Here is a 144,179-nt window from a genome sequence, read left to right as displayed (position 1 = left end):
ACACTGGGTTCCATCTTCAGCACCAGGTAAAAATTTTAAAAATAATAAAATAAAGATATTGTGCCCACTTATAACTAAAAAATAAATTTTAAAAATAAAATAAAAAGGAAATATATGTGTATATGTAAATTCCTCTCTCTGGAAGACAGGGGGTGTGGGTGGGAATTCTTTCAGGCCATAATTAAGACCATGTAGGGCACACTACAGCTCTGTTTTCCAGATCTCTGCGGGAGAAGAGCACATTGCTTCCTCTTCTCAGCCTAATTCCAAGATTTAAGGTCACCCCCCAGAGGGAACATGCCATTCCCAGCAGGAGCAATTGTCTTGAGACCCCTGTTATCTAAACAAAGTGTCTCCTTCATTCCACTGCATGGGCAGAGAGCCTACCTGAGGCCAATCAGGTCCTCGGCCGTTCACAGAAGACTCAGGTCCTTTGGGCCATAGCCTGGCAGTGGAAGTGAATCCAAGGGATTCCAGTTGGCCATTCACAGAACTTTATAAATGTTGGAGGATTAATGGTAAGACTGGGGGTGGAAGAAGGACAAAAGGGAATGCGTATATATGCATTATTTTGTAATTTAAAAATTTTAAAATCAACATAGATGAGCGACCATGAACTCTTCATTTCATGGGAATGTATATTACATCTGTTTTTTCTATATTCTATTTCTGTTCTATTTATGCCTATTCTGTATTTTAAAGTACATGGTCTGAATTTTATCACTTGGAGACTATGGATAAAATGACATCGGAGGCCCTGCGTGGTAGTGCAGGACTCTAATCCCAGGGGCTTAGGAGGCTGTGACAGGAGGATCACAAGTTCAAAGCCACTCTCAGCAATGGCGAGGCACTAAGCAACCCAGTGAGACCGTGTCTCTAAATAAAATATAAAATAGGGCTGGGGATGTGGCTCAGTGGTCCAATGCCCCTGAGTTCAATCCCCAGTACCAAAAGATAAAAATAAAGTGACACCAGAGCTCTTTCACAAAGGTAATTATCAGTTATTGCAATAATCATTTTATAGATTAAAAAAAGAAGAGGCACAGAGATGTTGGTTAACTAGCTCAAGATGACGCAGCTCTACCTAATTGAATTGGGTTTCAAACCAGGCCACCTGTGTTCAGAATCCTCCTCTTTTGCCACCATGATGATGAACCAGAACCATCCATATTGCCATTACAGAGAACGTAGCACCTAAAGTAGCTGTCTTCTGCCTTCTTCCTGGAGTCAAAACCAGACCAGGGCCCTCTTGCTCTCCCAAAGGCAGCAGTATCTAAGCATTTTCATTTTTTTTTTTCCTGATCATCCCCTTCCCATGACATTTTACTGCCACCAATATACTGTGAATCTTTTTATGCACTGTGACAGGCCATGACATTTGTAATATCTAAAATGTTTTTTCACCCCCGTAAGATTTTTGGAGGCAACATTGCCTTCCACTGAGAATGGGTGTTTTAAGAAAACCATTATCAAGGACTTCTGTGTCCTCAATGTTTGTCCACGTATTGTAAAAACCTGGCCGGGAACAGCATCTACCATGCAGGCTGAGACCACAGGAAATACCATAAAGGAAGACTTTCAGTTCTTTCTCCCCAGCTTCTGGGGTTATGTGTTTGAGGAGTGACTGCAGGGTGTTTGTACAAAATGGAAAATGAGTAATACCACACTAACTGCCCTGGAGCTGCAGATTCCTGTTGTCCCTTATTATAAAGAGTCAGTTTTCAATTATGTGTCCTAATGAAGTCCAGCAATCGGATGGGTAATTGAAATCCACAAAGAATTCCCAAACCTCATTTAGAAAACTATTTCAAGCTTCTTTTTGAGCCTGTGAACATGTAAGAACCAGAATGGGATAATTGTTCATCTTCTATTGTTCCCAGCCTCAGATGGAGTGGGAACAACTTCCTGCCTTGTCCAACTCACACGGACTTGGGGGCAGCCTCTGCACCAGGCACTTTTCCTTCCCTGAGGTACCCATAGGCTTCATGTGTGATAGGATCACCCTTTCTATCTTGAAGAACTGTCAGAGTCAGGATTTAAAAAGCAGGTATTTCTGATTCCAAGTACATTTCTTTATGGCATCTTCCAATTCCAAGCCTTGTGAAAAAAGCTGAAAAGACTTAGAAAATGTCCAATTCAACTGAATTCAGAGTGATTTTTTTGTTGTTGTTGTTGCTGAAAATGTTTCCACTGTGAGCTTTAAAGTAGACAAGCTGGCTTTTTTTTTTTTTTTTTTAAGTACAGGTCTTGAGTTGGTTGGATTTTGTCACTGTAACAAAATGCCTGAGATAAACAATTTTTAAAAACAAAAGATTTATTTCGTCTCCAGGTTTCAGAACGTTTTAGACCTGTGGTGAGGCAGAACCTCATGGTAGTGAGCACTTGGCCAAGCAAAAACTGCTCACCTCGTGTTGGTCAGGAAGCAAGGACAGACTTAGTTAACAAACATCTCCTCCAAAATCTGTTAAGTTATGAGTCAATAAGTAGATTAATCCATTCATGAGGTTAAAGCCCTTTGATTCAATCACCTCCCAAACACTCCATTCCTTGAATGCTGCTACAACAGGGAAGAAGCCTTTGACACACGAGCCTTTGTAGAATATTTGAGATCCTAACATAACATTACAGCCCTAGTCCCCTAAAGCTCATGTCTGTCTCAATATTCAGTCCATCTTTAAGAGGTCCAAGAGGCTCCATAGCCTTCACAAGTCCACTTTTCCTCAAAAATCCAAGTCCAAAGTCTGTGAGACTGTGGCAAGCTCTTAATATGTGAGCCCCTATAAAAACAAAAAAACAATGTATGTTCTCCTAAGATACAATAGCACAGGGTAATCGTACCCATTTCAAAAGGAGAAAATAAGGGCATAGAAAGGAAATATGGGAAGACAGCAAATCTGCAACACAGCAAGGCAAACATTAAATTCTAAATCTCCATGTCAAGCATCTGGAACACACTGTGGCTCCCAAGAACTTGGGTAGCCCCACTCCTATGGCCTTCCTGGTTACTGCCCACGTGGTCACTCTGTGTGGTTGGCTCTGCTGACTCTGCAGATTCCCTCCATATGTTTCACATTGCGGCCTCTCTTTCAGCAATCTTCATGAAGTTTCAACTTGACTCTCACAGCTTCATGCATTACCCTGTTAGGGGCTGCTTGCAGGGGTTATTACCCCACCAAATACTACTGCCTGGCCTCCCAGGCTTTCCTTTGAAATCTTGGTGGAAGCCTACATAATGCCATACCTCTTACACTCTGCATGTTCAACACCAGCACCACACAGATAATGCCTTCCTGCTAGAGGGAGCAATAGCCAGGCCCCCTTGGATCATGGCTGTGGCAACCTCTGAGTGTCTGATGGCTGAACACAGGGAAGCAAACCCCAGGGGAACCATTCCCTAGGTGGCCCAGTATAAGCAGGGTGTGTTTTCTTCTTCAAAGAAAGTCTTTCAAACAAGTTTCTACTTTTATACCCTTGAGCCTGGGATGTTGGGCTCTGGCCAAAATCTGAGATGCTCTCAAAGCATCTTTCCTAATGTCCGCTTCTTTTGACTGTTCTGTTCCCTTCAGCCACCCTCCTTGGCCACAGTTTTATTTATTTATTTAGTGTGTCTGTGTTTAGGATTTTTAGGGAAAAAAATGGAAAAAAATGTTTTATTGATTTGCTAGCAAAGGGGAGGGAAGTAGTCTAAGGTCCCAAAATATTGGTTGGGAACAACTTTAAATGCACTTGTTCTCTGTCCAAATTTCAAGTTTTTCAAATCTTCCAGCTCTTCTTTTGCAAATCTAACTAAAAACAGTAATATTCATACCATCACTTGAATGCTGTGCTGCATTGAAATTCCACAGATTAATTAGTCCATCAATTTAAACTTAGCCTCACACAAAGTCTCAGGGCATGGACAAAATGTAGACAGTTCTTTGCCAGAATGTAGCATGAATTGCCTATAATTAATTTCCCAAAACAATCTCTCTTTCCATCTGAAACATCACCAGCATATTCTTTACTGGCATATTCCTATCAGTATTCTGAGTTCCCACCAGAATACCTATTAAGCTCTGCTTGTAGCATTCTAGTCTTTTACTAGCCCACTCCACTAAATTTTTCTAAACTTTTCCCACAAAGCAGTTTTAAAGGGCTTCTGAACCACACTTTCATGCATAGTCACAATAATTGCCCCAATTCTTGATACCAATGTTCTGTGTTAGTCAGTTTTCTGTCACTATGATAAAATACCTGAGATAAACAACTTAAAGGGAGGAAAGATTTAGTTTGGTTCATGATTTCAGAATTTTCATTCCATAGTCACTTGATCCTATCATTTTGGACTTATAGTGAGGCAGATTATTATGGTGGGGTTTACACAGTAAAGCTCCTCACCTCATGGTGGCCAAAAAGTAAAGTGAGAGTTCACTTTTGTAATAAAGCCCCTCCTTCAAAACTCAGTAAGCCATGAATCCATAAATGGAGTATTCCTTTCATGAAGTCAGAACTCTTATAATTCAATCCCTTCTCAAATGCCTCTGAACACTGTTACATTGGGGACCAAGCCATAATATCTCTATAAAAATGTTCCTTAGGAATTCTTGTATTGTATGTTCTAATCAGTAAAATTATGTTGTCCTGAAGATTCAATGAGATAATATTTTTAAGTACCTAATACAGATGCTCTTTAATTTATGATGGGATTACTTCACAATAAACCCATCATAAGTTAAAAATTTTGTGAGTTAAAATTTTATTCGACAAATTAACCTATCAAACATCAGAGCTTAGCAACACAGTATTCTATAGAGTGTTGGTTGTTTATCCTTATGATCATATGCCTGACTGGCAGTTGTGGCTTCCTGCCACTGCTGCAATATTGCAAGAGAGTACTATATTACATAGAATTATCCTAGGAAAAGATCAAAGTTCAAAGTAGGGTCTCCCCGAATCACTTTAGCACTGTCATAAAGTCCAAAAATAGTAATTCAAACCATCATAAATTGGGGACCATCTGTACATCATCTTCATCAAGACATCCTGTTTCCTGCCCCACCCATCAGTTTGGTCTCAGATCATTTATTTGACATCCATTCTGTGCTGTGCTGTTCTCTCCTGTTACCAGCCATTCTAAAATATCTGTCTGAGTTTCATAGCTGAATTGTTAAGAATTTTAGGATTACAAGTGACTGGGTGAGTAGATCACTGATAGAACATTTGCCTAGCATGTGAAGAGTCCTGAGTTCAATCTCCAGGATCACAAATTTCTTGAAGAGAGAAAATTTTAAGATAATGAGCTATTATCATAAAGGGAGATTTCAAATTTCCATATGTTCTATAATATTTCAATGTGTGAAACTGTTTTCATTTACACAGTGACATTCCTAAGTAGTCAGCTAATTTTGGACTTCCACACATCATCCAATGAGCAAGGATAGACTCTGTTTAAATAGCATCATCTTTGTGCAAAACTATTGTTCAGTATTTGAATAGGTAATTTGAATTTTCCCTTCGAATTTTATAAAAAGTGAAAAATAGTAGCAAAAAAGTGACAGGTGAAATCATGACACGATAGAAGATATCCCCTAGGGGCTGGAGATTTGGCTCAAGCGGTAGCGCGCTCGCCTGGCATGCGTGCGGCCCAGGTTCGATCCTTAGCACCACATACAAACAAAGATGTTGTGTCCGCCAAGAACTAAAAAATAAATATTAAAAAATTATCTCTCTCTCTGTCTCTGTCTCTCTCTGTCTGTCTCTTAAAAAAAAAAAGAAGATATCCCCTAACTGATAGATGGACGGCCTCAAATGGATGTTTACTGAACTTAAGTTTATAGTGTTTGTGTTCAAGTGTGAAGGGTAAGAATAAAAGGAAAGGTCAGAGGTGAAACATGGGAGGTCAATATTCTCAGACTCTGCCCGAAAGTAAAAGAATGGGGAGACATGAAGATCTCTGAGATGATGAATTATGAATCTGCATAAAAACTTGTTGCTGTGATTCAGTGATCAAAGGAGTTTGAGGGCTGAGATAGGTGACGCAAGGGGTGAAGCTCACTCAGATTCCTCACTGAAGGAAAGAATGCCAGAATCTCTTTCATTTAACGCAATTTTTTTTTAACTGATAACACTCTTAGATGATCTCATTGGCAAATCCTCTTTTGAAAATGAAATAATTTGTTTTTTTCTGTTTACTAAAAACCACTTTTAGAAAATAAGTGCCCTGAGGGTGAAAATACCTGGTTTTGTTTGTTTGTTTGTTTGTTTGTTTTTCTTTTCACTGAGGTGCTCCCTCTCTGCTCCTCATTGGAGCTCCAGATCTGTGAGTGAAGCCACCTCAGATCTTCCAGCCCAGGTGAGCTATCCAGCCATCACCACATGGAGCAGAGATGAACTGTCCCCTCAGGCCCTGCCCACACCGGAGAATCATAGGCCAAAAGGTGACTTTTGTAGCTTTCAACCACCAAGGTTTTTGATGAGTTTCTTATGAAGCAATGAAAACCTCAAAGAGTTGGTCTTCTTAGGCAGAACCCCAGTCTCAGAATTGTCCTAAGGGTAGCTTATTTACCTTAACACACCTTTTATCTCCTGTCCAGAGCAGCTTCCCTTTATTTCATCAACTCTCACTCTACTATTTGGCCTCTTCACTGGCTTTTCAAGAAAGGTCAGTAGTAGTATGAAAAAGGCCAATTCTGTGGATGTATGTGCTCAGTAATAAAATGCCCCTAGGTTCAATCCCAGTAGCAAAAACCAAACAAACAAATAAACAAACAACAACAAATACCAAAAAACAATTATTCTGGTTGCTAAATATTAAAAGAAACAAATTATATTAATGGTTACATTACTATCTGAAAATTTGAAACTTACCTTGTTTCAATCAATGTGCCTAATTCTTTGTTTTCTGATCAGAATTTGACATTCCAGTCTTCTTTAAATGGAAGTAAAGTTCATAAGACAAAATTAAAGAAAATTATGAATTTTAGCTTCCATTAGAGTTTTCCTGTCTCTAAATAAAATACAAAAAAAGGGCTTGGGGGTGTGGCTCAGTGGTTGAATGCCTTTGAGTTTAATCCCTGGTATCAAAAAGAAAAAAAAAAGGAAAGAAAAAAGAAAAGAAAGAAAGAAAAAAAAAGAGAGAGAAAGAAAGTGATAGGGAAGATTCACTCACAAACACACCAAAATGCTCTTTTATTCCCAATTTTAATGTATTATGCAACCAATATTTTAATAACAAAGAACAGAATAAAAACAAAGAACAGAATAAAGTAATCCCTAAGATTTCTACTAAAATGCAACTATTTTCATTTCTAGTCCTTTTCCAAATGCATTACCTGTGAGGTTTTTTTTTTTTTCTTTAGTATTAGGGATTGAATACAGGGCCTCATGCCTGCCAAGCAAGCACTCTACCACAGAGCTACATTTCCAACCACAGGCTCCAAGCCCTTATTTTTAGGTAGTTAATTATCCATCTTCTACAGACACATAGACAAATATGAACCCAAAACAGAAAAGCAGAAAAGAAGAAATAAAGGTGTTCCCGTCTCCCTGGAGCCTTATGGGGAAAGCGGCTAATGGTCAATTTTTCTTCATTTGTTCAGTCAATAAACATTATTACAAATATTTTAAGTACTTTTATTTTTTTATATTCTTTAAGTGTGTCATTACATGGTCACTGTAAGCTATATATGAGGGCAGATCTACAACTATTTTTCTAGCATCTAATATAATGCCTAGCACATAATGCCTCAGGAGACAGCAAGTAAATATTTGTTGGATTGAAGTAAGGGAATTGCAAGTCTAGAGGACACATTTACCAAACTAGAGATGAAAAAGAAAAAGTAAGGAGAAATGGTTGTTGTTAAACTTAATAGTGGGTGAGAGTCTGTAAATTAAAAGGAGAGCAAGAATACCCTAAGGTACTTTATAATCAGTGTGGTCTATCTGATTAATGCTGCTAGTTAGAATTTGGGTCTTCTGGAAAAAAAAAAAACCGAATGAACCATCTCCAGAGACTTTGCATTTAATATTTATATTGACTTCTTAACTTAGCATCCTCAAAGAGGCTGAAAATGATCCTTGGAATATGCAGAGTGATAGAAGGATGGGGTGAGAGCACGCCCCCCACTCTCCCAGGCCCAGATAAATCAACATAGACTAAGTTAAATTTAGGTAGTTTTCTAAAGGGTAGAGGGAATGCTCCAGAATGTTTAGAAAGGAAATAAAATGCTTTCCATCTCTTCCTCCACTAGACTCTAGGAGAGATTTTAAAACATAAATTTGCTATTATAAGGAATAAAAACCATTTAAGTAAGGGTAGAGGTTTAAAAAGAGAGAGAGAGAAGTCTCAAAACTCCATGGCTTGCATAAGATAGGATTTATTGTGTCTCTCTCATGATAGTTTGTAGGTGGGCAGACTAAGCAAACTTACACCTCTGCTCAAAAACCTAGTAGAGTTAGAATCCTTCTACCCTGTTGTTCCTTTCAAGGCAGTACTTCTCCAAAGTATGTTCAAATAGCCAGAGGATTGCTGAAATGCAGCTTTTGATACTGTAGGTCTGGAATTGACCCAAGATTCTGCATTTCCTAAGAGTTTCCAGGCAATGCTGATGCTGGTAGACAACACTCTACAGCTACGGCACTATAATCATCTGCATGGTCCAAGATGAATGGATGGCATGTTTGTATTCCATTTTCAGGAAGAGGAAAGAGGACAAATTCAGGACAAGAAGTTTCCTTTAAGCAGATAATGTAGGAACAATATATGCATCTTCTGCTCACAACAATCAAAGACTTAGTAAGATGACCACATCTGGTTTCAAGGGTACTGACAACTGTCCTTAACTTCTAGCCAGGCAGCCAGGTTACCATAAAGAGGGGGAAAGCATTGTTACCCTCAGAAAGAGTGTGTAGTCTGCAGTACAAAGACAGGGAGCTGAGAGCTTATAATTAAACAATATAAATAAAATGGACACCAAGAAGGAGAGGCATGGGCCAGATACTGCTTGAAACCTATGAAAATAAATTTAGCAAAAAGTAGTTGAGGCTGGGGATATAGCTCAGTTGGTAGAGCGCATGCCTCACATGCACAAGGCCCTGGGTTCAATCCCCAGCACCACCAAAAAAAATCAAGGGTCATTGATAGCATTCCATTTTCAGTTTTCAGTGCCCAGCCTGTCCTCTGTGACTTGCTCTTAGAGGCTGCTGATATGAAAGGTAACTAGGAGTGACTCTGAGACTATGGTAGAGACACTGAGTTGACTCTGACATCTGCCTATGGTTTGAGAAAAATAAATGTAAACAGAAATGAAGAACAGAACTAAGCTTTTATGAAAGACAGGAGGCCAAATCCTAAGATAATCCAAGCACAAATCAGGAACTTCTGGACATAGTTAACATGAATTTATATCCCTATGCCTCAGAGTTTATCCAGGATAGATTTCAAATTTTATCCATTTATAAGTACATCAGAAATGAAATTCATTGTTCAGCCCCTTGGGTATGACACATTTTCTCAGAGTGTTCAGTAAGAAATTTTAGGCGCTTCCAGTGAAGAAAATTGCATGACATTTTCTAGTTTCTCCACCCCATTTGAACATTCAGCATCCTCTCTTTTAAACAAGATTTCTTTGTATTTCATCTAGTTAGAATGATCATACTTCTGAAACTGAAAGGGGCATTATTAACAATCAAGGTGCATGTAAATCCAGGTAAAAGCCAGGACTGCCCCAGTGACCTGGAATGTATGACTTTAAGTCCAGGTGTTACCTATCTCATATTCTTTCTCTTTCATTTTACCTGCCAATTTTCAGGCAGAAGTAAGAAACATTAATCATTGTACTAGTGAAGCTAGTTGTAATGAATAACCAGTTGTAATGAATAACCAGTATCAGATTACCTGCAATAATAAGAGATTTTGCAGGTATTGTAGTTAATAAAAGTAGTGCACAATTATAACCAGGGAGGTAGGACTAGGATTCGTAGCTCAGTGGTAGAGCACTTGCCTAACATGCATGAGGCCCTGGGTTTAATCTCCAGAATAAAATAAAATAGAATAGAATAAGATAAAATAAAATAACTAGGGAACTGTACAATCAGTCACTATTGACCCTAGTCCTACTTTCAAAAATAGAATGCTCGGGGCTGGGGATGTGGCTCAAGCGGTAGCGTGCTTGCCTTGCATGCGTGTGGCCCGGGTTCGATCCTCAGCACCACATACAAACAAAGATGTTGTGTCTACTGAGAACTAACTAACTAACTAAATAAATAAAATCTTTAAAAAAAATAGAATGCTCAACAGGTTAGAGCTCAACATCATTCAAGATACAGGATAAACTTCACTTTCCCCACCTCTCCATATACCTCTCTTGGGTAGAGAAATCTTGCCAGGTCTTCTCAAGGCACTTGGCTTTTCATACATTAAACTCACCCAATCACTAATAATTAAAGATTGGTTAGCTCATTAAAAATGTGAACTTCAGATAGACTTTCTGTAGGGAAAAAAAAAACTGTTAGAGGACCATTTCCTCTGACTTACAGCATGTCATTAATACTGCTAAGATAATCCAAGCATAAATCAGGAACTTCTGGACATGACTGTAGCATGCAATAAAACTTAATAGACATTTTTCTAGTAAAGTGAACTTGGTCTATTCTACATATGTTTTTTGCTTTAAATGAAGCAAGTATGTAATTGATTGGATTGAGTACTCTAATATGACCAAAACACTGATTAAATCATTTGATTACTTCTTCATAGTAGATCTGTTACCACAAGAGAGGAAAGGGGTTATGTGATAGGCAGAGAAAAATACAAATACTGCTTTGGACAAGTGGTAGAAGCTGACAGATGGTATAGGATTTGTGGAAAATACCTCAATAGTATTGCAGTTTAAGCAGGAGCTGCCCTCCAAGAGGACAGTAGGGTGTGTCTGGAGAGGAATGTTATGCGGAAGATGTTAACGCAGGACCACACAGCTTAGAGCTTAATTTTTAAAGGCATTATGTAAGAAGGTGAGGAAAAAACCCCAATACTGTCCCAAACCATAGAGCCTCTATAGGAGGCATAAATATGGTAATGCATAAAATAGCACAAAATGAGGAATAAGGGGTGAGGGGTCAGGGTCATGCATTTCTGTATATGACTTCTTGAATACTGCACATCAGGGAGAAAAATTTTCAATGTGGGTCTTAGCTTGTTTCACTAGGGTGAGACACAGTTTTTAAGAAAATTAAAAGGAATCAAATAAGATGAATTTCTCATTTCAGTAAACTATAAAGCATATCTTGAGATTGCAGTTTTGTTGCATAGACTTCCTGCTTTAAATGTGCCACCACCTAGAAAAGTGAGAGGTGAAAGGAAGTTTCTTTAGATAAGCCAGGGATTGGAGTTTTTGTTTCTCTTTTCCTCCTTCAAATGCTAACATAGCCTAAAAGTCTAACCTTTCCTCTGTCTCTACAATACAGAAGCCAAGCTTAGAAGTAGATGGGAAAAGAACTCCTACCAGAATTTTTTTTCCCAGTGCTGAAGATTGAACACAGGGCCTCTCATGTGCTCATCAAGACCTCTACCTAGTCAGACCACTGAACTACACCCCCAGCCCTACTTTCTGTATTTTTTTACAAGCTAAATAACCTATTACCCTTATTCAACTTGCTCATTTCTACACCCAGTGATTTATCTTAGTCATATTGCCTTTTATGGACAGTAACTGGGATATAAAAAGGAGCACAAATAGTTAACCAACTTGAATCAGAGACAGATCTGGAACTCAGCTACTAGGGAAGGATCAAGAGCTTCCCATGGCAAAGGCTAAGTAGTTATTCACCAAATTTATTTGTACTCTCCCCAAAGCATTTTCCAGTCTAATTTGCAACTAAATGTGATCATGCTTCAGATAATAGAATATGAATCAAAGTGATATGTGCTGATTGTAGAACTACCCAATAATTTCCCATTCCCTTGTGATACATCTTTGATTTCTTGTCTGCTTCCTTGGCTTCCTGACAGTAAGCATGGTGACCTGGGAAGCCACAGGTTGAAGATGGCAGAGTCTGCACCTGTATATCTTCACTTGGAAGAGAGCCACCTGTCAATCAGAAATAGCTGTTTTGGAATTTGTATTAGTGAAGAACAAACATATTTTATTAAGCCATAAATCTCCTACAACACCTAGCTCTCACTATCAGATTCATATATACATGAAGAAAGACTATGGAAATTAGAGCTGAAAGGACCTGAGAAATCACCAAATGCAACTATCAATATTCAGAAAGGTAGCCCAGAGGGATGGGATGATTCTTAAAGGCTACACACTGAGATAGAGATTGGTCTAGTGATAGAACACATATGCTATTTATTAGTTAGGATTAACTAAAGCAGCACTGAGCCAAAAAGTAATTTATTAGCTTACTTGACTGAAAAATTTATGAGTAGGGCTGGATCACAAGGCTCAGACTACATCATTAGGATTTGGCCTTGCTCATTCTCCCTGCTGCTTTTTCCCCTGGGCAGGCTTCTATTCTTGAGCAGGTTCTTCACTTCTAATAGCAAAATTTCTGCTGGCAGATCCAAGACAACTCCAATAGAATTGTTTCTCTTTACCAGCACTTTAAATAAAAATCCTAAAACAAGTGTTTCTGATTGACGGGGCTTCAGCCAAGTGCTCACCTTTGAATTAATTGCTGTGGCTACCACCCTAGTGGTCTTACTTACTGGGTGGCAACAACCCCCATCTTTGTCATAAGATCCAGGAAAGCCAGAGGGCAGATCCTTATCTCACTTACCTAGCTGTGCCATCTCTCTATCATAAGAGCATTGACCATGATTTTATCCATTGGGTTTCTGCAATGTGCCAGGCTCTGTGCAAGATGCTATGTGGATAAAAAGATGAATTGGACATGAGCCATTCACTCAAAGAACACTCAGTTCTGTGGGTTTAATAAAACATATACACAGGCCGGGCACAGTGGTGCATGCATGTAATTCCAGTGGCTCAAGAGGTGGATGCAGGAAGATCGAGATTTCAAAGCCAGCCTCAGCAATTTATCAAGACACTAAGCTACTCAGTGAGACCCTGTCTATGTGGTTCAGTGGTCTAGTGCCCCTGAGTTCAATCCCCAATATCTCCCCGCCAAATGTGCACAAATAAATACCTGGTGACCAAGCAACCATAGGAGCAAGCTGTCAATCATAACTAAAATATGCTTAGAGTTTCTTGTGATTTCCTACTATGGAACCGTGTGTTTGTTTAAATACAAAGAAAAGCAGTTCCATGTAAAAGGAAAATTTCTACTGCAAATAAAGTTCCAGTTTATCAAAAGTAGTTTCAAATAGCAAGTGTTTTTATCTCTCATATAACTTTATTTTATTTTATTTATTTATTTGGTATTAGGGATTGAGCCCAGGGGCACTCAACCACTGAGTCACATCCCCAGCTCATTTTTATTTTTTATTTTAACACAGGGGTTGCTGAGTCCGGCTTTGAACTTGTGATCCTCCTGCCTCTCCTCCCAAGCCACTGGGTTTAAAAGTGTGTGCCACTATGCCCAGCTTTATAATATTCTAACAATATGGGACAATAAGGCAGTGACACAGTATTAAAGTCCAAATTCCCTCCATCTCTAGCCTTCCTCATGACTGAAAGTAGATACCAATACATCTCTTCAGTAAGCATTTCAGCAAGCAGAAAGGGAGAAAATTTCAAGAAAAAACTTTTTATTCTAAAGGCACAAACCAAAAATTACATACATCACCTCTGCTCATAACCCACTGACTACAAGGAACACTGGGGACTATCTTTTGCGGCTAGGAATTCTAGTAAAGGATAAAAAGAATGGATGCTAGGGAACTGCTAACAACCATGCCACCCATAGAAATTATTTAATCTGTTAGTGGATGATTAGGGAGAACATGTAGGCACTATTAATACACTTATCATAAGAAACTGAGGCTCAGAGAGGCATGGTTTATCTTAGGACACACAGCAAGTAATTAAGAGAGGCATAAATCTGTATCAATTGACTTCAGATGTTTCTATCACTCTGTGTTGCCTTTCATATAAATTTATAAATTTTCATATAAATTTGTAATATTTTTTTACAAAAAATGTTAAAAGGTAGAAATAGATGATAAAGCTAATAAAAATGTTAAAGTAGTCATGCTACTTAACACAAAATAATATACAATCATAGAATTTTAAATACCATAAAAGCGGTTAAAAGTAAACTTTTTACTCTCCCTAGGAGTAACTATCACTATCCTAATGATTTTTGTTTATTTTATTTTTTGTGGTGCTAGGGATTGAACCCATGCCCTGTGCATGTGAGGCAAGCACTCTACTGAGCTATATCTCCAGCCCCTGTGTTTCTTCTTTTTCTTAATATTTATTTTTTTGGTTGTAACTGAACACAATATCTTTATTTTATTTATTTATTTATATGTGGTGCCGAGGATCAAACCCAGGGGAGTACTCTACCGCTGAGCCACAATCCCAGCCCCTTGTGTTTATTCTTGTATATCTTCTTATGAAGATTTTCAATAGTTCTTTTGACAATTCCAAAATTGATGTGGTCTCTTGTGATATTTTTTGGTAGGACTAAGAGAAAAGGAAAGGCAAGTTGATCTGGAGAACCATTCCCAATCACTGAAGACTGAAGATTCTTTGGTGAGGACACTTTGGGGCCACCTGGAGCCAAGCACCAGAGAAGAGGTGGACCACAAAACCAGGGTAGGCTACATGGCACCAATTTCTCCCTCCCTCTCCACAGACCAACCCTGATGCCCAAGCTGATAATATCTGTAGTGACCCTGACTCATTTCTTCACAAAAGACTGGCTTCCACAGTCATGTTTGCTAGCTAAAAGCCATTACAGGTGGGGCATGGGGAAAGGAGGAGCATAAGTCTTCTACATGATTTCCTAATCATTCAGAAGTTCTCTGTTGTCTTTGGCATGTTGAAAGACAGTAGCACTGTCTTCAAGACTCAGTCCCACCACTTCCTGTGCCTATGCTGTGTCACTTAGCCTTCAGCACTTAAATTTCTTCATAGTGACTGGGATGATTAATCTCAGAGTCAAGAAAATCAGTGGGACACTGTGTATGAACACTACTGCTGCTCTAAGCCTTTGAGCAAGAGAAAATTCAAGGCTCTGCTATCAGTGCACCAGACTACTTAAATGACGCCTAAATTAAAAAAAGAATAAACAAAATTATACACCATGGATGTTAGCATTAACAAAGCCACAAATTTTGATTTATGAAAAGATTTTGAGAATTGGGGAAAGACAATAAGAAATCGTAGAATAAAACTTACCATTCATTATTCTTTATGGACTTAGCAATCTATGGGCTTTAAATTGGAAATGTCCTATGGATATATATATATATTTTTTGCATTAGCAAAAGGATTCTTCTCAACAAATACACATGAATTTTCTGGCATTGTTCTTGATCTCAGATTCAGTTCAAAGGCAATATAGCCTTTTTTTCTGTTTTTGTTATGACTTCAATTATTCTGTTTTTAATTCTGAACTTTATATGAAAAGTCTTTAGGCCCTTAGTATGTTGGAAAGAAGAGTAACAAATTGAGAACATCTGATAGTCAGTGGGACTCACTAACAGCGTAGCTAATGGTCAAAGTCTGGCATCTCTTCTGATAGATAGTTATACTGATGCTAAGAGGAAACTTTTTATTAACAACAAAAAAATCAAATTAAAAGCCAATTCATTCCTAATGAGAGTAGGGTGAACTTGAAACATTTTCATTTTGTTTTGGTGGAAAATTTCAAATCAAGGGTAAAAATATTTTTCAGCTCCCTCCCTCCAAATGTCATTCATGTACAAGTTTGCTAAATGGCATCAACTTGCACTTGAGTGTTGATACTGTTGTAAATGTGGATTTACTGGTTGGAGATGCCTTATAAAACAAACAAATAAATACATCAATTCCTCTCCTGCTCCCTTCTCTGGAAAAAAAACAAAAAACAAAAACGGACAAGTAAATCAGTGGGTGCCATTAACATTCTAACTTCTGTTGCTCACAATCACAGGTAGTATATCTGTCCCTCTTCTGGACATTCATTTTTAAGAAAGCATACAAACACATGAGTACATCTATTCCTTTCTATTCATTTGAAGATATCCCCAAATCTACATTGTCTGTTTAGACTTGAAAAGCTCTCTTGATTATGCACTTGAGTCCACAGTTTTTGAAGAAAGGTATTTGTGACATGGCATATTGGTTTTCTTTCTTGGCTTTTGAAACATAGTGATTAATAAAACTAAGATTCCTTAACTTCTTCAGACAGACATTAGAAATACTGTCCATTCTTGCCACTATAATTGTCCTTCTATTTATAAAACATAAAGAAAAGACAGTAAGAGAAAACCAGAAAACTCAGAAATTATTTTTTGTCATTTACTCATGTATAAACCAGATCCATAGACATAAAAACCAAAGTTCGAGAAAAACAAGAAATTCAGCAAATTCAATCATGTCTATCATGACTGAATCAAAGCAATTAAATGTTCAAGCTGCTATATCTTGAAAGCCTAGTCAGAGCTCAAATGTTTTAAGTATAAGGTTCAAATTATTCTAACCTATCAAGTTATTCTTCTACAATTAACTGAAATATTTATTCACGTTTACATCTTAGGTGTGAGGTTCTTAGTGATTAACTATTTTCTCTTGATTTCAATTTTTAACTTTTTGTATTATTTTTATAATGAGAAAAATGAATTAGATATTATAAAAGCATTCCTATAACTAGAGTGCTCATTTTGTGCAAAAATTTCGATTCCTTTGCTTTGCAAAGTTTCAAAGAAATGTGAAATGTAAGAATTAATGCTTATTTACTTTGCTATTGTCCTCTACTATTCAAAATACATTGGATCTTAGAATTTTTCATGGAATCTTTGTTGGCACAATACCCTAATTCTAAAGTCAGTATACTTTCATAAAGTTGCATTGAAACTGCCTCTGATGCAATGAATCCCAGACCAAATTATTCAACCTAGAAAGAGCCAGAAAAACTCTAATGGAAGCTAAAATTCATAATTTTCTTTAATTTTGTCTTATGAACTTTACTTCCATTTAAAGAAGACTGTAATGTCAAATTCTGATCAGAAAACAATTAGGCACATTAATTGAAACAAGGTAAGTTTCAAATTTTCAGATAGTAATGTAACCATTAATATAATTTGTTTCTTTTAATATTTAGCAACCAGAATAATTGTTTTTTGGTATTTGTTGTTGTTTGTTTATTTGTTTGTTTGTTTTTTGCTACTGGGATTGAACGTAGGGGCATTTTATTACTGAGCACATACATCCACAGTCCTTTTATTTTTTAATTTTGAGACAGGGTCTTGCTAAATTGTTGAGGGGGTTTCAAATTTGCAATCTTCCTGTCTCATCCTCCCAAGATGCTGGAATTACAGTGATGCACCACCATGGCTGGTTGCAATTAGGTAATTTCTAAAGAAGTTTAATGACTAACATTAGACAGAGGAACTCAGAGTGAATAAAAACCCCTTGAAGGAGATACTAACAGCCTTCTTAGGTTTAATTCTTGAAATCTATCAAAGAGACTCAAATGAAAATTTGCCTCCATGACAAAAGTTTTACTGTGAATTCTGAGTATGAGCAGTTTATCCACACCCAACACTAAACAGGGAACAGTTAAAACATGTTAGCTGTCAGGGAATTAACATTTCTTCCGTTGAATAGATTATTTCAAACTAGCCTTTTTCTAAATGTTTCATTCTTAGGAGAAAGCTTCTGTAGACTAACTCAACAAACACAACGTGTTTATGAATTTTTTCCCCAGGAATTTGAGATAGAAATTGCTTTTTTAAATTTAAGTAAAAATATTAGGCATGAATACAATGAAATCTTGAGTTTTTGAGTGTTGTTTATTTTAGAAATTAATTAATACCATTTACAAACAAGCAGCATAATCTAATGTTTAAGAATATTAATTCTGTGTCAGAATCCTGAAATCAAATATTAGCTTTAGAAATTACTAGTGGTAAACACTTGGGAAAGTGATCTAAATCATCTGAGACTCAATTACCTCATTGTAAATATGGCACTATTACACTGAGGTGTTAAAGGATTATATAAAATACAAAATTATAGTTTCTTATCCAAGACCTTAATACCAAATTCATTTTAAAATTTAGATAGCATGTTTACAAAAGAAATATGATGTCCACACAGTATATTACACAACACCCTGAAAACAGTGTGGGAAAGCATTTCAAAATCAATTACATTGTGTTAGTGAACTATTGCATCAATAATTGCTCACTACAAAATACTCTAAAACTCAGTAGTTTGGGGTTGGGGGTACTATGGCAGAGAGAGTGCTTAGCATTCACAAGGCCCAAAGTTCAATCCTTACATCCAAAACAAAACAAAATTCAGTGGTTTACAAAAACTATAATGTGTTTTTCTTACTCATAGACTTGTAGCCCAAGTGAATCAGACCTTTTTGGGGGAGGCTATTCTGCATTTCTTCTCATTCCTCATGGATCACCAATTCCCTGGACCAGGACTTCTCATGGTAAAGGATAAGAAGGTCAGAAACAATCAAACTCAAACGTCACAAGCTCATTTAAAGCCTCTGCTCTCTTTAATCCACTCACTTTCCATTGTCCAAAGCAAGTTATATGGCCAAATCCAAAGTTATGGGAATATATTTATTTCCAAGAGAAAGGAGATAAATAAATTTATCATACATATTGACATCTCTTCAATAAAATGCATGAATATATCCACCTTAAATGGGAAAAATACAAATTATAAATAGCCACACATACCTTGATTTTCAAAATACTTTGAATTTGGTATATTCATATAAGAGTCACTTCAGCAATTTAGTCAGATTACAGCATAGTGGCTGACAATAAATAGTTTTTTTCTGGGGCTGGTGTTGTGGCTCAGTGGTAGAGTGCTTGCCTAGCATGCACGAGGCACTGGGTTTGATCCTCAACACCACATAAATGTAAAATGAAAATATTGTGTCCACCTAAAACTTAAGAATAAACATTTTTTTTAAAAAAATAGTTATTTTTCTGTGCTCAGGAATGTTTTATAATTTTTATGGTTCCTAGAGACTCAACTATTGAAAGCTTTTCCCCAAGTCATGCCAAACATATTAAAATGAATCTCTATCCTCCTCTTGAGAATGAGTGAAATCAAATTGCTATTGATTAGATGACATAATTCTAAATTATAATGATGCCTAAACATTTATTACTTTTAATTAATTAACATTAGAGTTTTCTTTTTGATTGTTGAAGCTGAAAATATATGTTTAAGTCTGAAACATTTAAATATAAATATAGTCAGGAACGGTGGTGCACTTCTATAATCTCAGCAATTTGGGAGTCTGAGGCAGGAGGATTGCAAATTTCAGGCCAGCCGCAGCAACTTAATAAGACCCTGTCTCAAAAAAAAAAAAAATAAAAATCTGGGAGTGTGGCTCAGTGGAAGAGATCTGGGTTCCATTCCCAGTACCAAAAAAAGGGAGGATGGGGGAGTAAATGCATCCTAGTTTTTAGGATGAACCAGGCACTATTTTTCTTCACATGTATATAAGCTAATCAATTCTTGTAACCACAAACTCAAACGTCACAAGCTCATTTAAAGCTTGTTACACCAGTTTACAGCTAAAGAAACTGAAAATTTGTGATATAAAACCTTAATCAAATTCACATACTTAGGTAGCTACACAACTGGGATTCAAATGCAAGGGACCCCCCCCCCCATCTTCACGTTCTTCTTCTTAACTCTGTGTTAAGCTTTTTTATATACACAAAGACGCTCATGGCTCCTCAACATTGTTTCAACAATCCATTATGGGAAAATATACATATATTTTCACATGAATGTAGGACTGCTCCAGCTGCCTTTTAAGATTTGTCCAATCTAGTCATCAATATCATCTGTTAGGGAGCTTCTGAGAACCAGAAAGGCCATGTGCTATGTCATTCATTTCCAGTGTTTGGCACATGACTGACATATAATAAGCACCAAATAAATACTGGTTAAGTAAAGTGAATAACCAAATGAGAAACTCCATATAATTAAAGCATCCTAAACATGGACCTTTAAAGTAATAGTCTGTAAAACTTGTATCAAGCCCATGTGGCATTTCCTCCTTTGTTCTTTCACTCTGCAATTCCAGCTCCTGAGATGAAGTGGTATAGTAAGGAAGGCCTCCCTCCGCTCAAGGCAGACAGAAGCTTCTGTTGCTGTGACTCCTAATGCCCTCCAAGACATCATGTACTTCCTTTGTTCCACTCACAGGACCCAGTACAGGCTCAAGATCCCATAAGGGATCCACAGGAGAAGTAATTGTTCAATTGGGTTATAACATCAGTGAAGTTCACAGACCAGTGCAAACCAAATAATTAGAAGGTTTGAGGATGAGAAGTCCTAGGAAGCATCCTGTCTCTGTGTTTTCATCTCATCCACTCCTTCTCTATAGCCTTTCTGCTTAAAGATATTCTTAACAGTTTGCAGGTGTGAGATAAATGTCACCTTTTTCATTTATTAAATAGCTCGCACCACCATCATGTTAACCAAAATGTGATCTTTACTTTGACATCAGTAACGTTCTCCTAATAAAGAAAAAGAAAATGTTGGCATTAGAATTACACCAACATGTAAGACCAAGTAATTAGTGACTCCAGTATTTTTCTATTCCCTTAGTTATCTGAGAATCATGTCTCTAAAGAGATTTGAAGAAGGGTTGTGGATTTGTGTTTCAAGTGGAACATTGCCCAATAACAGTGCTGTCTACTATGTATTTATCCCTAGCTCTTCTGGCTTAGAATATAATTAAAAGACAGCATTACTACAACCACATGATTATTACTTGTTCCATGTTACAGTCTGTACTGTAACATGGCTACTTCTCTAGCCATTAATAAAGAACTCAACTTTAAATTGAGGGATTTTTTCCCTAAATGTCTCAATGCAGTTCTTGAGTGGACAAAGACATGCTTTCTCAAGTTTTGGAAGGAAGATCGAATTAACCCAAAGCTTCATGAAAGAAAATACTGCTGAAATTACCAGCAATTGAACCAAACAAAAGAGACTAAATGAACTGCATTTGGTTTTAAAGCTAGATCATGAAAAAAATAACAAATAAAATCTAGAGAAAACATTAGGAAATCTATACAGTCTCAGAGATTTCTAGGCATTTTTCTGGGACTTTAACAATTAACAAGAATTTTCTACCACTTCTTATAATGAGTTTATTACAGTAGTAGTAAGACTCAATATTTTTAAAAAAAAAACCAGAATATGTAAGTATAAGGTAAAACATAAAATTTCCCCATCTTTCATCCTCCCTACTCATTGTAACCACTGGTTAGCATTGTCTTCACACTTTTACTGTTTCTATTAATTTTTTAGGACACTGCTGCAACAAAATGTCACAGTTCTGATGACTTGAACAATAAAATTTTATTCTTGTGGTTCTGAAGGCTGGATGTCAAGATCAAGGTGTAACAGGTTTAGTTTCTCCAAGAGCTCTCTCCTTGACTTGCTGCCTTCTCCCTGGGGCTCATGTGGGGTTTTTTTTTTTTTTTTTTTTTTTTTTATGAGAGTGAGAGAGGAGAGAGAGAATTTTTTAATATTTATTTTTTAGTTCTCGGCGGACACAACATCTTTGTTGGTATGTGGTGCTGAGGATCGAACCCGGGCCGCAAGCATTCCAGGCGAGCGCGCTACCGCTTGAGCCACATCTCCAGCCCCTCATGTGGGTTTTTTCTGTCCACTCAAATCCTGTGGTGCCTTCGGTATCCTCATTTCTCTGAGGACACGTTTTAGATTGGATTAGGGCTCATCCTAAACTGTCTCATCTTAATCACTTTTTATTTTTTTAGGTATTGAGGATTGAACCCAGGTCCTTGCACACCAAACTTCATCCCCAGCCCTTTTTATCTATTATTTGGAGACAGGGTTTCACTAAATTGTCCAGGCTGGTCTTGAACTTGCAATTTTCCCGCCTCAGCTTCCTAAATAGCTGGGATTATGGGTGTGCACCATTGTACCAGTATTTAATCACCTTTAAAAAGCTTAATTTCCAAATACTTTGTCACAATCTAAGGTACTGGGGATGATGAATTTGGGGGAGGCATTTTTTTTAGCCCACATCCATATAAAAAGCAATACTATGATAAAATTATAAAATTTCAATATATATGTCTCTGAAAAACTTTTCCAGGTTTATGAGTAAGGCAATTTTCAAGACAAAGATTAAATGATATGCTCATTAGTATTTTGGATAGAGATTGATGAATTACCTGCAAAAGGTTTACAGGAATTTATCAATTTTCATAGACCTGTCTCTTTACCTTCAGCCTTGGGCTTATCTAAACTTTTAATGTTGGGGCTGGTGTTGTAGCTCAGTGGAAGAGTGCTTGTCTAGGATGTGTGAGGCACTGGTTTGATTCTCAGCACCACATAAAAAATACATTAATAAACAAAGCTATTGTTGTCCCTCTGTAACTAAAAAAGATTTAAAAAAAATAAACAGTGTTTTAATTGGTTAGAAAAAAATGATAGTTTATTCTTGTTTTAATTTGTATATTCTAAAATATGAATATGTTGAATATTCTTTCATATGTTAATGGTCCATTAATATTTTTTCTGTGAATTCCCTTGGTTATTTTTTCTATTGGGCTATCTTATTTACTTATTTATGAGAATTTTTTGTTTATTAAGGATGCTTTGTCACATTTATTGCAAATATTTCTTTTCCCCCAACATGTTCTTGCCTTTCCTTTTACCCTTATTATCAGTTTGGGTTTTACAATTGATACAAATTTAAAATGTTAATTGATCCTATGTGCTGCAAAAATTTAAAAATTTAAGGATATAAATTTAAGAATTCACCTTTCCTTGTATGAACTGAAGACTTGCATACAGAGAGAAAGGCCTTTCCTATGATGAAATTATTTTAAATTAGAATTATTTCATGTGTCCATTATTCTTCTAGTTATTTTACGATTTCTTTTTTCACATTTTAATATAGAAGGAAAATACATTTCAAACATTCAACCATTCATGCCAACATTTTTTATTTCAGTCTATATTTTCTTTATTTATTAAGAATTTGACTTGTCTTATTTACTACATTTGAGATTATTTGTGCATTCTTTGACCTGTCTTGTTGATCTGTTCATCTACTCTGAGTTCAGCAAAAAAAAATTTTAAATACCCAAATGATAACACCCAGCCCACCCTATGATTCTTCACTTTCAGAATTTTTTCTTATGTGGTAATTCTCCCACATGAATTTTAGCATTATTTAATTCAAGTCTCAAAAAAACCAAATTCTTGGTTATATTTTTATTAGAATTTTATTAAATTTCAGACTGATTCAAAGATAACCAGTGGCTTAAAATTAAATTAAATATTAAATCTTAAATATCGTCTATCCAAATAAGTGATATATTTTTATTTATTTACCTACACTTTTGCTCAGTGGAATTTAAATTTCTGTGTTTTCTTGCTGTATTCACTTTAAGAATTTCAACTGTTGATAGTAACTGTGAATATTTCCTTTCATTCTACTTTCTGATAATCATTCTGAAATAAAGTAATTGACTTTTCTATTCAATCCATGGTTCATGATCTTATTGTTTGAAATAAATTTTGTTTACATTATTTGTATTTTAGGTTTATAGTTGAATCCATTACAAATATTTCTAAGTTTTCTGCTTTTACAGCTGTTTCTTGTGGCAGGTAAGCACTCTACCACTGAGCTGCACACCCAGATCTTGCTTTTTGCTTTATTCCCTTCAATACGTGGCTAGTATCTCCAAACCAAATATCAAATAATAGTGGGGATGCCTTGATTCTACATCATACTGAAGGAGTTAAGTCATATACTTAGGCAAGAAAACAAAACAGTGGAAAATAAAAGCCATAAGTTTGAAAAGAAAGAAGTAAAATTACCACTATTCATATGTGACATGATTGTTCATGTAAAAAATTAAAAGAATTTACAAGAAGAAAAATTTCATTTTTACAAGGTCATAAGATAGAACATGGACATACAAAGTCAATTTTATTTTCATATACTTATACCAAACAATTAGAAAAGATTTCTAAAAACCATTTAGGGGGCTGGGGATGTGGCTCAAGCGGTAGCGCGCTCACCTGGCATGCGTGCGGCCCGGGTTTGATCCTCAGCACCACATACAAACAAAGATGTTGTGTCCGCCACTGAAAAATAAATATTAAAAAAATAAATAAATAAATAAATAAAAACCATTTATATGGCACCAGAAATCCAAGTATTTGAGAATAAGTACATGTAAAAATTCTTTTATAAAAATGATAAAACATGTTAAGAGAAATTTAAAAATACCCAAATCAATGAATGAAATGAAATATTTATTAGCTCAACACATTCAAGTGTCTTATTTGTTTACTTATTTTTGCTATGAGGATTAAACACTGGGGTCTTTTATTACTGTGCTATAATCCCAAGCTTTTTTTCACCCCTTCATGCAGGTTCTTGCTAAGTTGCTGAGGCTAGCCTTGAACTTGTGAGCCTTCTGCCTCAGCCCCCCAAGTTGCTGTGATTACAAGCATGCATCATCATGACTGGTACAATTTTCAATTCTTGACAAATTGATGTACAAGTTTACTGTAATCCCACACAAAATCCCAGTTTACTGTATAGTAAACTTGTACAGTAAACTTGAACAATTTTGTGGAAATTGACAAAATGATTCTAAAATGTATATAAAATTCAAAGAATCTAAAACAAATGAGACAATTTTGAAGAAAAAACAAATTTTAAGACTTTTGAGTATTAAAGCTTACTATGAAGCTAAAATAGCCAGTCTGGTGTTAGCACAAATTGAGATAGATAAACAGATGTGACAGAATACAGAGTTCAGAAGCAGACCCTCACAAATATAGTCACCTGATTTACTACATAGCCATCACTGCTAATTAGTGGAAAGGAAATGGCACTGGGTCAAGTCATATGCACATTAGAAACTTAGTTTAGATGAGCAGGATCAATTGTAATGAAAGCAAAGCAATCAATTTTCAAGATATAAACAGGGAAATATCTTCATGAACCTGGAGTAAGATTTTTTTAAAAAAATGGATCAACACAAATCATAAAAAGAAAGTTTGATACATTGGACTTAATTATCCTTAGGGATAACTTCTCATGAAAAACACTAAGAAAGAGAGAAAAGATAAGCCTTATACCAAGAGATGCTATTTGCAATACAAATCCTCAAAAAGAATCTGCATCCAAAATACATAAACAATTTTTACAAATATGTAAGGGGAAAAGACAACTAATTTTAAAATGGAAAAAAGACTCGAACAGACATTTTACAAAAAAAAAAGAATTCCTAAATGACCAAAAATCAACAGCATTAGTCATGAGAGAAATATGAATTTAAAATGTTAATCTATACATCCTCACCAGAATGGCTCAAATTAAAAAGACTGATAACGCTAAGTGGTGATAAAGATGTGGAATGACTGGAACTTAAGTTGCTAGAATGGGTGTACGGTGGCATGCCTACTTTTTGAAAATTATTGTAGAGTATATAATAACATTAAATACATGTATATAGCTGTAGCCCAGTTTTGCATACATAAATACACATATATAGGTAACAGAAGGGAATGAGTATGTCTATCTACTAAACAACAAATACATGAATGCTTATGGTGGCTTTTTCATAATAGTTCCAAACTATTCAAATACCATATAAATTGTGATATGTTTGTACAATTAAATGAAATAAAATAATGCTACATGGATAAATCTCACAGACATCTTGATAAAGAGAAATGCTAGATGCAAAAGGATACCAACGCACACAAAATTCAAAACTAGGAAAAAATGTATCAATGTTGATAAATGTAAAAAGTGAATTTTTAGTATATTTTTAAGATATCAAGATTAAGAAAGATTAATCAAACAAGAGGTAGCATGAAAAAGGTTTTTAAGATATATATTGATCTATCTTGCTCTAAACTTATTTGTATATTTGTTACAGGCTAAATTGTATCTTCACCCAAATTCATATATTAAATTCCCAACTCTCAGAATATGACTCTGTTGGAAAATAAGGTTATTAAAAATGATTAAGTTAGAAGAGCCTTGATAATGAGGTAGGTCCTAATGTTATAAGAAAAAGAAGGGACACAGGAAAGACTAAGTGAATAGAAAGCAAGAAAGTGGCCCCCTGCAAGCCAAGAAGAGAACCCTCAGAGGACTCCAAGGTGGCAATACTTACCAGGATCTTGGACTTCTAGCCTCCAAACTGGGAGAAAATAAATTCCTACTGTTTAAGCCACCTGTGTGTGGTATTTTGTTATGGCAGCCCTAGCACACTAATATGGTATTTGTGTACTCTACTGTATGAAAGTTAACAGCAATCAAAAAATTTAAATAGCTAAATGATGTTTCCTTCTGGAAAACAGCCCCTCTTACATTCAGCACACCCACCCCACTCCTCACCCTAAACCTGGCTCGTGGTTCATGCAACAGTTTCTACTTGACCCATCACTACTTCTATTATCTTAATTTTATTCTAACCTGTTCAGTTACAGCATTTTTCTCTGTGTTTCTTAAAAACAAGGAAAGAAAAGGGGGAGGGTGTGGAGTTAGCACGATCTTGCTATTTCGAGCACCTCACTGAGCTGTAAATTAGGGTCTCATTTCTAGATGGACCAACACTTTTTGAACAACCCTGGAGTCTACTTCCCTTCTTGTACCTCTGCTTTCCCTTATGGAAAATGGTGATAATTATAACTGGCCAGACCTCCAAGGTTGAGACTATTACTGAGATAGCATCTTAAAATTGTATAGAAATGATGTTATACAAATACAGGAGAAGGTGTCATTATTCCCAGTCTAGTAATAAACATGATTTCAAATGATAGTTTTCAAAGATCTGTAATCTTAATGAGAACATCATTTCTCCACTCTTATTATGCTCCTATCTCATATGGCTTTAGGTTTCCAAAGTAATATGCTGGGGACATAATGACACACCCAATGCTTCAGACAGATGTATGGTGTCGTGCTCGCTCACGCGCGCGAAGTCTTGGTCTGGTCTCTCTCTCTCTCTCTCTCTCTCTCTCTCTCTCTCTCTCTCTCTCTCTCTCTCTCTCTCAGGAACAGAACCCAGGGAGGCTTAACCACTGAACCACATTCCAAACCCCTTTTATCTATTTGTTTTATTTGGAGACAGTTCTTGCTAAGCTGCTTAAGACTGGCTGAATTGCTGGCTTTGAACTTGTGATCCTCTTGCCTCAGCCTCATGAGCCACTGGTATTCCAGGTGTGTGCCACCACACCTGGCTCAGATGTATGCTCTTTAACATTACTGTTATCTGATTTTAAAATCCACCTCTACTTTTTATTTTGCCTATCTGGAAAATACCTATGCAATTTTAAATACTTTTAGAAGTTATCTTTTTCTTTAAAGATTAATCTAAAATCCTTTCTTTTCTCCAACATAAGACAGTCTTTCCTTTTTCCTGCTTTCTAATACAACAATTACAACTAATATAACAACTACTCTTATTACTACTACTGCTAATTACAGCTGCTACACTAAAGTGTCATAATGTCCCAGGCATAGATCTAAGTCATAAAGGTATATTAAGAATTGTAATGCAAAAAAAGATTGCATTAATATATAAACTTGAAGTCCTGACATCATATGACATTGGTACTATGAAAAAAAATGAGGCATAAATAGTTTAAATGAATTTTGTATAGTCACATAGGAAGTGAGTGTCAATGCCAGGCTTAGAGCAAAATCTGTCTGGTTCTAGTGTATGTTCTCTTAAACTCTCAGCAATTCTACCTGGCATACTTTTGTTATGTTCGTTGGTTTTAATATCCTTTTCCTTTTCTAGACTTTACTTCTTTGTTTACATATTTATTTATTAGTGTTTCACATTGAACCCAGAGCTATCAGGCATGCTGTACACACAGTCTACCACTGAGCTGTAATCCCAGCCCTAGAATTTTAATTTCTTGAGGGTGAACCATTCTCTGACATATCCAGTGTCTTTTATAAAGTAGGTTCTTGTTACAGTTTGAAAGTGTTCTCCAGAAGTTAATGTGTTGGAAACTTAATCCCCAAATTCATATGTGAATGATATCTAGAAGTAGGGCCTTTGGAGACAATTGAGATTAAATGAGGTCATGATGGTAGGCTCCCCTGATGGTACAATTGCCTTTATAAGTAAAGAAAGAGAGACCCAAGCTAGCATCCTTAGTCTGCCTTGTCATTGACGCCCTCTGCCATTTTATGATGCAGCAAGAAGGCCTTCAGCAGATGCCAGGCAACTGCTAGAAACTCTTGCAGTCTCCAGACTTCAGTACCATGTGCCAAGTAAACTTCTGCTCTTTTTGAATTACTTGGTTTCAGGCATTTCATTATAACAACAGAAAACAGATCAAGAGAGTGCTCCATAAATATCTGTTTAAAAAGGTAGGCAGATAAATGAACAGACACTCTTGTCTTATATTGAAAAGTTACCTGTAATTTTGTGTTAAATGATTGAGAAATCTAAAATTCCAAATAATTCTTTAAAAAGTCTATTAGAAGAATAAATACATAGTCTTCTGGAGTAAATATTCATTTCCAAATTTTTCTTGGTCATTGATTTGAATTTTAGTTTAGCTTTCATTAAGCAAAACTTATAAGTATAGATAATCTGTAAGGAAAATATTGCTTATCCAATATAAAATGGAGTGAGGACTAAATGAAATTATACATATATTTAAATCAGTACTTGGAACATAGAAAACCTTAAAATATGTTATTATTTCTGCTATTAGAATCAAAGATAGAAGAATGTAACTATTAAGTCATTGTCCTGGGTCTCTTCTAAGATCATATCCCCAGTGAGCCACTTTCTTTGGTCATGCCCCACCTGCCTACAGTTACCACTCAGTAGTCCAATCAGATTATTAATGCTTCCAATTAAATTAATCCCCTGATGAGGTTACAGCTCTCATAATCCAATCTGTTAAACTCTGACCATTCCTGTATTGCCTAACATGTGGGCTCTTTTGGGGACATTTTTAGGTCCAAATCATACAATCATGCATTGATTGAGTTTGAAGCTCAGCACAGTGTTTATGAACTGTGTGATTTGAGGTATGAATCCTCTCTGAGTTGATATTTCCCCAGTGTATAAAATGTAATGATCTATAAAGTAAAATAACAACAGTATGTATTTCAATGATTGTGGTGAGGATAAATGTTCTAAGTGATATATAATTGAGTATATTTAAAACATTTAAGCCTCAGCACAACTATGTGAGATATAGAGTAAAGATTAAAAAAGAAAGAAAGAAAGAAGGGGGGCTAGAGTTGTGGCTCAGAGGTAAAGCACTCACCTAGCACATGTAAGGCTCTGGGTTCAATCCTCAGCACCACATGTAAATAAATAAAATAAAGATATTGTGTCCAACTACAACTAAAAAGTAAATATTAAAAAAGAGATATATGGTATCATACTATTTTATTTCTATATCTTATATATTTATATATTTTCTCTTGAAACAGTGACTGTGATGTAGTATGCACAAGAGTTTATTGTTATTTTGATGTATTGTTTATGAAGCCTGACTTATAATATGCTCAATATAATTGACTGCATTCATAAAGAAGTCTAGGATGATTTTATAGTTTTCATCTTGTGTCACTGGATAGTCAGCACTTTGACATAATAATACAAGAGGAGGAATCTCTTAGGATCACAGCTTGGTGGCACCCCACATTGAGGTCAACTGTTCTATCCTAAGGACTATGTTACAAGAAGAAAGACCTGGCATACATTGTAAATTACACACCATAAGGATAAAGACGTGCCTTGGTGAATCTGGGAACAAAAGGTCTGCTAAAATATCAAGATCTTAGAATCCTCAGTGAGGTAGGCTTTGTTGATTGGCACCAGTTAAATAAGGAAAACAGATCAGTGTTTTATATCAATCATGCTTTGGAAACCTTGTACAGACTGGATTATCCATTGTAAGAAAGATTGGAGACCTGATAGTCCAACTAGGAGAGATGATGAGAGCAGAAAGGTGAAGGTGGAGTGGGGAGGCCAGCTCACTGTGAAAAGGAGGTAGAATCTGGTCATGAACCAAGAATGATTTTGAGCTATGTAACTTGAGTCACTGGTTGGAGAGTTGAGAGCACTTGATTTGGAGACACATGGTTTTCCTAGGCAGAGAAGTTTAGAAAGAAATTGGTTCTGAGTCTGAAGTTGAGGCAAGAGATTGGTGCTGGAGATATTGATTTTTGCCTACAGACCCCATGAGAATGGAAGGGGTAAAGGAGAGAATACTCAGAAATATTAACATTCAGGGAGGGGGTAGAGGAAATGGGACCAGTTTCAGAGAGAAGTGAGTGTTATAAAAATAGTAGGAGAACCATGAGAGAAGCCAAGGAGGTGGGAGGGGATTTTTCCTCAAAAAGGAGTATTGCATATTGAAGACATCAAGAAAAATAATCACCAAATAGATCACTAGTGACCTTGTCAGAGCAATGGAATGTTGGGTCTGAAATCTAGATTATCTGCAGATGGTCAGGCAGAGGACTGGAAGTGAGGCTATAAAGCAACTGAATGGAACTGTTTTTTTCAGAAGTTTGATTATAGCAGAAAGAAGCTGATGAAGGCAACATGTTAAGAAGAATTTGGTGCTAAAGAAAAGATCTTGTTTAAAATGGGAAAGACTTGAGAATAAAGTCATAGAAGATGATGAAAGATAATGAATAATAATAGCAAACATTTGCTGAATATGTACATACCATGTGCTAAGTGCTCTGTCTGCAAGTGATTTTCACATGCTAACTCTTGATATTTACTGTTACCTTGGAGGCAGGAATTATTATTATTGTCCTCATTAAACAGAATAAGAAATCAAGGGACGGACAGGCTTACAGATAGGCTTAATGACTTGCTCAACGTTATGCAGACAGTACCTAACAGAGAGAGAAGTTCAAATCCAAGTGTGTGGTCAAAGAGCACATACACTTAACTAATAGGCACATGGCCAGCTCTCTACTAGGTCTAATGTATGCTTTGCCCAATGTGGTTCATTATTTCCTTAGGCAAAGGGAATGAAAAGGTGCTGGTCAGTCTGGAGAATGAAAACATTTATACCTGATGGTCCCCATCCTCTGGCTCCCACATTTTCACCCCCCAGCAAAATGGAACATCCATTCAGAAAGGGATATGAAGAGGCCTGGAAGCTTAGCTGCAAAGATCTAGAAGAGTCTACTAACATTAAATAAGAAGACTTTTGAGTAAAATGCAGTCCCTTGATCCTAAAAAATGTGCAGTCTACTGGAGTAAATATGACAAATGCTCCAGTAACTGCAACATGGGATAGCATGTGTGAAGGGACATAAGAGACACTGAAAATTGGTTATATGAGGATTCTCCAAGGGACTCACTGTATCAGCTTTTGGAGTAGGAGGCCTGTAAAGTACCTCAACATTTGTGTCATATTTGAAAGACAAGGTTTCAACAGCAGTCCAGAAGACTTAGTATCTGATTCTTTCAACAGACAGCTTGCTAAGAGATTCAATGACAGAGTTGTCTATAAAGACAACAGGAAACTGCAATTGAGGGGAACATGGCCAGGGAAAGAGTCCCTTAGCAGGATGCGATGGGAGGGCAGAGGTTGAGGGGATTGGATCCAATTTTTCTTAATAATGGTTAATCTCTAAGATTATCTCACTTCTCTTGCTCCACCACTTCCTCACGACTGAGGGCTTATCCAATGTCTGACACTTTCTAAGTCTTTTAAACTCTGGATATATTCAGTTCTCAACATGGCTTCTGAGAAGATACCATTGTCTTCATTTACAAGAGATTTAGCTGAGCCTCTGAGAGGTTGTTTTTGCCTAAGATCTCAGAGCTGGTCCACAGTTGAACCAGCGTTCTACCAAGATCTGTTTAATCTTAGTTCTTGCTTCTCGTATTGACTCCCATGTTTATGTAATAGCACCTGGCATATAGGACATGTCCAATGAATTTAGAAACAATAGTAATAAAAACTAATGGATATATGTCCAACAACGTGTGGTACTTTGGAGATTTGCTGAGATATTTTAAATGAACAGAATTCAAGATACCCTTGTGGGAGAAGACGGAAAAAAATTAGTTTTTTTCTTTTGATGTTAATACTATATTTAACTAACAGGGAGTTTCCAGCACTCTGTACTTTCCCTTTCTCTCCTCTCTGTTCTCTCCCCTGGCTCTGACACCAGTGATTCTCTAGGACTTAATCCACAGCTAATAGATTTATTACACTACCACCCTTCACATACTTGTAATTATAAGCTGTGTGAGAGCAAGAGCATAACTATCCTTTTTTAAAATCTGTATCCCAGCATTTTGCCAGATACCTGCTTATGGTAAGAACACAACAAATATTTATGAACTAAATGAAAGGAAGCATTATCAAATAATTCAGGCTTAGTCAAGGGCAATAGCACATGCTCGTAATCCTAGCTACTCAGAAGGCTGAGTCAGGAAGATCACAAGTCCGAAGCCAGCTGAACAATTCAGTGGGAATCTATCTCAAAATAAAACATAACAGTAATAGTAATAATAATAATAATAATAATAATAATAATAATAATAATAATGGCTAGGGTATAGCTCAGTAGTAGACCACCCCTCAGTTCAACTACCAGTATTGCACGACAGAGAGAGAGAGAGAGAGAGAGAGAGAGAGAGCAAGCAAATTCCAGCTTCAGATATCAGATAAGATGTATATCATAAATAGAGAAATATTTTCCTTCATAAATTATCACATTAAGATGAACAATATTTGTAAACACCTTGAATTCTTCAACAAAGAGGGTCTTTATTAGAGATTTCCATCATGACAACAAAATAAACAACCACACAAAAATATTTTAGGAATCAACTTGCAGACGACCTAAGCCAAAATTAATTTTTATGCACTACATGTCTTTTGCTAACATGTATTTTTCAAGAGTGTCCTCAATACACTCTGAAATTATGCTTAACAATTATTCTCATGAGTCATTTGACTTGAAAATTGATCTTCAACTTGGAACTGGCCCTTAGCAGCAGATCTTACCAGCAAAGAAAGATTAATGGGAGGAGGTTGCTCTGGGTGAGTCAGGTACTGAGGAGGGGGCCAGAGTTGAATGTAGGAACAAAGGAGAAGCCGACAAACACTAAAACAATGCTTGCCTCAGAACTGGCAGGAAAGAGACATCTGAATGAATGTGTCAGAGAGCTCATGCAGGAGGGCGTGCCTGGGAATGCCAAGGACTTGACATCTCCTCACTTCCAAGGCCCTGCAGGGTTCTTTCTTTGGATTTTTTTTCTTTCCGTGGTTTCAATGTCATAGCTGACATAAAGGAGATAAAAACATAAAACATAACAGTAATAGTAGTAGCAGCAGCAGTAGTAGTAGTAGTCATAGTAATAATAATGATGCTGGCTTTCTAATGTAGGTTTGTTGAAGGCAAGACTTGTTGGGCTTACTGCTCTTCCCCAGCATCTAGATTGGTTCCTGGATCAGTAAAGACTGTATTGAGTGATTAGACTGTTGAATGGTGTGTTGCATCTATCTTAAAATCTCAGCTCCCTAACTCACTAGCAGTTTAGTCCAAGGAATACTCCTCAACATCTCTGACCCAACTTTAAAAAAAAAAAAATATATATATATATATATATATATATATATATACTTTTTAGTTGTGGATGGACACAATACCTTTATTTTATTTATTTACTATTTTTTATGTGATGTTAAGGATGGAATCCAGTGCCTCACACATGTGAAACAGGCACTTTACCACTGAGCCACAACCCCAGCCCCCCAACTTTACCCTTTTGAGAATGCTAAAAATAATACCCACCTCATGGGATTGTGCTAAGGATTAATGATAGGGGCACATGTAAAGCATCCACAGAGTTCATGGTACCTAGAAAGCAAACAACATAAGTTATTACTGCTGTTACCATTGTAATTATTGGCATTATGAGTAGGGGCTATTAGCTTCCACTTACCTGATATTTGGGGAATTACCTGCCCTTCCTCACTCGCAGTCATTCCAGTTTCTTTTAAATAATGCAAAGTAGAAGCATGAGAGGTCCTTGACTTTCATGTGTTTTATTCTCAGATAATCTTTGTTTTTCCACCTTACACATAGAAAAACTGAACTGCTTTTATGGGATGCTGGCCTTACATATAGACATTCTTAAGTCATTTTGTTGTTTTTGTTTTCTTCTATTTCTTTGAGATGGGGTCTTTGTATATTGTTTAGGTTGACCTCCAATTCCTGGTCTCAAGTAATCCTTCTAACTCAGCCTTCCAAATTCTGGGACTAGTCACATACCAACATACTGGGTATTCTAAATTGTTTTGATGGGATATTGTCCTTCATGTTGAGCTATTTAGTGATCTGAGTTAATGTGCAATGGTGCTGAAGGGATAAGAATTGAGTTTTGGCCTGAATCAGAGTCTATTCTCACCCTACCTAGGGTTGGGTGGAAATGGAATTACGTGTAAGTCTCTTCTTGCCATTGGCCATCTATGAATGGCCTTCCCAAGCACTTGGACAACCAGAGACTGGAACTTCTTCATTTTTTTCATTTGTAATTAATTCATTCAATAAAATCTGTGTGCTAATTCTGTGCCATGGTGCAGGATATTGTTGACATATCACAGGATCACCATGCTGGGCAGGTGTGTCTCTTCCTACTGCTACTTTGCATGGAGAAAAGCAGAAAAGAGCTTGTGCCCAGGATGAAATACAGGGGAGATGTGGAGGGAAAGGAGTCACAAGGACACGTGGTGGGGCATTCTTCTCAGACAACTATCTGGCTAATACTGAGGAACAGTAAAGGCCCTTCTCTCATCTCTGCAGCAGGAACCCAGCACACACATTCTGAAAGGTTTAGATGCTGGATGCACCTGGCTCTCCACTGCAGTGTCTTGCAAGACTGGGAAACAACAGGGGGCTGGCTGGCTGGCTGGCTACTTCATGTTGGCTCCCTCCCACTAGAGGCTTCTGGAAACCTATAAAGTTTCTTACCTGCCCTTCCAGGTTGCCTGGGTTCAAAGAGGCAATTTCATAAGAGAGACTATAATTACGGGTTTTATGGTTTGTTTTGTTTTGCTCTCTGGGAACAGAAGCCTCCTCCCTTGTAATAGTTGTCACATTTGATGAGTGCCCACTCTGTATTAGAAATTGTTTACATTATTTTGTTTAATGCTCCTCATAAGCTCTGAGTTTGGTATTATCATTATTTTTTTAAAGAAATTTGAAAAGTAAGACTCAAAAGGTAAGTAATCTTCCTAAGCTTTATTTCTACAACCAGTAAGAAATAAAGCTGGGATTTAATAAACCTAATGTCTGAAATTATACATGGGATGTGAAAGAAAACATTAATGGAGATCTTCAGGGTGGGCTTATGTTTGAAAAGGGAGGAGTCCACCAGATGTTTGTGAAACAATTTCAACTGAGGATCAGGTTGAAATGTTGGTATTCCCAGCCCTGGGATTTGAATAGTTCCTATATGAGGTTAGTGTATGAACAGAAGTGCAGGAATGGTCTGTGTTTCCACACAAATTAAGACTATAGGAGAAAGAAAAGACTATGGGGCCCATAGAGAAGGGAGAGAGGGGCAGTTCTGTTTCAGGGGTGGGGTGGGGTGGTGAGATCATTTTAAAAGAAGCAGTGAATTTAAAAAAGACACACATACACATACGCAAATGTGTGTTGTGTATGTATATGTATAGTGAAAAGTGACACTGAATAATAGAGTGTGAACCCACGGTTCCTGCTCATATTCACAAGCACTAAATACAAGAAAATACCAAGGACCATGGAGCCATGGGGATGCCATTTATGAACAAAAGCTATTTATGAGAATGAGAAGCCTCAGAGTGGGATTATTGCTCTTGTTAGGTCCCTCTGGGAAGCAAATTAGGTGTTTAAGGAGGTGTATTCAATTCTTTTAGATCTCTACATTACATTTACTGGAATGACAATAATAACATGCTGCTCCTGGCTCCCAGAGAAGCCTTTCTTAACTCCAGGAACTGAGCCTTCCTCTGTGCAAGGTACGGTGTGGAGACTGCGAGGAAAACAAAGGCTCTGGCTACACTCTGCTTGCGTTTAAGGAATTGTTAAGCCAGTTGGGGTGACAATGCACCATATATGTAGATATATGCACAAAATAGAACCCAGTATATAGGTGCCAGTTAGAGTAGAGTCAGTAAATTCTATACTGGAATTAGGGGAGGGAGAGAATTGTAACTACATTCAGTTAGATGATTCCTTTGTCCATTCATTTATTCCTCGTTCAGTAGACATACATCGGGTGTCATTATGCCTTTCTACATGTCAAACACTTTGAATAAACTGATGATTAAGTCAGGATATTCAATTTAATTCTAGTGAAATGGGGAATAGGGATGGTCAGTTTCTGCTGGCAGAGTTACACTGTACCCTTGGATTATTCCAGCCTCTGGGTAATCTATCTGATGACTCAAAACAGGCATCTCCCTGGCAGTTAGGAGCAGATTTTATTTTATTTATTATTTATCTGCAGAACTAGGTATTGAACCCAAATATATATATATATATGTTTGGGTTCAATACCTAGTTCACATCCTATGTATATATCTGGCCTGGAATTTGCAATCCTCTTGACTAAGTATCCTGAGTTGTTGGGATTATAGGCGTATACCACTATGTCTGATTAGGAGAAGTTCTTAGAATAAAATATTTCTGTTAAAATTAGTGTCACTTGGATTTTAATACTAGATCTTGTCCTCATTAGCACTCTTGTTCAGTGAAGCTAACCCCCAAACTTCTCCAAAAAACATGCTTTAAGAAATATTAATAACTTGACAAAATTTTAAAGCTGAGAATGATCTACTCAGTTGTTTTATTAGTCATTGATTCCCCTATTGTTTCCTAAACATAAAAATAAAAAGGTAGATGCTAATAGTGCCTCTATTTTATAGGTGAGAAAACTGAGCCTTAGAGCGGGTAGGTGACTATGTAATGGCTGTGATCACACAAAGCCTAGGGTAGGAGTTTGGGCCACATCTAGGTTCAATTGGGTAAAGGCTCATATTCCTTTCTGCTCTTCTGTGTTGTCATCTCTATAAATGAAGGTCCAATAGTCACTTTTAATATTTACAAAAACATAACAGAAATTGTAATTTTTAAAAACATTCATGGTGATTTTAGAGGTGAATGGGGTGATACCTTTCCTTACCCACCATAAAGGGTCACAGATAACATTCCATAACAAAAGACAAGTTAATGAGAGAAAAGCATAGCACATTCATTTAATCAAAATTTTAGTGACACAGATCCCTCAGACCAAAGACCAAAGATACTAAGGAAGCTCTTTGATTTTGAACATAGGTTCCATGAAGCAGGGGCAGCCATATAGAAATGTAATTAGACGAAAGGGACTGAGCTACCAGACATAGACAGAATGGGGAAGCCCAGCAAGCCCTGATCAGATTCCTCTCAATCTCTCAATAGTAGCATTTTCCTCTGGGGTTTGGGACAGAACCCTGGTGGAATGAGGGTCTTAATGTTTTTATGGCCAGTAATTTACACACAAAAAAGCAAGAGAAAGTTGGAGTAATATTTTTATGCCTGGCTTTGGGGAAAAAGGGTTCTGGTTTCTATGACCCACCTTGGGGAAGGGAATTTGTTTCTATGGTCTTGTTTTGGGGGAGAATGAGGAACTAAAGACTCCAAGGCATGAGAAAGGCAGAGAGAACTTGGTTCAGAGGCTGCTTCTGAGATCTTCCAAGGACATTTAATTAAAATACACAACCTTCCAGTGCTTTGGGATATTGTTATTGTTCATCGATGTGATGAATAATATGACAGGTGTCAGGACCTCACACAGTTTGACAATATTGGTGATCCCAGACAGGTCAGAAGCATGGATTTGCAATTAGAAATATCTTTGTTTAATAAAAATGTTACATAATAAGTGCCCCTTTAAAATATGGGACCACCTTTATGGGGAAAGAGCAACTCCCAACACTATTTCTTTAATTCTGGATAAGGAAATTGGAACCTAAGAAGTTAGGCCAGCTACTCTACAGAGGTATATTTGAGAGCAGAGTGGGTGGGAAGTGTTGTAGTAGTTGATAGAAAAATGAGTTGAGTTCACTGATCTTAAATAAATTAAACCACCCAAGACATTTCCTGTGGATCCAATTCTTGCTTGGAGTATATGTGGCATCATCTCTTGTTAAACAGTGAAATGTAGTATAAAATGGAGAATATATCTTGATACTGAATCTTATCAACTTTACTTTTGGGGGGAGGGGAGGTGGGGACCTAACCTCTGGTCTGGCATGCACTCTAAGCTACTTCCCTAGCCTTTCAACTTTATTTTTTTAAGAAGCCATTGGTATTAAAAAGAGGTTCTAACCCAAAGGCACCATTGTTATTCAAATGTGTGGAAATCAGCAGCTTGCCGAGATAAGAGCACAGAATATGGAGTTAACCAGCCCCAGAGGTGAGAAGGGTATACTTGATTCTCTGTTTTATGATACCCTGGAACACAGTCTATCAAAAAAAATTATATATATATAAACTTTTGAAAGATAAAGAAGGAAGACAAATCACCCACAATAGTATACCTCTGTTTGGAGAGCTGCTAAACACTTCCAACTTCTACTGTTAACAACAATTTCCCTTGCTTCTTACCTTTTAGAAAGCACATGGAATTGTCCAAAGCACAGATATTTAATCACTCTTCAGTGAATAACAACCAAACTGGGGTTTCTTCAGGACAAAGTCAAGTCATGGAATTTTGGTATCCTTGCATGCTAAGGAAAGCAAGCACTGAACATGTTCAGTGCTCAGTGAGTGACTGTTCAGATAAAGTATTGAGTCAAAGTCTGAATAAATAGCAACCAAGATTCAGAATTATGAAGAACTGCTAGAGTCCAAGGAGTGGAGGTTTTATACATATACAATATGTACTTATCTTAAGGAGTACCCAGTCTAGTAGCTGAAGGTAGAAAGGAACAAGTTTATTAAATGTGACATACATGGTTATCTTCTATAAAGGCAATGAAAGTTAAGGAACACAGTAGAGGAAAAGAGACTTGGAATAGCCTCCTGGCAGGAAGAGGGTGTGGACAGGGGAAAGGAGCCTGGTGGTGGAAACTCATTTTTGTGTCGAGGGGTGTTTACCAAGCCGAAGGGACTGCTGGGTAATGTGAGTTGTATTGGCCAAATAGACAGTTGATAAAACAGAGAAAAACCAGGGCCAGGAATTTAGACTTGATAGAGCAGGAAATCTCTTAAGACCACCCCACCCCTTTCCCTTGAAGTTATGTATAAATACAAATATATCTTCACAAAGAGGCAACAAACACTGCAGCTTAGTATATGTACCTTCTAAACCAACTAAGATTGTTTAGGCTTTTAAAATGCAAAGGCTTTAGGCTTGCTTTCACCTTCAATTATCCAATCCACAAGTTAATGGAGGACCTACCAGGGCTAGAATTTTGTTAGGCACCATGGGGAAGGGTGGTGCAAAGATGAACGAGCCTCAGTCTGTATCCCCCAGGAATTTACTGCTCAGTGGTGGAGACATATGTTTACACACGAAAATGTAAACGCAAAATTGGATTGTAGGGGGTTCAGTTCTTGGAGATACAACATGGAGGTGGTGTGGAAAATTACAGAGGTTTTTTAGAGGAGTTGGTTTTGGAATCAGTTTAAAACTGTGATGGAATAGAACATATGTTCTTTAAGACTCTGGAAGCCCAAGGGGTGGAGTAAGAAACAGTGGTCGGTTGGTCGTTGGAATGCTAGGTTCCACAAGGAGCGAGGGTGGAATTTAGCTGAGTATATATCCAGTAACAGAGGCTGGGACCAGGCAGAAGGAAGCTGAGCTAAGACTTTATTCCACATCTCTGTGTTCTGATTTAGCATCTACTGATTTCCTTTTTAAAAAAATTCTCTTCTTTTTTCCTAAAGAGAGTTCTAGCAGTTGGGGGTGGGGGTGGGGACCATTTCCTAAAGTCAATGCATGTTAGTTGAAGGTCTGCGAAGCGTCCGTGGGTGATTTAAATCTCGCACTTCAGGAGCCAGAAAAGGAAACGTGTGAGCGGTTGAGTAAGGGGCGCCCATGTAACTACAACAACAACAATATACCCACCAAGCTACCAGCCCTTGGCGGGACAGGCTGCGAGCCAGACCGGGGAGAGGGACGCCAGCGCAGGCCTGAGCTCGGATCCACGAACTGGCGGGCAAGGGGTAGTAGAAGAGAGGGAGGTAGGGAGGGAGGGAGGAAGCGCGAGAGGGAGGGAGGAAGAAAGGGAGGGAGGCGGCGTCATGTGATCCGCTTCCCTGCTCCTTTAAGCGTCCACAGGCGGCGGAGCGGCCACAATCACAGCTCCGGGCATTGGGGGAGCCCGATCCGGCTGCGCTGGGGGAATCCGTGCGGGCGCCTTCGGTCCGGGTCCCATCATCTCTGCGCTCCCGCACCCCTGAAGTTTTGCAGCGCCCAGAAAGGAGGCGAGGGAGGAAGGAGTGTGAGAGGGAAAGGAGCAAAAAAAGCACACCCTAAAACATTTATTTCAAGGAGAAAAGAAAAAGGGGGGGCGCAAAAATGGCTGGGGCAATTATAGAAAACATGAGCACCAAGAAGCTGTGCATTGTTGGTGGGATTCTGCTTGTGTTCCAAATCATCGCCTTTCTGGTGGGAGGCTTGATTGGTAAGTGCGAGAGCTGCAAACTTTTCCCCCTTTCTCTCTTTTCGGGCCCCTTCCCTCTTTGCCTCTTGGGCTACTTGTTACAGTATCACTGCCTTGCTTCTATGATCTAATTAGTCCGGCTATTGTGCTTAAGAAAGCAGAGCTCCATGGGGCTCTGTGGGGCACAATCCAGTCTAGTGGCTGGAGAAAAGGAGGGGAAAAAGTTTTGGCCTAGTTTCAGTATCCACTTGAAAGGCAGGAGGGGGGTGCGGGGGTGGGAATCTTAAGCATGGCGACGGATCGCGCGAGGAAGCTCTGGGTTACAAAGTTGATTGCTCCCCCCACCCCTGCTTTTTCCCGCGTTCCCCCCTTTTCCTCTCTGTTTCCTTCCAATCAGCTCCGGGAGGGCAACGTAATCGACTTTATTAGGAACAACAGAAGAGTCGGGAAACTGCGCCCAGCGCAAACCCGGAGCTCTGTTACAAGGCTGCGGTGGTTGCATGTGTAAATGCATTTGGTTGTCTCAGGGGGTGAAGGCTTGCACTTCGGGCCCCAATGTTTGTGCTCTCTGCTTCCTCGTTGCACCCCCCCACTCCACAGTCCGCGGGGGACTGGTTTGAACCGCGGGCTGGGAGGTGCGATGGGGTAAGAGTGGGTCGTAAGAGTCTTCGGCTGACCCAGCGGGAAGTTGGAGAGGTCAGAGGAGAAAAGCATATCGGAAAAGTTGCTTTTGGCCTCCTGTCCTCTCGAGAATTTCCCCTCCCCCACTTCTTAGAGTCCCGAGATCCTTGAGTCTGGAGCCTGGAGCCCTCTCCCTTGGCGCCTAGGAGGGCGTCTCCGCTCCCGCCAGGGCTCCCCGCAGGTGACAGCTCCTAAATGCCCCTGGCGACGGCGTCAGTCCTGGAGACCTCCGGTGGCATGCACCTCTCGGACCTCTTGGGGCCAAATTGGCTTCCGGGTTCGGAAGATCGTCTCACTCACGATCCACTTGAAAAAACCTCACTTTCTCTCACTGTCTCTCCATCACCATCCATCCTCCCGCCTCTTGGCACACTCGCGTCCCTTTCCTCTCAAGATTGGGACATCCTGGCACAAACTTCAGCGCCAACTTTGCAGCGGGCGCGGTTGCGAGGTTCAGTTCCCTTACTTCGAGGCTTTGTTAAAAACTTTGTCTAGTAGAGACTGTCCACAGAAGGGGTTTGTCTGCGCGTCCTTTTTTCCTGGAGCCGGCGCGACTTGAGGAGGAACTGCCTCAGGGCGCGGGCGGCCGCGCCGCAGGAGCTGCAGGGGTTTGGACACCTTCAGCCTTCTGAGTAGCGTTTTGTCTGCAGACCCGGGTTTGATGAGAGCAAATTACCGGGAGTCTGGTCCTGTTAATCACTATTACATCCGAGCTAATTATTTTAAACAAAGGAGAGTGGGAGAAGCTTCAGGAGGAGTGAAGTTCTTGGAGGAGCTGTGCCTTTCTGTGTGCACGTATCCACAAAGCGGAAAAGGCTCCGAGTTTTCCAAGCTCCTATCTTCAATGTGGGCTAAACAGCTTCTTTTTTGTTTCTGGAACACTCTGTCACACCACACGCACGCACACTTGCACACACGGGTTTGGCTTTTGTGTTTGGCTTCTTACAATCTCCATGTTTCCCTGTATTGGATTTTTCGAGGCCCTTAATACCTTCTCTGCTGGGAGCTGAAGACAGCCTTCTCTGTGCCCTCACAGTGATTATGCAGCGGTTACAATTACACCTCTTGTCTCCCTTGATGAGCAGTTGCAGTTAGATGCCATTGGATCTTGTGTGATTTCAGTGGCAGACCATAATTAAAATTTCTTGCACCTTGTGCTTTCAGAATTAAATTGGCCTATTATCCCTGTCTGACCTTCATCCTCTTTGAGGTTTTTGCACAAGCAGCGAACCATTACACATAGTTTCCAGGTGTTTGTTGGTGTGTGTTTCTTTTTCTAAAACTGATCTCTTGGGCTTGGAGAGCTCTTTATCCATGTAGTAGGTTTCCTTGGGCACTTTTGAAACTAGTTTGATTTCTGGAATCTTACTACTGTGGAGGAGATCCCAAGGCACTTTGAGTGTTTGTTGGGCATTAGAATTCCTATGGGGCCAGAACAGTTATTTGTTCAAAGCAGGGTTTGTCTGCAATAAGTAATGCCAAGAGTTATTTTCCCCCATAGAACCTGGTTAGTGACCATACTGGACAATATAAAAAAGGCAGGGGCAGGTTCTAACCATAAGTAGATTCACCTCAATTAATAAACTGCTTTAGTTCTAACTTGCCCTATAAAAGAAAAGTATCGATGCATAACATTTCTCCGGGAAATTGTAGAAGTTTACTGCTGCTTTCCTCCTTTCTCAATTGCAAAGTCTGTGTCCCAGTTCTGATGCCCAGTCCAAACAGATTGGATCCAGCCCACATTGATTGGTGTCTTAGCTTTTACTCTTGCTTTTGGGGTAGTAATTTATTTTCGCTCTTACACCAATCTAGGAACTTGAATATGGTATAAGACCCTTGGAAAATGAATATTAGCAAAAGGTAAGCCATATGTTTTCCCACTCCAGTTGCCTAAATTGGAAAGTAGACAAAACCAAGCACAGAACAGAAATGCAGCAAAGTGAACAGGTGGAATCAGTAGTTTTTTCAACAGTTTGAGAACTGGAAAGTCAAGGTGAAGTTCAGAAACCATCTCCTGTTCTCAGTGAGAAGAGAACTTCACTGCTCAATGCCACTGCTACTAACGGGGTCAGGTGTCCTGGGTGTGGAGTATTTTTTCTAAAATATCTGCAGTAGGCCAAATGAGAAAAGAAAATGTCCATTTTGAACTGGCTACAATATGTGTGGCAACTTAGGAAGGGAGGGTCTAAACATCAAAGCACCTGATTGGATTGGAAAGGTACCCCACAGTTCTACACAACACAAAAGTAAACAACCATCATTCCCCAACAGTAGTGACAAACCATGAGCCCCAAAGTGACCAAGCAAGTCTGTTAATCAATAGACTTGTGTCCTCATTGGTAGATAAATGAGTTTAAGGTCTTTATTTTTAAAGTTCTAATTGTATAACTCTTTTAGTATTCACAAGAGTTTTATGTTACATTTGGCCTGATGTTTGGTGCAGCCTTTTAGAATTGATGGAGAAAAACATTAGCCATAAAAGCAAATATGAGGAGTTGAGTTTTGGTTTAGCCAGATTAAATATACTCTTACCCCAGTGACCTTCTTCCTAAGTTTGTTTGTCTGTTGCTTGCTTTGTGTGTTAGGTTTTTTTTCTTCTTCTTCTTCTTCTTTATGCCAGTACCTATGTACTGCTACACATTGAATGGGATTTTGTAAAAAGGCTCTGAAATCAATATCTTATATGATAGAACTTAGGGTGTTTCTAAATTCAGTGATATATATCATGTTTTTGTGAAAACTTTGAGCCACTGTAAAAGTAGGCATCTGAATGTTTTCTTATTTATTCAGAAGTCTTCTTAAGTGACTAGTTTCTTCAGGTATGTAGAATTCATTTTAAACTTTAAGAACCCCTAAAGGAAAATAAGATATTTTAAAAGAAATAGCTTAATCTTGATCCTCCTGAAAAATAAGCTTGCAAAAAATTTTAAAATAATGTTCCTTTGCTTTCATGTTTGGTGAATTTAGTTCATGGAGAGGCAGCTTCAGGGGTTGGAAGGAAGAGGGGAAGGAGACCATGTCCCCTTCAACAAAAGTGCAGCCACTAAAAACTCATGAACTTGAATCCCTGACCTATTATGAGCAATTTGCTCAGTTTCAAATTAGTCATGTCTGGGGGATATGATGGTTGAAAAAGCAGGTCACTGTTCCACCTGTTCTAAGACTGTTCAGAGTGTGAAGATTGGAACTGAATGAATAGAAAATTATTGCATTGTTTCAAGCATACCCACGAATGGAAGGATTCCACACTTAAATCTCCAAATAAATATAAAAAAAATGCCAACTATTATTTCTTTATGAAGGGTCACTGTTTCTTTTAAAAACTTCACTTATGTGACTGGCTTTTTGTTTGTTTTGTAAAACTTGAGAAAATAATGTATATAACACATGCATACATGCATACACACACATGTAAAATCACTTTTCTCAAATGGTACATGGGTTTATCTACTCCTTTCAGTTATATGGCACATATTGAAATAGTTAAGTGAAAACTATTGATGGTCTTTATCTGGAAGTTGCAGAATTATGAAATTACAGTTAACTCAGAATGCATGTGTTTTACTCCTCAGTATATTTGATTTTAAGCTTGTTGCATTTAAAAAAAATTCACGGTACATCAATGCTGTTGTAATTCTGTAGTATTTAGGTATCTGGTGAGAATCTTGAAAAGCTCTAATTAATTGGTTTTTGGTTCATATTTGTCCACATATTTCTGTATTTGATTCTGTTTTTTATTTTATAAAATTTCTCATCTGACTAAACCATGCATTTTTTCTCTTTAGTAACTAGGTATTTAATGTAGTTTGTGAAAGTGCTATGAAAGCTCACAAATTCATTCTTTTTGAAAATGATAATTTTTATAGTAATCAAAATAACATTATTTGACTTTTAAAAAGCTAAAGCATCGTCTTGACTGCTGCAGTAAAATAATGCTTATGTGAACAGTCTCAAAGCTCTTTCATCTCTGTGTTCTTTCAGTACTACCTGTCTAGACTTCTTCTAGAACTTTCCTTTTCCTTACAAAAATAGGAAACAGTTCCTTGAGATCATAATATTATGTGTAGCCCTGTGAAGTTTTCAAGTCCTCTGCCTGGAATACAGGTGTGGACTTAAAGCCTTCCCTACCTAGTTGACATTTTACAATAGTACGACTTTTGAATTAAAAAAAATCATACAGACTGTGGAAAGAGTCTTACCTTATCTTCCTCAGGGTGATTCTACAGTGATTTAGGATTTGTTGAGATTTTATGAAGGTCGGTTGCTTAAAGCTTATATGTACCACTTACCTAATATGCAAAGTATTTATTAGGGCCTACTGTGTGCTCAGGATAGAGCTGCATGTTGACTGGGGTTAGAAAAGAAGGGCCTTAAAAACTGGTTAAGTTGGAAGAGCCAAAGGTAGGGAAGAGCCCCTTTTAATCTAAGTTTACCAGCAAAAGATGTCTTTTGCTGAAGTTTTCTAGCATTAAGATAATTTTCACTAATTAACTGAGAATTTGAAAACATATGAAATTGGAAGCCCTGCTAATTATACCATCAAATCATTATGTTAATATTTTATCTTTAAATAAATATATGAATAAAATTATATATATGTGTATGTGTGTATATATATAGTTTAACATGTGTTGAATGTGGACTGTCTGCCAAAATTTGTATATTATAATCCACAAATAGTCATGTCAAATTGGTATTTTTAAAATATTTTTTAAAGTTTTTTTAGGTGGACACAATATCTTTATTTTACATTTATGTGGTGCTGAGGATTGAACCCAGTACCTCATGCATGCTAGGTGAGCACTCTACCACTGAGCCACAACCCTAGCCAAACTGGTATTTTTATACCCATTTTACTATATGAGTATAGAAAGATTTAGTAAAAGATTGCCTAGCTTAGTTAGGGTTCATTTGTGATGGTAAATGGAGTCCAGCTATACAGACCAAAGCAGAGTCTCACCAAGGCTAATGGAGGACACCTTCTGAAGAGTTGGCAGATGCCAGTCTAACCGATTTATTACAGGTTCTAACCTGTCTCCATAATTGTGTGAATCATCCAATTGTCTGAGCAGCCAAGTTCATTAACCATAAAGTATTTTGAGATTTGCTACTTTAAGGAAGATGACTTGATTTTATTTTCCCTAGCTAGTGGTTTTAACATGTTTATGTAGTTACATAATAAGTCCGGACTTTTTCAAAGGAAAACAAGAGAAGGAATCAACTGAGGCTAGAGAGGGTTTCAGAGAGTCTGGATTGGCCGTGATGGTGGAGCAGTTGAGAGGGGAGCCTCTTGCTGAAAATTGAAAATTCTCTTTCCCAAAGGACAATTTTTTGTTTATGTTCACACCCATGCACAATAACGAAGGCATCCCAGACCAGAGGCTGTCAGGAGCAGCCATGCTGTCACCATGAATAGATACATCTTGTTCTGTAGGGGAGAAAATGCTGAGAGATTTTCTTCATTGAAAGATTTGCAACTCTCAATTACGGAGATACTATGAGAGCATGGAAGACAGGGAACATCGTTTAATGAAATGGGTCACATCTACTTCACATAGGTCTCATTTCTTCTCTGAGGTTGTGTGATGGTGAACTAAATGGACACATGTGCCAGATGTGGCACATGTGTCCAAAAGTGCTCAGAGGGGGATTGGAGAGGAAAGGAGGATCTTGGGGTACTGAAATTCTCAAACCTGAAGGTTGGACAATGTTTTCTGACTTTTCCTTTTTATAAAAGGACTAATGTAAAAAAATTGTTAAATTATAGAAAAGAGGAACACATATGTTTAGAATTCAAAAGCACTGAGATTTCTTAGCCATTTACTAATACTGTTTACTAACATCCAAAGGCCACATTCCACCTGTAATTGAAACTTGTAGGGGAGAAGAAGCAGTGGCCAGGGTGATGTCTGACCAGGAGCAGGATATTTGGCTCACTACCTTTGACACTTTAAGGACTTACACGTGAAAAAGCTTTTCACCCGTGTTGATTTGCTTAATCCTTATAACAACCCAGAGAAGCAGTTACAATGACTTTCTCCAATTTTCAGATGCATCTCAGGTTCATTTAAGGAAATTTCTGAGGTGACAGAGATAGTAAGAGGGCTGACCCAAGCCCCTGATCCTTGATTGAATTCTAAGCCATGCTCTTAAGCCTAATGGTGCTCTGCTCCCATTGTCCCTTCAGTTTCTATGGGAAACAAAGGGGTGAGTGTGATGAAATGATTCTACACAGATTAAATAGAAGATGAAAGCTCAGGCTACCCTTCTTCTGCTCCCACCCTCTTCCAGCCGAGCACTCCCATCACTGCATGATCACTGATCATTGACCTAGTTACTTTCTGAGCAAACAATCCCAGCTCCTAATACTTAATAACCCCCATGCCAGCCATTGTCAGTGTTGACTGGGGCTTGCAGGCCACGCTGGGGAAGGCTGAACCTGAGAACATCACAAGCCAACTCCCCCTAAAAGAAAGTATTACACACAGCTAAGGGTGGCTGGCCTTTATAATAGAAAATTGTTGAGACCATAAACCCATAGAACGGCCTTTGGCTTTAGCAGACACAGTAGGTCTAGATGGAACCATTGAAGAAAACAGAGGGCAACTCGGATGTGGACAGAAGATGGGCTCAAGAAAGGAAAAGTAAGGCCTTGGCAAACATAGGGACACCTTTTCAGGGCACATCTTGGGCTAGAATGTCTAAAACCTACTTCTGATGGCACTCACTCCCACCCAAACTGAGCTAGTATTTCCATCCACTATGCCTATTTATATCCTGGGTCTTGAAGCACATTTCTTCTCCCCCTTTCTCTACTTACTCCATTCTTTTAGTATTCCTTGTCAAATGGTGTTCTTTTATCCCTCACACGAATTATAGGATCTTCTTAAAACTTCTGATTAATTCTCTGGGTTAGTTCAGGGGCTTTACAGATACACATTTCCAAAAAAGCAGAAGTAATTGAAAGAAAAGGCCATGGCCACCAGCCTTTGTTTTGGCTAGGCATTGCAATTTTTCTTTAGAAAAAAGGTAAATGGTCTGAAAATAGTTGACTCAGTTTTCTCCAAGCCCTAGATAGCACCAAGTTCATGAAAGCTGATTGGAGGCAGTTAACTGTTGCCTGCATCCTGGCGGATCCCTCCCAAAGGGAGAATTCCTGGTCTCCAGACAATGTCATGTGACTGGGACTCTGCAGGCAAAGTGTGGGCTTGATGATGTCAAATAAGGCACCAAACTTCCTTGACTCCCTTTCTCAACAGTGACATGGAAGGAGGAGCCTTCCATCTCATGGAGGGTTGCAGAAAATTACATATTCCCAGAATCTACCCCAAAGGACTTGGCACATGTTGGGATATCTCCTTGAACAAGGCCTACCAGCGCTGTGATCTCCAAATCACTTTTGAGTATCACCATCTGCAAAACCCCATTTCTCTTCCTTTTCTTTCTCTGGCCTTCTTTGCTTTAAGATCATGACATTGTTTGTTATCTATTCTTTTCCTTCCTTAAGTCACCACCACTTTATCAAACACTCCACGTTGGTGAATCTATGGAGGTAGAAGGAATGAGAATGACCCAAAGCATTAATAGGTTTGGTTTTGAAATTCATGGAGGGCATCCTGCTTTCTAATATAAATGCTGATGTTTTATCCAAACATCTCATTATGGGTCTTCCAAAAAAAAAAAGGTGGATATTAATATCATTGCAGGGAACTAATAAATTACATAAGACCAAATTGTTCTCCAAAAGCATGCACACTTAACTCCCAAAAGAATCCCTCCTGCTTTTACTTCGGGTCTATCTATTGCTTTTGCTTTATATATGATTTTAATAAAGGTGTGTGTTTTGTTACTCTCCATGAGTGCAGCTGTGTGGGTCCTCTGAATCTGTACACTTTGGTGGTGTTTGGCCTGAATAGAAGCTGTGGAGCTTCTCGGTGTTAAATTGTAAAGATGAAAGGGCCTCTGAAACCATCTTGTTCCATCTCATTTTAGCAGGATTCAGAGTCCAGGAAAGGGAAGTAACTGAGTTCACAGGATTAGAGGCTGAGCCATGGTTTGGACTCAGGCCTGATGCCAGCAGTGCTCCAAAGGTTCATCTCCTTCTGGGTTTCTGCCTGGAGGTCATCTGATTTCTGTCTGAGGCTCTCACGGAGTTAATATGCAGAAAATTCCCAACTAATGCTTCATACAGCTTGATTGACTTTTCTGTTACAGTGCTGAAAAATAAAATAGTAAAAACTTCGTCTTTTCCCTTTTGTCTTTGTATACTTATGATTCTTAGCTAATAACAGTGTTACTAAATTCTATGTGGATTTTAAAGGACTCTAAGGAATTAAAAAATCAAATCAAAACAAAACAAAACAAAAACCCTGAAGTCCTTCCTTGCTTGCTGAGGGTGTGGTACATTCCCTTCTTCCTGCTTGGGGGAATGTTGTAAATTTAAAACTTAAAAAAAAAAAAAAAAGAAATAAAATAAAACCCAGACATGTAATATGGGGAAGAAAAACAGATGTGTAGTATGGACCTTATGTATGTGTTTGGTTTTAAGATTTTTATCATTCTGCAGCTTCCTTGACTAAATATCTATGACTGATTTTTGTCCTTTTGGAGGAGGTTTGTGCAAGCATAATTCTGAAGTTGTGAATTTGAGGGAATGTTACATAACTCTACATTTGGGGGTTTGACTTATATATAAAAGAAGCCACAAAATCCCTCTTCCTTTGTCTCTGCCCTTTCTTAACTCTGAAGGTAACTGCAAACAGAAAACTCAGATCTGCCAAAATAGGGTTTAAAACATTGAGGGCCTCAGCCATTGCAACTGATAAGCACATATGTGTGATTTGAGAGGTGCAATCACTATGCTGTAAATCCGCCCCCCCTTTCTTTTGGTTGAAATTCAACAGTCAGAAAATATTATGTTCTTCTGCACTGTCTAATTTAGCTGAAATGAAATCTTGGCTTTCAAGTCTCTTTAGCATGCTTGCCTTCAGGTGATCACAACCAAAATGTTGGGTTCCATAGTTTATTAAATCCAGCCCTCTCTCAAAGCAGTTCAGGCCATTTGAGGTCTGGTTCTTTTTACTCTGGTTCTTATATGTTTTATCTGCTCTCATTTAGTCTGTAACTCGCCCCAGAGTGGAATCCTCCAATGTGGAAAGGACACGTCCCCACATTCTTTTCTCTGTAATCTTGAGCTAGTTCTGGCTTGTGTGAACCAGCCTGCTGCATTAGTCCCTGCGTGTCTGGGCTAAGGAAGTTGTAGATAAGATTTTTGCTGAGACTTTGAACAGACTACACGGGGGGGGGGGGGGGGGGCTTGTTGTCACATCTCTACTGAGAAAGATTTTGGTGTGTGTGTGTGTGTGGGGGGTGTTGGCTATGACAGGCACCTGTGACACCCTTGATTTCACAGAGGGGCTCCCCCCCACACCTGATTTCACAGTATTTGCAGGTGCATGAACCTGCCAGTGTTAAATCCCCGGCTCCATTCTTTGAACACGCCTAAACAAAACAGTTTCACTGTATGAGAACATGGTATTTCTGGGTGGTAACTGATGAAAGAGGAGGAAAAAAAAATCCACAAAAACAGGATAGACAATTTGTAGATTAATTTTAAACTAACAGGACACTAAGGTTATCTTTTAATTAGAATTTGTTTCTTTCTTTCTTTTTTTTTTATAGTTATCAAAGGAGTTTCTGTCATTAGCTTCTTCCCCTGCCCTACCTACTTGTTAAAAAAGGGAAAGAAAGAAAATATGGTTTGGAGGACCATGAGCAGGATGATTGGGATTTTTACAAAGCCAGGTTTAGCATATATGTGAGACAGTTTTTTTTTGTTGTTGTTTGTTTTGTTTTGTTTCTGGATTGGGATGGGACAGGGTATTTGTATCAGCTCTGTTCAGGGACATTATGAACTCTTCCCCCTAAGCAGGATGATTACAGCAGTTTTGATAAGTACCTATTGATGACTTAGGCATATTATAGAATTCCTAGGATATAGTCATTCCACAGCAAAGTGTTGGCTGAAGGTTTTCCCTATGATGGTTTTGGTTCATTGAAAAACTTACTAATCCTTCCATTCAGAGTGATCAGATCTCTAACTTCAGGAATGTCATTTTATCAATGGTAGTAATCCGATTTGTCTATTTGTTATCAGACTTGCTTTGTAACCTAGAAAAAGCATTTATATGCAGGAACCTCAGTTTCTTCATCTAAAAAATCTGTTCCACAGGGAGTTTGTGGATTAAAATGAGAGAACAAGTCAGGTGCTTCATATGTGCCTGCTTAATTAGAGCAGCCTGTGTAAGAGAGCCACTTCCCTAAATTAGAAGTTGCCACTAAGTAATTTTTTAATATCTATATTAATAGATAGTTTTGAGTCATTCTGTGTCTGTTAGATCCATCACAGATTATTTGTGCCCCTTAATGGATTAGATCAAAATAGAAACCTAGCCATCCTGCTTGATGACCTTCCTATTGGTATAATCTATGCAAACCAATAGTGCAAGAAGCACATTATTCACTTATTTGGTAAACTGGAGTCACTAATTTACTTTTTCCTTTAGTTAGTGGTAGTTTCCAAGGAGCTGATTTTGAATCTTAAACTTTCACCTTTTTAAATTCTGAGCCTGTGTTTATGGCTACTTATAGCATAGAAAACCCATGCTAGCAAGATTTTTTAAATGATTATCACTCACTATGTGGAAGAGATCTATTTTGTCTCTGCTGCAAAGTGAATCCCAGTTGTCCTTTTATTTAATATTATGAAATTGGAGTCATTATCCACTGGGGAAATTTTTTTCCTTCTAGACATAAAATACATGACAAAGACCTTTGAAAGTCAAACTTTGAGGAAAAACTGATGATCTTTTGCTTATAAAATATCAACTGGGCTGGGGATGTGGCTCAAGCGGTAGCGTGCTCACCTGGCATGCATGCGGCCCGGGTTCGATCCCCAGCACCACATACAAACAAAGATGTTGTGTCCGCCGAAAACTAAGAAATAAATATAAAAAAAACTCTCTCTCTCTCTCTCTCTCTAAAAAAAATTATTAAAATATCAACTGTTGCAAGATTAACTAGAGATTTAGTGCTATATGAGAAACAAAAAATAATGATGAAAATCTAACCTCTTAAAAAACTGTAAGCTACATGAGAACAAGAATGGTCTGATGTGCTCACCAGTATCTGGAGTTGTTATCCCCGACCAGTGCAACATAAATACCCAATAATATTTGTTGAAGAAAAGCATAGATAAATGCCTTGCATTTTGGACTTATCACAGAGGTAGTTACAATGCTTCAACTGCTCTACCCTAAAATTTGCAATGCTAAATTCCAGGCGATTCTTTTACTATTTAAGTGAGGAGAGGGTTCTTATTTTCATTTGACCACTCAAGATAGTCCCACTTCTTGGTGTGAATGCTTATTATTGTCGCACAACTTTTGGAGTAGGAAAGGGAACTTTTGATATGTTGTGAAAACTAAGACTCAGAGAAGACCTGGCGAAGGAATAAGATTCACACCCAGCCTCCTGATCACTAGTAGAGGGATTCATTCCTTCTGCCTGCTGTTGTGCTAATTGTTACTATGTCTGATCTATATATTTTAGTCTTTACTTGGCCATAAAAGCAGAGAATTGCCTGTGGCTGGTTGGTGAAGTTTAGTGGGAGGAAGGGAACACCCACTGGTGCACATATTTCCAAATTTTGACTATTCAAATGTAAATGTTGAAGGATAAGGGAAATTTCGAGATTTATGATCTTTAAGTAGCAAATATATTTCTTTGGCTGCATGAAGGCTTTTGAAGGAACTTCTTTTAGAAGACTGTAATTTTACTATGAACTCTTAAAAAATGAAAAACTCATTTTTCTGTTTCCCTTCTAAGAACTTTGTAGATTTATTTATGGTTGTTCTTAGAGACCAATAATGTGTGTTTATGATGTCAGCTTTTATAAATGCTCTTGATATCAAGAAAATGTAATATGTGCACATAACCACCTCTGCATTCCATTGTGTTCAGCTTGCATATCTGGTGGGTGGAATGAATTCATCCACACATTCCTTCAGGTGCCCAAATGGTACTGAAGCATGCTGTGTCGAATATGTGCCTGCAAGCAAGGAGACACTACAAGTGGAGCCAGGCAGAGGTGCCAGGCAGGAGCAGAGTAAGAAACACATGTGTCAGCTTGAAAGAGAAGGAAGCAGAAGCCAAGGAGAAAGCTAGACTTCTTTCCTTGTCAGACCTTCCAGCTAGAGGTGCAAGTAATGGGATAGGACACTGAGGTGGCACAGAGTGAGGGGCATGGGTGGTAGAGATGGAGAGAAAACAGAGACTTGCAAAAAAGATACTATGCAATCCCTCCTTTAAAATGATGACACTTTATTATTTTATTTTATTTTACTATGGGCCCATCATTGTTCTAAATACTGGTTAAAACCAGTCCAAGCGATGTGGATGGTTCCACTGCCTGAGTTAGGGAAGATTGCTTGTTTGACTTTAAAATCTAGTGAATGGAAACAGATATTTTTGGTTCCCTCTATTTATATTTTTGAACAAGACTACAATGAAGTAATTAAAAACAAAGAAAATAGAGGAGGAGAAATCCTTCTGAAATTCACCATTTTAATAGAATAATTCCACTACATTCTTATCCCTTTAACTTTGGTGACAGAATATTCCAATTTTATATAAAAGAAATGCAAACGCCTTGCTTAACAGAGGCTCAGAAGTTTATTGTTTGTGCTGCTTCTACCAGTTTGTGTGTTTACTTTGGAAAATCAATCATCAGTTCCTCTTCTTTTCCTTCTAGCCTTCTAGGCTCTTCTCTACTACTTAAGATTGCTATTGAGCCATTGAACCATGGGAAATTCATTTCCAAAATCTGCTTAATTGCTGTGAGGCTTTTAATTTGTTCTGGATGATGGTGCTAATGTCTGGGAACTGGGACTGAAGCCCTCTAAAGTTGTTAATTTAATCAACCGCTGTGCCCTTGCCATGCCTAATGAAGGGGGGCAACCAGATCCTTCACACAAAGAGGCTGGGTCCCTCCTGACCAAGATGAATAACAGAGGCCCCACAGTTAGGTTGAACACTTGGGGCAAATTACCAGGGTGTCAGTCCACATTATCCAAAGCCCAGGGTTGTGTGTCCCCAAATAATTATTGAGCAGGTTTTTATGTAGGACCTTCTAGTTTTAAGGCAGGGTTTGTGTGTGTTCACACCTGCTAATCTGCAAAATTCTTTAATCAGTGAGGTTCTGTTGTGGCTTTTGTCTATAATCTGTAATATCATAAACATCACCCCCAGACTATTGATATTCCCGTTAACCACTAAAGTTTTCCATGGAGAGACTGGTGAAAGCTGGCTCTGTCCTCATGATAAATTAGCTTGTTTATTCCTCTTCTGCTTATTTCTATCCTGCTGTTGGTTAGTGTAATGAAGCAGAAGTCCATTGTGTGTGTTCATTGGGTAGCGATCCTCTGGCACCAAAGGGGGTAATTGAGTAGAAAGGCAGAATGCTGTTGGTGCATGGGAGAAGTTAACACCACGTGAGGTCACCAGGCTTCAAGCTTTAATCAATGTGGACACAATGCAATTGAGATTTTGAAAAGGGTTTGTTTATAGTGTGAGAGTAAGGGTCAGTAGTTAATTTGAAATGCTGTAGGTGTGTTTTCCTTGAACCAAGAAGGTACAGAGCATGTGTCATAGAGGATTGTAAATATCCTCAAGGGAGGGATGTAATTGGGGTGGAGGTTTAAAAAGAAGGGCATTGAAGAACTTTGGCATACTTATTATTGACCCATCCATGTTTTATTTAAAATTTTAACAATCTTTAAAATGAGGAGCTATAGAAGACATACTATACAAATGGATAGCATAGAGGCACAGTCCTACTAAGAAAGAACTTTTTAATTACTATTATATTTTTTAGCAGTGATTGCCTTTTAGAAGTTATTTGGAGTGGTATAATATATTGCAAGTAGGAGTACTGTGTGCTAACTCTAAAAGAGTACTCATTTTCAGAAGTTTACATCTTTTAGGATTTTTCATTGTCATGGCTTGAATGAGACGGGAAAACCATTAACTCTATATTTGTCCACAGGGCAGTCTTTCTCCATTTTAGGGTTCTAGTCTATGCCGGGCACATCTGTCTTCTTCTGGGGTTATTTTTGGCATTTCCCCCCGTTATTTAATTATCTATATTTTAACATCTCGTTAGTCAATTTGAAAGTTAGCAAGAACCTGCTCTGTTGGTACAGGGAGATTTTGCAAGTGAGCATCCAGTTTTGAGAAATGACTGCAGGAAAAGAACGTGGAGGTTATGGAGAAGCCAAAGGCTTGCCACAGGCGCTCTGATGCTTTGTCGGGTGACTGTTACATGTAGGCAGTGCATTTGATATTCCTGATACCTCACATTTGTATAGTGCTTTTATCCTTCTTCAAAGTACTTTGGTAGAAATCATCTCATTTGATCTTACCAACAACACTCTAAGATAGGCCAGTCCATCAGGGATATTCACATTTTAAAGTTATGGGAACTAGATGAAGCGTTAATAGGTTTTGTTTGGGAAGGCAGTAGATTTGTTTATGGGAGGAAGAACTGGAGATTCTGAAGATTAATTGCTACACAGTGAAAGGCTGAAGAAGAAGAAGAGACGTGTTGTTTTTTTTTTTTTCAAAAATATAAAGTTATTTGTTACAGAAATCATGTCTATTAACCAAACATTGCATTCCATTTTTGAGCAGTCTTCTAGAACAAGCAAATGCTGTCTGTGATCCATTCCCTTCACCTCTCTCCATGTAACACTCAGCTGCTTCCATGAGCAATGGTTAAATGTTTCTTTACATATTTGTTTGATAAATTGTAGCCCGATGAGGATATCCAAATGTTTTGTTCTTTCCTTGGGTAGAATCTGGTTCTTTAGAACTTTTAATAAATCTTACAGGAGAAGCCAGAGAGCTCTGGGAGACAAGGGGCAAGCTAATTTCCTAGGGTTAGCTAGTTAGTGATGCTCTCATCTCGTCACTGGTAATTCCTTAGCATTGGACTTTCTTAAGTAAGATGCAATACACATGCATTGGAAGGCCATTTTTGGTGTTGGTATGATGTCTATAGCAAACATATCATGATTAAATTGCTTAATCTCCTCTTTTTGAGTTTTTAAAATATTTCCAGTTTGGAGGCTATTATAAAAAAAATTGGGAAAACTTTCCTTGTAGTTTTTATTCACATTCTTATTTCCTTTGCAATTTTATTTCTGTGAATATATCTTTTAAGATTTTGATGATTAATGATAGTCACCAGTAAGCCTCTCTCCCAGTCTGGGAGTGTCTACCTTCCTACCTCTTGGCCAATACTGGTCATTGCTTAAATTTTTAAAATTTTTGCCAATGTACGACAACATTTTATTTTTAACCGGTGCTTTCCTTTAATTGTAAGGAGGAACCTCTTTCATTTGGTAACCTGTTTGGTTGGTTCTTTCCTTTAATATCCTGTTTTCAAAGTTGATCATTATAATAGTTCAACATCTTGGATATTAAGAAAAGAGAGAGGGTTTATTTGTGAGGATGATTTCAAGTTTGGAGGGACGGGGATCTGTCCAGTATTTATTCAACCTATCTGTCTTAGTAGCAGGATAATCTTTCTGGGAAACTTCTTTTCCTTATCTCAGTCCTAGTGGCTTCCAAAACTTTTTAACTTCTGTTTTAGTGGTAGGCATGTGACCAAGCCAAGTGCTGTCCACAGCGGACACATGACTCAAGTTCATCTAATCAGAGTGAATTCTGAGATAGGTATGGAAGCTACCAGGAAGGGACCTTCTCTCTCTTACTGAATATGAACTCTTGAGAATATGACCTGGAACTGCTGGAGTTCTTCCAGTGAAACCTGAGAATGAAGCTAATAAAATATAAGGTAGAATTCAATGACTGGAGAGAAGTAAGATCTGTTGACATAATTTGATTTCTCAAATTAACCACTAGAAGACTCAGACTCTGGACATTTTTTCAGTTTCATCTTATTGACTGATGGATTGATTGATGATGGATCGATTTTTGCTGAAGCATCTTGGAGCAGTTTCCTGCTTCTTGTAACCAAAAGAGACTGAGGCATTTACTATGTCTTCTGTCTGAAGATAATTTGGTGGAAGCCATACCTGTATTGCAGACATTGTATCTGGATAGGTCTTCTGTAACAAAAATAAAATCAGTTATAGAACCAACCTCTGTGAAGCACAGCACTTCTAATTAGAGCAGTATTTGAAATGGTATGTGTATGTTTGTATGCATGAATCTGTTCAGGGACCTCTGTTGAACACCAAGTGGCTAGTGCAGATCATTAGTGACAATTCCTGGAACTTGGCTAGGCTGCCAACTTTGAAGCAAAGCTCATTGCACCACATGTTCCTGTTGGGCTGGATGTCTGTGAGATGGATGGCCACAGGATGTCCCAGCAGCTGAATTGAGGTTCTAGAAGACAGAAGAGAAGCTTTAATAACTGACCAAGCCAAGCAGTATTTCTGGGGATGGTTGGAAATTTAATTAGATGTCATGATGATTCTTTTGAGGTTTCTATAGGACATCATCCAGAAGGCTGTGAGGCAGAACAAGCAATGAGCCAGCATGTGTTACTACAGTTCCTGAACTGGGTTAGCGGTGAGCTACAGAAGGGGTACACACATGGAGATTGCCTTTAGTGCAACTGAAGTTTGATTCGAAAAAAGATTAATAAAATAAAATAGGTGCAATAGACTAAAAGTTTTAAGCATGTTTTAAATTGGATAGAAAGATATTTTTGAATAATGAGTTTAACACAGACTTTTAGAGTATGGGTGATCATTTAAAGGATAACTACCCCCAACCCCTGGCATACACTGTTAGGGATCAAACCCAGGGACTCCTGATTAAAATTTTATTTCAGATGGTATATCTTACCACTCTGCTAAGTTCTAGCGAATATAAAGAGGCACAAGTGCCAGACATGGTAGCACATATCTATAATCCCAGCAACTCTGGAGGCTGAAGCAGGAAGATTGCAAGCTTGTGTCCAGCCTCAGCAACTTAGTGAGACCCTGTCTGAAAATAAAAAGTAAAAAGGGATATAGTTCAGTGGAAGAATACCTCCAAGTTCAATTCCCAGTACCAAACAACAACAGACACAGGACATGATAACCTGCTCGTCTGTGGTATCATGGAAAGAAAGCACTGTATGTGAAATTATTGAGTTTAGATCTCCATCAGGGAATCTGCCACTTGTCAACCATCAGACTAAGCATGCTTTCAGTGTCTATAACCAACTATAGAGCTGTAAGCTTAAAGAAAATAATGTATATGAAGCACCTATCTTTTACAATGGATCAAAGACAGATAAGGTGGAATGATTTTCAGAGAGTAGACAAGCAGGGCATGTAAAAAAAAAGACAAAACACCAGCAGCAAATGATGAAAGCATTAGGTAATAATATTTGAGTACATAGTATGCACCAGGCAGTGTGCTAAGTGTTATAGGTACATTATTTCAACTCCCTGAATTGGAATTAGACTCATTGCCTAATTTGCTGTTTTTATATTTAAAGTTCTAGAGAAAGTGAAGGATCCTTACAGCACTGATTGGACTTCCATAACCTTTTTAATTATATTTCTTTGAAAATCCTCTCTTCTAAAAGCAGTAAAGTTTTCCAACCCAAGACTGGAGGTGGCTGTAAATTGACCAGAAGGTTGACAAGTCCCTGTAAGGGCTGGCATTGTGTCACTCATTGTGGGCAAATTCATTCAGTTTAGGGCCTCTGTCTTTATTTCCCTTTGTGAACTCTTCTGCCAAATGTCCCATCGTCCTTTGTTGAGATGAGGTCCTGCTCGTCCTGTCTGCTTTCAGGACATAAATGTTTTAGGAACTCTCCACAGACTGGCTGGATTGTCTGTTGGGACTGTGAACAGATTGTGTGGGTGATGAGACAAGTAGGAAAAAACTCAGCCATCATAAAAGGGGGGAGGAAAGCTCTTTCTCTCAGAATGGAGCTTGGACACAAAGGGAACTTCGTTAATCATGCCTCCTTTGTAATCAGAACGGGGAGGCATTTTTAAAACCACTACTATTTGGTCTACTGTCTCGTCTGAGTTAAACCAACTGTGCAATAGCTAATCGAGGGGTTAAAATTTTCCCAGGGGCAGCCAGACAGAATCAACTTCACTTGAGAAGTGATTCAAAAGCAAGTTAAGTTATGGTATCGGGCTCCTTGCAAATATGGTGCTGAGCTAGTAGGTTGCCCTTGTCCAAGATCTACGTGGTGGCCAATTTATACTGAGAGGAATGAGTTTTCATGGGATTTGCTCTATTTGGGAGTTTTAATGAGTTTACCTGATTTTAGTCACTTTTCACTAAGTTCCTAAAACAAGCACACATTGGAAAATCCAAGCATCTGAACTTACTGAGCAACCTTGGGCGATTTGTTTAATCTTTCTGTAGTTGCGTTCTTAGAAATCAAAGGAGGATAATAACCTTTGGTACCCACTTAATGGGTGTTATGTAAAATAATGAGACTGTAAATGCTTTGAATGCCCTGGAGATGAAGAGATAGGAACAATTCTCTTAAGTATAATTCACATTTAATATGGAAAGATGAATCCATATAGTGTTTTGATGTTTTTTTTTTTTTAAGGAAAACCAGTTATTCTTTCAGAACCTCTCTTATGCAAGGGAGGTTATTAGAGGTTGACTTTGCAACAAGTTAGTTTTCCAGAATAGGCTCTGAAAATTCACAGGTCAGTTTTCCAAGAAGGAAATTTGAAGTTGCGTGGTCCTATCCATTCATTGAATCTAGTGGTGAGATGTTTTCTTTTCTTTTGTTTCCAGGGATTGAACTCAGGGTCCTTAACCACTGAGCCACATCCCCAGCCCTTTTTTTGAATTTTATTTAGAGACAGAGTCTCACTGAGTTGCTTAGCACCTGTTAAATTGCTTAGGCTGGCTTTGAACTTGTGATCCTCCTGCCTCAGCCTCCCCAAACCCCTGGATGGATTACCGCTCCTGGCTCCTCATAGCATTTTCTTCCCAGACAAGACAAGTTCATCTCTCCCTACAGTCATGAGCTGCTGCTGACCCTTCCTGCCCAGGGGGGACTTCTTCACCCCCTTCCAGGTATCTGTTTTCCAACAGGGAATCCACATGTTACTAATAGTTTAAAGAAACAGAATTTTTGTTTGTTTGTTTTCGAAGGGGCCTGAGGATTTGTGTAGTCCAATCTTACCACACTGGGGTCTCCTAACAGAGACTACCTCCTTGTGAGCGCCTTCCTGTTCCAGTGATGTGCTGCTCTTTAAGTCACTTGCTTAATTTTTTTTTTCAAGATGATGAAACACTTTGATGGGCAAATATTCTTTCTTATCATTCTGTGGAAAACTGGCTTCCATTACTTCATTATATGTTCCACTCATGAATCCTGACTTTTCCTTGTGGAATAATCTAGAACATGTGCTTTCCTTCTGTTAGATAATGGCTTTTCAGCTAATTAAAGATAAATATGTCATTCTCTCCTCCCAGTCATATATCCCTCGTTTAGGTTAGACTCCTAATCATACTCACCATCCCTTCCTGGAGATTGGATTTGCAGCCAAGGTTAAGTTTACCTCTGCTACCATGGCAACCAGCGACTGCTTGTTGTTTCTACTTAAAGAAAACCACCATTTTCTGGTTTTAAGTAGAAAATCCATAGTTCAAAAATCAGCTTGTTGGTATCTTTAGAACAAAGACATCTATACTGCTGCTTGGATTTATATGAGAACACCAAGCTTTATAATAGTCTATACATTTAACTCTCCATTTTATCTCATGTAACTTATGGCAAACGCATTTCTTGCATTTCTTAAGTATCTCTGCATTAGTTTTTCTCATTAGGAGAAATACTGTGGCTTAAGACAAAGAGAGACTCTGCACTTGGATGGAATTAGGTTCAATCCCCTGTTTAGTCACAAATTGGCTGTGACCTTGGGTAAGTTATTTTTATTTTTTACCCATCTATAAATGGAGATCTCCGAGTATTATCTATCACTTACATCTGTATAAGAGCAAAAATCAGTTCAGTGGCTAGCATAAGGCATGGCACATAGGAAATTGCCAACAAATGGTAGCTGTTACTATCATTTGTGATTTGTAGAGGAGGCTATTGTTGTTTGGATATGTGATGTACCCAAAGCTCCAGTGTGAGACAATGCAAGAACATTCAGAGAAGAAATTATTAGGTTATGAGAATTATGACTTAATCAATGGCTTAATCCAACAATATGGATTAACTGGGTGTTAGCTGTAGGCAGAGGTATGACCAGAAGAGGTGGGTCATTGGGGATGTGCCTTTGGGGTACATATTTTGTCTCTGGTGGGCAGAGCTGTTCTGGTGGCCATATCTGGAACTGGTTTCCTCTGCCATGCTCCATCATAATTACTTTAAAATTGTGAAGATAACTCAAAAGAGATGTTGGAATTCTACTTCAGTGAGGAGGAAACCAAGGCCCAAATCTGTGTCCCCCAGATAACAGACTGCATAGCCAACCTTAGGAATTTCTCAGGGAAAAATGTGCATTAGCTATTCAAGGGGCCTGGGAGAACTGTATAATTTGTTGGGGAGTATGTCTTCATCTCCTATCAGATTATTCTTCTTCATCTACTGACAGCATTGCCATTATCAATAGTTTATTAAGGTTCTAAAATGTGCAAGATACTATAATAAGCCTTTTATTTTAGTTATTTTTATATATATGACAGCAGAATGCATTACAATTCTTATTACACATACAGCACAATTTTTCATATGTCTGGTTGTATACAAAGTATATTCACACCAATTCATGTCTTCATACATGTACTTTGGATAATAATGATCATCCTATTTCACCATCATTTATAACCTCATGCCCCCTCCCTTCCTCTCCAACTTATTTTAGTTATTTTATCCTCACCATGAACTTATAAAGTGGATAATCTTAGCATAATTTTACATATGAGAAAACTGCATTCTATATGGCCAAGTAGGTTGCCAACTAAGTTGCTAGTGACAGAGCTGCAATTTGAACCCAAGTTCTTCGTGAGTCTAGAGCTTTTGCTTTTAATTTTTCTTTCTGTTTTTATAGATGTCTTTGATAACATAAAGAACCTTTCCAGTGAAAGTAATTCCCTTACTGTACTGTATTTGTTGTTTTCTCTAATGACTTTTTTTTTGGTAAAGAGTAATCTGGATACATTTTGAACCACATTAGAAACCCAGTACTTCAAATTAAAATCATATTGAATTTTATGAATTGGTGTTTCATTAGCAAATTTTGTCAGTAATTCTTGGTTGAGGGCAGTATATGCTATGATTTTTATTTCTTCTGAAGAATTGGCTTAGCTCTGTTGGGTTTATTTTTGCCATTCCCCCCCCCCAAAAAAAAAACACAGGTTAGACATGATCCAAATTATTTCATTGTATTGGAGTATCTTTGCGTTGTATTGGCCTGTGAGTATAAGGGCCATTGGTTAGAGGCCGGAATGGAGTTTCTTGTTATTTTTTTCCTTTGTTTTCACTATGATTAGATTAGAGCCACATTCGTGGTAAATATTATAGGGACACATTTCACTGTATCAAACACATCAATATGATATTTTCCATGTACAGCGGGCTATAGCTTGCCCTTGCTTTCTGGAAGACCTGTTCAATCTCACCAATTGCTGATAGAAAACTCAGAACCCATTTAGACCCCAAAAGTAACAGACAAGGGTAGGACAGGACCATTAAGAATTGCTCCTCTGACAGATGTGAATATGCAAGGATAGTGAGGGGAGGAGGGACCTAGATGGTGATGGCTTGGCAGCCAGAGATTTGGTGTATAAATTGACCCAATTTAAGAGTCTTTTTTAATAACTTGAAAGATTAACTTTCATCATAATATGTAGTACATAAATTCCCTTTAGAATCATGAAGTTGCTAGATGTGTCTGACAGTTAAAATATTGCCTTTGATAGTTGAGGAAACTAAGGCCCAAGATTGGCTGAATAATTCGTCTGGTTAAGAGGCAATGAACTCAGTGACCCTGATTTCTGGGTTAATTGATCCTGCCAAGATTCTTATCCTCAAATTTGCTGAAGTTCAGGAGAGCAGCCCAATACCTGGCCCAGAATCAAAGCTCTAAATAAATAAAGAGTACTCATAGAATGTCAGTGATGGCAAAGCACCTAAGGGTTACCTTTCCATCACTATCCAGAGCTCCAATGCCCTCTGCATCTTTTTGCACCCAGCAAGTGTTCCATGCTGTTGGAGGCAGGGGCAGCTTGCCTCCTCTTCAACTGGTCTGGTTAACTTTGGACCAGTTTGAATTTTCGATTGCAGATTTCCTTCCTTAGAACTTGCCATGTTAGAACTACCTAGTATAAACCCAACTCCTCTTCACATCTGAGTTACTTATGTATTTGATTTTGTATCTGTACCACTCACACATCTTAAGCTCCTTTTTTAATACAAATTTTATACACCTCCAGCTTCTACAAATTCTTTATGGGACATAGCATATTGCTTTTCTTTAATTCCTCTCTCAGTGAATGATGTTACCACTCATCTTCTACCCATACAAGAAGTCCATTCCTCCCATCCCACCTGAATCCACTGGGCTTGCAAATTGTTCCTCCTAAATAACTTTTCCCTCTGGGCACAAGGTAGAATGTGATTGTCACTCTTCTGAAACTCTGTGTCATCTCAAGACTTCTGATACCTTCCTTACATTCCACATTCCTTCAACACCAGACTCTTACATTGCTTTTCTTCACCAAATGAGAACTCACCTCTGTAATTTATTGATGCAGACAGAAAAACTCATTTGGAGCTGCTGGGTGAGTAAATGCAGCAGAATGTTCCTTTGCCCAAATTTCTCTCTGAGCCTGGTTAGTAGGATATTGATGCTGTTAGAGAGGGGCATTTGATTTTTTTCCTCTTATAGGGCTTGTTTGTAGAATGTCAAAGAAATGTCCAGTGTGTTCTATATGTGTGTTATTAAGTATAAGGATTTTGGCGGGGGGCAGTGACTCTCACACCTGTAATCTCAGAAACTCTGGAGGCTGAGGCAGGAGGACTGCAAGTTCAAAGCCAGCCTCAGCAACTTAGGCCCCAAGCAATTCAGTGAGACTCTGTCTGTAAATAAAATATAAAAGTGGGCTAGGGATGTGGCTCAGTGGTTAAAAGCCTCTGGTTTTGCCCCAGTATCACCCCCCCCCCAAAAATAAGAATTTTGTCATAAAATCCTTAAATACACAGCCATTAGTGAATTACATTTAAGGCTGAGATGTGAACATTTTTTCTTGTTCACACACACACACAGACACACACACACACACACACACACACACACACTTGTTTTCCATCCATGTGGGGCCTTATAACCCTCAGGGCAGTATTAGAATAAGGTAAACAGGTGTTAGACCTGACTTTGAGAACCTCATTTTCTGGGAACTGCTAGAAAGTTGTTATCTAAACATATTCTAGTAATATGAATGTTGACCACAAACCCTTTGGGAGCGGCTTTTCAAAAATTACCCCTTTTTGTTTGCCTGAGGTCTCATTTCTTTTGATGTGTATGTTTTTTTTTTCTTCCTGTAGACTAGGGTGATAGTTTAGGAAAAATTTATTTCCATCTTCAGACCTCAGAATTTATTTTTTTATGTTGATCAACACAGTTCTGCAAGAACCACCATAATTATTTGTAGGACGTGGGCCTCCACTGGTACACATGTGTATTATTGGGATGTTGGCATGAAAGTCAAACATGGCTTCTCCCCAAACCATCCCTGAGTAGCAGTCTCTTCCTCCCTTCTCCCTCCCTCCTTTTCTTCTTTCCTTCCTTCCTTCCTTTTCATGGTACTGGGAATTGTACACCGGGGTGCTCTACCTCTGATCTGCATCTCCAGTCTTTTTTATTTTGAGACAGGGTCTCACTAAATTGCCTAGGCTGGCCTAGAATTTGTGGTCCACCCTCCTGCCTCAGCCTCCTGAGTAACTGGGACAACAGACACACATCACCACATCCAGATCAATTGTCAGTCTTAACTGTACATTGGTATAGGCAGGCATGGATTTAATTCATTAAGGCATTATTGCAATGATGCCTAAATAGGTGATTGATAAAAGTTTGTTAGGTAAATCAAGCACATGTTAATGTTGATATATTTTTATACGTAAAGACCCTATAATATAAATAGTTCAGTTTGGAGGTGGAGGACTTACATGTTTAAGCCTCTGTGCTATTTCCACAGGGAGAAAGAAGGTCCCTCCTTTAGGAGCTTGTAGTTTTGTAGGATTCAGAAGCTGTTTTTGCAAACAGAGGACTATAATAAAAACACACCAGGTGATATTGGTGCCAGGGGAAGCAAGAATCATTTATTACTGAAGAAAAAACAAAAAAGGTCACAGGGCTGGCACATTTATAGGCATTTTACAAAGTGAATGAAAGAGATGGCACTTGAACTAGAACCTAGAACTGATAAAAATGTTAAAATACTTAACACTTGCATAGTGGGCTTCATTTAATTTTGTTATTTCAATTTTTTAAAACAACTCCTAAGAATGTGGATGTGAATGTGGATGTTAAAACTGAAGATCACATCTAAATTTTACCTCTACCTTCAGTTCTAGGACATTTATAAGGGCCTGTCTTTTCTTTGAGGAATCAAGGAAGGCAATTCAATTATTCTTGGCATTTGTGAAATTTCAGATAAAGTCATGAAGAGACCTAACTTGCCCTTGGGCTTACACCATTTTTTTTTTGACCTTTCTGAGTACTCTGTGATTTTGTTCCTTTCATTACTATACCCCCTACCCCCATCCTTGCCCCAAGTACTGGGGTTTATACGCCAGTCCTTTTATTTTTATTTTATTTTGAGAGAGAGAATTTTTAATATTTATTTATTTATTTTTTAGTTTCTGGCGGACACAACATCTTTGTTTGTATGTGGTGCTGGGGATAGAACCCAGGGCCTCATGCATGCCAGGTGAGCGCGCTACCGCTTGAGCCACATCTCCAGCCCCGAGTCCTTTTATTTTTTGACACAGGATCTCATTAAGTTGCACAGGCTGGCCTAGAGCTTGCTGTCTTCCTGTTTCAGCCTCCCCAGTAACTGGGATTATAGCTATGCCCCACCACACCCAGCCTTTGATTGCCTTTATCTGTCTGTCTGAAACTGGTCAGAAAATGGAGAAAAATAAATCCGTAAACTGTGTGCAGCTCTGTAATAGACTCTTGCCTCCAGTGAAACATGGGAGCAAGTCCATTAGGTTCAGATGAGTTCAGTACAATTTCAGGAGTCTGTTATTCCACCATCCCTTGATGGCCCATTTTAAAGCACTCTGCCCCTGACCCTGTGTCATATTCTGCTGGTTCCTTTGTGCCAGTTAGTGCTCCAGGAAGCTCCAATGGCCACATCTTCATCCATCCCTCTGCTCTCCACATTATCTCTCAGGTAATTTGAAAGAGTTAATAGTGAGAGCTAATAAGTAAATGGGTAATTGAGAGACAATGTATTGGGAAGAACCCTGAATATGAAGTCACACCTGGGCTCTAGTCTTAGCTCTGTTGTTTACTGATGGGACAGAACCCATTAACCCTCTGAATGTACAATGTGGACGGTTACAATGGCTTGTGTACTAGGAGAATTAGATGATCAATATGTGTGAAAGTGTGCATTTAACGTTAGTATTCATCCTTATTATTAACGTTGATAATGTTACAAAAGTAGGAGGTGCATAATTTATAAATAATAGATGTCTGATAATAAATTATAAATAACAAATTTTTGGAAATTTATACTTAGAAAAAACGCAGTTGCTTCTCCTAGAAGATTTAATTTGAGGATTTCCTAACACGAATATTTCAACCCAGAAAATGTGCTGGTGGTAAACTCCTTCAAGAAATAGAGCTAGTTGTCTACCTTTTATCACCCCTATGCCCATAGCCTTCCAGAGCAGCTTTGTGGGTCTCCACAGGGGGCTCCAGGAAATTCCTACACACAGGCTGTTGTGCCCGCCATGCTGGGCTGATGAGATCATAGTCCTGGGTAGTAAATTATGAGATGCTATCATTCACTTTCCATAGGTGGCCTGGCTACATTCCACACAGCTTTTTGGCTGAAAGGTTGCTGATTTTGAAGTACTGGCACAAAGTCAAAAATTTAGTCAAAAATACAGTAAAATGGGCAATGAGCAACAGTTATTGGATGAGCCATTTGGTTTTTCTGTGGAAGCCTTTTGTGTTCACTTCATGTGTATTTAATTTTTGCTGTTCTGAGTATTTCTAGAGTGGAGAAACAGTAATTTCAAGCATTTTTCAGGGAGAGAGTTTAAAATTAGTAATATGATGTACTTCTATGAGGCTTCTTGATCTAGCCTCTCTTTATTGCTGGAGACCAAAGGTGAGGGTCAGTTTTTTCATCTGAATTCAGGCCACTGAATTGCTACTCCCATTAGCACGTCTAATGTTTGGCAGATTTTATATGGTAAACCTCTGGCAGGATCCTTTATGGGCATTTTATTATTTTTTCAAAAAGAAAAAAGAAACTGGCACCAATCTTGAGCCTAAAATTATTTCATCTTTACCACAGCATTTCAAATACTATGTAAGACTTTGGCTCAGTGTCCTCAAGCACTCTCACTTCTTTTCCCCCTTGGTTCCAATGCTTCTCAATTCCATGGGATCCAAGCCAGGCAAATAATATAAGCCAAGTGGTGCTGCTTGTTTGCTGTGGAGATTCTGACAAATATAAAGGAATTCTTCTATTCTTCAAAGTTGTTACATCTTTGGTTTCACAACCATTGAGGTTGCAGGCCAACCATTTAAAATTCTCTTCTGCCTAAGATCTAGATGTAATAGTTTTTTCAGTTTTTTTTTTAAGTCGGGATGGATTACACAAGTTTTGCTACAGTTTCTGAAAAATTTGTTTTCAAAATGTCTATGTCACTTATTCACAAATTTATGTCATAGAGAACTATTTTTAAGTATGTGCTTCACTTTTGTGTGTACAGTATACATTACTTTGCATTCAGCTCTCTACAGGGGGAGTGTGTGTGTGTTTTGGTGGTAGTAGTTTAGCGTAGAGGAATGTACTGCTGTATTGAGAAACATTAGCTTTCCTAGAACAGATGTGAACATAATTAATGACTTGCTGAAAAATTGCTGGCAAGAATGAATTGCATTTCACTTAGTATACCCTGTTTTCACATGTGAGGACAGAACTACTATAATTCCAGAAATTGCTTCTCCAGGTTTAGTCCCTGTAGACACACTTAAAGAGTTTTCAGTAACTGAGACCGAATCGTGAAATAATATTTCCTTCAGTAATCTAGTATAATGTTTAATCAATAAGGTTAAACTGTAGGAGAATTTCATCCTCAAAAGTATGTGACAAAGGCAGAATGTGTGTCTGACCATTAATACTTCAGAGCAGTTTCAATCAAGGAATGAACAGACTGAGTCAGTTCCTTCCTAAGTACCAAGTCTGGTTAACATAATTATTTGCTGTTTCTTTAGCTGTAATTTTGAAGCCATCATTTTAATGAGACGTTCTATAATTTAGATACATGCTATGGAGGACACTAGGGAATCATTTTAGAAATTGCTCCTGGATGAACGACATCCAGAAATGATTCAAAGAATCATTACTCGTCTGAGACCTCACAACTCAACCAGAAAATGTGATCTGGCCACTATTTAAGTGGCAGTCTATTCCACATGCTTCCTTTTTTTAACCAGGATTAAGGCTTTTGAGTTTAAGAAAGGCATGAGGAATGTCTGAGGGAACTCAATGGAACATTTAAAAAATAATTTCTAAATTAAGCTGAAGATTCACTTATGTTCAATGACTGCCTTGGGGGGACATTTGAATAAAAATTGCATAAATAACACAAGCTCATTTAGTCTCTTTCAATTCTGTCACATATACTCCCTGTCTCCGGGTTTACCTCTCCTACCTTGCTGCACATCGAAACTTCCTAAGCAAACTCTGGAATTGTCCAAAAACCTAAGTACCCATTGCATTAAGGAAGCATAAATATTTAGATAAGCAAAGCTTAGATCCAATCTGGGCATATACTTTTTTTTATTAACTTCTTACAAATTCTCTTTATAGCCAGGGACTGGCTATACACATGGAGTCACTTGGTTTCATAGTTCAGGTGGAAGTTTTGGAGGCTTACTATTATCTGGATGATACTTTTGTTTTCTACTTTCAAAGATGCAGAAATAGTCCAAATATTTCCCCATTAATTCTATTCTTTTAAATCATCCCCAATTATTATTTCTTTCATTAAGGGTAACATTTACTTCTAGAAGCCCCCAATTTTCTGTCAAACAAGGTTGAAAATAAATAAAATGAATTATAAAAACAAATAAATCATTCACATTTTTCGGGTACAGAGATAGTGATAGATTTTTAACTGAGACTAGGTTCAAAAGTTAAATCAGCCTTTCTGTGTCTCATTAGAAGAAAGTATCTTCTAGCAATTGTATGTTTTTAAATTAATGTTTTGCTGTCATCTTTGTCAGCTAAATGCTAACGTAAAAATAATTCTTTAAAAGATTTCTTAAATCCTCGACCATTTTACCTGGAGTCATTACTTTATTTTTTAATTGCAGGGTTGTGTTTATTAATGCTCGTAAACATGAATTACCCTTCCAAACTAGTCTGTTCTCCACATTCCTTACCCTTGTATCCCAGAGAAGATTAATCTTTACATATCATCTTTGTAGCAGGCAGACATTCTTCCTCTAATTTAGGGGAAGGCTGTTATTACCTGATGATTGAGACTTCAAAGGCTCTCTAGGGGCCGGTTGGGGAATAGGAGGTGGAGATTTTCCACTCCCACCCAGACCACCCTTCGCTCCCCCTTCTCCCAGCAGATCTCCCCCTGGCCTGTGGGTAGCTAGAGTTCTGGGAAAGGTGCCTTAAAAGGAGGCATCCCCCCAAATAAGAATCCTTTGTTAAATGTGGGTCACATGCCATTCCCTCTTTATGGTGCTCTAGAAAGCAGAAGGCAGACTATTGGTAGTAGAAACCAGGGCATTCTGGTAGAGCTGTGCCACTGGTTGGAAAAAGTAAGGAGCAAAAACCAGACAAGGGAAGGAGAGGTGGTCCTTCTTTTGATTGTTAAATGACCTCTTTTTGACATTCAATACTCAAAATGCAAGCATCTGCAGAAAACATGGTTCCTGTGCCCAGGCATGTGCCCTTCCTCAGGGCCTTCCCTACTAGGCGGTCCCCTTCCTCCCTCAGCTGACCCTTGCCCTCTTTCAAGTCTAGGTCATGCAAGCCACCCCGAACTCCTTTTACAACCAAAGGATCCTATGTAAACCCTGCCAGAGCAATTTTCAATCAGGATGTAATTCTCTGCCGACTTCTCAGCCTCCCACACTAGACAGTGAACAGCTTGGCGTCTGGGACTGTCATTTGTCTCTATCTTTAGTTAGCACAGAGCCTGCACAATGGTAATACTGCTAGGTAACTGCTAAAGCATCTTTGTTACTTATGATAAAGCAAAGAAATAAATAGTCTGTGTTGGCTTCAATGGAGACCATGTGTCATGTTAGCGAGTTGTTTTAGTTTTATTTTAAGTTTTCTAGGAGGCAACCGAGTCTTGTCTCTGTCCAACTTTTTAAATTGCGGGTTCTGGAGAGAGTAGGAGCTAATGATTTGAGGTTGACTCACCTTTGAGCATAAAAAACGGTAGTGGTTGGCTAGATAGTAATTTGTAGACTGGATAGCCATTTGAGATAACAGGAAACTGCCTGGAGTCAATGAATATTCTTCCAAAAGAAGTATAGGTTTAGTCATTGTTCACTTACATTTTTATTCAGAGTTACACTGTAATGATGACTGGAATTTTTGTCTCATTCTAGTGTATTCATTTCCCCTTTGTTCCCAAATACCCCTTGTTGCCCTTTCTCAGGTAGTATTATAGTAAAATACAGCGTTTTCCACATTTCTATTTTTTCTGTAATTGTTTATTAATTGCTCATCTTCATTATTTTTATGTACCACACCACTGGTGTCCAATAAGTTCACTCCAATACCTATCAGCATCTAACACTTAGTAGGTAGGTACTCAAGACATAGTGAAAGTAGCAACATTTGTACTAATTGAGAGTCAGCTGAATCGTCAAAGAGGTGTCTAGTTGGGTTTGTGCACATCTTCATACATCTCTGAATTTCTCAGAAGTCTTACTGATTTCATATCACTTTTAAGTTAAAGGTTGCATAGTATCACATTTTATAGTTTTGAGTACTGTAATGGAAAAGTGGAGGCCAAAAAATATTGAGTTGAAATACAGAGAAAGAAAGACAAAAATGGCCTGTTTGACATGGTAATGAGAACTGAGCCAGCGTTTTCAGAGTAGCTTGTGATTTTCTAACTTCCGTGCATACCCTCAAGTGCTGTCTTAGCCTACCATAAGTTAACTAATTCATGGTGACCAGATACACTCATTTTTGGCCAAATTGCTCTGTCTACAAAATTATATTAATGTAGAAGTTAACTTTTGGTTCTCTTATTTTCAGTTAAATTGTATGCTCTAGATGGGAGAGGGGACATTTATAATGTGTGCTGAGGCAGCTGGGCAATCCTGTATTACTACCCTAGGAATACCAAGGGGTAGTTATTTTTAGCTTTCACCTGAGCAAACATGACTCAGTTTGTTGACCTGAATCCATCCAGCCCCTTCTTAAGTACACAAACTCTATTAATCCCTAGAACCACACTAGTGACTAAGTAAGGCCTTCATTACAAATAGCTCTCAGTTGATTGAGGCTTGTTCAAAGGTTGCAGTAATTTCAACTTCCTGCATTTCTTTCCTTTTCTTACAATAAAATCACTTAAAAAAATTTTAAGGCCAGATCAAACTTTTTTTGATATTGGACACAGTTTTATGGTTGGTGTGTTTACAGTTTTAGCTACAAACTAATGAAAACATCTTCTATTGGTAGGCCACCAGCTATGAAACATAAGCTTTGAGTTTTGTTTACTTTAAATGCTTTCTATATAAAGAAATACCTGGGAATTCACTTTTAGTTGCAGAAGGAAGTTGAATTGAAAAGATATTATTGGAGGAACACTAATCATGTTTGAATTATGATGCCTGTTTACTTGCTCAAACAATACGTGCATTTTTTTCTTTTGAGCACTACTAGAAAAATTGAAAATGTTGAATTATCTTCAGATTTTTAAGTCATGCAAAAAGCAAAGACTTTTTTTTTTTAACTAGGAAAAAAAACTTGACTGGAGGACTAATTTATTCAAGTGAAGAAAAATATTTGTCATTCTCTCAGTCTGGCTTATGATGCACTTGAGGCTTCTCCAAGTTCATTGCCATGATCTCTATGAAAATATTAGTGTTCCTAGGATTTTTTTCTTTATGGCAAAAACACCAGACTAGTGAAAGAATGAAAATAATGCAGGCTGCCACACAGGCAGCGTTCACTGAGGCCATTAAAAATGCAGCCTCTGTGCGGGTCAAGTGTTCAGCTTCTCTGTTGTTCAGTTTGGAATGTGGTTTTGGAGCTTAGCTGAGGAACCCGGGTAGTTATTTTTCATTTTAGTCTGAGGAGTGAGAGACTTGTTTTTCAACGTGGGGGGAGAAAGAACTGAAAAAAAAATGTTCATTTTGGTAGAATAGAAATTAAAATGTAGTAACTATTTTCTGCAAGACATAGTCAGTTTGAGTATGTTCACCAAAAATAGAATTCATGAATTCATGACTTTTGTCTCACTGTTTATTTTTCCAACCACATTAAAAAGGGGTCCAGTAAAATGTGCCATTTGGTCTTTCTAATGTCAGGGGTTATTTAGCTGAGTCAAAGTTTGATTGACTCATGTTTCGACTGATGAGAAGATGATGGATTTTAGGTGATTAGATGTAAAAACATCCTCGTGGTACAGTTTTGAGTTTTGAAGAAAAACTTCCCCAGCATGAGTTAGTGTGGACTCCCTGTTGCATGGTCAACCTGCTGTATTAATGGATTTTCAGCTGTATTTTGGTAGTGATGAGTTTTTCTATTAAGTTTTAATTATCTTTAGCCCAACTTTCTGCACATATAACATTTTACTACTCAGAATTTAACTTTAGGATAGATATTTTGGGATAGAAATATATGGATTTGAGCATTAGAAATAGAGCAGAATATTGATAAGATGCACTTTTGCCTCTTAATAAGATTGTCCTTTTGTTTTATGTAGTCCTAGTTACTGTCTCTTATTCTATTAAATAAGAGATAATTTCTGCTGAGAAAAGATCTGCAAACATAAGTGTGCCAAATATCAGAGGCACAGAATTAAGTACATTTAAACCACACTCATAAGCCATGTTTTTTAATGTTTTTCTTCCACTATCACATTTCAGGGAAAATTTATGGATATATTTTTAAATTATGCTGTACTATCAGGACTCACATGAAGAAAACTATGAAATATTTTCAAGGAAATCCAAAACCGGATTCCAGATAATGGAGAAGCAAGTATTGTTTGGATGGGAAGACCAAATGTTGGTTGAGGGTTGGGGTCATAGTGCAGTGGTAGAGTGCTTGCTTAGCATGTGTGAGGGTTAGATTCTCAGCACCTCCTATAAATAAATAAAAATAAAGATTCACTGACCACTAAAAATTTTTTAAAAGAAAATAATGGGAGAGGATACTGATTCTTCCCACATCAATTTATAAATTGAATACAAAAATATATAAATTTGAGTTGGCGAGACTAGTTACTCTAGCAAATATTGATTCTAATCATAACCATCAATCCTATAAGATTCAAAATGATATTGAGATAGCCCACAAATTGGTAGTCTAATATATGGAAAAAAACCAGACCTCACACCATGCCTTATGTCAAAGCAAATTCCATAAAATTCAACTGCTTAAATATTTAAAAATAAATTGTAAAAAGCAACTAGAATTCAATACAGTTGGCTGTTTATTGCATTTAGAAGTTAATCTCTGAATACAAAAACATGAACAAAATTATAAAGGGAAAGAGAGATTCTTTGTAAAATGTGGAACTTTTATGTATTGAAGTATGCCATGAACAAATTTAGATAGCAGATAGAAAAGTTAGAAGAAATTATTAACAAGAAATTATAATTATTCTTATTTATAGATAGCTTTTACAAATGGATAAAGGAATAGTTAGTGTAAAATAGTGGTTGACTATTTTACAACCAGTAATTAAAATTTTTTAATTATATGAAAAAATGTTTACAATAGGGCTGGGGCCAAGTGCTTGCCACACCATATACAAATAAAAGCATTCTGTCCATCTACAACTACAAAAACTTTTTTAAAAATTATAATAGCTAATATCAATTTTATGCTCTTTGTGTGTGTTTCCCTTTAAAATTAAACAGGACAAATTTATACAGACAGGTTAGTAATTCCTATGTGAATAGTGGTGGCATAGCTAGAAATGGTACAGCATGGAGTTGACACCAGATTGGTAATACATCTGGCGTTATTTATCATATGCTACCTTGGGTATTGGTGACATTGGTTTGGAGTGAGGAGGTGACTGTATTAGATTGCTTACAAATGTAGGCTTTAAATGCCAGTGATTGAAAACATAGTGGGGGCTGTTGGGGATGCTTTTATGCCCTTCTGGAGGTAGATGAAGGAACCTCACCTGGATTTGGGAGATTTCTGGGAATTACTGATCTCAGGTTGTAGAAGTCTGTACAAAACCCAGAGAGAAGACAGAAGTGGAAAGAACATTAACTAGAAATGGTCTCTTCAATATATTTGTCTTCTAAAACAGAAAATCATTGTCTTTTCAGCTCCGGGGCCCACCACAGCGGTGTCTTACATGTCAGTGAAATGTGTGGACGTCCGTAAGAACCATCACAAGACAAAATGGCTAATGCCCTGGGGACCCAATCAGTGTGATAAGATCCGAGACATCGAAGAAGCAATTCCAAGGGAAATTGAAGCCAATGATATTGTGTTTTCTGTCCACATTCCCCTCCCCTCCATGGAGATGAGTCCTTGGTTCCAATTCATGCTGTTTATCCTACAACTGGACATCGCCTTCAAGCTGAACAACCAGATCAGTAAGTGCACTCTCTTCCAGCCCTTTGGGAATACTCCTCATAACGGTAACATCATGATGATGATGATGGTGATGATGATTATAGCAGCATCTGGTAATCATTGTCTGCTAATTGCTTCGAGGCCCTTTCTGAGCACTTTACCTATATTAATGCACTGAATTTCTCCATTGAGTCCTAGAGATAGATCCTATTATTATCTCATTTAGGCACTGGGGAGGTTGCCCAATATCAAAAGATCACAAAATGAAAGATCTAGGGTCCTAATTCAGAAAGCTGTCCTAACTTGCAGCTTCCTCACCTCTCTGGTGCCAGGAAAGAACTCACCCACACAGAGTGACTGGAGGGCTTTGGAAAGGTCCTTTGTTTTTAAGTGGAATTTTCCCACAGGGCTTTGAGTAAAGCCATGGCCTTAGAAAAAGATCACTATCAATGTGGGGAAGCCAATCCATGAGCCTCATTTCCCACTAAAACAGCTTATCTTTTTAGTTCTGTTGCATTTCAAGACTCTGAGGGCATGGGATACCTAAACATTTTGTGGGGAAGAGATAGTTGACTGATTTGTTGAAGACTGAGACATGTTTGGCATCTGGGGATGGTGTAGGGAATCTTACATTGAAAAGGAAGAAAACATTTTTTTTACTGAAATAGGGTTAGGGATGCAAGGCAAAGAGAAAAGGTGTGTTGAAAATTGCTCTGGTCGGGTGCAGTGGCTTAGAAGGCTGAGGCAGAAGGATAGCAAGTTCAAAACCAGCCTCAGCAAAAGTGAGATGCTAAGCAACTCAGTGAGATCCTGTCTCTAAATACACAAAATAGGGCTGGGGATGTGGTTCAGTGGTCAAGTGCCCCTAAGTTCAATCCTTGATACAATCAATCAATCAATCAAAAAATAAAGAAAAAGAAAATTTCTCTGCCTGGGCCTATCCATAAACTGAAGCACTTTTACAAATTACGATTCTCTATATCAACAGTAATCTTGATATGCAGTTACATACAGTTTACACTGTTTAGGAATTAGAGCAATTTATGTACCTGATTGACATCTTATCTGAAATGAGTACATTATGCTGAGATACTTTTCTAGAATGCAGAGTTTTCTTTTTCCCATTCCTTCAATCTCTCATTTACCTTTTCAAACTGTTCTTGAGGGTCCACTATGGCCAGGCACTGCCCTGATGGCTGGACATGCAGGCACAAATGGGGATCTGTTCTTCAAGGGGCTATGGTAAAGTGGAAATGACAAACATCCAATTATGACAGTATGTGTGCTGGGTGCTGTGACCAACGTATATCCTGGGAGGCTGTAGCAACATAAAGAAAAGGCTTTGTGCAAGGAAAGGGCAGGCTGTGTGTCTGTGGGGGCAGTGGTGCATGCAGGTGAGCAGACATTCTCCAGGTGAGAGTCTTGAGAAGCCTGTAAACAGTTGGCCTTGAGTTTGGAAGTGAGTAAAAGAGCATTCTAGATAGGAGGAAATGGCCAATAGGAAGTCCCAGATTAACACAAGAACCCAGAGCATTCAACCATTGTTTCCCCGTTTCTTATCTGTTGACTTGCTCAAAGTCCCAACCATATGGTAAGTGCTAGGTACCAAGAATATAAGATTGTATAAGACATGACTTTTGTAAGGGAATAGGGGAGAGGGTGTCTGGAAAAAAGACAATAAAGCTATGAATGACAAAGAATATGTGGGTACTTTAATAAAAGGATTATGCACTGCAGTGTGTTAGCTTTGGGAAGGAAGCAGTGTGTCATAGGATGAGTCTGTTCATGATTTTGCAAACCTCAAGGTTTGGGATTTAGTATTCCTAGTCCCCAAAACATCTTCAGTAAAAGAAGAACAAGGGTTGTAACAGGAGTTCTAGGAGGACAAGACAGATAGATTGCCTGATGAAAAAGGTCTGTTACCTGGGATGGTTGCTTATGGTTTATTTCAGGTATAATCTCTTAGATGCCTAGCTCCAAGTATAAAGGAAAATGTTTATTCTGTAATAATTAAAATAATTGCTATCTACTGGCTCTATTTGTGCTGGGTAACAAATTAGCCAAAATTTAGGAGCTCAAAATCAGTAAATATTTATGATCTCTACCCTTAACGGGGATCGGGAAGATACACACAGCTTCAATTGAGAGTCTCTGGCCCAGCCTTCCACTTGAGGCTGTGGTCAAGCTGTTGTCCTCATCTGTGGTCTCATCAGAAGGCTCGCAGGTTCTGTTGGGTGGGGGGATCTGCTTTTGCACTCACCATTGGTTGTTGGTAGGCCCCTATTCCTCCCCGTGTTGGCCTCTCCCTGGGACTGCCTGGCAGCATGGCAGCTGCCCTCCCTTAGGGACTCCTACCCAGGAGAACACGAGGAGCATGTTTCAGGAGAGGCCATTCGTCACTTCTGTTGGTTAGAGAAGAACTGGTTAGGCCGTCCCACACTCTAGGAGACTGATTAACAAGGCATGAAATCCAGATGGGCTCATGGAGAACCTTCTGAGAAGCTGTCTCTCTGAGTGTGTACTTTTCAAAGGAAACAAGGTTTTATTATATTTTTAATTTTATTATTTTTTTACTATTATTATGTAAAAACAAGGTGTTTTATGTTCCCTGATTTATATCTCGATAACAAGGTAGAGTAGTAGAATCTACATTTTAAGAGAATGGTCTCAGGAGTCCCTCAGCAAAATGTCTAAGTCCCTGCAAGTTATGGAACCTCTCTGAGCCAATTTTGTCATCTATAAAATATGGATAATAATTTCTAATTAACCAAGTCACCTCCTTAAGGAATAAATTAATTTATGTAAAGTTCTTAGTGCATATTATTTATAAATTAAAGAATAAAAGTAACTATTATAATGATCATTCCTGAAGTTCATCCCCTTTACCAATTTTAATTTCTATATTTTGCTTAGTGAGATTAGACTTATAAAAGAAACATAATTTTAATTTTATCATTACTCTGTACAAGACAACCTTAATAACTAACAAATAAGACTCGGCATCCGGCGCCCTTCTATTCTGGCCTTCTCTCTCACTGCTGACCTGGACATACCAACTGTGTCCTTGACCATGTTCAGAGAGTGTCCCCCATGCACAGCTTTGATTATAGTGACCTTAGCGCTCTCTTCCTTTTTCTTTTCTTTTGCAAGGGATCAAACCTTGGTCCAGGGCTTCCAGGTACTCAGCAAGCACTCCCCACTGAGTCACACCCCAGCCCTACTTCATTTGTCAACAACCTTCTTCCCATAAATGAAGGGCTTCCAATTGAAAACCCACTCATCCTTTGAGACATCCTAACTCTCACTCACGTGCCCCTGGAGCCTCTCCAAGTATTTTCTATATTCCCCTCCTCCATTCCCTCCTAAGTACCCTTCATCTTCCTCCAACACCCCTCATCACTGGCCTGTGATGTCCACTCTGTCAACCTCAGTGCTCACGACTGACTTATTTTCTAGGACTCCTTGTTAAATGGTGACCTCCCAGTGGGAGGCTTGTATGTTGTTTATATTCACATAACTCACAGCTTTGTGATGAAAACATTTCTTGGATTGTGTCATTCTGCCAAAATAGTAACATAAGATTGAGGTGCTTGCCCCTTCCTAATGTGAAATAAGGTTTTTGTTACTTAAATAACATTTCAGTAATCATTAACACTGACACATTGATTCTGGGCCCAGTTGTTTCATATATTGCCTATACTAATAAAATTGTGGTTAAGATTTCAGAATTGACCCTGAGGTCATGTGTCCTACTTTCCAGCCGCGCCTGTTGCTCTGACAGGCTACTGTTGAGAGCCAAGTTTAACTCTTGGGAAGGCATTTTGCAGCATCTTCTGCTTTTAGATTGTGAGGAAAATATTGGAGGATTTTGTCATTCTGCCTTTTGCGTTTTTAAAAATGACTGGCCTATATTTCAATTTTAGAATTTGGCATCAGTTAGTTAATAATCTAGAGCCTCAGGTGAGTTCATGTGAAATTTTAGAAGTTGATGATACATTTCTAAAATTTAATTATACCACCGAAGTTTGGAAAAAAGTCCTTAAGTATGTTTAGTGAAATTTTTTTTATAACTAGAATTGTATTTTTAAAGATACTTCATTGATAGTATGAAATAACTCAAGCACTTTTTCTATTTCATTTTTTACCAGTTCACCATAAATGCATTAGGTATTTCAGAATTCTCCCAACTCACTTGAAATGTATTGAAAGCTCAGTATTCACAATTATCAGCTTAAATGTATCAATAAAATGATTTTAAATCCAAGTATTGAGCATTTATCCCAATCAAGAAACTAGGAAATAATTCTACATTAATAATTTTATAGATGAATGACTTCTCAGCAAATGTTAAACCTAAATAACAAATTTCCCATGGTGGTGAGGCTTTCATTAAAATATTTCTATATGTAAATGAAATATGAAGTCTTATTTTTTTTTTACTCCCTCAAATATGTCTTCAGGCTCCAAAATACATACTATCTTTGCTATAGATGAGGTATAGTTTGAATATTCATGTGTTGGAAGCTTGGTTCCTTGTGTAGGGTATTGAGGGGTAGTAGAACCTTTAAGAGGTGGGGCCTAGTAGGGAGTGATATCATTGGGGACGTCACCCTTGGAGGAGATTAATGTAATTCTTATGAAATGATTACATTAATGTTAGACCCCCATGGAAACAAATTATAAAGAGAGTGAGCCTGGCTCCTGATTCCCTCTGATTTCCTGTCTTACCATGTATCTCTTCTGTACATACCTATTTCCTTTTCGGTTTTTCCACCATGTTGGGATGTAGCCAATGGTTTCCTCACCAGGGGCTAAAGAGATGGGGTTGCCCAGTTAGGGACTCATTCTTCTAAACTGTGAGGTAAATAACCCTCTTTTTTTTTTTCTAAAGTACCAAGCTGTGGGTATTTTGTTATTTTGTTATAATGACAGAAAAATGATATTGTCTTTTTTCATTGATAGATATAAATGTATGAATACAGATATTTTAATTTTAATAATACTTAAGACAAGTCTGAGTTTTCCTCTGATTCTGTGTTAAGAATGCATGAGATTGCTTGTTCACTTTTATATTTTACCATTACTTGGATTCCTTTCTGACAGCAAGAAATGAGGCATGAGAGTGTGAGAAACAAGATCATTTTATATGTGAATGGCTTCCTCTTCATCAAAGATTCAGTTGTAATGATATTACCTCACATGCAAGAAGTCAGGAATGGACCTCTTTAATTAGAAAAACAAACTTTTCCCGTCAGTCTATGAAATGAAATTAGATTTCAAACAATAAGAGGAGATATCCTATTTGGGCTGTGAATTAAAGCTGGGACTTCCCATACATGCTGGTCAAGAGTTTTTACCTGCCTTTGAAGGGTCATCGAACAGATAAAATAATCTAAGGGCTATGTATTTTAAATATCTTATGATTATTTGGGGCTAAATGTTTATTATTTTTAATCATCCAATTTGAAGGTGATTCTGGCTTTAGCTAGGATCTGAGATTTGAACAAAAGCTTAGATATCTAAAAAACATTCACTCACACAATAAAAACTGGTCATTGTTTCATCAACTCCAGAATTTACTCAGGCTGGTATCTTTGGGAAGACAGCAATAGCAATATAGGATAATTTATATAAGTGATGTGTGTATTATATTTGAGAGTACATATTATGCAAAACAGTAATATGCATTTGAAAAAAAAGTATAATAGAGGGTTGGGACTTTCAGCCCTATCCTCCAGGCTCCCGGGGGAGGAGAGGGGCTGAGGTTTGACTTGATGTCCAGTAGCCAATAATGGGCCTCACCCTTGGAAGAGGTTCCTGTAGTTGTATGAAACCCTGTTTAGGTCGTGTGGAAACAAGATTTAAAAATCCTAGCTTCTGTAATATCCTTTATGATAAACTGGTAAGTGGTAAGTAAAGTGTTTGTTTGGGTCCCATTCTCTCGCAAGTTAGTCCAACCCAAGGAGAGGGTCTTGGGAATCTGGATTGTTGGCCAAAGGTCACATATCTCACATTGGCCACAATGTGCTTGCTCCTGGTATCTGAAGTGGGGTGGTTTTTGTGGGACTCAGCCCTTCAACCAGTAGGATCTGATGCTGTTTCCACATAGGTAGAAATAGAAGAATGGAGATTAATGTAAATCTTATGAAATGATTACATTAATGTTAGACCCCCATGGAAACAAATTATAAAGAGAGTGAGTGACAGAGGGACCTGTTTTGAACAGAAAATTTGGAATTTTGAAGGGTTTAAAAATCCCTCGGGCTAAAGAAATACTGGTAAGTGATGATGGGTGGCAAAGCCAGGCATATTCTGTTCTTACATAATGAAAGCATTCTGTTTTGCCTTGAGCCCTGGGCTGGATACTACAATCCAGTATCAGTCTCTTGTAACTGTGAATGACTAAATGAAGCAGTAGAATTATTTTTGTAAGTGGCAAGTGATTTTTCTTTCTCCAAACCAAAAGCATTTCTAGTGAAAAAAAATTAGAATGACATTAAAATTAACCAAAACGTTTTCAAGTTAGATGACCAAGCATCCCGTGATTGTGCATTGGTCATGGAGTGTTAGATAGATATCAAGGGAAGACCATCATAAAATAAAAAAGAAATAATCTATTGATTATTAAAAATAAACTCACATTATCTAAGATGGGGTGAGTTTGTAGAAGAAGGGAAGCCAAGGAATCCCTTCGGGAAGTAATATTTGGCCTTTAGCCAAGCTTCTTAATTCTGTGTTTATTGATGCTTCTGGGAGAACTTTACGGATATGGAATGACATACACCTGGGGAACTGTACTACTATGATGGAGCAGGTCATCTGGAGTGTCATTCAATTGGATTTCCATGTTTTAGTAACTACAGAAAAGCAATCCTGAGTTCACTCACCCAGCCTTTACTTCCACTCCTCCTCAAAGAGGGATTGATTCATGAGCCTCTTGCAGTTTCTGTTTATAAGATATATTTCTAATTGGATCATTTTCATCATAGGCCAGTATCACAAGATTTTAAAACTTACATTTAAATTTCTTCATGTTACCACAGTCAGAGTCAACAGGCAGAAATAAAAAAAAAAAAATCAGCTTCTTCTGCTCTCCTTTCCTATCCTCCCCAAAAAGATAAGCTGAAAAAGCTCAAAATATACCAGAAGGATCTCAGAGACTTAAATGGAATAGGATATTTTTCAGGACTAGGTAAAAGGGAAGGTGGTTACCAGGGTTCAAGATGGGCTTCATGACCAATCTCTTGATTCCTATAAAATTGTGAATCCCCCATCCTGCAAGCCAAGGTTAGCACCTAGGATTTCTTGGTATGTGTCCGTCTTATTGACTTGAGATGGAAAGAAATTAACATCATGGGAAAGACTGATGTTTAACCTTGGATATAGAAGATTAGGGATATGTTTGTTCTCTCTCACTCATGGATTATCTTTCCCTTGAGGGAATCTTCTAGCACATGTGTACAGTTCTTCCTTTGGAATTGACCATTGTGAACATGTTGGTATTGGCAGGCTCTTGGGAATCTTTGGCTTTGTTTTCACTGGGTGTGATTATTGTAAGCACATTACTTAGACAAAGTCACTACAGAGCTCCCTGTCTGTTAGCATCACTATGAACCTCTGTCTGGCTCAATGATTTTATATTATCTATTTAAGAATAAAGAAATTAAATCCAGAAGCAGAGTAGAGCTCCTTCAAAATCTTTCCAGGATTTTTTATTACAGCCTGAGTTTCCCTGTTCTGAAAATTTTAAATCAGAAATGATGCAAAATCCAAAACTTAGTTCTGAGTGCCAACATGACACTGTAAGTGGAGAGTTTTGCACCAGACCTTTTTTATCCCAATTAAAACACAGGTAACTAAAAGTATTGACTGAAATGATCTTAGGCTCTGGTATAAGGTGTATGTGAAACATAAATGAATTTTATGTTTATACTTGGTCCCATCCTCATATCTCCTTATGAACATACAAAACATTTTAAATTATATATATCTCAAAACACTTCTGCTCCCAAGCATTTTGGATAAGGGACGTCTGGTCTGTAATGTTTATAGTTTGGTATATCCAGTCCCTTCCACTCTTTCCAGTCAGCCATTGGCTTGTTGATCAATTTTACGTTAGGAAGTGGATTACATAAGGTAGGTCGCATCTTAACACTCATTTATAATGTTGAGCAGTCTAGAAATAATTAGCAAACATCACCCGTCTTATTGCAGGTGGCTCTGAGCACTGGCAGAAATGTTATAGGGCTCTTGAGCTTGTAATCTTCAGGCAGTTCAATAGGTGGAGTTCAGAGCTATGTGAGCCCCCTGATGTTCTATGTAAAATTTTGGTCCTATTTTTTAATACTCATTGTTGGAGTAAAAGTGTTTATGGCTTTTGTCAGATTTTCAAATGAATGATTGGCCCAAGTTAAAGGACCAGTCCTTTAATTTACCAGATAAAGAAACATTTTAATTCAGGGAGTGACACTTGCCCACCGTGGCACAGTTGGCTGGAACCAGAGCAGGATCTCCTGGTTGTACATTAAGAGTTCAGATGGGGGCTGGCTCCAGGCAGTACAGGTCACCTAGTCTTCTACCAAACAGCAGTCTCATATTCTTGGATAGAAGTTGCACTGGTCTTTCTAAAATGGCATTTTTTTTCAGTTTTTAAAAACCTCCCCATCTGTACTTCAGGGAATGTGGTGCAGTCTAGAATCTAGACTAGATGGTAGGTTGGTCCTGTTTATAGTGCCACAGCTGCAGATCACCCACCTGTCTCATTTCCTGCTCTGAGTTTAGAACATAAAAGAGGAGATTCTCTTTGCATCCATAACAAGTATACCCTGGTTACTAAAATAGAAACCTAGTGACATCATTGCCATTCATAATGTGAACAGAAGAGCAGCCATCAGCAGCAGATTGTGTAATGGTACCCCCTACTATATAGAAGATGCATTTGTGTTTCTACCTCAACTTCTAACTTTAGGTCTTCTTTTCTATATTTAAATGCCAGCCAATCATATAACATAGCTATTGTGAGTTTCTTTTATGAGGAAATCACACCTTTATTTTGGTTAAGAAAAAAAAGGAATTAAAATTATTTTCTGGGTTATGCTTTTCAAAGCAAAAGGAAGTTAGGTAAAGGTAGGAAAATCCTTTGTTAGGCAAGGCAGAATTCTACTAGCGAAAGTGGTGAGGACCACATTGGAAAAAACTCATTTTCCCAATATCTACCTACAAATTTCTGCATTAATGCTAGATGATTCTAGTTCCTCTTTTTCTATAGTTAGGAGTAACAGTGTTAGTAAAAGAGGTAGTAGTAATTCTTTAAAGTAGACATTCTGGGATTTTTTAAATTGTTCTGCTCTAGGTTGTTTTTTCAAACAGTTGTCCAACAAATCTCTTTCTGGCTTTGACCATTATTCATATTAGGACTTCAAAGAAAAGCCTAGGCCTGACCTCACAAGTTAGATTATGCCTTCATGAAAGGTAAGATTTGGGGGAAGATTGCAACTGTTTAAATGTAGTATCTTAAAGTTGCTGTCACGTAGACAAGAGTTCTAATAGTTGGAGGTGTTTAGCAATGAAATGACGGTCTCCACAAGTTGTGAAAACCCGGCCACTAATGATGGTCAAGCAGAAGGTGACTGATGAGGATCGTTAGATGACCACAATGATAGCTTGCACTGGGTGGTGCTTTCCTTACAAAATACTTCTGTGCCAGAGATGTTAGTGGTTGTCTCCATTGCCAGTTGTTGGCTTTGGCTCTAGCTCATGCCCTTTTCTTGAAGAAGTTGCTCAACTTTTCCCTGATTGTTCTATCACCCATATTGAGCCGGCAAGCTAGCTGTGTGATCAGTCTCCAGCCACAGCTGATCAATCAGACTAGGGATGGGCCCTTGCCCCAGGGGAATCAATCACATTCTCTCTTGTAAGAAATTGCGATTCAATAATTCATGCTCTACTTCCATCAGCACTTAAACTGGTCAGTCCTGAGGCCCACCAGGGCAGCCATAGTTTTTCCATATGCACAGAATGGCAGAGAAAGTTGCCTGGCAGAGAGAAATCAGATGCAAAGAAGGAAGTGAGGATGAAGGACTATGTGGCATAATTATGATGGACCACAGAAGATGACTTTACTCCGACAGCTTTCTGTGTGTGTGTGTGCCCGCAAGCTCATCAGCACATTTTGCCCTTGCTTTTCCTGAGATACTCCAGTATTCTTCTAGCTAATTTCTGCTTAAGCTAGAATAGGTGAAATCCTGTTGCTTGCAACCAACCAATCTCAGATGAAGAATTTGTTTTTATTTCTTCTTATCTTGTTAATAATTTTCTGTGGCCAAATGAAAAAGCTGAAGATAGGGGAGGTTAAAGGATTATCTAAAGACTCCTAACTGAGCAGTAGAAGGGTTATAAGTGTGTATGATGTTAAGACTTGATCCTGCATGGGTCTAGGGATAGTGCTATGGAACTGGTTTCCTGGTTTTAGTGGGAAATTAGTCTAGGTAACCCCTAAGTTCCCATCTGTTTTTAACTCTCTGATGCTCAGAGTCCAGGACTTGTTCAAGATTCTTTGGCTTTATAAAATGTTCTAAGTATCCCTTTGGTTTTGTAAATAAGTGAACTTTAGACACTTTCAAATGTCAACCTGTTGAGAAGACCCTGGTCAGTGAGATTCGATGCTTCTTTATTGGATGAGCCTTAGAGTTGGAGTTGGAATGAGTGACATTTTTGTATTTTTATTCTGTGGTGTGTTACCTTGTGTTCATTTCTAGTCCTTGGGTAGGCAGACAGGGTTGGTGTACTGGAAGTGTATTTTTAGTCTGACATTAAAAAATGTATCATAGACACCAACACAGGAAGCATTTTTTAGGTGAGTCAGTATATAAATAATCTCAAAGAGTTTTCATAATGGAATGGTAGGTCTTTAATTTAAAAGTCCCTGCATCTTCAGCCCCTTTGCCAACCTCATTCATTCATTCAATTGTTACTTATTGGATTTCTACAGGCTAGCATTTTGCTTAGGATTTAAGAAAGAAAGATAAACGCTTATCTCTTATAATATAGCTTCAAAAAATGCCATTGCCCTTCTTTGTTCTCTCTGTCCTGCAAGACTGAATTTTTTGAGTGCAGGAACAGCATGTTGTTTATCTTTATGTCCCCATACTTAGCATTGTCCCAGGCACAGTCAATACTCAAGATATTTTCAGAATAATTAGCTAGGAGCTCACAGTCTAATTCAGAGAGAAAGAAAGAAAAAAATTGTACCAGCATGTCTAATGCCTTCAGTGCCCAAAGTATTCTATGAAAACAGAGTAGAAATGATGAACTCACTAGAAAGGTAATTTTTGAGTTGAGTCTTGAAGGATGGAGTTTTAAAGGTGATGTAGGAATTTGCGATATTATACAAAGGCAAACAAACAATCCAAAGGCAGCCTTATTTTGTTCGGAACTGAAGGAACTTGGAGCAACAATGACAGCATGAGATTAAGTACTTCAAACCAGAGGGTTTGAGCTGAATCCTTGACCTACTACTGACAGATAATGTGACATTGGCAAGCAAGTTTTTAAAACTACAGTGAACTCCCATTTCCTCATCTACAGAATAGAGATAATAGTAGTGCTACCTATAGAGAATGGTTATAAGAATCAAACTGGAAATAATACATGTAAAGCTGTTACCTTGTAAGTGCTTGGCACATAGTATATGTTCAGTCAAAAAGAGTAGTTATTATTCTTGGACTTGAATATAAAAGATAAATATGAGCTCTAGAGAGAGCATACAAAGCCCAGAAACATGTGGCAGGGATGCGTATTCAGAACAAGGCCCAGGTGGATGCTGGTCGCAGTCCTTCTTTACTTCAAGACAGTGGTTATTAATTTCAGGTCAAGGACTTTAAACATGGGAGAAAAATGTGCATAGGCCTTATTCATGCATTTAGTTTAGGTGAGATAATTTCACCCTAAGCCCTGTAGCTTATCCATAGAACTCAGTTTTAAATCCAAAGGTAGAAGTTCCACATTCATAGTTTAGGTATGCCCCATGAGTTCCAAATTATGTATTGTGATCAATTAAGCAATTGAAGAACATCTTAAAATACTAGAGAAATTCCCAGCATCCTTAGGAAAATGTGCCCATGGGGCATGATTTAGTTATATTTGACTGTAAACATATTAACATGTAAGCTGTTTTGAATAGAGTAATAATTCAAGTGGGAGAAGAGATGTTTTGGAGACAACCTAGAAGGAATGAATAAGACATGAGTGAGGACATGGGAACATTTCTGGATGGAGATAAAAACTCTAGCAAAGGCATTCAGATTGAGGGAAGAAACCTTTGTAATGCATTTTTTATGCATGCTCAACGATTGATGTTCAAGGTTAACTCTCCTGTTCTCTATGAGGTCATTATTGGAGAACAAATTTTAAAGCTCTGCAGACTGAAATGAAAGGTGACTTGTCCAAGGTCACCTGATTTTCAGGTGAGAAAGTCAGGATTAGGACCCATGTTTTTCCACCATGAAATGCTGCAAAATAACACATTGTCTGCAAAGTGAACCCATTCATTAGGCTGCAGATGAGTGTCCGTATTAGAGAGAAAATCCAAGCTCCCGAGAGACAGAGGGGCCCCATCAGTGAGTTGCCTTAATGGCCAGACTAAGAAATTGGAAGTTTAATCCTTAAGAAGAGGAATTGAGAATCACATATCTAGTGTTGAAATGAAAAGGTAGAATTCAGGATTGGAGACTCATCGCTTGTCCTTTGAATTATACAGCAGCTGGAAATCACATTTCTCTTTTCTTATCTGGACTTCTCACTTGGAGGTATTCTGATGGGAGGACATCTGTGAACTTTTTAATGGGAGCAGTGCTAAACCTGGGTTAGGGCCATGTTCTCCCTGGGCTGGCTTCCGGGCAGGTAAAATCCCACTCCCTGTTGCTTTTTAGCTACAGACACAGCCACTGCGCCACCACCAGCTGAGTGACTCGGAATCCAGGGGTTGCCAGTAATTGTGGGTTTAAGTCACAGAGGAAAAAAGATAAGAGGAGAGCCAGGCTGGTTTTTCCACAATTAAATGTTGCCTCTCGGGCTTCTCTGTTGGCAGGAATCCAAGAGGTCAGGATCCACCAGCCATATTATTTTTCTCCCTGGCTGCCTGCTCTCATTTGTATCCCCTCCTCATTCATGGGAAGGAAGAAAAGGTGGGTTGGAAATAAAAAGCTTGTTCTAGCCTACTTTTTCCTCTGCGAAACTTGTCAGAAACAAAGCTTTTCCATGAGACAGACGGGATCCCTTCTAGTAGGTGGCTCTTCCTGCATGCACTTTCTATCTCCTCTCTTCTTTCCTTGCCAACAGCAGAAATATATTCTGGGGGTTGAGGGGAGGGGGGCTGTTGAAATCCACTTTTCTCTTTTTATAGTCATGACAAAGTATTTTTTTTTTTTCCTCAAGTACTGATAGGTACCTGGTGCTGTGGGACTTTTGCATTTGTTAACTGTTCACTTCAAATTCTTGTCCCTTATCACTCCAAGGCCATTGTAGGTGTCCTGAGGGCAGGAATGGTTTACAGTTCTTTGTTTTTGCCCCAGTGCCTTAAAGGTAGAGAAGGCAATTAGACAGCTGCTGTTGTTTTGATTTCTACTTTCTTAAGATATTAGAATAAAAAGGAACTTTCATCAGCACAGGATCCAACTTCAACACTCAGTGAAAGAACACAGTGTGTAAAGTGACTTACCTTGTACAATGAATACCTGCCTTCCTAGAGGGAGCAGCAGTTCTCCTAACACATGGCTCACTCACATAAGCTAGAGCTGTGACTCCACCAAATCCACTAGTCTCTTTCAGACTTTAGCAGTCTGACCACCGGTCTTGTTTCCTTGTTGTGAGATTGCCCGAGATTGTTTTTATCTGACAAGCATCTGTACGGGTGAAACTTGCACTCAAAAAGGCAAGTTTCTAAGAATCATTGTTTCATTTATTTTTAAAATTCCGAAATAGTAAATAAATAAATTAAATGAATTCCATGCTGCCTTTATAGGAACACACATTTCTCAGGTCAATTCAATATCAAAAAGTGGTATCTGCTGGTGCCTGGTGAGAACTTAGAAGGGACAGCAGTAATTGGGCTCTTTTTTTTTTTTCTTTTTGAATGCTTTATAATTTTTATTGGTGCATCATAATTATACATAACAGTGGAATTTGTTGTTACATCCTCACACCAGCATATAGTATAACAACATAATTCGGTCGGTTCCATCATCTAGTATCTCCCTTCCTCCCTCCCCTTTGTCCCCTTCTTCCATGGCTACCCTTCTATTTTCAGGAGATCCCCTCTTTTCTCTTTTCACTCTCTAGCTTCTGCATATGACCCTTGATTTTCTGATATTGGCTTATTTCACTTCACAATGCTTTCAAGTTCTACCTATTTTCCTACCAAGTGATATAATTTCATTCTTTCTTATGGCTGAACAAAACTCCATTGCATACGTATGCTACAACCATTCATCAGTTGATGGGCTCCTAGGCTAGTTACATAGCTTGGCTGTTATGGATTGTGCTGCTATAAACGTGGATATCCGTGTACTGTATAGCATGATGACTTTAATTCCTTAGGACAAATGCTAATAGCTGGATCACACAATGGTTCCATTTCTGGTCTGCTGAGGAACAAATCCAAATTGATTTCCATAGTGGTTATACTAATTTGTAATCTCACCAACAGTGTAAAAGTATCGTCCCCCCCACCACCACATCCTCTCCAGCACTTATTATTTGTATTATTGCCATTCTACCTGGAGTAAGATGAAATCTCAGTGTTGTTTGCCTTTCCTTGATTGCTAGAGATGTTAAAAATTTTTTTTCATATATTTGCAAGCCACTTGTATCTCTTCTTTTGGAAGTATCTGTTTAGCCCATTTGCCCATTTCTTGACTGGGTTTCTTTTTGGTTTTTTGTTTTTGAGTTCTTTATATATTCTGGATATTAATCCTCTGTCAGAAAAGTTGCTGGCAAAGATTTTCTCCCATTCTGCAGGTTCTCTCTTCATGCTCTTATTTCCTTTGCCATGCAGAAGCTTTTCAATTCAGTGCCATCCCATTGATTAATTCTTTGGATTATTTTCTGACCTTTCAGCGTCCCTAATAGTGCTCTTGAAAGCAGATGTAGTTGGACTAGAAATAGAAATTCCCTCCGCCCACAGGAAACACCTTTTCCTGTCTCTTGTCACCCCTCAACATAAGGGAGTGTGGGTTGATTTATTCATCTGTGAGTAATGGAGCACCTACCTCCCGCACTCAATGTGGAGTCAGAGGCTAGGAATGTGGAGTAGCAGAGGAGATGACAAGCCACCGGGACCCACTTGCTGAGCAATTGACATGAACATCCATGAGTGATATGGACATAAATGGCATGAGAGGGAAGTCCCAGGCTAAGGAAGGTGTGCATGGCAGGGTGCTGCCCCAGATGGTGCTAAGGGGCAAGACTGTGGAGAGATGCCTGGAGAGGTCAGCAGAGGCAAAGAGTTGCTGACATTAGCTGCAAGTGCAGAGAAAGGATTTCAAGGGATAGACAGGGAATGGAAGAATGGAAAGGAAGTGTTTCTTACCACTCCTGTTGATGTGGGTAGCTTTTATCAAGGAAGGGGCAATAGAGATCTTCCATGGCTCAACCAAGGGTCATGCTTGTCCATAATTCTCCTTTCCCTCACATTCGTATGCCTCTCTTGTCCTCTTTGTAATGTTATGAATCTGTCCATCTTCTAGAAGCCTGGGTAGCAGCAGAATGTTATCCCATTGCCATCAGAACTTTAGGAAATGCCCCAGATGATTAATCAAGGAAGGACCTTATTTGCCCACAGAACCCCAAATTCTGAGTGCAGTAATTCTCCCCATAAGCCATATGAGACAAATGCTCTGTGTGAATAATACTGGCCTCACTCCAGCAATAACACAGCTGTTGAAACAGCTTAGTCACCGGGCGATGGAGGTAGTGTGGTGAGGGACTGCTGGGGTGCACTGAACTGACATTTAGCTGGCTGGCTGTGGCCCTGAGAGCCAGCAACAGATCTGTGGGAGAGCTGCGGAGAGAATCTGCTTCCTGTCCACAGCATTCCCTTGTTTCTTTTGAAGCCTAACCATAATCCCCTCCCTGGATAAGACAGACTGAAGAGGAAAACTGAAAACATTTTAGAACTGAGGGGAAGAAAGAAAGAACTGGTTCACTCTTTTTAAGACACCTGGTCTCTCTCCCCCTGCAGGATCCATGTTGATTTTCTGGATCAGTGTTTTCTTTCTTTCTTTTTTAATGCCGCAGGCTAGGTAGAATGTAATTTAGATATGGTGGAGGAGGAGAAAAAAATTAAAACAGTTTACATTTATCTTATCTAGAAAGACAGTATGACTCTTAGCTCTGGGTGTCCAGGTGATGTATGAAAAAGTTAGGGAAAGTCCTGGCCCTTCTGCCTGGTCTTGCCTGGATTCTTGTAACAGCTCCACCCACCTGAGTTCTTGCCTAAAGGACTCTGGGCAAATCTGGGCAGAGTACTTAACCAGTCTCATCAGAATTTTGGGAGGACTAATAAACTGCCACAGAGTGACCCTCCATTCCTCCCCCAGCCCTTTGAAGAGCTGACCTTTGTGTTTTCTCTTTATCCTGTGCTCCTTCTGCACTGTTTGTTTTGGAAGTTGTTAAGTTAAATTAGCCATCCCTTTCCTTTCCTGGTTGCTGTAGGAGAAGGCAGCTGTCAGTCGGTGAACTCTGCCATCGTCTATTTTTAGATTCAGTGTGAACGAAGCTCTCTTCTCTAATTGCATTCAGAGAGAGAGAGAGAGAGAGAGAGAGAGAGAGAGAGAGAGAGAGAGAGAGAGAGAGGAGGGGGGGGGGTGCAGGTAGATTTTCACAACCATCAAATCAGCTATTCCAAATGCTCTGTGTACCGAAGGTGTCCTGGGGAGAAAGCAAAGACACCCACTGTGTGTTTTCTTCCCTTGGCTGTCAGATTTGTTTTCTCTCCACATTTGTGTTGATTATGGTCAAATAAGAAAGAGCTGTGGCCACATTCGCTTTCCAGTGTTTTAACACTTGCCAGTTTCTCGATGGTTCTGATTTCTGTTGCTTTGTTAGAAAAAAAGATAGGCTCACTGTTGAGTTCAAATTCCTTGGAAAACAAATTTCTTAGAAAATATCATGTTAAACACACAGAGAACTGGAGTACAGGAGGCCTCCCCATGGCTCTCTAACTACCTTCCTCTGCCCCCACATGCCCTGCAGTCTGCTTTTCACATAGGTGACAAAATCTTGCTTAAACATTTGAAACTGAATGCCACAGCAGGCCATGCAAACTTCATTCTTTTGTGCCCAGGCTATTCCTGCTCTCCATCCTTCACATTCTCTCCAGTCTTTCTCTCGCATTCCTCACCGTATTGAACTGACTGCTCCCTGCTGTTTGTGCTTACCTGACTTTTTACACATGCACTTCTCCCATCCATCATTTCTTCTCATAGCTTGCTGCCTAGTGAACTCTAGTCCTTTGACTCACAGGTAAACATCACCCTTTCTGGATGAGGTGATCCAGGAGGTCATGTCTTCTACGCTGCACTCCTGGAGCCCCTACCCAGCACTCTTGATCTCTTAGTGCCAACTGTATACTTTCTAGATACTTCAAATGCAGTATTAACGGCCTACTTCCTTATGAATATGCCTGCCTTTCCCATTTTACTGTGAACAATTTGAGGACAATGATACTTTCCTTACGTGTCTTTTTATCCCCACAACTGTGTGTGAAAACCAGGAGGTGCTTAAAGATGTTTGGTAGAGAAAGAATGAATTGAGTTCTTTAGTCCATCCAGTGTTTGAGGTTTCAGCTTATTTGGTGGAATCTCTTACCAGAAGTCCCTTCTAGTGTCTGATCCCTATGGACTGGGGGACATAATGCAGACATTAAAGGTCTATCCTTTTCTTGTTTAAGCCTCAAACCCTAAAGCAGCACTAGGTCAGATAAGTCATTGGTTTCTAGCCCCTGGAATTGAATCCCACCTCTTCTCTTAACCCCTGGGTCCTCTCAAGGAGAACTCTAGTACATCCCCATGTTCAGGAGGGAAAAGGGAAAAGGAGACATCACCTCCCTCAGAATCACTTCCATCCATGTATCCCAGTACATTGTTCTTTTTTGGGACCATTGGGATTCATGGGCTAAATTTGAGCAAAATTCTTTCACTGAGCTCTGTGTGTGTGTGTGTGTGTGTGTGTGTGTGTGTGTGTGTGTGTGTGAGAGAGAGAGAGAGAGAGAGAGAGAGAGAGAGAGAGAGAGAGAGAGAGAGATTATGCAAGGGTAGATGTAGAGAAGAAAGTGTAATGTCACTACAATAGAGCAAACTCCCTGGTTGGTACAGAGATGATAGAGTGACAGGAAATTTAGTGTTATAAGAATATTTGAAGGAAAAAGAATGTTGTTCAGGGGCTGGGATTGTGGCTCAGTGGTAGAGCACTCGCCTAGCCCGAGCAGGACCCGGGTTCGATCCTCAGCACCACATAAAAATAAATGCATTGCGTCGTGTCCATCTACACCAAAAATAAATATTAAAAAAGCCTCAGTTTCTCAAACTTCCCACTATTCTTAAAAAAAAAAAGAAAGAATGTTTGTTCATTAATTTGGTAAATACTTAATGAGTATCTCTTATGAAGATATGGGAGATATAACTATGAACAAGACTGAGGCAGTCCCTGGAGATCAACATCCTCCAATCTGTGGGAGGTATGTAGACTGAGTTGCAAATAAATAGGTATGTACACTGAAGAAGGATAAGTGGTAGAATTCTGGGCAAACAGCACTGTTGAAGCAAGAGGAGGGGAGCTGCTTTGAGTTTTGATGAGTGAGAAAAGGCAGGGAATGAATCTGCATAGAATTCTAGAAGATGAGCAGGAGTTAGACTTGTGGGGATACCTTGCACTATCTGCAGCCCAAAGAAGTCTTATTCACTCTTTCGAAGGGGAACACCTTTTTAAAAAATATTTTTTGGTTGTAGATGGACATAATATCTTTATTTATTTTTATGTGGTGCTGAGGATTGAACCCAGTGCCTCCTAGGTGCTAGACAGGTACTCTACTACTGAACTACAGCCCCAGCCCCCAAAAGGGGGACACGTTTTAAAACTCTGATGTGCTAGTAAAGACCCTGAATGCAACAATTGTAGTAACCTCAGGTGTAAACTTGGAATAGCAGCCGGCATTTACTGAGTGCTTATTGTATGGCAAGCCTCTGCAGAGTGCTTGGCATATGTGACTGTGATTATTTCTCCCAGGTTTCAGTGATGGGCTTTACCATTACCTCCATTTTTAGATAAAGAAGTTCAGTGACTTTCCCAGTGTTGCAAGGCACCAAGGTAACTGCAACCCCAGGCTGCCTGGCTGTCTCCAGAGGTGAGCTCTTGCCATCTTCCAAGGCTGGAGGGGATGGAAGCTGTATTTGAGGTGGACAGCCTGAGTGAAAGGAGAGAAAAATCTCATAGGATTTGATGAAACCAAGGTGCTCAACAGCTGCCATACCTTAGCCTATTATGTCATTTAAGCAGTTTTCACTTTAGATCAAGGTATTTTGGAAATCAGCTTTCTCATGTCATTGTGAAAATTAGGAATGGGAAAGTGTTTTGGTCCTCAAGACTGGACATGATGGTGGCCTGAACAATGGGAATGTTGATGAAGAGAAAGGAGATCAATTGGAAAGCCACCTAGCAGAGAGAATTGATCCAAATGGGAGGTATGGCTTTATGAACCGTGGGAAAGGAGATATCAGTGGGAAGTGAACATATAGATTTAAAACTTAGGAGGGGAAATCTGGACTGGAGAGGGCGATTTGAATCCCAGGAGGAGATGGGTGTCCCTCTGGGTAGGTGTGTGGAGGAGCAGAGAAAAGATCTAACCAACAACCTCATAAACACAAACAGGTGTAGCTTTTCCATATTCATTTGGTTATAGAACAAGTGATGTTCCAGTTACCCTTTCCAGTTGTGCAGCCTTGACGCAGTAGTAGTCTTGGTTACAACGTGAATGAGTTGATGTTTTCTAGCTGAGAAGTGCTATCATTTTGCAAAGGACCTATTATGAACAATGTTTTCCTTTGTCCCTAGTCATGTTTCATTGACAGATAACTGATTTCAACTAGGAGATAATGCAATGGAACATAGCAAGAGAACTGGATGATGCTTAGAAACACGTCTTTGTATACATGGAAAATATTTCTCCACAATGCAAATGCTTGTCATGATGGAGAAAGATGAGAGAAGTAGTATGAACTAAACTATTAGGCTGGTTTGTGAAATAATTGCACTCATTCATTGGTTTAACTGCTCACACCCAGGCCTGTAGGGCATCTTAAGAACACAGCCAGGGCCAAATTTATAATTAGCTGAGGCCATTTTGGCCAGACCTAACCTTGGATACAGGACAGGGTTGGTTTTGTTATTTCCTTAATTGAAAGCGTCAAGAAAATACAAGCCAGGTCAGAGAGTTTTTGATTGGGGAAGGAATGCTGCATAAATAACCCCAGATTATATGTCTCCTGGAGAACAGGAGGAGGCTGGTCTGTGAGGCCTCCTTCTGAGGTTAGCCAAACAAACTCTGTGACTGGCAGCTCCCCTATGTAATGTGGGAATGCACATGAGCCTTTTTGAAACCTCTTTAATTTTTTTCCCAGGGCAAGGGACCAGGAAAGTCAAGATTTCGATGGTAATCTAAGAGCTTCTTACAACCATAAAAAAATTCTTTATCTCTATTCTAATATAATTTATCCTCCTCTTTCCCCACTTTATTTTCACTTAATTGCTCAACAATATACCCATCCTGGGACTAGCCAGAAAGGGCACTTGTATTTTTAAGAACTTGCTACGTGCCAGGTGGTCAACAGCCTTAGAGCTAGTAGGTTCCTCTATTTCTATTTCTATTTCTTGCAAAGTTGGAAACTAAGATGTATCCAACATAGTTCAGATATAAACATAGAATTCAAAACTAACTCTGTTTGCCTCAAAACTTTAGCTCTTTGTACTGTCCTGGCTGCTTAATACCTACTACAGACATGGAGAGGTGCATGGAGCATAAGTAAGGAACACTCTGGGGACTTGCACTGAGGCCACCAGTCACCTTCCCTCCCACTCCATGGACCATGTGTTTACGTTAAGCAGCTGCCCTAGGTTTCTCAGGGATGCCTCGTCTCTTTCCTAGCTATTTGTTTTCCTACCACTTTTTTTTCTTATATGAAGGCCTTGCTCTTCTCTCTGACTTTCCATTTGCTCAGGCAGGGCAAGGCAGTGTAATTAGTAGCGGCCCCCTAAGGACACTGGGTAGTTGATTCCCAGGATGGAAAAAGCGTGGATCTTTCTGCCTGCAATGACACTGCGGGCTACGTCTGCTCCTACAGAATCCTGGAGTGCAGGTTTCTTCAGGTCAGTGTGCCGCCCCCATAACAGGATGGAAATAGTAAGTGTAGTGAACCACAGTGCCCTTCCACACTTCCCTTCCTAGTATTCTGAACAAATTTTCCACCAAATAAAATATGTCTCCAAAGCCATTTGAGATAGGTGAAGCTTACCCAGCCCATACGACCTAGGACTTAGATACCAAAACTGCAGGTCTGGTATGTGGAAAATCATGGATTTGCAAATCCATAAGTGCCTTATGCGATACCTTGCACCTTTATCCCATGGAACTGGTATAACCGGTGTCCTTATTTTATAGGGAAGGTTCTCTGGGTGCCAGATGTAGCCCTGGCCTTTCTGTGATTCTCCCAGGGAATTCAAATTGGATCCATGGCCTTCATTATCTCTAGAGGGTGTGAGGGGGAAGTATTGCCCACGCAGTATCCCAGAAGTCATGAAACTGGTGTTTTATTACACTCAATGTAGTCATTAAAGATGAACTTATTTCCAAGTCCATCAGAAGCAGAAGAGAAAATGATTCAGGCAGCTGACTACAAAGCTTTGCTGGGTTTCTCTGCCCATTATTTTCCTGTTTCTGAGTTGTTTTTTTTTTTTTTTTTGGATCCAGGTTTGAATTCATAGAGGGAACTTCTGTTGCTGAAATTTGGCAACTATTTTGAGTGAAAGATAGGTATAAAAATCTCATTTTCTGATAAAATGACAACAACAGTTGGGCATGGTGGCTCTTGCCTATAATCCCAGCCTCTTGGGAGGCTGAGTCAAGTTCCAGGCCAGCCTTGGACCCGGTCTCACAATAAAAATAAAAAGAGCTGGGGATGTAGTTTAGTGGTAGAGCACACCAGAGTTCAATTCCCAGTACCAGGAAAACAAACAAACAAAACCCTAACCTTTGATGTTTTCATTACTAGTCAAAGCAATTTTCATGCAATAATGAATTTAATGATCACACAATCCTAGACAGTAAGTCCTAGTCTCCTGTTCTAATGGGGAAGAAACCTGAGTGTCCATCCAGGGATGATAGCAGACAGGCCAGTGAGGGAGACAGGAGGGTCACTGGAACGGGGTGTTCTTACTCTATTTCTATTTTTACTGTGCACCATGAAAGATGTCAGAAGGCTCTGAGACCACAGGATTCTTGGAAAACTGGAGGGGGTTGTTCTCGGGTGGGGGCTTTCTGAGTTCTGGCTTCCATTCCTCACACAGAAACTAATAATGCCTGTACTCCAGATGACACAGGGCGTGCGTAGATGGTGAGTGAGGATCAGGCAGAACATGCCAGAAATTCACCGGACAGTCGTAGGAAGCTTTAGAGGGATCTTTACCTGAGAGGTAAATGGGGGAAAAAAAATGGTGATGTGGGGTGGGGGAGCCTGAAGAGATCTTGATGTCTCCTCCTCAGAGTGACCCTGAGGTCACCCATGCAGAGATTGGTTCCATTTTATTTTTAGTGAATTATTGACAATAAAAAAATTGCAAGATGTTTCATAAAAATCTGAATTTCTGGCCTCTCTTTTAAAAAATGAGAAGATCAGGTAAGACTGCCTGGTAGCTGACAGTTGTTGAGGGAAGCTAACTGTTGGCAGCTGCCTCCTCTGTCAGGGTCCCCTCCCACTCAGAAGTCTGCCTACAACCTCGGGCCCTTGTGGGGCAGAACACTCCAGGAGTTCCGTCCTTCCGGAGCTCGGAGCTCTTTGGATCATGTCATCCTTTTCTGGCCCTTTATGGAAAGGTTAGCACCACTGGAGGATTCTAGACTCGATTTTGAACTTTCTTTGCTGCCTCTCACGAATGCTGCCTGTTTCTGACCTGTGTTGGGTGGGAGTTGAGTGGCTCTCCTAGGAATGCTCATTCAGCTCTTTCGTTTCTTTTGAATGTGACTGTTTTCTACTAGCAAAGGTACTGGAGGGCAGTGGGGCTCTGGAGTGGTCCAGATGGAAGTGGAAGTCCAGCCTCTTCCATTTACTAGCCATGTGTACTCGGGCAATTTATATAACCTCCTCCTCAGAGGGTGGAGGTGAGACTGAAGGAGGGAGTTCAGACGTGTTAGCACCTAACATTGGAAGCTACTGTTCTTTATTAAAGACTCTAAATACTATTATTTCGTGACTGATTTGGGGTGGGGGGGCTTTTATCACAAGTTAGTGATACAAAAATGAGGACTGTCTCTTTAATAATAAATTTATTGTATATATTCAATGCATACCACCTGATGTTATAGAGTACATATAGACAGTAAAGCAGTTTCTGTAGTCAAACAAGTCAACCATTGTGGATACTCTTGTTGCAAAATTTTTTTAAAAAAGGAGGGAGGACTGAAATGATGGATGGGTTGTCTTTTGAGGTAGTTCTGAATGGGTCTGTCCGTATTGCCAGCAGCAGCGTGACTCTATGCAAGTTACTTAATATCTGAGAACCTCACCTTACTTATTCATTAAAAGGATATAACCGTGTCCATGTCATAGAGTTATTAAGAAAATTGAATGAAGTAATTTAAATGAAATCCCAGAAGCCACTGGGGCTTAATATAAAGTAATTGTACATTAAAATAGTGTTTAAAATTTTTTTGTTTTTCCTTTGAGAATCCTCCACAGATTTGACTAAATGGTTGGAGCTGGGGCCAGGCCAGGAAGTAAGCCTATGTGGCCTTCTTCTTTTCTCTCTCCCTGAGACCTAAGCAGACCCCAGCGACATTTGTGGGGCCCACTCTTGCGAGTGTCAGAGAAGGCTGTCCACCATATGTCTAAATATTTAAAAGTGATCAATCAGGCTAACATGTTCCATTCTCCAATTTACCTTCACGATGAACTAGAAGGCCAAGTTTGCATTTGGGATTCTTGGAGTCCTTGGCATTCTATGTCAAAATGTGACTGACTAGAAGTGTGGGACCCTGGGCCCTTTTCTTCCCCCTGGCTCCACCCCACAGAGAGGGGCCTGTTGCTTGTGTACAGACACCCCAGCCTCCCAGCCCTGCATCCTGTGAGGACAGGCGCAGATGAAGAAAACCACACAGAGGCAGAACCCTTTAAAGGGTGGGCCCCAGATTAAGGACCCATCCTGACTGTGTCTACCACCCATACTGTTCTTATGAATCCCCACTGACCCACCGAGCACTCTATCAGGACTGCTGCTGATACCCACGGGAGCAGATAACTTCTGCAGCCTTTTAGATCTGTACACCAGTCCCGTGGTTCTCCCAGTGCCCCTTCAACATCTCCAAAGTTTCCAGTTCCCTAATCCTGGTGTTAGAAGTGAAGAGCTTGTACCTTCCTAGTATTTGACTCTCTAAGGGGAGCTCCAACCAATTCTTCCTGTTGATCACTGAGGCTGCTAAGCAGGGAGCAGTTGAAACCAGTCTGGCCCCTAGCCAAGGGCATATCCAAACTCCGAGCACTGCTTTTTGCCAATTGGGAGTCACTGTTTCTTATACAGACTCTTACTCTTGCCCAGGTCTCTGCATTGCCTGGCTTCCTGAAGCCCAGTCTCTTCTTGGTCTGTGCAGAGATGAGAAGATGAAGGTGAACCAAGGGCTCAGCTGTTCTGTCTGGGGACCTTCCCTCAGCCACCCTGTTGTCACTTGCCTTCTACAGCTCAGGCACTTGCAAATTCTGAATGACTTGGGGCTCCTTCACACATGTTGGCACACTTTTCGAGAATATTCCCTCTGTGGCAGTTTAGGCTTTGGCTGTCAGGAAACCCTACTTCATCTATTTCTCATCTATAAAATCATTGAAATGATTCAGCTTCCAGCCACAGTAGACCAGTTCATAGGAAAACCCTAATTTTCCAGCTAGCAGTTATTTTTATCTGCTGCCCTTGTGACTTGTATGTGTTCGAGTTCAGCAGACATTTATTAAGCACCTACTGCTTACCATGCAGCATTCAGCACTTCCACCCACTTGATCTCCTTTAGTTCTTATTCAACCCTAGAGGTGGGTATTGCTATTACTTTACAGATATGGAGTCCAGGAGTCCAGATGTGGAGACTGACTTAAAGGCTGAATAGTCAGAGCCAAGAATTGATCCCAGTCTCTTAACCCCAGTAGAAGCTGGCTTACTCATTTTAGAAATGTGGTTCGTGCTTTGTTTTTGTTTTGTTTTTCTCTTATTAAAGTCCTCTCTGTTTTTGAACTTGCTCAACATAGTAAAAAATAGACAAAATGGATAGATGAAATTCTTAACTAACCTACTCTCCTTAATGAAGAATAGTGAGGTAAACCCATTCACCGTCCTTACTGATATGGAAGTATTTGAGCATTGGTTTTTTAATCATGTGCTCATTAGTATATTTGTGTCCATGTATAAGTCCTTAAATTTGAAAAGACCCTTTGTCTTCTACATTAACTTTGTCCACCATACAAAGAAGGGGTTTTGAATGTTAGATAAATAGCAGATCCTGTATTCGAGAGCCTCTTGGGTCTAGTTTTAATAAGGACCTTTCAGACCCATGTGTGTCCAGGGGAGAGCACTGAAAGGACATAAGACATGGCTCAGAGTGGGTCTCCGTCCCTTTTCTATTGCTATAACAGATAAAGCAAGAAGTTTATTTGACTCACAGTTTTGGAAGTTCAAGGTTGGATGGGCCTCACCTGTTCAGCCTCTGGTGAGAGACTCTGCCTACATGACGAGATGGGGGTGTCAGCATGTCACCATGGGGTGGGAGAGTACGTGCAAGAGGAGATCCCTCGATGAGTCAGGAATCAAGAGGCTGGGGAGGGCCCAGGCCCTCCTTTTTATAACAACTCGTTCTTAAGGGAACTAAAACTTCTGCAAGACTTAAACCACTCTGTAAGACCAACATGAATCCATTCTTGAGGGTGAAGCCCCCCCCTGACCTAACGACCTTCCTTTAAGGCCCCACCACCTCAGCACTGTCACACCAGGTGTTCTTTGGGGGACGGACTCAACCCACACGCAAACCAAAGTAGGGTGATTGAAAATCTTGGTCATGTTTTTCAGAGAGGAGAGAAAACACAGGCAAGAGGAGGTGTGGGTTTCAAATACCTAAGGCACTCTTTATGGAAGAAGGAAGAACCTCACCTTCCATATGGCTCCTAGGAGCAGACTTAGCCCTAGTAGTACAAGTTACAGGAGGATGAATTCTGACTGTGAGTCATCATCTCACTATTGGAACTGTCTCAGAAGGCCTGAGGCCCCTTTCTCTAGAAGCATTTAAGTGGCAGCTCTTGACTTTGGAAGAGTGGTTATGGGAGGGGACACAAAATCCTACTTAGAATTTAATCCTATGACTTTTAGGTCTTCAGTTTGGGAATTTGATAGGAACCTAACATAGCTCTTTGGTCTTGTCAGTGTTCATGGCAGAGCCTGTAAGAATTTTTTTAAAGTGTTTTCAAACTATTCTTCCAAAAGCCATTTCTGAATTGTGCATCCTTTCACTTGTAGGAGAAAATGCAGAAGTTTCCATGGATGTGTCCCTGGCATACCGCGATGACATGTTTGCTGAATGGACTGAAATGGCCCATGAGAGAGTGCCACGGAAACTCAAATGTACCTTCACCTCTCCCAAGGTAAAACACCTTGATGTCTAAGTTGATGGAGTTTCTTTCTCTTCAGTCTCCAAGTATAGGGAAGTATTTGCTTACACGATACAGATGTGTCCATCATTTTTTTTAGCAAGCTTGAGCCACAAAGGTTAACCGTTAGTCTTTTTTTTTCTTTTAGAGAGAAGGGCAATGTAGATATTTCATGTCCTTACAAAGGAGAAAAGAACAGAAGGAATGTCTGTTTGAAAGGCTTTAGTTGTTTCCCAGAAATACTTCCATAAAACAACTGGTTCTTTGGAACATAGCTGAAAGGGTTTGAAGAATGTGGCTCAATTATTTCAGGGGGTGAGATTCTGTTCCTATTGCAACAGTACTGGTGTCTGCCACATAGTTTTTTATGCACCTGTGTGCCACCACAGCTAATGTGCAGGCATGAAGATCAACAGTCCCATAGGACACCATAGACAAAGGACCCAAGGGGGTAAATTCAGTTTCATTAAGAACTCCTGGTCATCTGACCCTTCTTTAGGAATCCCCCTTCTCTAGTGCTTCCAGAAAAATCTAACCGCTCATGGAAAGAAATTATTGTCCTACATGGAGAGTAGGGAGACCTTTTCTTGTGGACAGAGACCTTAGATTCCTTATCAGGTATTGAGTCAGTAAGCACCAAAGGACAGTGGGACTCAATGGTTTAAGGACCAAAGTAGAATTAGCTGGGGACCTTTTCAAATGTCAAGTGCTGCCCTGAGGTCTCCTCCTCCCCCAAGACTCTCACTTTTGAAAGTCTCCACAAAGAGTTACCCTTACTCGTATTCCTCAAGGGCATCAACAGCCCAGTGAGCTCTGATGTCTCCTCAGGTGAACAATGTTGACCTTTTCTTTGTGCATGAAGCACAGCAGAGGCCAAACTTGGCACCACCCAAGCACATTCTTGGTTATGTCTTTTCTCACTTGAAATCTTCAAATCAGCTGCTCCTGAAAGACTTGGATAGCTTTATAAAGCTCCTCCTCCACTTTTAATCTTTTCATCCTTCTCCTTTCCTAACAGTGGCCTTTCCTAACTTGGCTTTTTACAAAGTCTTCCTCCTCCAAGCTTCATAGACTAGAACTACACACAGTGCCAACTGAGTACCAATAGTATCCATATCGAGTGCAAGCCTGTCAGAAATGTAGATTCCCAGGCCACACATCAAAACTACTGTTTGAGGGCATTTTCTGCTAATAGCAGAGCATAACACAGACTGGGTAAATTATGAACAAGAGGAGTTTATTTGACTCACAGTTCTGGAGGCTGGGAAGTCCATGGGCATGGCACAGATGTCTGGCAAAGACTTTTGTGCTGCACCAAAATGTGGCAGAAAACAGGTAAGCATATGTGAGATACAGAGAGGGGGTAAAATGGGCCCAAAACAAGAGGATCAACCTAATACCTAACCCATTCCCACAATTGACCCATGCATGAGGATGGAGCCCTGTAGACCTAATTACCTCCCAACAACAATTAAATTTCAGCTTGAGTGTTAGAAGGGTCAGACAGACCATAGCATCTTCTGAACCAAAATCTCAGGTGATAGGACCAAGGGCTCTGCTAAACACCAAATATGGAGACCCCCACACACACAAAAAAAAAACAGCCATCTGGAATTGTTCTGAAAATGCCCTGGGGGCAATTGGTAGGTAAAAGATGATGAGAGAGAACCCAGAGGAAGCTAGCAAGAGGAATAGCTAAAATTTTTGGATCTTTGTATGCAATGGAGGAAATTAATTAAAACCTTTCTCACTGTCCTTGCAAGTTGATTGCATCTTTCCGAGGAGAGACAGGTTGAATATAAGCCAGAGGGCTTTGGATATGGAATTTCATCCTCAGAAAAGGGAAATGTCATTTCTCACTTTCCTTACACACTGGGAGGGGGGAGGGGTGTTTCCCTGCTACCGCTTCTTAATGACAGTTGCTTAATTATCTTTAGGCTGTGTTGATCCCTTTCGAGAAAGATATTAAACCTTGAAAGGTGTGAAGGAAATGAATCATCAAATCCATGCTTTTTGATTGCAGTGAAATTTAGTCTTGAGTCTGAAGATTAAATGAGAAATTGCTTGAAAGCTTTTCAGTCCCTTGTGGATTGTGAAGTTTTTTAAAAAAAAAAAAAAAGAGTCAAGTTTCCACCTGCTGTAATTTGTCCTAATTAGCCAGTCTCATGCTGGAGCTAGGGGAGAACTGAAGGGTTAGAGGAAGGAGAGGGAGAGGGAGAAAGAGGAATCTTTTTTTTTTTTCTTAAATGCCCTAAATACTGGCAGAAACAGAACTTCAGTGTGGAAAGAAAAGCCCTAACAGGACACAGTGAATCTGTCTCCAATATAGGTAGGCAGACCAGCTCCCAGAAGCCCAGATGTTATGGTCTGACTGAACTTGAGTAAATTTGTCTCATGGGTGGTAATGTCGCCCTCTCTGTGTTAACAGGGAATTACTGATACCCAGAGACCCTCAGCAGGGAATCAGTGACCCCAGAGATCATCTTATTTGAATTTCTTGCTTTACCTGGAGAAAAGTGAGGCCAAATGAGGTGGGGTGTCCCAGGGTACCCAGCCAGGGATAAGGTCGGGACTAGAATTGGAGCCCCCTGGCCTACAGCTTAGCACTGTCCCCATCAGAGCACAGTTCCTGCATTTGGGTCTCACCAAGGCAGGCATTTTTTTTTTCTTTCTGCCACACTCCAGTGTCTTCCCCATCAGAACCAGAGGTGGCAACATGGCGTGACTGGGCTTGAAAGCCCTGGGTCCTCAGCCCAATGGAGACTATGGGCAAGACACACATCAAATGGTATCATACTAAATATGTTTTGTTACCTTCCTCCTCAAATTCTTAATTTCTATAAATAAAATAAGACCCTGACTGGAGACACATCAGAAAACTGTCTCTTGCTGTTACCATAGAGGGTAATCAGCTTCCTTAATGCAGCTTAATCTAAGGCTGAATTAGAGCCCATAATGTATTTTTAGTAGTTCCAACAGAGCCCCAATTCTTGCCTGATTTGTAAGTATGCGAGAAAGCCTTAGAGGGGAGGGAAATACCATCTCTGTAGAGAGAATTATCCAACCTACATCCAAAGTTTGAAATAGAAGCAAAATTCTTTCCACAGAACTTAGTTATTGTATTTTTTTTTCCTTAATCTCATCTGTCAACTTAATTCAATTGATAGTGTCTAATAAGAGTCCCCCACACCTTAGAAGTGTGATTATCATGAATGATTAGTGATGTCTGCATTGGGTGGAGAAGGGAAGAAGAAGCATTTAAAACAGGTATTTGCCTGCTGTCCCTCCACATGGGCCACGAGTGGCCTGTGTCCCTGCCTGTTTCTTGTGCTCTAAGTTCTGACTGTCTGGTGAGGAACCCATCAAGATCACAGAAGGGCAGAACCCTTCACATGCCTGATTATAGACTCCTTACTATCTTCTTCCTTCTGACTTTCAAGTGGATCTTTTGCTCTGAAATTTTATGACAGATTTTGGAGGTCCTGTGAATTAACTCAGGTTTAGGAATGACAAAGTAGGTCTCCCCTGTAGCACTTCCTTGATCAGGAAGTGCTAAGCAAACACGGAAGCTGGCACATAAATCCAGTGTTGATGGCAGACCTTCTTCTGCCTTACCCAGGGGACAGTCCCTGCCCGCGGAAGCTCCTGCCTCTACACACCCACGTTTGACCCCTACTCCCCCTTCTCTCCAGGCACACGTAGCCAGGAGCCTGGAGAGGTAGCGCAGAATTTAGTTTTCAAAAGCAAGCTGTGCCCTGTTCCTGAAATCCCAACACCCGTGTGCCATGCAGTCCTCTCTTAAATTGCTGCCCAGAAAATCCAAGAAGTCTTTTCCAGAAACCAGACTTATTTTCTTTTTAAAATTTCAGCTCCCTTCTACCATCTTGCCTCTTAGTCTATCAGGAAGCTTGGGAGGGAGGAAATTCTGAGTGGCCATCACTAGCAAACTAATCTCATTATTACCTTTCTAGACTTTCTGTCTTCCCCAAATCCCACAAGCTCTTTGGGTTACTTCTTTTCCTGTCAGATCAATAAAAAAAAAAAGATATTTTCAGCTTCTTGTACTTCACCATAAAAATAATCAGCCATCATAAAGAGTGTAATGGACTTCAGCAAGGGCTTCTTCCAGAATGTTTAAAGAGTGGACTGTCCCACAGAGCCTCAGAGGTCTCCCATGATGTGGCACAAATGAAAAGCTCTCTTAGCCTTTGGTAGACCCTCAGAGTGATCTGATGTGAGACTCTACCAAGGATTGAAGAGCTGAGAAAGGTGTGAAGAGAGAGTTTGCTGCTTTTTACCTGAAGTGTTTGGTTCTACCATAAAGGTGACTGATATATTTATTTTTGAGGTGGGCGTAGCTGGGTAGAAACCTTGACTCCAGTGTTCCCTGCTAATGTGCTTTTTAACATTGGTGATGCAAGGCCCATGTATGAGAATTCAGACACAGTCCTTTGAAACTAATGACCTGCCTCAAACCCTGTGCTCTTCCTCAGACCCCAGAGCATGAGGGCCGGTACTATGAGTGTGATGTCTTGCCATTCATGGAAATCGGGTCTGTGGCTCACAAGTATTACCTCCTAAACATCCGGCTACCTGTGAATGAGAAGAAGAAAATCAACGTCGGGATTGGAGAGATAAAGGATATTCGGTTGGTGGTGAGTGAATGTAATTGATCCAACAGGTGGGGCACTAAAACACTGGCCAAGAACACCACCAATTCTTGTGTGTGTGTGTGTGTGTGTGTGTGTGTGTGTGTGTGAAGGGAACTCCATCTCACTCTTGGCATCTCTACACTGCACTTGTCTCTGTTGCCTCATCTGAGAAATGGGAATAATAGCATACCTGTAATGGCAGAGAAGTAAATTGATTTGTGTGAGAGATTACAGAAATGGAAAACAATGCAATTATTCTGCTCACTTAGGGTTTTAAGTGGGCTTCAGATCACTCAAGATCATTATAATGGTGATAAAATCATGATGATATGATCGTGATTGCATATTGAACAACACCAAGATAAAAGCAAAAAAGAAAAAAAAAATGAACATGTCTCATGTTGCAAGCCCAAGTGGTGTTTTAGGTTCCTTTCCAGTTTATGTGTTTAATCATGAAAATAGTTGCACCTGGAGCAAGGAGGACATTTTTTTTTAAAAAAAAACCCTAAAACTGTTATAAAGAGATACATATCTAATGTAGAAATCAGAGTACAGGACACAGAAGTACATAATAATCACCTATAATATCCCACCATCTGGAGAAATAATCACTATGAAGTTTTGATGTATTTCCTTCAAGGTTGTCTCATCTATGTACACTCTCCCACTCACACACATAGAGCACATTTTATATAAATCCTTCCCTTGTAAAAGAGTGAGATCACACTTAACTGACTCTTGTTTCTTGCTTTTTTTCCTCTTCACTTAATAGTATATTGTGAATATAGTATAAATCTGCTTTGCAATACTGCTTAGCATTCCATTGCAGAGGTTTATCTGAATGCATTTTTTTATCAATCTCAACTTATTGGACATGTGGGATATCTCCAACATTTCAATGAAATGATTCTTAATCATTCTCTCAGCAGAGCGTGGCCCATTTTTATCCTTTTTAGTATATAGTTCTACAATACTTGAGGAGGGGTCAGAGGGTTAGGAGGGCAGTACATGCTGTGAATATGAATACTTTTGATCTTGAAAGTTCAGCAGAAAAACTTTCCACTCATCTGTCCCCAAAATGTATTTGATGGTAAAAGAGAGAGAGAGAGAGAGAGAGAGAGAGAGAGAGAGAGAGACAGAGAGAGAGAGAGAGAGAGAGAGAGAGAACTAAGATGTATTCACCTTTAAAATCGGTCTTGTCTAGGGAATCCACCAAAATGGAGGCTTCACCAAGGTGTGGTTCGCCATGAAGACCTTCCTGACGCCCAGCATCTTCATCATCATGGTGTGGTATTGGAGGAGGATCACCATGATGTCCAGACCCCCAGTGCTTCTGGAAAAGTAAGAGCTGAACACTTTTAAGGAACACTGGCTTCCCGAGATTTCCAGGCTGCAGTTCTCACTGGGGTCCGGGTCAGGCAGCTGCTGTGGGGAGAGTGATTTGAACATTAGTCATCCTGGGCTCCATTTGCTCTTTCACGTTGCAAATGCAAAGTATTAAATCCTAAGGGCTCTACCTTTCTCACATTTCTGTCTTTGCTCTTCATTCCTGTGACCAGAATCAGATACCTCTCTCTTTCATGTGGAGGAGCTGCTAGGCTCCTACGCCGAACCCCTGTCCTCCACAGTAGTGTGATCCTCTTGCAGATGTATTCCTTTCTCTCTTCCATTTCCATTAATATAAAAACATGCTCTGCCATCTCCCATTCTTTGACAAAACTCTATCTTTCCCCACTTTCCTCTGAAGCCACCAGACCATTTTTTGGCTCCTCTCTAAATCAGGAATCCTCAACTTTCTTGTCCATATATTGCTTCTACTTTTCTGGAATGAGCCCATTTCAGTCTGGATTTGTTCCCACCACTTCATGCAAACTGCTTTTCTTTGGATCATTAGTGACCCCCATATTACAAATCCAAAGGTCATGCCGCGTGCCGTGGTGCATGCCTGTCATCCCAGCAGCTCGGGGAGGCTGAGGCAGGGGGATCTTGAGTTCAAAGTCAGCCTCAGGAATTTAGTGAGATCCTAAGCAACTCAGTGAGACCCTGTCTCTAAATAAACTATGTTTTTTTTTTAAAAAAAGGTCATGGTTTGTGGCTCAGTGATTAAGTGCTCCTGAGTTTAATCCAAAAAAAAAATTTAAAAATCCAAATGTCATTTTTCAATCCTCACTGTCCTTGACTGATCACCAGCATTTGACATGATGGATCACTCCCTTCACCCAGCCTCCTCCACCCTTCTCTTAGCTGCTGTGCTTTGTCAGCTGTCACCTGGTCTCCATTACTATTTCCTCCCATCTTTCCAAACTCTTGGACTCTTCCCTTCACTAGCTTCTTCCCCATTTAATCTCATGGTCTTAAAATTCATCGACCCTCGGACTCTTCATTTATGTCTTCAACCTCAGACTCTCTTGAAGGTAGACCTAAATATCCCAGGTATCGATTTAGCCATCTTCACTTACATTGAAGATGTCACATGTATGGAAGAACAACATTTGATTTCCTCCTATTTCAAACACGACTCTTCCCATTTTAGTAAATGGCAACTCAATTCTTTCAGTCCCTCAAGCAAAATGGGAGGAATCACCCTCTATTCTCTTTTATTTTTTTCACATTCCATATCAGCCCACTGGGAAACCTCACCATGTCGTCTACCACCATTGAAATCGGACTAACCTGCCATGACTTCACATCTGGATATTGGAAAACTCATTCTCGACTGCTCTCCTGGCTTCCAACCTTTTCCTCCCTATAATCTATTCACACAGCAACCTCAGGGCTCCCTTTTAAGTGTTAATCAGATCATATCACTCCTCTTCTCAAAGCTCTCCGCTGGCTTTTCATCTCCTTTGCCCTTATTATAAACTCCTTAAAGTTCTGGACTCTCACCACCTCTAATCTTACCACCTATTTTTTCTAGTCCTCTTGATGGTGCTCAAATATGCCTGGCTTGATCTCACCCCAGGGCCTTTGCACTTACTGTTCCCTTTATCTGAATGAAATACCCTTCCCCAGGTATTTTTGTGGCTCAATTCCTTCTTTCCACATGCCCTGCTCTGATGTTTCTCATCTTAGAGGCTTTCTCTTGTCTCCCTTATATAAAATCTCACCTTCATCACTTTCTGTTCTGTTATCTAGTTTTATTTTTCTTCATAATGCACATTTGCCATTTACTTACATTCTTCTTCCTATATTCCCTGCTTCACCCCATCTGAATGCAAGTATCGTGAGAGCTGGATCCTTGCTAATTTTTCTCACTACTATATTCTCAGTTCCCAGAGTAAAGACTGGAACGTAGGAGGTTAATAAGATTGTATTGAACTAATGAATCATGTCACTCTGTTGTTGAAACTTTTGGTTGAGTTCCTGGCCTCTTCAAGATAAATTTCCAAATCTCTAATGAGGTGTGTAAGTAGCTTCATGAGCTCATCCTTCTTTATTTCTCTGATCTCGGTGTCTAGTTATTGACTGAGATGGGCTATCTGGAGATCCTCGGATACTTCAGCTCCTCCAGGCCTCTGTTTCTCCACCCAGCTTCTGCCCCCGGCCTCACCTCCACCTCCCTCACTGTTGACCCAATGTTGGTCTCTGCCGGAGACAAGTCCTGGCAGCAGTTTTGACTGCTACCATGTTGCTTACCATACTCAGTTTCAGTCGCCTCTTTTTCTGGCTCCACCTCTGAATGCATCTCCATGAGTTTAAAAAAAAAAAATAAAAGATTCTTATTCAATGTATCAGCAGCCCTAACACCATGCCCAGTCCATAATAACCATGTAGATATTTCGTGGGTATGAATAAAGTGTGAATAAATCAGTGACATAAGGATGACATTTTAATAGGGAAATGGAAGATAATAGAGTGATGGGGAAAGGCAAAATTAAGTCTAACCAAACAGCCCAAATAATTTAGGTCTCCTATGTGTCTGGGGTCATTTATTATTGAAACAGATATGCTACATAATCCATTATTGCCGAGGAGATCACAATCCTGCGTGTTCTTAATGATCAGGGTAAATGGTATCCCAAATAGGTAAGAGGAGTTAGTCGATGAGGCCCACTCAAGAACACAAAGGGGTAAAACAAGTTATAGGAGACTCTTAACCTGGTGGGTAGTAAAATAAGTGTGGGTGTTCGGGGATAGGTTCCGTTAGCTAGAGAGGCTGGGGTGGCCCTTTGGACTCTCAGAGTGCCACTTAGGACATTTGCATCCAGTGTGGAGACTGGGGATGAGGAGTTGGGAAACCCATCCTATGGCTTCCATCCCAATAAGCAGCATTTTAGTTACTTTTATATAAAATCTTCTCAAAACTAGCTTCAGATTTTTTAAAATTGGCCTCCTCCATGAATAACCTGGCTTTTCCGACACTCTCTTGCCATCAGAGTCATCTTTGCCCTGGGGATTTCCATGACCTTCATCAATATCCCAGTGGAGTGGTTTTCCATTGGGTTTGACTGGACCTGGATGCTCTTGTTTGGTGACATCCGACAGGGCATCTTCTACGCCATGCTTCTCTCCTTCTGGATCATCTTCTGTGGCGAGCACATGATGGTAAGAGTGACTCCCGCCCCCTGCCCCAGGAAGGGACAGACATCTGTGCCATGGTGGCTTTGTGGGATCCTGAGCTGGCAGCCACCTCCCAGCCTCTGGTCCACTGTGACAGAATAAGGTAGCGGTTGCAGGTGGGAGCTGTAGAGTCCACCCTGTGGGTCACATTCCTGCTTCACCTTGTGACTGGCGAGTGGCCTTGGCAAGTCATGGAATCTCAGGTTCCCCTTCTATAAAATGGGATTTCAAGTCCTACTACTGCCTAGGTTTCTGTAAGAATTAAATGGGATAATAGGAGTATCTTAGGAGAAGTACCTTAGGAGAAGAAGACATGCAGATTCTAAGATTAGTATTGTTTCTCATCCTCTGGTCTCAGCTGTGCTTGTCCTGTCCCCAGGAACAGATTAACCACTAAAGAATGTGGGCCTGACTTTCTCCAGCTGGCAGTTGGTCCAGGTGACCTAGTGACCCCTGTTACCCAGCAATACTGACCTCCTTGCACAGACGTCAAATCATATTTCAAGAGGGATTGAGGTACCATGAATAAAAATAGGAATGGTGCTTTCCTTACCTTGTGGCTAAGGCATACATATGCCAGTTGGACCCGCCCCCACGAGTCAGTACCCAGCTGTCCCTGTACAGGAGAGACTTTGAGGTTCCATTATGTTTTGATCATAAAAATCAACCCTCTGAAGCATGCTGCCCTTTGGGAGAGCAGTGTGAGAAGAGAGGGAGATCATTGTCCTGGCCAGACTCCACACAAGAGCTCACCCTGGGGGGCAGTGCTGGGTGCACTCTAGAATGAGCTGCTCTGGGGTAGATGCCCCCTCTGTGTCCCAGCGTGCAGACGGAGATATGTCTCGCCTTTCTCTATTTTTCTCATTCATCATCCCCCTCCCCCATTTTCTTTCTTTGAGTGTCTTGGTGTATCTGTCAAGAGAACTCATGCTTGGTGTTAATGAAGACAGAGAAAAAAATATGTCTAGTTTTCTAACCATAAGAGATCTCTTCCCTCAACCAATTTGATGCCTTTATGTTTTTCTTTTGTCCTCCAGGGAGTGCTCCTCCTTCATAACACAGGTTTTTAGTCACAGAGGAATTTAATTCCAAGAGTCCTTTTGTTGGACCACAGAAGTTTCCCCTTGCCAGGGCCCGAGGCCTTTCTCTGTGCTCCCAGAGCACATGTTCTTTCTTATTATCACCAGAGCCCTCCTGGCTGGGCTGCGTAATGTCTGACCCTGTGCCAGCCTCCCCAACAGAAGCAAGGCCCTGCAGAACACAGGTTTTGATTCTCCAATGCCTAAGCCCTAGTGAGGCTCTGGATGGCACAACAGGTGGTCAGCAAGACTGTCCTGAAAGACTGGCTCACCTGTAGAATGGCTTTGCTCTCCTCCAGTCTTCATCTCCTTTCTTAATTTGCTTTCCCTCAGGATCAGCATGAGCGGAATCACATTGCAGGGTATTGGAAGCAAGTTGGACCAATCGCCGTTGGCTCTTTCTGCCTCTTCATATTTGACATGTGTGAGAGGTGAGTAGGTACCTGTGGGACTCAGTTGACTGTGCATCCCTGTGAACACCTCCATCTTTAGGAGGAGTGTTTGAAAGGGAGAAGGGTGGTGAGGAGCCTCTGGGGTGAAAGCATTGTACATATTCACATCCCCAGAGAAAGACTGAGACTAGAGCCAGATTTGGTGGCACACGTCTGTCATTGCAGCAGCCCAGGAGACTGAGGCAGGAGGCTCATGAGTTCAAAGCCAGCTTCAGCAACTTAGCAAGGGCCTAAGCAACTCAGCAAGACCCTGTCTAAAAGGGCTAAGAATGTGGCTCAGTATTTAAGTGCCCCTGGGTGTTACCAAATCCCTAGTATCCCCCCACCAAACAAAGCACTGGGACTAAGTCACAGGTTTAGAGTTACAAAATGTTTGCGCTGATTATATTCCGCTAGACTGTTTCACTTTAAGCTCTCTATGAGGTTTCTAAATCTGAATTCAGCTCCTACCCTTCCAGCTGCAAAACTAAAAAGAGTTCCACCTTGCCTTTGTATTAATTGTCTTGCCTTTCCACCTCGTTTTTTGTTTTTGTTTTGTAGAGGAGTACAACTCACGAATCCCTTCTACAGTATCTGGACTACAGATGTTGGAACAGAGCTGGCTGTATCCTTCCTTGATGGGCTCAGGGTTTTATTTCTTCCCACAGCCTCCTGGTCCCCAAGATCATTTTCCAAGGCTCAGTTGATGCTCTGCATATGTGCTTGGCCAGAGCTTTGATCCCCAGACCAATGATAACAGCACAATTAAGGCAAATAATGAGAAGAATTACCGCTTGCTTTCAAGCCCGGCGAGAGCAGGCCAAGGGAGAAGGTTGTGCCTGTCCCCATGGCAAAGGGATCAGAGCGGCAGGTCTTACTGCAGCCTGTCTAAATTATCTATTATTCACTGTTTACTGCAGACTGAAGCGTGACTCGCTTTTCCCTGGAGCCACAGAGGTTCATCTCTGGGCCCCTGTGGGAGAGCTAGTTTCTGAAGTCGCTTGTGTGCAAGGCTTCTGACAGTGACCTTGGTGTGCTGGCACACCACGCTGCTGCTCTTCATTTCTGAGACGGAGTGGAGATAAGGCTAAGGTGATTAGTTCCAGAAGAGTGCTGAGGCTTCTGGTTGGTTCACTTAAACTGTCTGAGTCATCTTCGTGAAGCCAGAAGTGACAGTCTTAGCTTATCCCTTTAAGGATGCTGGATTTAAATATTTTATCTCCTGAATAATAATATGTTTAGTGCTCTGAAAGGAAAAAAAAAAAGATTCTCCTCTGGAATGGGGAGAAAGGCTGGGATTGTACCCTTTATTGATGGGTAATATTTTGCCACGTTCCCATTAATGTGCTTTGTCTGGCAACTGTACAGATTGTGAACTGTGCTACACCTCTGGTTTGACCTGAGGACTTCAGTTCTACTCCGGGGGCCTTTTAGTGTCACAAGGATTTTGTGAACAAACTGAATTGGTAGTATCATTACCTTAGGGATGGGAGAGTTGAGCTCTACTCTTCCACCACCATCCTTGTCACCAAAAAATGTTATCTGCATGATGTGTAGAATAGTTATAATGTCCTCTAGTGTAACCTTTTTATTTTGATAAGATGAAAGTTTAGGGAAGTAAATAAGAATTCGAGTCTTATAGCAAATAACCTCATCCCCTTTATTCCAGGTCTTACGGTCATAGGAAAGAAGAATCTGCATTAAGCGTCCCATTTCGTGAACTATGAATGCTGAGTTCATGCTTGTCAAATTGTTGAAACCTATTGGCAGCTTGAGCGTGCAGTAGAGAGGAGCTGGAGTCAGGTCGCCCATCTTCCAAGCCAGCTCATGCTGCCCCAGGCCTTGGTGGTCCTCAGGTTGGCTCTAATGGCAGGTCTCAATCTCTCCAATGGGTCTCAAAGTATATTGCCCCTGTTCCCAGCCTTCACCACCTATCCTTCAGTTTCATCCCATTTGAGAAGATTTTCTGTGGTGACAGAAGATTGTGAACTGTACTACTCCTCTGGTTTGACCTCAGAACTTCAGTCCCACTCCCGGGGCCCTGGCAGATGTTGCTGCTGTACCTGCCCTTATTGTTCCCTCCCCTCTGTTGTAGGACATCTCAGTCTCACTCTTAGAAGCGCAAGGACAGCCCAGTGGGTTCCAAACATGCTCACACTTGGTTTCCTAGCTGGGAAGTCTGAGTCTATCGTACAACTAGTGTGAGACCTGGGCATCTTCATTTGACCTTGTACAGACATATGAAATGTCTTTTCACCTGATTAGTGTGAAGTAACTAATACCACTCTATTAGGGTTTTTCCAAATCATGATGCATTAGTATTTCCTGGAGAACTGGTTGAAAGGCACGTTCTGATTCAGTAGGTCTAGATTAGATTCTACATTTTTAATAAACAGGGCACACCTTCTCTTCTGACTTGGCTTAGAAAGCTATCTGAACACTCCCCTCTCTGAAGCTGTTGTGTCAGAAAACCTCGGCATCACTCATTAGAATGCCAGATTTTAATATTTTTATCCCCCTTAAAATATCCTAAATTCCCAGAAATAAAACGAGGATCACCCACAGACCAGGGGGCAGTGTTTGTGCCCCCTGAGTGTGAGGAACCTACTATTTCCTTTACTGGACACCATCAGATGGCCTTCATCATTGTGGCCGGGATCTGCCTCTGCCTCTACTTCCTGTTTCTGTGCTTCATGGTATTTCAGGTGTTCCGGAACATCAGTGGGAAGCAGTCCAGTCTGCCAGCCATGAGCAAGGTCCGGCGGCTACACTATGAGGTGAGCGGCTCTCTCTTGGCTTCTTCAGGACCTGGTACTCTTTTCTCTACTCAATATCATCTCTGTTTGATGCATAAATACACAGCCCTGGAGGGTGAAAGGCTTCACTCTGCAGTACACACTGAGATTCTCATGTAGGAGCTCAAGGCAAATGTTGCTCTGAGGTAAATGTACTATGAGAGACACCTGACCAGCTATCTAGATCTTGAAGGTATTCATGGTATGAATATGTTCCTTCCTCAATAAGGTGTACACTTGTTTGACAGGTTCTTCAACTTTGGATGGAATGCAGGTGCACACTAGATGGGAAAGTGAGCTGTCATTAAATGGGGATTTGGCTTGGAGTGAGACTTTCCCTTGCCCAGAATTAAACTTAAAATAGGTTCAGCCCAAGTGATCTGCTTCCTAGACTCTCAGAATCCACATTCCCCTAAAATATCCAGCAGATGCTCAGAAAGAGTTCAATAATCTGTTTATAGATTATATTTCTCATTTGAGAGAAATGCTTAACATCCTCAAATGTCTAATGTAGGCCTTCTTGATTTTTCAAGGACACTGTGGGTTCATGCCTAAGTGGCTGGAGATACAGGACTAATGCCTCTGTGAAGGAGGCACAGAAACCACAGAATCCCTAGGCTTACTTGTGTAGTGGATCTGCACCTAAGAGCCCTTGATTAATAGGTATCTCTCTTCCTGAAACACAAGTTCCCCCAAATCCTGCTCTCAGGAAACCATGGGTACTGTCTGAGGCTTTGCCTGTCTCCAGAGTTGTAGTGACATGTGAGGAAATTCAACCAAATCCACTTCATGTTGATTAATATGCATATTTCTTTTTGTTCACTGGAGCAGAATTTTATTACAGCCACAGAAAACTTGAACTTGGTAACTTTGAACCCTTACAGAGAAGCATAACCAGCTTAGCAGGGAAATTAGCAGCCTCATGACGTGCTGTGAATATAACTTCCCAGGCTCTGGTATCACTGTCTCATGAAAGATAAGAACATAGGAAGTGTTTGGCCCAAGAAATTTCTCAGCCACATTCACCTCTGCATGAGAAATATTAATATGTGAAATTATTTTACTGTTGTTGTTAGGGATTTGATTTACCGTGTTCTTTCTTTCTTTCCTTCTTTCTTTCTTTCTTTCTTTCTTTCTTTCTTTCTTTCTTTCTTTCTTTCTTTCTTTCTTTCTTTCTTTCTCTCTCTCTCTCTCTCTCTCTCTTTCTTTCTTTCTTTCTTTCTTTCTTTCTTTCTTCACTAGGGATTGAACTTGGAGGTGCTATACCACTGAGCTATATCCCTGACCCTTTTTAATTTTTATTTTGTAACAGGCCTTCCCTAAGTTATATGGGAAGGTCTTGAATTTACAATCCTCCTGCCTCAGCTTCCCAAGTCACTAGGATTACCAGTGTGTACCACTGTGGCCAGCTTTACAGAGTTTTTAAAAATAGATTTTCTTAGGTGGGTGTGGTGGTACATGCCTTTAATCCCAGTGCTTCAGGAAGCTGAGGCAGGGGGAATCACGAGTTCAAAGCCAGCCTCAGCAACTTAGTGAGGCCCTAAGCAACTTAGCAAGACCCTGTCTCAAAATATAAAAAGGGCTGGGAATGTGGCTCAATGGTTGAGTGCCCCGGATTCAATCCCCAGTATCAATAAAAAAGATTTTCTTGGATTTATATATTGAGAAAAGGATTGATGAGATAGTAAACCTCTCTTACTCTTTTTTCTAACAGGGGCTAATTTTTAGGTTCAAGTTCCTCATGCTCATCACTTTGGCCTGTGCTGCCATGACTGTTATCTTCTTCATTGTTAGTCAGGTAAGTGGACCCTGAGATGTTCCAGGAGAGTGTCCTTGGAGAGATATCTCTACACTGCATAGAAAGTTCTAGAGCTGCTGAAGAAAGAAGCAGAGTCTATCATTCTGACCAGCTGATCAAGCCTTGTTTATTTGGACCTCTCTAGTCTGGGATTTGTTATCCATCCCCTAGCCATATGAACTGAATGATCCCTTTAGTATGACCTTGCAGGAGCTAAAAGATGCTAAGTAAATTGAATGCCTGCACCAGATTGAAGGGCCCATGTTTCATTTATTTAGGAGAATAAACTTTTCAAGCCCCGCAGCACAACACTAACAAGCAAGTATTAATTTGATTGCATCCTTATGTAGCATTAACATAGATCCTTATATAATCTGTCAGCCATTCCGTAATTATAGAGCCACTTCTACGTGAAATGTTATTCAAAAGTCCCCTTGCTAGAACCCTATCTTTTCACTGGTTATTTTCCAAACACAAAATTTTGCATCCTTGAAAATTTCAATAATGATGGTAACTTTAGAATATTGGTGGTGACTTGCCTTGGAAGGTGGAAAGTACTGTTTAAGTTGAAATTATATTTATTTGAGTTTCAGAAAAACTCTTTGAGGTAATTAGGGTACTAACTATTATCCCACTTTTTCCAGAATATGAAGTCAAAGAGCTTTAGAGACATTTCCCATTTATTCTATTTTCCAGCTGGGTGGAAATGTAGGTGGGTTCCTTAACAGTTCAGGGGTTTAATTTATCTTATTAAACAATAGTACCACCCACAGAAGGTTGCTGTAAGGATCACAGGAAGTAACATTGCCAAGTGATTAGCAGAGCCCCTGGCACATCCTAAGTAAGCATGAATAGCTGCCCGCCAGTGAATGGCAGGAAGGCTGACTTGCCGAAGTACATGCAAGTCAGGGAGCACAACTTGGTCCTTCTGATTCTTTTGCTAGTGCCGTGTCATTCCTATGTTGGGGCAACAGAAAGAAATTTGGTGGGACAGGAATGAGACTGACTCCATTCTGCTATCAAGTTTCTTCTAGTACAGGAACTCCAAATGGACTCCCATAGCAACCTGGTGAAGGCTACGAGTCTCTCAGAATGCTTCTAAATGAGTTTAAAGAGAAAATTGGATTTCAAAGGAAATTTCAAATAAATATACATTCCCTTTGAAATCCAAAATATTTATATCCTATGATTATGCATATTACAGATCTGTATCTTCAAAAAGTCTAAATAATGTGACAATATCATGATTTCTATTGATGATTCATAGGTAGTACTAATGCCATATGGGTTTGTTGACTACATTTGTAATTGAAGGAAATGCTTTCATTGACAGACTGATGAAAATAGAGAATTTTGGGGGGTTGGGGGGCAGGTACCAGGGATCAAACTCAGGGACATTCAACCACTGGGTGTTGAGGGCCACAGCCGAGTCGGGATGACGCATGGCATTTTTGCCAGAAGTAGTGGTTGAGAGGTGACGCCAGGGAGCCATTAAGATGATGGCTTTTGAGTTCTCGCAGAGTTCCCGTTGAGTTCCCGTTGAGCTCTCGTGGGGATTGTGGGGATTCCTGAAGAGTGCGCGTTGGTTGGTGAAGTTCCGGTGGTAGGAGTTCCGGTTGGTGTGTGGTGTGTTCCTGGAGGAGCCGCGTGGGTGGCATTCCGGAGAGTTCCCGGGGAGTGTGCTGGTGGAGTTCAGAAATAAAGTTTGTTCCTGCTTGAGTGGCTCGTGATTTGTGCCCAGCCAGACTGCGACAACTGGGCCACATCCTCAGCCCTATTTTGTATTTTATTTAGACACAGGGTCTCACTGAGTTGCTTAGCACCTCACAGTTGCTGAGGCTGGAATTGAACTCATGATCCTCCTGCCTCAGCCTCCCAAGCCACTGGGATTACAGGTGTGCACCACCCCATGCAGCTGGGAATTTTTTCTTAACACAGTTCTTGGGCCCCTTGAATTCCATCCAAGGAAACCCCACATTAGGAGCCTCAGCATCCTGTTGGCTATGACTGCTGGGAGATGTTAGTGTTGCTGGCTCTGCTAAAGACTAAAGTACATGTGGTTTAAAATAAAACAATAAGCTAAGAACCAGTGATGCACTATGATCCCAGCAGCTTGGGAGGTGAGGCAGGAGGATCACAAGTTCAAAATCAGCCTCAGCAACTTAGTGAGGCCCTAAGCAACTTAGTGAGATCCTGTCTTAAAATTAAAAAATAAAAATAAAAAGCACTGGTAATATGACTCAGGGTTCAATCTCTGCTACCAAAAATAAAATAACCTGTATGTCCTCCTATGTTCCATTCACCCCATCTGCTTTGACCTGCAGCAATGTGCTATGTTTGTATCCAAGTGTTTGTGTATAAAAATTTGGAAATTTTGCTCTCCACTCTGAATGCAGTAAAACTATTTCCAAGTCTGAATGAGTTTTTTTATTCAACTAACTCAAACACCCATAGTCAAGTCAGAGTGTCTGAGGCCTGAGTCCTCCTTTGGCCAGTTCCCTCATGTGATCAAACGGTTTCTGTTTCCTCTAGTCCCTCAGTGTGGGCTGTGACAACCGGCCAGGACCACCAGGCTGAGAGAGGGGAAGAAGAATTGCCAGTTCAGTGGTCTAAGGAATGAAGGGCACTTTCTACTCTCTGCTCCCAGGAAGGCAGAAAGGAAGGGCACTTCAGTCCTGATGCATGCTCCTGCCACTTTAGAAACCTGGAGTCCATCTCCCTACCCCCACATCTCACCGTTGTCTCTGCAGAGTTCCTTCTACCTGAAGTGAAGAGGGAACTAATCCTTAAATTGTTTGCATGTTGCCAGACTTTAACCTTGTACATGTTTAATTAGTGTACTTTTTAAAGCAGCGGAGGCCATCTTCCAAGGAGCATACTTTGTGGCTTTTCTGTGGAGAAAAAGATTAATATTCCATTGCCCCAGTATCCGGCTCCAGCCTGTGGCAGGCTTTTTATATCTACTGCGATAGTTGGCCCGGAGTGGATTTCAACTCTGAGGGGGTAGCAATGAGGTCTTTTGAATTCCATTAGCTCCTCACATTCCTCCTGCTGGGTTTTTTTTTTTTTAAGGTTTATTTATAGACATCTAAGACGTTTTCCAGCATAACTCTCGGTGTCCCAGGTACTGTATTAATATAGTCATCAGAGGATTTATTTTCTAATGTCATTTTGGAATGTCAGAGCAATGAGCTCACCTGAAAGAAAACCTATTGGGTAACTTTTTGAAATGGATCCCAGCCCTAGGTAAAAGGAATGTTTTAAAACCCCCATTATACTCTCAGGCTTGCTGGGAGAGCTTGCATTTAAGCCCCCTGAAATATAATGCAAGGGGATCTCGCCAGGATATTGAAGCTCTGAGGCTGGGAATGAAAGACCCACGGGAAGCTGTGGAATGCGGTGACCTTGAGGCTTTGTAGCTGGGGACTGAGGTGCAGTCTTTTAATGCCTGCCATTTTAATGGCCTCAGTCATAGCAACCAAGAGATGGTACATCGCAGTCTGGTCTTTTGGCCCCTTCCCTCTAGAAAAAAAAAAAAAAAAAAGAGGCGTTCCATTCAGAGGTGGTGGCAGTAGGGAACAGAAGTGCAATGCAGGGGAGAGGGTCACTGGCCTTCACTGAGGGGACCCCCAGGTGCCTGACATTCAGGTCAGGCCACATGCGGCAAACTCCCAGAGAGCCTGTCTCCATCTCTTTTGTGTGTATGTGTGATCACTTCATTCTGTGACTTAGAGAGGAGACGTTTCCGGTAAGAGAGCCAGTGTCTGGGATTTGGAAATCTTGTTAAGTGGAATGTTGGTTGTCAAGACTACTGGGTGTAAAGGATTTGACCTTCACTTGGCTCCAGGGATATAATTGGGTGGTTTCACACAAAAGTAAATTGTTGAGATGTAAAATCAGGAAAAACAGGAACTTTTAGAAATAAGACTTATACAGAAGGGGATGTAATTAATAATAATAATAATAATTTGGGCTAGCTGATTTTTCTCTCTAAAAGGGAGAAGAATATTAGTAATATTTGGGTCTACAAAACTTGCCCTGGTATGGCTGCTAATTGTGGTTCATACCGATGGGAACGTGCTCAGAGCCCAATATGTCTCAGGCATGAGTAACTCAGAGAAAACAGAAGAAGAGGAAAACACATTCCAGTCTCTAAGCAGTGGAGGTGCACTATCTCGACAGTTCATTTTTTCAGTTCAGCCTTTTTCCATGGCCAGAAATAATGTATTTACAGATTACAAACTCAGCAGATTGGTGAATCTCCAACTGCATCCTAAACAATGTACATGTCCTAGAGGAAACATGAGATGGGGACATGAATCTGCTGTCTCCTCAGACTAAGTAAGCTCCTATGTGCCCTCATAGTATGAGCATCCATTCTGTGGTTCTAAGGTAAAATGATATTTTGTATATATATATATCCAGTTTATCATATACATTACTGATCTAGAATATAGTGATATATGCTACTATACAAATTTGAATCTACAAACCTATGTGAGTGTGTGTGTGTGCATGTGTGCATGAGGATACACACACACACATGCACACACCCACACCCACGCGTACACACACACACACACACACACACACACACACACACACACACAAAGAACAGCAAAGTGAATTTCCAAAAGAAACTTGGCCTTACACAGTAGTGGATGCCTTCAGAGACTGACCCCATTTACAAGAGTATTCTTATCCTTGTATCACATGATGGTTAAGACCACCTTATTCTGGAGTCAGACCCATGATCTGTAACTCGGCAGTCTTGAGTAGGATACTACCTACACCTCTCTGTACCATAGTTTACCCCTGTGTTGAGTAGAAACATTTCCTACCCATTTCACAGAGTTGCATTCAGACTCAAGGATACTTCTGTGTTAACATGCTTGATATAGTGCCTGGGATGGCATGAACATTTAATATATTTAATACATAAGCATTTAAAGAATCACCTTTGCTCTATCTGTGTTAACCACTTGTTTTAAGTGATAATAAAGGAGTATGACCGAGAGTGATAACTTAAATTAATTCACACTTGTTACCCCTCTTCATCTCCTCTCACACTGAAATGCAATTATTGCGATTTACTGTAGACTGTAATATTTTCTTTTTACTTTTTGGTCAGGAGATTCTTGAGTGGCTGTTTCTACCTCCACTTTCTGCTTCCATGTGGTTGCCCTGGTGTCCTAGCACATCCCTGTACTTCTACCCCTATTCATTTAGCAAACATCGGTTGAGCATCACTGAGTATGAGGCATGCAAGTTGGTGCTTCCAAAGATGGGGTCAGTCATGCTGATCCTAGCAGGAATTAATTCCATTAAAGTTGTCAGTACTGGGTGTTCCCAACTCGTAACACAGGATGTAGGCTCTCTTACAGGCCCTTCCTCTTGCAGATGGGCTCACTGTTCTAACAGAGTAGGAAAACAACCATATCCCATCTTGCTTATAGCTCCTTCCGCCTGGCCTCTCCTTAACCCTGTGAAGGGGAGTTCTCTCTGCTAGCACAGTGTGTCCATGTATTTCCAGGAAATATCTTAAAGCTTCCTTTCCTCTTTCATTATAAGCATTAAAAATCATCATATGATGATCTAAGTACTATAGGTTTTAGTAAATTAGGATATTTTGGACTTAAATGTAAGAGGAGTGACATTCGGAGATCTTTCTAAGAGGTCTTAAGTAATTTGAATGCTGATATATGACCTAAAATCAGAAATGGTGATAAAATCCCTCTTTGTCTAAAACTACTCCTGAATATTTTATATATAGTGAATTATTTTCCAAAATAAAGAAGACCTCATTGAATTGGTTTGTTTATGGGTCATAAAAATGAACATTTATGTTATGTATCATGAAGGCCAAACTAAAGTCTATAGTTGGGTAAACCAGCAAGCAAACCAGAGCTGTTTCTTGGTTCCCTGACACTCCAGGTCTTTAAAAGGTAAAGCCTGTGCTTAACACTTCACCAGGCCGACAGCCCCAGTGGGTCACAGGGAACATAGACAGCATTGCAGAAAGCCTGCTCATTGTATCATAAATAGGAGGTGAGATCAACCTGTTTGTTCAAGTCATTAACATTTAGATCCAGCTCACCATCTTACAGTTTACAAGTGACTTCTAGAGAAGGTTTTTATAACTCAAGCTCATTGAACTATCACAGCAACATTTATCCAGTACTTTCTTTGATTCCCATTTACAAGTCCTGTAGCAAGGAGAAGCAGTCAAAATCATTTCAGTGATCTTAAGAGCTGGTACAAATTATTAGTCACTCAGCTCAATGGCTCTGTTGATAGTTCCTAGTGTAATCCATATGTCTTCAGGCCACTCTTAAAACAATTACCAAGTCATTAACACAGACAAAAGCAGCTTCAAAACATCTCTTGCAGAATTGCAAAGCATATGAAGGCCTCATAATTACCTTTGTGGGTGACTTACCTAGAGTGACATTTTATACATAAATAAGACATTGCTTATTGTCTGCCAGGCAGTTTCTAGAAGTATTTTTACTTAATTCTCCCCCATGACCTTTCAGGTTTTTATTTTACACTTAAGGAAACTAAAGCTTAGAACTTTCGTCTCTCTCTTGTCTTATTAGTGAGTGGTATGGCCTGGATGTGGATTGACCTGTGTTCATGGCACACCTGTGGTACTTTGGGCACTGAGGATAGGCAGCAAGCAAACCAGAGTTGGTACGTGCCTACAGGGAGTTTACATCTAGCTGGAAGTCTACAGAGAAGGAATTATGATTGTGGATAGGGGTTAGGCTCAGACACAGGCTCTTTAACTAAGAGATTACAATAGATGGCTGTTGGCAGGAAGGGACACTCCCCAGGTGATGCTAACATGACGCCAAGGGAAAAAAACCACTGACATTGTGCCTGATGCATAGTAAGCCCTCAGTTTTCACTGGTATGATTCACATTGAAACAGGGGGATTTACATGGCATTTGACTTTTTCCATATGTGAAAGAGTCCTGGTTTTTGTGTTGATTGGTTTCTGGATTGGTGTGATTTTTTTTTTCCTTTGTTCCAAGAGAATGTCATTTTCCTTTTCCACAGGTGACTGAAGGCCATTGGAAATGGGGCGGTGTCACAGTCCAAGTGAGCAGTGCCTTTTTCACAGGCATCTATGGAATGTGGAACCTCTATGTCTTTGCTTTGATGTTCCTGTATGCACCGTCCCATAAGAACTATGGGGAAGACCAGTCCAATGGTGAGTCCTGGCCTCCTTAGCACAGCTTCTGTCTCTACAGGATTTAAATGGCTAAAGCTCTGGGTTCATCACCTTCCTCCAAGTGTCCCTCTAATCCTGAGATACAGTGAAGGCGCACCCCAAGGAACTCTAGACACATAAAACAAAAGCCAGCACAAGTCAGAAAGTTCTTCAGGTCCTCATTTCTTAATGTCTAAAATGCATTGAGAATATTTCATTCTATTCTATTCTAGCTTAATACAAAAAAAATCAAATTTGCTTTCCTCAATTTTTTTTCAGCAAAATTAACTGTTGGAAATAATGTTTACATTTTTTCTTCCAACATGAAAAGATCCTAAAATATAAGGTAGAGGAAGTCTGGGCCCTGAGAGTGGAAGATGGAATGGGCTTATTTTTCCCACTCAGTTTTCTTCAATGTTTATGGGATTTGTTGCTCTCTCTTTCTCTCTTTCTGGCTCCTTTTTTTTTTTTTTCCTTGTTGTCATACTAGGGATTTAACCCAAGGCCTTGCACATTCTAGGCAAGTGCTCCACCACTGAGCTATACCTCCAGCCCTTCGAGACTGTTTTTTGACACATGTTCAAACCAGTGGCCCTTCTCCTGTCTCCAGAACTTTGCTGTCTTTCAGTGCTGCTGTGTGTTATCTTTTCCTATCTTATAATCACAGAACCTGGATATGATGATACTAAAGGAACCTTAGAGTATTTAGCCTCTCTGATCATTTTAGAGATGAAGAAACTAAAAACCAGAAGAGAAGCACTTGTCAGGAATTTCTCAGCTGCCCATGGCAGTGAATAGGGATTATTGCTTCCCAGGCCAGTGCTGTTAACCTAGGATAGGTGACCTGGTAATAACTGATTTAACAGATCCTTTGCTGTTTAGCTCCAACTTTATTCCTTCTTTTATCTTTTATCTTCATTCTTCTGTTTTACCTTAGCTACATATTTGCTGTTCCCCAAACATAAGGTGAACTTTCTCAAATGCACTAGTGAGTGTAACTCTATCTTGGTGCAGAATACAAGGTAGCAGCAGCCCTCGGTACTGAGGGTTGACCTCACTTTTAGGAATCGGGCCTTCATCTGGGCCTGATGAAACCCCTACCCATCTTTTGGGCCCTACCAAAATGCTGCCTTCACTTTGAAACCTCCTGATCACTCCAATTAGAATTCATCAAGTTACACTGAATAGAGTTACGTTGTTACATGGGATGTTGGTGTGTTTAAGAAACCTACCAGCAGTTAGGTTAAACAGCTTTAATGAGGTTTTCACTGCAAGTCATCTGAATGCCTTTAGTACATTAATTTGTAATATAAGTCTTTTTAGACAAGGTGGGGGTAACAGCATTTCTTTCAACTATTAAATCACTTGTTCCTGGAGTCCTTTCTCCTGACAGAATGTCACTTGGTACCAGCATCCTGAGGAACAAGCCTGTGGAGCATGGGTCCAATTTTAACTGGGTGGACGTGAGATGAATTTGTCTGGTCTTTTTTGCTCCCCTGTTGCGGTGTTTACTCCTAAAGGGCAGTAGAGATGGTTCTTAAAGATGCTTTAGACATGTTGAATGAAGTGATATTTTAGAAGCAAGAGTTCTAGATCAGCCTTTATTTTTCACACATGGGCCCATGATCTTGAGAATGAGAGAAAGGAAAAGAGGATAATGACATATAGATAGAAACAAAAAGGATGACAGAGAAGAGGGCCTCTGTTCTGGGGGCCCAGGGTAGTGGAGCAGCCTCAGCTACCATCTGTCTTTGTACTCTTCTGGCCACTTCCAGGTGACAGCATCCTGGACATGAGATTTCTCTTCCTTTCTACACCTTCACCTATTTGGAGTCAAGACTACTTGTTACCATTTTAGTACCATCTCTGGCTATAAATCCTGAGTAAGAGTAAAGGCTTCACTTCTCTACCCACGGTTCTGCTCTCAGTTTGACCAACTGCCTTTCTAGAAGGTTTGCAAGCTAGACAGCCATCGGCTTCCATTCCAGTGCTAGCACTCAGTGCTTTTACCTTGTGCATGGGAAGTGGGGGTGTGTAGCCTCTGGAACATGGACTTTCAACATGACAGGAAGAGATTCCGGGCTTGAAGACAAGAACCTTCATTTCATTTCATAGTCATCCTGTCAGACTTTGGCAAACCACATGGCCTGGCCTTGACTGAAGTAGGCGAAGTTCTTGTCTTCCAGGGAAATTCCACATAAAGCAGTGCTTGCACTTCCTGGATGGTGTTCTAGCACTCATGGGTTGCAGGGGTTGAGTACTGACTGTTTGCTGCCGCTCTCCATGCACATGAACCCTTCTGCTGGTTGTTTTTATTGTGTGATCCCTGGCAAACCTCTTAACCCTCTGTGCACCACTTCTCCCAACAGTAAGTGGTCTCTCTTAAGTCCTTCTAAACTATGACATTCAGTGCCTCTCTTTCTTCATGATAGAAAAGAAGGGGTATGGAGGCACTTTCTTCACTGAGTGACAACCCAGGGCATGATATCTGTCACAAGTAAGGAGTATCCAAATGCTAGCCAGAATGCCTGGCTCCAGCTTGGTTAGGCTGATGGCCCTGCCAAGCCAGGGATTTTAGGTGGATCCTATCAGACCCCTCACCCTTCACAACAGCCCACCTACGCTCTAAAGCTCACAACTGAGAATCAGAACTCCATCTTTTCCTCATCAAGATTTTTTGTTGAAGACAGCTTGAGCCATTATTTCCAAGAAAGCTCAAAAACTAGTTCTCCACAGGAGGCCATATCCCTGGATTCCTTCACGGATGGGAGTTTGGAAGTATTTGTGGTTGCTTTGGATTGTCACTATGATTGGAATGTGCCACTGGCACTTAGTGTCCACATTCTAGAGATGCTAAATGTCCCGCAATGAAAGAAATAGGTTCTTGCAATAAAGAATTGTCTTACCTCAAATGCCAGCAGAGCTCCAGGGGAAAAAACATTCTTCCAGCATTTTGGTGGTTAGACTGCTTTGGTACTCCATGCTGATCACAAACACAAAAGCCATGTGCTTTCGCAGTTTTCCAGTGGTAGCTTCACAGCTTGAGCCCTTGTAGCTTGTACCCTGTGCTTTCTGATGTGGTACCATGACCTCATGTAGTCAGAAGGGTCTCTTCCATGTCAGGCTCTCTGAACACTTTCCTTCTCTGCTCTTCTTCCCTTTTTACCTCTTCATCTGCCACGAGGATACACAGTGTGTCTGAAGAATTATGGAGCATTAGCCAAGATTCTGAAGCTCCTTGGAAATATTTGGGAATATTCCATAGAAACCTAAACATGAACCCTCAAGAGGATATGCTGCATTTTAAAATCCCCTGGGAGTCTGGATGGTATTTTCTCACTCCCCCAACCTTCCCATGCTCCCTTTTAATTAGCTTGGGCTTCCCCCGACCCCTACCCCCCACTGCACTTACTTCTAAGGCCCAGAGCCAAGAATTCAGATCTCTTCTATGGAGAGTGAATCCCAGGCATGTGGTGCTTCTTTTCTTCATGAGATGGGTCCTAGATGAATCGCTAGGGAGAAAACCCATTTCCAGGAACTTGACAAACAGTTTCTGATGCCAAAGGGTCTATAAAAGGGAAAGAACTATAGAGGAGTGTTCTTTTGTTTAGGGGGGTGGAGAGATGCCAAGAAACATGAGGAGATGGGTTGGAAAGGAATAGATGTTTGCTTCTTCCTTTGGTCATGGAATGCACGGAGAAGAACAAAATGGGCAGCAATTTCAATGGAGGGTCACTTTCCAGAGAGCACTTCCCCTCATGAGTTTCTGTTTCTCTTTCACGGCCTGGATCAGAGAGTGACCCTTCACAAATGAACTACCAAGCATCACAGTACTTAGCACTGTGCTATGTTGGATGAGATAGAGGGACAGGGCGGGCCCTTACTATTAGGGAGACATTATCCTGATCTGGGGACAAGGTATCCTCACCTGCATGTTGAAATACAGGACCTGGCAGGACAGCTGCAAGCCAGTGTGCTCACTCCTGATAGTTACTGCAGGTGTGGGGGGCTCCTCCTGTTGCCTGATATCCCAGAGCAACAGCAGTGCAACACATTCACATGAATTGTTGAACATAGAATCTCTCTCTCCCTCTCTCCCTCTCTCTCCCTCTCTCTCCTCTCTCTCTCTCTCTCTCTCTCTCTCTCTCTCTCTCTCTCTCTCTCTCTCACACACACACACACACACACACACACATTTACCTGGCCCTCTGTGTCCTGGAGTCCCACATTTTCAGATTTAGCCAACCACAGATTAGATATACCCTTTAAAAAAAAAAAAAAAAGCATCTGTCCTAAACATGTACAGACTTCTTTTTCTGGTCATTCCTTTTTAAACAATAGAGTATAGCAACTCTTTAGCATGACATTTACATTGTATGAGGTATTATAAATAATCTAGAGCTGATATAAAGTATTCAGGGGGGATTACATAGTTCTATGCAAAGACTATGGCATTTTATATGAAGGACTTCAGTATTTACAGATTTGGATAACTAACCCTCCATGGATACCAAGGGACGCCTGTATGTGTGTAATGATCTTGTGTGTACATGTATGTGCATCTGTATGTCACACACACACACACACACACACCGTTTTAAAAAATGCAACGATGATATTCTGGTTCTCTTTCCTTCGAGGAGCATTTACATTTTCCCCCTGCTGCTGACTTTCATTAAAGCTGTTCTTTTTACTTGTTGCCATAACCATTTATGAATCATTCTGGATATCTTCCCAGGCAGAAATGAACTGCAGAGGGCTAATGTTGACCCCTTTTTTGGGGCAAAAGCACCAACCCCAAGGGGTACAACAGCAATGCCCTGTACTCATGAAAAACTGTTTAACTCAGTAGGTCACTAATCCCTGTGGGGGGAAAAAATAAAGTAAGAGCAGGTCATGAAGTCAGAAATTTCTGGATTGTAGCTTTGGTTTTTGTGTTCTTTTGCCTACACAATTCTTGACAAGAATGTTTGGGAAGAATTATGGGAAACTGTATTCCTGACTGAATGACTACCGTGAAGGGAACGAGAGATGCCCTAATCGCCACTGGGGCCTTCCTGTTTCTGTGCCTGTGAAAATGTCTAATGTCTGATGCACTCAAGCTCCTGGAAGCCACAGCAGTATCCCCAGGTCCCGTGTCTTGGTCACCAACTACCACGTGCTGCCAGTATTACTTCTGGAAGCTTCTGCTTGTTTCACAGGAGCAGTGGCTTTAGCTTTTGTTGCCTCCATAAATGCTTGGATTGAGCCGTGGGTCCTGACAGTGTCTGTCATTTACTTCAGTCACCCCCTGGTTTATGTTCGATGATCCATCCTGGGCCAGCCTGGCTTTCCCTTGATGTCTGCAAACAGTGATGGAATTGTTCTTATCTCCAAGGCTGGACCCAGACTCTAAAGTGGCTCTCAACAGCCTTTTCCCATTTCCCAGTGAAGGTGGGAACCAAGCGACAGTCCTTTGCCAGCCTGAACCTCCTACTCTGCTATTTGTAGTCAGGTACTTTCTTTTTCTTGCCTCTCTCAGGGCTGTTGTCCTACCAGTGACCTGAACTTTCATACTTCTGTCATTTAAAATCATCTTCTCTGTGTCTTAAAATTACTGTCACCCTGTCCCGTTGGGGGCAGGCACTTCAGTCACCTTCTTGAGGAGAACTTTCTGCTTCCCAAATGTATTAGTTTGGTAGGGCTGCTATAACAAATACCACAGGCTTAGTGACTTAAACAACAGATATTTATTTTCTCATAATTCCGGAGGCTGAAAGGATAAGATCAGAGTCAGCAAAATTGATTTCTTCTGAGAGCTCTCCTTGGCTTGTAAATGGCCACCTTCTTCCTAAGTCCTCATGTGGTCTTCCTCGGAGTGTATCTGTATTCCAGTTCCCTTCCTTTCAAAGCATACCAATCATTTTGGATGAGAGCTCATACCAATTATTTCATTTTTTACTTAACTACCTCTTTAAACACCCTGTTACCAAATACAGCAACATTCTGAGGTGTTAGGGGTTAGGATGTCAATACGTGACTTTGCATAGGGGGCACAATTCAGTCTATGACACTGAGATTTTACTCAAAACTTCTAAGTTTAATTTTGTCCTTCACCTTGGAGTCTTATCCTGGTATTGGGTGTCTGGAGATGTTTTGGAGGTTGTTGGAAATGGCTCCCTGTAGCCTGGTATAACTATCTCTTGTGTTTAAAAGGGATTAAGAGATGACTGGACCCAGGGTCTCTAAACCTTGTCTCATCAAAGTGACTGTCTCCCAGGAAGGATCCTCAAAGCTGAGCCATGCCTGCTCTCCAGAGGAGAGTTTGTCTCTAAATCCTGGCAGGTAATACTAGTATTGATATGCTAGGATAGTCCCAGTCAGGCAGAGCAGGGTAGAACTGGGCTTCCTGCAACACTTACTACATACTAGATGCTGTGCTGCGTATTTCTTTTCTTTAAAAAAGAAAAAAAAATTGAAGTAAAAAATAATATTGCCCAGCATTTTATTTTTTAATATGTTAATCATATTAATACCTAAACTGTAGGGAAACATAACATGAAAGAGCAGTCTTTTGCATAGAAATAATTAAGCTTTACAAATACCACATCATTCTTGTTTTTCTCATTTTGCTGTGAACCAGGGACATCATTATAAAGAGTTATCATTCAAGCTTACTTTGGAGGTGAATGGAAGAGAAAATGGTGAGGGCCTAGGGAAAATTCCACCAAAAAAGAATACAGTTATGGAGAGAACATATGCTCTGGAGATAGACACAGATGGCTGGGAATCCTGGCTCCAGCAAAGACTGTGGATGACCTTGAGAAATAGTCAAACTCATGTTGTGGGAGTGCTCTGGAATTCCACTCTTGGGTAATAGGATTGTTAGTTTGCCTGCGTGGTTGTGAGGATAGGATTAGGAATTATTGACATTAGAAGACCTTTGTTCTCTCTCAGAATCTGTGAAACAACCTGAGAGGGGGTATAGCATCATTTCTTCTTTTTAATCGAAGTGGCCACAGATACAAAAATGTGTGTCGTAAAATGCTGCCAGTTTTAAGCTGTACCCCAGTGTGTGTGGGTTTCTTGGTCCTCAGCAGGCATTCCAGGCAGTTAGAACCAAGCAACACTACACACCTGTGCATGTGACACTACAGATGTGCATCTAATTCTGCAGTCCTTTGAGATGAAATGGGAGCCAGAGGTTGGGTCCATACCCAAAGGTTATGAAAAAGCAGCCTCCATTGTAATGTTATGAATTGATGGCATAACCAGAGAGGGTTACTGCAAAGGGAAGAATTATTTTCTTTTTCTCTCATACTTTCTCTTTTTTCTCCCCAGTAGGAAGCATATCACATTTTCAGAAGGGCTTCGTTTTTGTCTTAGATGGGAAGAGACTTTGAGCATGTCTGTGCACTGAGCATCAGAAGCCAAGAGAGGGAGGGAGACTAACAGATGGAGCAAGACCTTGGCAGAAATAGGAGTTGATGGGATTTGGAGACAACTGGAGGGATCCCCACTCCTCTAAGTTACTGCCATACGCCCACATTGATACCCTGAGGGGTAAGGTTGCCCTTCAAGGTACAATAAACACACAGGAGAATCATAGATTTTGCTACACAGAGTCCCATTGATCTGGGTCCTCATCCAGCACATTAGAGAAATTACTTACGCCTCAGTGGCTTCCCATCTTACAAGGAAATCCAGGGCATGCTAAGCCCCTCACAGTGCATATGGCAAATACTCATAAATAACAGCTCTCCTGTCAGTGCGCTGATTTGTGTGCTAAAAATTTATCAGATATAAAAACAGAATTAATATACTGCACATTCATCCAAATTATTGTACATGTCTAACTGTAACATATCACTCGAGGACTTCATACTTCACTGTCAGTCTCCTTGGCTGTTGGAAACTTGAATATTTAGGAAGAGATGGTAGAACTGAAGGCTGAGAGTGTGGATCCTGGAGCCGAGTCACTCTAGTTTGAATCTCACATCACTGTTGATCAGCGGGGGCCTTGAGCAAGTTACTTAGCCTCTCTGTGCCTCAGTTTCTTCACCAACAGAATGAGAATGACAAGGATTAATGCACTAATGTTTGTGCACTGTTTAAATCTGTTTCTGCCATGTGATAAGGACTATTATATAGTTATCTGTTCAATAAAAAAACATCATAGCAATTTTCACTGTTTCTTCAAGTGATCTGCAGAATCATACATATTTTCTGAGATCTGCAGTTTAGAATCACATTTTGGGGTTTAAAGAATCAACATCTTGTCTTCAGGCAGAATTCCACGTCCATGTCTCTTTCTAGGAAGTCTCGGGAAAGGGTTTCCTTAGGTAAACAATGCTTCTGGGGTGGTCAGGACTGTCTGAAACTCTGATGACTCACACAGACGTGCAGATCCTGAGACTGGCTTTGAGGTTCTGATGGCTCACCCAGGTATGCAAATCTAGACCTGGATTTCTTTGATCTAGAAGTGGGAAGCTTGTACTTCAACTGCTTGGTGGAGGCATGAACTAGAAATTGCACTGGCAAGAATGCAACTTTAGTGACCTGAGAAAATCTGGTCCCCGGTAACCAGGGTCAAGTCTCTCCCCAGCTTTACTTTGCACCTGTCTCTGGCTCAAGGACAGATTCATTGGATGTGCTGGAAGCTGGGCTCCACCTCTTTAGTACCTTCTCTGGCCAAATCCTAACAGTATTGGAGAGACTTTGCTGTGCAACACTGAGAGACAGGTCTACAAGGGAAAGCTAATACCATGTGGCTTCCCTGAAGGGTATATGGGTGACCCCTAAGGTCCTGAGACCTTGGGATCCACAGATGCCCAGGATATTAGTCCTAAGTGTAGGGTCAAGACTTTTTCTAAATTATGATACAGAATCCCAGCTTGTTTGTTTATTTTATGCTAGAAACTAGGGAAGATTTCAGTCCCAAAACATAACATGTGTGCATAGCCCAGACACGTTTGACTTTTTATTTCTCTATCTACAAGTATTCATGTACACGTGCCACCCCCACACATCGATGTACCAGGTATTATTGATTCTGAATATTTGCCATTTTCCTTTCACTAGTTTACGTTCTGATGGCAGATGGCAGACTTTTAAGGGCTTAACTTGTAGAAAGTTTTTTCCTGCTAACAGGAATAGCCACATTACTGCCCCTCTATCCACTAAGGATAAGTTCAAGACTCTGGTGCTGTGGCATCCCCAGGGACAGAAGAAAATTTGGAGTATGTTTTGGTACTCAAAAAGCCCCTGACGTTTCTAAACTTGTTAGATCCGTCACTTGCCCAGTCTCTTGCTGCCTGTGGACAAGGCTACTTGGTCAATTAGCCTCAGCAAAGATGCACTAGCCCAGAGGCATGTTGTGCAGCTGTAAGCCCACTGTGTGCCTTGGAATCAGATGTGCCTTGGGCCTGGTTGCTGGCTGTCTCAGGGGCCTGCCCTCCCACCTGGAGCCGTCAATGACCTTACTTACCTCCAGCTCCTTCATCTATAAAGCTGTCCTTGATAAGGAATAGACGGACATCAACAGTGGCAACATGAGGTTAAGGGAACAATTCTAAGGATTGGACCCACTGTTTTGGCCCCCACATGCTTTCTGTTAAAAAGCAATTTACTTGAAACCCTGTCTGGCTTTAGTCAATAGGATATGTTATATTCCTCAGCAAAAAAAAAAACAAAAAACTGTTATTTGTAGGAGAAATACCCAAAAGGCTCCAACCTGTGACATGACTCTGAAGAAGGGGACTTCTGTGACCTTAACACAGACCAGATTCCAGACCTCAGGGAGATAAGGATAATTCCCTAGAAATCTTTCAGAACAGGTTCCAATTAGAACTGGTCAGCATGAGCCAAAATGACCCGGAGTTGCCTTGGACTTTTACCATGGACTTCGAAGTTGATGTAATCCTTCTGTCAGTCAAAAGTCAAGAGGTGGACTTGGGCAGGACTCTGGAAACTTTTCTGGGACCTCCAATAAAATGAAGGTCAGGAGAGGCACACCATCCTTCTCTGAGACCACCCACTCTCCTCCTTGAGAGTGTTCTCTTTTTCCACCCTTCTAATAAACTCTGCTATTCTTTTACTAAGTCTTGTGTCTTGCCTGAAATCCTCTCAAGCAAGACACATAAAAATTAGGTGAGGACCTTTGTGTCTGCCTCTCTTGGGCTCCCCGGACGAATGTCTCTGCAACATCTTGGTGCCTTGATTAGGAAACTGGTTCTTGTTTGTTTTTTCCTAGTTACCTTCCCAATTCAGCCTTTTTCTGAACTTTTCCTCTACACCATTTGGGGTCTTTCGGTGAGGATAAGAAGACCTCTTTTCTCTTATTCTTACCCTCTCCTCTTTATCATCTCCTGACTAGCAGAATGCCATGGGACCTCACTCAGGCTTCAGTCAGTGGGAACTGTTAAGTCACATCTGAGGTAAAGAGGCACTCCCCATCATTTTTGTGTGATCCCCCATTTAAACTTTATTTCTCAGTCTTAACCAGCAGCTTTCAGGACTTCTTTGCCACTTCCTGACCTTGCATAGATGGGTTCCTGCTCTCCCTGTGTGCATTCCTGCCGTGATACCTAAACTATACTAGAGACCATGCTCCAGGGGAGGGAGGAGAGGTGGGATCTCTATGGCCTGCCAGCACCAGGTCCCAGATCTTTCTGAGGACACTCAAGAGATCTTCTGTCCTGCTTTGTAGGGACTCAGCTTCATAAGAAAGGAAGATGATATGACAGGCTTGTGAACTTCAGGGGACACCCTACCTCCCAAAGGTTTTTCTTTTCTGTCCAGATGAGAAATGATTGCACAGGGAAGGAAACTGGAAATCCCATGTAGGTATAGGCTTTCTTTTTCTTGAGCTTTCTCCTAAGGTAATACTATCCACGCCATTCATATACCAAGCTTAAATGCGTGTTCTTTCTCTCTCCTGCTACAGATATCAAGGTGATTTCTTATCAGGGCTGCTTATCGCAACTAGGGCTTGACTGAAATGATTAACTTTCAGACTCTTTGAGACCAGAGAGATGGGGGAAGAGTATCACTTTAAACTAAAGCCACAACAGGACTTAAGTGGATGGTGTTTCTATTTTTCTTCTCCCTGTTTCATGTGTGTATTTCTACCCCCCCCCCACACACACACACTTCCCACTTCTCCCTAGCCAAACACCCTTTTCTCCCTTAGAAGATGAATACTTAGTCATAAAAGCACCAAAGACAGGAGACTCCCTTAGACAAATATACCCCATTTCTGGGTCAGAAGGAGGTTAAGTCACTCACTGGGAAGGTGCTTATGAGAGGTTGGTCTCCCAGTGCCTTGAGCAGTCCTTTAAACACAGGGTTGACCTGAGACAGCTTGTTGGAGGGACCTAGCCTTGGTGCCACAGTCAAGGAAGCTGCGCCATTAATCACCACATTCAGACCTGAGGTACTGTAATGGCCAACTTCATGAATCTTTAAGCTTCTGCTATGAATCCAAATCATGAGGACAAACTCTTTTCCTGTCCTCCCTCACTCCTTCTCTAAAGTGTCTCTATAGTCTCTCATTTCTCCACCTGAACTGGTCTGTGTTGTACATCTGCTGTCAACTAGAAAGGCTAGAAGCATTCTGAAACCTCTGCTTTAACCAAAATCATGCTGATTCATGTGTTTATTTTTACATTCTCTATACTGGATATTTGGGAAAGTGAGTAATTCTCATCGTAACCATTGCTTTAATAGAAATCTTCTCCTTTAAAAGATACCTTTGAAATTACTAACCCACATTTTTATAGTTCGTTGGCAATCAAGAGTGTTGGTGTCTATAAAAATGTTCAGAGTACAATGTCCATGGTTTTTAGGATTTTTCTTTTGACAGGAAAATGACCAAGATTGTCAACTATGCTTGTGTGATACCTTGGTTTTTATGGGTAAATTAGGTTTAATTTTAAGTGGGATAAACATTATAAATGTGTTTGTTAGAAGAGACATCAGACTAATCTGCAAGTTAAAATACTAAAACCTTAGGGCTGGGTCTGTGCTCAGTGACAGTGTGCTTGCCTAGCATGTATAAGGCAGTGGGTTCCACCCTCAACACAGCATAAAAAGAAAACAAATAAAATAAAGGTATGTTGTCCATACACAACTACAAAATTTTTTTTAAAATACCAAGATATTAACCACTAGATATAAATTCAAGTACTCTTGGTTTTATAAGATAATATGTTTATATTAGGGTCTATAAATTGTTGGTAAATGGAAAAAGAGTTAAAGACTGCCTTCCTTTCAGGCCTAAACTAAAAGCAAAGTTACTAAGAGTTAAAGCTTTAACAGCTGTAATTTTATTTAAAAAAATAATAATACAAGATTTAATCTGTGTTTAGATTGGAAAAAGCCTAAAAATAAAGAAAGTATTTCATTTCATTAAAAAGGAAACATTTACCTAAATCCAAAAATGGTTAAGGATTGTTTCAAGTTATAAACTTAAGAATCAGCATCTGAAGAAAAGAAGATGTAAAAAACTGTAGATATGAGGCTATATTTTAGAGGTTAAAAGAGAAAAGGAATGTTTTAGATGAAAAAGTATTAAAATAATATTTTTGTCCTAAAGTCCAAGATAAGAAAGGGAAGAAAAAACTAAGGATGTAAACAAGTTGTAGAATGTCTAATTAAGTTGCAGAAGGTTTATGAAAATAGACCTTAAGAAATTTATATGTGTAGTTAACTATAATTAACACAAATAAATATATTTAAGAGTTTTCTAAGGTCAAAATTCAATGCAGTGATATAAAACATTCTAATTCTCTCTAAAAACAAGATTTTTCTTAAGACATTGATCTATTCTTATTTATCAAGATAATTTCTTGTGTCTATTAGGTTCTATTACTTGGGGAAACTAAGTCTTGAAAGAGATAATTATTCTTTTATATCTGACTATTTTGAAGTCTTTAAAGATTGTTTTATAAGTCTGATTAAATGAACAAAAATTATTTTATGCTATTACAGTATATTTGAGACCTTTAATATATATGTAAAAGTTTATAGAATGAAAACTATGTAGGTTTAATATAGGCAAGGTAAACAATAAGTGCTCTCCTTTATACTTTGTATCTGAACTTTAAAATATAATATGTCCACAATGCCATTTAAAAACCTGACATTGGTTTGCTTTAACTACATACATTTTTATTGTTATATAAATGAGATGCATTTGTACATCAGATGATGTCTATTTCTAATCGTTAACACTGTTTCCTAAATTTATCAGAGATTCTAAATTTTACTTTAAAAGTTAAAAATAAGTTAATATAAGGACATCTGTGAAATTATGATGCTATTATTTCTGGCTTCTTTGTATATTAGATGTATTCATTTTCTCCAAGTATATAAGTTTTTTAAAATGTAAAGCTTAGGAGAGCACTTTACCAAGCTGATATTTTCCAAACTAAAGCTGTTTGTAGTGATAACCTTTTTCAGACTTATAAAAATAATAAATTTAGTTGGCGATCTCTTTATGATATTTAATGTTTTATTACTAGATAAAGGTAATCAGTTGTCAATATGTTACATATAAAATCTGTATGTTGCTCTTTACATTGGGATGGGCATTTTAAACGTATTTTTGGAAAGTTATTAAGGAGAACCTGATTTGTTTAAAGGTTGACAGTGTGGAACATGGAAACACTTCTGCCACTTTTTCCACAAAAAAAGGAAGTTTAAGACCCTTTAGTCTTTCTGTTTGATTCATGTTTCAGATGTAATTTATATCATGCTAACTGAAATTCAGATAGACCCAGGAAGCAATTCAGAAAACCTTGTTTTCTTATACTTTTTTTTTTTTTTTTTTTTTGGTGGTGCTGGGGATTGAACCCATTCTGATACTCTTCAATAGAATGATATAATAGGGCAAAGGTCAAATTCAAAAGTAAAGCACTTTAATTAAGATCTGTCAAAAGGTCAACCTCACCTGAGACAAGGCACTGCCGTTCATCCCTGATAGCCCCACAGTAGGCTAGAATTAAGCTCACTTAATGTTATATTCAAAAGAAAGATCCTTAGAAAGAGTCCTGTGATCCTAAAATTAAAAGGGTTGTAATAAAAAAACTAAATAAAAATTTGGGTAAATTATAAAAGGTATTTAAAGGGTGTCAAAGAGTTTTAAAAGAAAGTAAAACAAAGATTTTCATATGTGGTTGATAAATTTATAGATTTTGCAGATGCTAGATAGATATATCAAAGATACATTAGTGTTATACAAATTATGTTTCTTGGTTCATTTAAGTGTTTGCTCTTGTTAATTTTATTTTCATTTTGTATTTTCCTTGTAAAACTTTATAACTTTTCCCTGTTGGTGGTTTGCAGAAACACTAATTCTAACAGCACAATCTGAGTTAATTTGCGATAATAAGCCATCACCTACAGGACAGATAGTATATAATACTGACTCCCTATACTAATACTGACCCTAAATAAATAGAAGGTATGATTGTAAAATTGTAAATATGAAAAATTCAAACCCATTACTACCACTTCAAGCCTAATGAAACTGACCTTTTAAGCATTTAAAACCAAAACTTGGAGACCAAAACCAAGGAGGTAAAAGGACTAAGGCAAAAGCAGCCAGTATTTGGCCCTTGCCCTCTAAGGTCAGCAGGCTCTAGGGAATGACAGGACTCATGTAAGGAAGAGAGAAGACTGGACTGAGTGTGGTCACCAGAGGGCTGAGGGCCAACTGGGGGCTGGGGATGTGGCTTGTGGTCAAGTGCCTCTGAGTTCAATACCTGGTACCAAAAAAAAAAAAATTTAAATAAAAATAAAAAAATCTGCACAGCAAAGGAAATGATTAAGAGCATGAAGAGAGAATCTACAGAATGGGAAATCTTTGTCAGGGGATTAATATCCAGAATATATGAAGAACTCAAAAAAATTAACACAACCCCCCAAAAAAACAACTTAATTAATAAATGAGCAAAAGAACAAAGCAGAGATTTCTCACAAGTAGAAATCCAAGTGGCCAACAGACATATGAAAAAATGATCAACAACCCTAGCCATCAGAAAAATGCATTGAGATTTCATCTCATTCCAGTTAGAATGGCAGTCATCAAGAGTACAAATAATAACAAATGCTGGCGAGGATATGTGTAGGGGTGTATACATTGTTGATGGGACTGCAAATTAGTACAATCACTTTGGAAAGTGGTTTGGAGATCCCACAGAAAGACTAAGAATGGAACCACCATAGGACCCAGCTATTCCACTCTTTAGTATTTATCCAAAATAACTAAAATCAGCATAACGTAATGATATAGGCACCTTAATGTTTATAGAAGCACAATTCACAATAGCCAAATTATGGAACCATCCCTGGTGCCATATATACACAATGGAGTTTTACTCAGCCATAAAAAGGCATGAAGTTATGGCATTTGCCAGTAAAGGGATGGATCTGGAGAACATCATGCTAAGTAAAATAAGCCAGACTCGGAAAGCCAATGGAATGTTTCTTTCATATATGAAAGTTAGAGAAAAATAAGGAGGGAAAGAGCAGGGGTGGATCCCACAAAAATAGAGGGAGAGAAAGGGGATTGAAGGGAGGGAGGAAAAACAAGAAAAGGAAGGAACTACAGAATGAAATTGACCAAATTATGCTGTGTGTGTGTGTGTGTGTGTGTATAATATATATAATGAATATGCCACAATGAATCCCACATTTATCTATGGGTTTCAATTTTAAAAAATGATAAATAAATAGAAGGAAGCCAGTAGAGAAAAGGGAATGGGGGAAGGAGGAGGAGAGGGAAAGAGGAAATACTGCAGACTGAAACAGAGCAAATTATATTCCATGCATGTATGATTATGTAAAAATGAACCCCACTACTGTTATACATAACTCTAGTGCACTAATGAAAACATTTTTAAAAAAAGGATCACACATAAAGCATTTAGAAGAGCATCATGCACAAAGTAAGCTCTCATTAAATGTTAATAATTACTATGAATAATACCAGCAGTGAGCTAACTCATGTATCATTAATGACTTCTCTGAGAGCCAAAAATGATATTTAAAAAAATACTGCAAATTCCAAATGAAAAGGTGGGGCATTAGCCTACGAGTTCAGAATGTGAAAGGGGACCAGCGCCCAAGCAGTTCCAGAAAATGAATCCCAGCTTGCTTCCCCTTCCTGCTTGAACACCTCTAACACCCCAAACCCTGTTTCAGGTGATCTGGGCGTCCACAGTGGGGAGGAACTCCAGCTCACCACCACCATCACCCACGTGGACGGGCCCACCGAGATCTACAAGCTCACCCGCAAGGAGGCTCAGGAGTAGAGAATACAGCACCCAACTGGGACCATCTCTCTACACGCAGGCCCTCTCACTAGAGCGCGGAGCCTGCCAGACAGCTCAGTGTACAAACGCTGCCTCATGCCTCTTGGCTGCAGTTTCTTAGACCAGCAACTTGGACATTTCTTGGATGGCCTTCTGGCGGTAGCTTTTGGAGGAGAATTCCTGCAGCCACTAATGCATTGTGTATGATAACAAAAACTTTGCTATGACACATTTTCTGTGATCATTGTTAATTAGTGACATAGTAACATCTGTAGCAGGTGGTTAGTAAACCTCATGTGTTGGGGGGGGTGTGCTCCTTTGGGGATGGTTTGGGCTGGATGGGGTCTATATCGAGTGGAATATGACTCTTTTTTTTTTCCTGCTTTAGATTCTGGGATAGAATTTAACATTCTTTGCAGTTTAAAGTATGCTGCTGCCATAGCCTCACTCCTCATCCATGACCACTTTTTTTCCCCCTATTTATATCACCAAGTAGCCTAGTCTACTGAGTTAATATTTAAGTTGTCAATAGATATGTGTCCCTATTTTTTATGGCTTAATATAAAATCATTGAATTTCATGAGAAGGTCTATTCCACCAGAGGCATTTCAGCTTTGAAACCAAATCTGTGTTATCCAATACTAACCAGTTCATTGGATGTGGGTTTTAAAAAAATGTTTGCTAAACTACCCAAGTAGGATTTATGGTATTAAATGGCCTTTGGGTCTGAAAAGCTTTTTTAACCTCTTGCTTAAAAATGTGTTTTCTTTTGATAAGATGCTTCAAACGGCCTCCAAAAGTGTAGATCCAATCATTTAAATAAACCAGTATGTATATGTATATATGTATGTGCACACCCTCTGCCTACTCAGACCCATGTATGTGAAAGCAGATTCAATTCCATATTGAATCTAGGAGTGAGGAGTGGGGGGGGGAGGAGAAAATTAAAATGTTTTGCATCAAATCAAAGCATTTGAGGGACAGCATCCATTCTGGAAATGAGATAACTAACATTTACTATACTAGGCAGCTCACCTTCTGTTTGAGTCCATTTTTTTGCTGCTGTAACTAAAAGACCTGATCAGCACAATTGTAGAGGAAGAAAAGTTTATTCAGGGACTCAAGTTTTCCTCAATCCGTAGAGAGCATGCTCCATTCCTCAGGGCTCAAGCTGAGGCTAAACATCTTGGCAGAAGAGTGTGGCAAACAGAAGCAGCTCACATAATGATCAGAGATCAGAGAGAGAGACTCTGCTCGCCAGATACAATATATATACTCCAAAGCCACACCCCCAATGCCTACCTCCTCTAGCCACACCCTATCTGCCTTCAGTTAATCCTCATCAGGGGATTAAATCACTGATTGGGTTAAGGCTCTCATAACCCAATCATTTCTCCGCTAAACCTTCTTGCATTGTCTCGTACATGAGCTTTTGGGGAACAACTCACATTCAAACCAAAACACCTTACTGGATCAGCAAGGAATTCTTAAAGATTGTCAATAAGGATGGGGAACAGTCATCACTTCAGAAGTAGACACTGCTCCAATCCACATACATCTTATTCCTACTGCCTCAAGAGCCTGTGTCATCACATTTGATTGCTGTTGTTGGAGAGGCAACATGGCATAGCAGAGAGAACAAACTGTTGATGGTCCATCATTTGCTACCATGTGACTTTGCCCAAGGCACCTGATCGAGCTGTTTCTTCACCTACAAATTGATGTCCATAAAAATATATCCACATTACAGGGTTACAGTGAAAATAAAAATCATTTCATGTATACAGAAATACTTTATCAACTATAAATCCACATAAGTATGTTCTTCCTGGAGTCTACAAGCAATTTCAATGGTGTCTTCTTTCTCAGATACTGCTGCCTGAAGGTCTGGGGTACATTCTGTTTAATACACTCACCAGTGACCCCTACCCTTTCTTTGCCCCTGGTTTTGGCTAAACCCATGAGAAACAGTGACAGCAGGAAATACTTTGGCCTTGACTATTCTTCCAGGCCTTTTTCTAACCTGATGAGCATTCGATGGTACATGATCCAATGCACTCAGCGTCCACTTATCACCAGCATGGTGTCAGCAATCACATGTAGCCCCTCCTCCCAATCTAGCAGGGAAGACGGAATTCAAATGCTAGAGTGATCTCTCCCAGAGGAGAGAGATGGAGGGAGTGTCTCTCTGTCCTCTGGAATGGAACAAGGATCTGAGAGTATCTTTAAGAAGAAGCCAGATTGTGTCAGGGTGGAAAGGCAAAGGGACCAGCAGTTCAAAAATCACTGAAACGGTGAAGTACAGAGAATGTTTGCTTCAGATTGGTCACTGGGCCTGGCAGGCGTATAGGTGTGCAACAGTAGAAGAAGGGCCCTGTGCACCTGTGAATCAGAAGAGGCAGTGTTTTTAATGCCATGGTAAGAGTTACGAGACTGTCTCGGGTTTTAGGCCGAGAAGTGACATGGTTAGAATCACCATCAGAGCATGGAAAGGCTGGATAGGCCCAGCAAAAAAAAAAAAAAAAAAAAAAAAAGTCACAAAGACTAAAACCAGGCAAGAGTCGAGGAGGAGAAAAAGGAGACATTGTGTTGGTGTTCTGCACCCTGGACTTCACAGAAAGCAAGAGTCAAATTCCAAGCCCTCGAAGGGTGAGGAATAGTAGGGCCCCTGACCAAATAAGAGATTCCTAGATGAGAAGTGTTAGTGGGTCCACGAGTACTAGAGGCCAGCTCTAACAAGCTTAGTAAAAAAGGTGAACTTAACTAGAACTTTCCTGGAGTATACATAGAAGAGCTGAATTATCCAGAAATATATGGGAATGGGAACAGCTCTATGGGGCCCCAACACCAGGAATTCATAGACTTTCCTCTAGAATACTAACATTTCCAACTAGTTCAAGT

General features: G+C 39.7%; 1 protein-coding gene, 1 long non-coding RNA gene and 1 other non-coding gene across 4 annotated transcripts; all 3 read left to right on the top strand.

Annotated features, from left to right (window-relative positions):
* The first annotated feature begins 9,024 nt into the window (after window positions 1-9,024).
* On the top strand, window positions 9,025-9,097 carry Trnav-cac (transfer RNA valine (anticodon CAC)). The gene has a single exon. It is a non-coding gene; the product is annotated as a tRNA-Val (tRNA).
* Window positions 9,098-40,406: 31,309 nt separating this feature from the next.
* Wls (Wnt ligand secretion mediator) lies at window positions 40,407-142,118 on the top strand. Of its 2 annotated transcripts, XM_005332358.3 has the most exons (12): window positions 40,408-40,778; window positions 75,257-75,529; window positions 102,321-102,445; window positions 106,945-107,106; window positions 108,308-108,444; window positions 111,480-111,648; window positions 113,076-113,173; window positions 113,735-113,798; window positions 115,807-115,950; window positions 117,683-117,766; window positions 124,830-124,983; window positions 141,169-142,118. In XM_005332358.3, the coding sequence occupies exons 1-12, from the start codon at window positions 40,673-40,675 to the stop codon at window positions 141,276-141,278; spliced, it is 1,626 nt and encodes a 541-aa protein (XP_005332415.1). In that variant the 5' UTR covers window positions 40,408-40,672; the 3' UTR covers window positions 141,279-142,118. The 2 variants fall into 2 exon arrangements, with proteins under 2 accessions (XP_077882613.1, XP_005332415.1); XM_078026487.1 differs by lacking the exons at window positions 124,830-124,983; window positions 141,169-142,118 and adding an exon at window positions 118,711-120,184 and having other exon boundaries at window positions 40,407-40,778.
* LOC144368085 (uncharacterized) lies at window positions 113,805-115,478 on the top strand. The gene is made up of 2 exons (XR_013427858.1): window positions 113,805-114,265; window positions 114,843-115,478. It is a non-coding gene; the product is annotated as an uncharacterized LOC144368085 (long non-coding RNA).
* Window positions 142,119-144,179: the final 2,061 nt, after the last annotated feature.

The sequence above is a fragment of the Ictidomys tridecemlineatus genome, chromosome 11 (assembly GCF_052094955.1).
Source record: "Ictidomys tridecemlineatus isolate mIctTri1 chromosome 11, mIctTri1.hap1, whole genome shotgun sequence".
Taxonomy (NCBI): Eukaryota; Metazoa; Chordata; class Mammalia; order Rodentia; family Sciuridae; genus Ictidomys; species Ictidomys tridecemlineatus.
Note: the sequence above shows the minus strand (reverse complement) of the source record. Positions and strands in the feature narration are given on the sequence as shown.

What these genes read in the sequence shown, in the direction of transcription:
- Wls (XM_005332358.3), top strand. Translation starts at nt 40,673, where the DNA reads ATGGCTGGGGCAATTATAGAAAACATGAGCACCAAGAAGCTGTGCATT. An exon ending in TCTGGTGGGAGGCTTGATTG is followed by an intron (nt 40,779 to 75,256) that starts GTAAGTGCGAGA and finishes TTGTCTTTTCAG; the next exon opens with CTCCGGGGCCCACCACAGCG. An exon ending in TAAAGGATATTCGGTTGGTG is followed by an intron (nt 107,107 to 108,307) that starts GTGAGTGAATGT and finishes GGTCTTGTCTAG; the next exon opens with GGAATCCACCAAAATGGAGG.